This window comes from Acinonyx jubatus, chromosome E1 (genome assembly GCF_027475565.1).
Source record: "Acinonyx jubatus isolate Ajub_Pintada_27869175 chromosome E1, VMU_Ajub_asm_v1.0, whole genome shotgun sequence".
NCBI lineage: Eukaryota > Metazoa > Chordata > Mammalia > Carnivora > Felidae > Acinonyx > Acinonyx jubatus.
In genome coordinates, this window is record NC_069397.1 from 55210470 (window position 1) to 55346293 (window position 135824).

The 135824-nt window shown below is 55.5% G+C and overlaps 6 protein-coding genes, 1 long non-coding RNA gene and 1 other non-coding gene across 27 annotated transcripts; 4 read left to right on the plus strand and 4 right to left on the minus strand.

The window, feature by feature from the left end:
- The first annotated feature begins 6766 nt into the window (after nucleotides 1-6766).
- Nucleotides 6767-8823, plus strand: AANAT (aralkylamine N-acetyltransferase). The gene is made up of 3 exons (XM_027052197.2): nucleotides 6767-7113; nucleotides 7380-7534; nucleotides 7760-8823. Exons 1-3 carry the CDS (start codon nucleotides 6951-6953, stop codon nucleotides 8063-8065), a joined length of 624 nt encoding a protein of 207 aa, XP_026907998.1. The 5' UTR covers nucleotides 6767-6950; the 3' UTR covers nucleotides 8066-8823.
- Nucleotides 8824-8838: 15 nt separating this feature from the next.
- Nucleotides 8839-35091, minus strand: RHBDF2 (rhomboid 5 homolog 2). 6 transcript variants are annotated; one of them, XM_027052190.2, is made up of 20 exons: nucleotides 34114-34200; nucleotides 29364-29421; nucleotides 21672-21868; nucleotides 18318-18483; nucleotides 17449-17576; nucleotides 16705-16900; nucleotides 16401-16604; nucleotides 15453-15581; nucleotides 14977-15095; nucleotides 14640-14834; nucleotides 13307-13418; nucleotides 13029-13103; nucleotides 12694-12855; nucleotides 12297-12406; nucleotides 12078-12141; nucleotides 11894-11988; nucleotides 11535-11610; nucleotides 11272-11372; nucleotides 10915-11068; nucleotides 8839-10205 (listed from the first exon to the last, which is right to left on the minus strand). In XM_027052190.2, the coding sequence occupies exons 4-20, from the start codon at nucleotides 18459-18461 to the stop codon at nucleotides 9786-9788; spliced, it is 2484 nt and encodes an 827-aa protein (XP_026907991.1). In that variant the 5' UTR covers nucleotides 18462-18483; nucleotides 21672-21868; nucleotides 29364-29421; nucleotides 34114-34200; the 3' UTR covers nucleotides 8839-9785. The 6 variants fall into 6 exon arrangements, with proteins under 6 accessions (XP_026907991.1, XP_026907992.1, XP_026907996.1 ...); XM_027052191.2 differs by lacking the exon at nucleotides 34114-34200 and adding an exon at nucleotides 30650-30876; XM_027052195.2 differs by lacking the exons at nucleotides 29364-29421; nucleotides 34114-34200 and adding an exon at nucleotides 34972-35091.
- A 12410-nt stretch (nucleotides 35092-47501) lies between these two features.
- CYGB (cytoglobin) lies at nucleotides 47502-57300 on the minus strand. Of its 3 annotated transcripts, none has more exons than XM_027052544.2 (4): nucleotides 56788-57300; nucleotides 51731-51962; nucleotides 51274-51411; nucleotides 47502-48843 (listed from the first exon to the last, which is right to left on the minus strand). In XM_027052544.2, the coding sequence occupies exons 1-4, from the start codon at nucleotides 56928-56930 to the stop codon at nucleotides 48769-48771; spliced, it is 588 nt and encodes a 195-aa protein (XP_026908345.1). In that variant the 5' UTR covers nucleotides 56931-57300; the 3' UTR covers nucleotides 47502-48768. The 3 variants fall into 3 exon arrangements, with proteins under 3 accessions (XP_026908345.1, XP_026908348.1, XP_026908347.1); XM_027052547.2 differs by having other exon boundaries at nucleotides 51238-51411; nucleotides 56788-57291; XM_027052546.2 differs by having other exon boundaries at nucleotides 51248-51411; nucleotides 56788-57283.
- Nucleotides 57301-57447: 147 nt separating this feature from the next.
- PRCD (photoreceptor disc component) lies at nucleotides 57448-70923 on the plus strand. 6 transcript variants are annotated; one of them, XR_008294182.1, is made up of 6 exons: nucleotides 57448-58389; nucleotides 59633-59885; nucleotides 60002-60177; nucleotides 60473-60541; nucleotides 62902-62982; nucleotides 68486-70923. XR_008294182.1 is itself a non-coding variant. In XM_027052549.2 (5 exons), exons 3-5 carry the CDS (start codon nucleotides 60104-60106, stop codon nucleotides 62921-62923), a joined length of 165 nt encoding a protein of 54 aa, XP_026908350.1. In that variant the 5' UTR covers nucleotides 57448-58389; nucleotides 59633-59885; nucleotides 60002-60103; the 3' UTR covers nucleotides 62924-66667. The 6 variants fall into 6 exon arrangements, 3 of the variants coding, with proteins under 3 accessions (XP_026908350.1, XP_053068111.1, XP_053068110.1); XR_008294183.1 differs by lacking the exon at nucleotides 68486-70923 and adding an exon at nucleotides 67215-67282; XR_008294181.1 differs by lacking the exon at nucleotides 68486-70923 and adding an exon at nucleotides 63383-66667.
- Nucleotides 70924-74891: 3968 nt separating this feature from the next.
- Nucleotides 74892-80359, plus strand: LOC106987787 (uncharacterized). Its single transcript, XR_003417891.2, has 5 exons — nucleotides 74892-75029; nucleotides 75485-75567; nucleotides 78173-78258; nucleotides 78385-78423; nucleotides 79947-80359. It is a non-coding gene; the product is annotated as an uncharacterized LOC106987787 (long non-coding RNA).
- LOC113597058 (small nucleolar RNA R38) lies at nucleotides 77979-78062 on the plus strand. Its single transcript, XR_003417910.1, has one exon. It is a non-coding gene; the product is annotated as a small nucleolar RNA R38 (small nucleolar RNA).
- Nucleotides 80360-81552: 1193 nt separating the features above from the next.
- On the minus strand, nucleotides 81553-97432 carry ST6GALNAC2 (ST6 N-acetylgalactosaminide alpha-2,6-sialyltransferase 2). Of its 2 annotated transcripts, none has more exons than XM_027052543.2 (9): nucleotides 97205-97432; nucleotides 93712-93772; nucleotides 89254-89428; nucleotides 88448-88616; nucleotides 87939-88077; nucleotides 86508-86611; nucleotides 84712-84795; nucleotides 83485-83584; nucleotides 81553-82330 (listed from the first exon to the last, which is right to left on the minus strand). In XM_027052543.2, the coding sequence occupies exons 1-9, from the start codon at nucleotides 97327-97329 to the stop codon at nucleotides 82163-82165; spliced, it is 1125 nt and encodes a 374-aa protein (XP_026908344.1). In that variant the 5' UTR covers nucleotides 97330-97432; the 3' UTR covers nucleotides 81553-82162. The 2 variants fall into 2 exon arrangements, with proteins under 2 accessions (XP_026908344.1, XP_053068109.1); XM_053212134.1 differs by having other exon boundaries at nucleotides 84712-84909.
- A 15127-nt stretch (nucleotides 97433-112559) lies between these two features.
- On the minus strand, nucleotides 112560-133628 carry ST6GALNAC1 (ST6 N-acetylgalactosaminide alpha-2,6-sialyltransferase 1). Of its 7 annotated transcripts, none has more exons than XM_053212129.1 (10): nucleotides 133210-133628; nucleotides 131316-131728; nucleotides 115834-116485; nucleotides 115252-115420; nucleotides 114911-115082; nucleotides 114557-114695; nucleotides 114209-114312; nucleotides 113927-114016; nucleotides 113740-113839; nucleotides 112560-113501 (listed from the first exon to the last, which is right to left on the minus strand). In XM_053212129.1, the coding sequence occupies exons 2-10, from the start codon at nucleotides 131444-131446 to the stop codon at nucleotides 113310-113312; spliced, it is 1749 nt and encodes a 582-aa protein (XP_053068104.1). In that variant the 5' UTR covers nucleotides 131447-131728; nucleotides 133210-133628; the 3' UTR covers nucleotides 112560-113309. The 7 variants fall into 7 exon arrangements, with proteins under 7 accessions (XP_053068104.1, XP_026908103.2, XP_053068106.1 ...); XM_027052302.2 differs by having other exon boundaries at nucleotides 131316-131740; XM_053212131.1 differs by lacking the exon at nucleotides 133210-133628 and adding an exon at nucleotides 132173-132354.
- Between the last annotated feature and the right edge of the window lie 2196 nt (nucleotides 133629-135824).

A 135824-nucleotide genomic window follows, 5' to 3' on the forward strand; every position in this document is an offset into this window, starting at 1 on the left:
CCTGCACGTAACAGACTAAGTTTGAAAAGGTAAACTAGGCAAAATGTGCTCAGTGCAAGGCGTGCAGGGCGGATCTGAAGTCCAGGGAAGGAGTTAAGAGAAACAAGCCGCCCTCAAAACCACCAAATAATCGCAACCAGTGGGGCATCTGGGTGGCTCAGTCGGTTAAGCGTCCAACTCTTGGTTTCGGCTCAGGTCATGATCTCGTGGTTCGTGAGTTCGAGCCCCACGTCGGGCTCTGCGCTGACAGCATGGAGGCTGCTTGGGATCCTCTGTCTGCCCCTCTCTCTCTGCCTCTCCCCCACTCGCTGTCTCTCTCTCAAAAATAAATAAATGTTAATAATAATAATAATAAATGCAACTGGTTGCACAGATGACCTAACAGGGCTGCCTTCCCTGCCCCTTAGGGCCTTTCCGTTGCTTTGCATGGAAAATTGGGGTCTCAGAGACATCATCAGAGTGTCTCTGGGCCCTGTCTCTCAAGGGGCCCACTTCTCGGTCTCCCCCAGGTGGACTCCCCCGGGCCCTGTAGTGGGAACTGGGCCATTATCACATTGAGGAGAGGAGGGAGGAGCAGGTGCAGCCCCGTGTGGGAAGTTCCCAGAGGTCCTGGGACCAGGGCGTCACTCACCTGGGCCCAGGTGGATGCTCGCTGCCACACTGTGCCAGGCTCTGTGGGTGCGTCAGAGTCATTGCAGGTGATGGTGCTGGTGAGGGGAGAGGGGGATGGAGGGATAAGATAGGGGGTGGGGGAAGTCTTGCCAATGGGTCCGTGTGTCTTTAATTTTTATTTATTTTATTTATTTTTTAATTAAAAATGTTTTTAATGTTTATTTTATTTTTGAGAGAGAGAGAGAGCACAAGCAGGGGAGGGGCAGAGAGAGAGAGAGAGAGGGAGGGAGAGAGAGAATCCCAAGCAGGCTCTGCCCTATCAGCACAGAGACTAATTCTGGGCTTGAACTCACAAACCATGAGATCATGACCTGAGCCAAAATCAAGAGTCAGACGCTTAACCAACTGAGTCACCAGGCGCCCCGGGTCAGTGTATCTTTAACAGGTGGCCTCTGCCCTGCTGTGACCTCTGCTTTGCCACCATGAGGCCGCTCCCCTGCATCTGCCCTCACACCTCCCCACCCCTCTCTTCTGAAAGACTTCAAGGCCCCCAGGGGCCTCCGTGATAAGAGCATCTGAGATGTCTTCTCCATTCTGGCTGCACTTGACGTTGCTGACTGCCCCATGGCTGGGACTCTGGGAAATGTCTTTATCCTTTTCCTTTCTTCCTGCTAATGTCTCCTTCCTCCCAAAGAGTGGACGTTCCTTAGCTTTCCTGTGCCAACACGCAGGCCCTCAGAACACTCTTTCAGGGGCGCCTGGGTGGCTCAGTCAGTTAAGCATCCGACTTCGGCTCAGGTCATGATCTCGCAGTTCGTGAGTTCAAGCCCTGCGTCGGGCTCTGTGCTGATGGCTCAGAGCCTGGAGCCTGTTTCGGATTCTGTGTCTCCCTCTCTCTCTCTGACCCTCCCCCGTTCATGCTCTGTCTCTCTCTGTCTCAAAAATAAAAAATAAACGTTAAAAAAAATTTTTTTTAAAAAAAGAACACTCTTTCAGTACCCAGACCTCTGTCGTCTACTCCATCACGAGTATGGCCACATCTGTACCCGTCATCCTTGCCGCTTCAGATCGTTAGTGGGATAGGGGCTCAGCTGGGTCAGAGGTGAGGCTAAGACAGGTGAGGAGTTAGGTAACATGACCCTTGTGTGGGGGTGGGGGTGGGGGGTGTCTCTATGGGCCCTGAACAGCCTTGCTCCAAACTATCATAGAATGTTCTGGAGCCCTAAAGCAGGAAGCCAAGCCATCGCCCACGGTTTGCTTGGGACCAAAGAACCGTGTGGGAGAGAACCGGAGCCCAGCCCATAACTGCCATTCACATGTACATAGACCCATTGGTGGACTGGGAGACCAGACTGGAGGGAGTGAGGGTGGCACCCCTAAAGGGGAGACATCCAGTGAGAAGGAGTGTGGTTTGGAGGCCAACAGGCAGAGTCAGAACTGGGGAGCAGTGGTTACAGGACCCTTTCAAGGGAGCTGGTGCTTCTCAATGCGAGAAGACTGGCAAAGAGCAAAATTATACCAGGGCGCCTGGGTGGTCCAGTCAGTTAAGTGTCCGACTTCGGCTCAGGTCATGAGCTCCTGGTTCGTGGGTTCAAGCCCTGTGTTGGGTTCTGTGTTGACAGCTCAGAGCCTGGCGTCTGCTTCAGATTCTGTGTCTCCTTCTCTCTCTCTGTCCCTCCCCCCCGCCTCAAAAATAAACATTAAAAAAAAAAAGAGCAAAATTATATCAATAGGGGATCTAAAAAGAAGCACCCTGAGCCAGTGGTCCCCACACAGGACACTGGGTCACACTGACTCCATCAGATACGCAGCTCACCTCTGGTTCTGCTGTTGGAGAGCCTGTGATGTCCTCTGTGATGCCTGTCACATAGATGGCCCTCTTCTCTTGCCCCCTGAGCCTGGACAGAGCCTCAGAACATGCAGGGGGGTGGGGGTGGGGGGGCATTCAGGGCAGAGGGCACTCTAAGGTGAGTCTGAGCTTCTGAAGGGAGTCCATTTCTCTTAGGGGGTCCCTACTGGGACCAGTCTCATCTTGGCAGGGCCCTCATGGAGTTCACAGCAGTTCTGGCCTGTTGCGGGAGGGTCGGGGGCGGGGGAGGGGTGGGGACTCTTGATCTGTTTTACACCCTTGACCTCTGCCCAAGACTCCACTTGCAAAGGCGTGCAAAAGTTTGAACCCCTGCTCTGGGCACATGGCTAGGTAGGCACGCTCTTTCTCCCCACAAGGCAGACAAACAGGATGCCAACCTACAGCTCGGAGAACATGTACCTTTTTTTTTTTTTTTTAAATAAACTCGCCACATGCGGGGCCCGAACTCATGACCCACAGACCCAGAGTCACATGCTCTGCTGACGGAGCCAGCCGGGCGCCCCTTGGAGAATGTGTACTTTGAACAGTGGTTCTCAGGCCCGGCTGCGCAGAGGAAGCCCCTGGGGAAGGAGCTATGCTCCCGAGGCCCTACCCCAGAACTTAAAATCAGAATCTCTGGGGAGGTGACACAGTGCTTGGAATTTTTTAAAGCTCCCAGATGATTTCAGGGTGCAGCCAGGCACGGGAGCCCTGCTTTGAAGCCGGGGGAGTGGGATCGGTCACAGTAATGGCTAGCGACATCACACCATGATGTACACAAGGACTTCAGCCCTGCCCGAGGCTCGGACACCTTCTTCCCTGTGCCCCGGTGCAGGCACGCAATTCTTCCTGGTTCCCTCACTGCCCCTTCCCCGGCCTGTGCTGACCACTCCCTTTCTCAGACCTCACAGACAGAGTGGCCAGATAAAACACAGGATGCCCAATAAAATCAGAATTTTTTAAAAAATCTATTTTTAACTTTGAATAGGGTTGACCTAAATGTCGCATGAGTTTCAGGTGGAAATCAGAATTTTGGATCAACAATTTTTTTGTGTAAGTGTGTCCCAAATATTGCAGGGGACAGACTTATACTTAAGAAAATTTGTCGTGGGGATGGGGCGCCTGGGGGGCTCAGTTGGTTAAGTGTCCGACTTTGGCTCAGGTCATGATCTCCCAGTTTGTGAGTTCGGCCCTGTGCAGGGCTCTCTGCTGTAACACAGAGCCTGCTCTGGATCCTCTGCCTCCCCCCTCTCTGCCCCTCCGCTGCTGGTCCTTTCTCTCTCTCTCTCTCTCTCTCTCTCTCTCTCTCAAAATAAATAAATAAACTTAAAAATAAGTTGTTTGTGGGGCACCTGGCTGTCTCAGTCAGTGGAATGCGCGACTCTTAATCTCAGGGCTGTGAGTTCGAGCCCTAGGTTTGGGTGTAGAGATTAGCTAAAAGTAACATCTTTAGGCAGCTCTTTCTGCCCACGGGGTCCTGTCCCCATGCTGTGACAAAATCACCTTTTTGCACCGAAAAAAAGTAAAAATAAAAACAAAAATAAAATCCTAAAAAAAAAAAGTTGTTTACCTGAAATTTGAATCTCACAGGGCTTCCTGCATTTTTAATTTGCTAAATCTGGCACCCTTATTCACAAGGTACATCCCTTGAGGCCACTCTGTTGGTCAGATGAATTTGATGACAGCTCCTCGTGGGGAAGGACACCCCGAGGTCCGGAAGCGGTTGGTGTTCCGACAGGCCTCCAGAGATCATCACTCAGCAAGGCTGGGACTAGAGACAAATGCAGTCACTCTTGACCTTTCTCTTAATTTCACTACAGAGGCGTCCTTCTCTGTCTCCGTCACCCCCGTGTGTCCGTCACCCATCTCTTTCCCTCTCATCGCTGATGGCATACTCTCAGGTTCTTCATTTGATGGGGACAGCTCACCCTCCCTTTCCCTCCCCTGCCCCCTTGGGGGATCGGGTCCCCCAGCTCAGCCATGTTTAGTATAATGATGTCCTATCTTCGTCTCTGAGGTTCCATGTATCTAGAGGTGTTTTCCAGAAAGAATAGGGCCATACAGTGGTCAATCAGAAGAGAGGCAGATTCGATAGCCTGCTCTTCTCTGGTGGCTCTGGGCGGTGGCGATGGGCATGAGGGGCCGCGGTGGAGCCACAGGGTCTAAGAAGGACAGAGAAGACCTTTCCTGAGACCTTGAGGTTGGAGGTAGAGGTGCCCAGCCCCGGTCCTGGACCTGTCTTCCCAACCAGGCCCGAAAGCCAAGCGTGAGGAGGTCTTCTGGGCGGTCCCGAGAGGTCTGTCGTGGGCCCCCAGAAGGGGAAAGACAGGAAGTGCCTGGTAGCAGTTGGGGTGGGGGCACGTTAAGCTCTGGGGGTTCTGCTGGGCCTCACACAGCAGAGAGGCCCTGGGAGGAAGGGATCCCACAGATAGGAGCATGGATGCGGGGGGCATCTGGGCTGGTCTGGGGACCCCGATGTCAGAGCCACGTAAGCAGAGCTCCGGGACCATGGCAAGAGCAGGCCCTCCTTCTGCGGCGGGTAGACAGGGCATCACCAGGGTGATGGCAGGGGGGCATGAGTCACTAAGGACCTCTTGCTTGTTGAGGCTGGTTTTTGTGACAGGTGATGAGTGAGCAGTGAGCGTGGGGCTTTGACTCTTACTTCTGGACCTGGGTCTTTTCCTCAGAGTGCTCTGGAAAGAGGTAGGCTGGTTATATACGTGGAGGGGGTAATTTATGAGGGCAGGATGTAGAGGGTGTGTCTGGTGATCAGTGGCTTGTCTCCATCAACCCGGCAAGGTCTGAATACGGCTGCCTCCAGCCCTGCCTGCCTCTCCAGGCTCACTGAGATCAGGGCATTTCCTCCCAAGGCCAATGGGACACCCACTGGCTCCCCTCGCTTTGGCAGACCCTGACCTGAGGACACAGTCTGATTGATGGTCAGTAGGATTGTGAAGGCTCGGATCTGTCATGTGGAAAATCAACACACCCTATAATTGCGTGACACAGGGGGACAGCCCGGGGTTGCCTTTCTGGCCTCGACGACTTGCTGGGAGGCTCTAAGCAGGTTCTTCAGCCTCTCTGAGCCTCTGTTCACTTCTCTATAAAATGGGGCTAATACTGGGCAGGCCTGTCATGTGGATTAAAGGACACTCGTACCCGAGGCCCAGCACACAGTAGACGCCACAAAGGGTAGCACTCCCAGCCTGCAGAAGCTGAAAGGACCCTCAGAGGTGGGCTTGCCCAAGCCTCCAGAGCACAAAGGGTGAATGCCTGTCCCAGCCAGACAGAGCCAGGGCCGGGATTAGAGCTGGACCCCTGAGGTTTTAGCCCTGTGCTCTCCCCGCCCCTCCCCCCCGCCCCTCTCTGGGGCCTTCATCAATCACTGTAATCCCTTGTGATGTCTGACAGGCAGAGACAGGGCACGGAGCCGCACAGCCCTGCTGGCTTTGTCCTGCTGGTGTGACAAGGAGGCGGGGCAGGGATTATAAATCGGTGAGAACATCCCATGTTCCCCAGTGACGCCTGCTGCAACAGGCGAGCTGCGCACGGAGGGGGTGTCCCAGATTTCCCCCCCGCCCCGGCTCCTGTGCCTGCGGACCACCTCCGGGGTGATCGGCTCTGTGGTGGGAACACTGGGCCCCTGCTGAGGGTGCTGGTAAGTGGGACCCCTGCTCCTGGCTCCCAGCCTTCAGGAATAGGAGCTACCCTGCCTGGGGCTTCTGGATGTAGGGAGAAAAAGTAGCAGGGGCCGGGGGGGGGGGGGGGGGGAGGGGGGCGGTGCAGCAAGGCACATATGGAAGCCATGGGCTTTTTAAGGGGCACAGTGGCTGAGCCAGGGACAGGGCAGGAGGGGTCTCGCTGCTCCCCAGGCCCGCTCCCTTCTCCCTCAGACTACCCCTGCACTCCTGATGTCTTCCGCATGCGTGCACGGTCCAGTCTGAGGCCATCTGAGTAAATGTGAAGGTTCCCTGAGAACCCGCTTTGGTTAAGGGCCTTTTGCTCCAGGGCCAAGGGCCGAACCCGCCTAGAAAGCTGGAGCCACGGTATCTTTCACTCAAAGGACCAGAAAGTCTCCTTCTGGGCAGATAAGACCAACTGTGTCAGAAGTGGTCGGTGGCCACCCGTCCCCAGGCTCCACAGAGCCTTGCCCACCCTTCCCACCGCCTCCTGAGACCTGGGTGTCCCTGGAGGGCAGTGAGGCCAGATCTGGAGGTGTGGAAGGGCTGTTCCGCGGGTACTTCTGTCTGAGACGGAAAGGCGGGGGAGAGGGCACCAATGTTTACGGCCCCCAGGTCTGCTTTGGGACTCACCTGACCCCAGGTCCGGCCACAAGAGGCAAGACGCGCCGTCACCCTGGCCCGCCCCTATCGGAGAGGAGGACCGTACCCCTGACCCTCGCTCCTCCCCGATAGGTGCCACAGGACCCTTTCCGGCCACCAAGGCCACTTCTGAAGCTGGGGCACCCGGGGACGCACCAGCATCCAGGATGTCCACACAGAGCACGTACCGGCTGGAGCCCGAGGCCTCGCAGCTGCAGCCGGAGACCCCAAAGGCCCCAGGCCACCAGCGGCGTCATACGCTTCCCGCCAACGAGTTCCGCTGCCTCACCCCGGAGGATGCTGCCAGCGTGTTTGAGATTGAGCGTGAAGGTGAGTGGACCCGCACAGGGTCTGGACGCTGACGCATCTGTCCATGGGGAGGAGCCCCTGTCCTCGGTGGCTGGGCCCCCAGAGTATCAGATTGAGTGTGTGTGTGTGTGCGTGCACGTGGGGACGGGAAGGGCCCCGAATCCCGCTTTCCTATGGGGGAGGGGTGGGGAGTGGGAAAGCACACCTGGGCTTCTGACCAGATGCTCGGTGGCCAGTGGCATGTGGCATGGTGACCACTGAGTCACACGCCGTACCTCCCCTTGCAGCCTTCATCTCTGTCCTGGGCATCTGCCCCTTGTATCTGGAGGAGATCAAGCACTTTCTGACCCTGTGTCCAGAGCTGTCCATGGGCTGGTTCCAGGAGGGCCGCCTTGTGGCTTTCATCATCGGCTCGCTTTGGGACCAGGAGAGACTCACTCAGGTGAGGGCAGGCGCCCCTGGGCTGTGATTTCTTCCTCTGGGCCTCTCCCGGGTCAAAAGGACCCACCTCTTTGGAGGGTACGGCTCCCAGTTTGGGGCCCTCCTTGGGTAGGAATGGAGCCCCGATTGGAGGCACTCGAGAGACGCTTGCTCGGCCAGTGGGGCTAGCTGGGGAGGCAGGTATCGACGGAGATGCCCTGGACTCACATCCCTTGCCCGTTCCCAGGAGTCGATGACGCTGCACCGGCCCGGGGGCCACACCGCCCACCTACGCGCCCTGGCCGTGCACCACACTTTCCGGGGACAAGGCAAGGGCTCCATCCTGATGTGGCGGTTCCTGCACCACCTGGGGAGGCAGCCAGCAGTGCGCCGGGCCGTGCTCATGTGTGAGGATGCGCTGGTGCCCTTCTACCAGAAATTCGGCTTCCGCCTCGTGGGCCCTTGCGCCATCACCCTGGGCTCGCTCACCTTCAATGAGCTGCAGCGCTCCATGTGGGACCATGCCTCCCGGCGTAGGAACAGCGGCTCCTGAAGTCACTGCTCCCCGCACCCCCCCCCCCCAACCTGGGGGCTCCTACCCAGCCCCAATTTCCCGTTCTCTCCCCAACCCAGCTGCCCAGCAAGCTTCGGTGATACACTTCCCAGCCTATCCTTGTGAGGCTCTCTGGACCACCCCTCTCCCCGGCCCACATTCCAAATTGTGTCAGAGGTGGGGAGTGGTTGATAACCGGGGACAGCAGGAGGTGTCCTGCAACCCACCTCAGCGACTCCTTCATTCTTGGGAATCAATGGGGGGCCCTCTGGGCAGGCAGCATCGTTGTCCCCGTGGGTTGGGCCTGGTGCTCCGAAGGCCCTTACCCTCCCCAGCCTCACGGAGCCCCTTTCTCATCCTCTGCCCGGAATGAGGGGTAGCTGGGATCAGGAAGGAGCAGAGGCTACCTCCTAGCTCAGCCCCTGTGCCCCCCACCCCTGGCCTCGGACCCACTAGGTCCTCTCGTCACTTCCCACATGGCTCCTTGATGAGGGGTCAGGGCTGTGGGTGGGGCCCAGTGAACGGACGAGGGCTGTGCCTTCCCCCCACCGTCTCTGCCAGGGGCAGCCAGACCCTCACCGCCCCTGAGCTCCAGGCATTTAACCCGGCCCTCTCAAGGGACCCCCTGGGACCCCAAACCTGGTTTCTGGCCCAAGCAAATCCCCCACAAGTTTTCCGCCATCCCTTTAGGCCGAGGCCCCGCCCCTGAGCTCGTGGCTGGCCCCGCACCGCAAAATAAAGTTCCAGCTTTCACTCTGCTAGAGCCCCTCGGGTCAAAAGATGTTACTTCTAAAGAGTATCATTTAATACATTTGAGACATCATCCATATAAAGTTAGCGTTACTTTTAAAAATTAGAACCTTAATATAAACCAGTAAAAAAAATGGGTCTGACCGAGCCTTGGGCAACCCCTGGGGAACCCACCCCAACTCGGGCAGGAGTGAGTAGCCCAGCCCCCGCCCCAACTCGGGCAGGAGTGAGGCAGAGTGGAGTAGGGCCGGCCTTCTCGAAGCCAGCCCCATGAGGCAGAACACTGACTCCAAGAGAGGGCCAAGAGGGACACAGAGGGGACAGCCTCTGTCTGCTCGGAACAAGCAAAGGCTCTCAGCTTCCCAGCCCAGCTGTGCCTCCTTGCTCTTTTCTGCCCCAGACTGTGGCAAAGCCCTTCCCACAAGTCTGCTCCAGGAGCGTTAAGGGCAGGCTCACCAGGCCACCGATGAACGAGGGGCCCGGGCTCTTAGGGCAGAGAGGGGAGGAGAAACAGGAAGGAGGGCTGGTGTGGTGAGGCAGGTGTGGGAACCCTGGCCACGTCCCAGTAAGGGCACGCTCACAGCAATGGGGTGTGTGTGTGTGGCCGGGGGGCACCAGCAGAGGCTGAGGGGGGTGATGGGCGAAGCCTGAGGACCTTGGGAAAGAAAGAAGCCCACCCCTAGGCAGTGGTCCCGCCAGCAGGGGAGCAACGGGTGGGCATGGCCCTGAGCCCCTGAGCTGCAGAGAAGCCCGTGCGTGGAGTGTCCCCCAGCCTGAGGAAGGGGGCGCCTCGCTGCCCCGGGGGAACCCGCCTTTGTGACCGTCTCGCCTGGTGGAGGGAGGGCCCGGGCCCCTGGCAGTGGGTCTCCGGAGCGCCGGGGGGAGGGGGCGCTCTGCAGCCCGGCCCGGGGCCCCGGGCCCTCAGCGCCCCGTGAGCAGCAGCGATGCCCCGCCCGGGGGGGGCAGGGGGTCAGTGCAGCACCTGGTCCAGCTCGTACTTCTCGCAGAAGCGGCTGGTGAAGGGGAAGCAGGTGAGGTACTCGATCCAGGGCCAGTGCACGGGGTAGACGTAGAGCCAGATGACCAGAGAGGCGAAGAGGCCGGCGAAGACCAGCAGCGAGACCAGGATGAGGGCCCTCTTGCGGTACTTGTCGCTGGTGCCGAAGGTGATGTAGGGCAGGAAGGCGAAGGCCAGCAGCAGGCCGCTGAGGAAGCCGAAGATGTGGGCGATGTTGTCGATCCAGGGCAGGAGGCCGCAGACGAACAGGAAGAGTACGATGGCCGACAGGTTGAGGAAGGCCTTCCAGGGCCGCTCCAGCAGCTGCCAGCTCTGGAAGAGCTCCACAAAGAGGCAGGCGAGGAGGCCGAACTGCGACCCGGCCGGGCCCACCTGGGGCGGGTGGGGGAGGGGAGAAGGGTCATTTCCAGGCGCCCCAGGGGGAAGCCTGGAGCCCCCGGGGACCCGGGTCAGCCTATGGGTGGGCTCCTCCCAGGCGTGGGGACCCTGAACCTGGGGTGGGGGCGGGGAGGGGGTCAGGGAGCAGCCGCAGCAGCTGGGCCACAGCTGGGCTTGCGGCACCCACGTTTTCTGCAAACTCTGGGGACCTACTACAGGCCCAGTGGGTGGTCAGTGCAATCAACGCGACAGACAAGCCCGCTCCAGGCAGCGAACGGCGGGACAGACAGACCCTGAGCGAGCCAACAGCGTTAGACTGAACCGATCAAAAAACTCGCTGTTTCCGTGAGTCTAGAGTGGCTGGGCGTTGGCGATTCCATATAGCTCAACCCACAGATAGGTGACAGGCAGGTACGCAGGCAGGGTCGCGGTCACGAAGAGAAACGAAGCAGAGGCGAACAAAAGGAGGGACAAGATCTGGGAAAGTCGGAAGGGATGCCTGAGCACGACCCAGGGGCAGTGCTGTTCCCCTGCACCCGGGGATTAGGGGATCGGCCAATAAGCCCACAGCTTAGCTGTCCATCTGCTGTTGAACCTGGCCTGGGAGGGCGCCGTGTGTCTCTGTGGCAGAGCCAGTGGGGGGGTGGGGGTGGGGAGCAGCAGAGCCGGCCCCGCCCCCTGCCCCGCCCCTCCGAGTGCCTACCTCGGCCCGGTAGGGGAGGAAGAGGGCACTGGCGAGGTTGCCGGTGATGCCGCTGAGGATAAAGATGATGGCGATGCGGTGCCAGCCGGCCAGCTTCTCCAGGTCCCGCAGGATGGTCATTTGGAAGACCACAGACACGAAGCAGTGCACCACGCTGGGGAGGGGGCGCACCAGGCGTCAGCCGTCCCGCCTCTGCCTGCGGCTGCCAGCCAGGCACCGCAGGGGCAGCGGGGTCTGCAGGCTCGTGGCGGCTGCGCGCTGGCCCGGGAGCCCTCCTCCAGGGGTCTCTGGGGGGCGGGGGCGGGCAGACATCACAGGGGCCTGGCGGGGAGGGGCGGGCAGCGAGGGGCCTTTTACCCAGCGTGGAGGAACAGAGACAGCCAGAGCCTGTAGAACTGATCTGGGACCTCGGGGTTGAGGAAGGGCAGCAGCCCACACACCTTGTCCAAGCAGTGCACCTGGGGGCAAGCGCGTGGAGGTCAGTGCCCTCGACCCAGCTGGCCCTGACGTGGGGGGGGCAGAGGCGGGTACCTGCTGCGGGAGGGAAGGCACGAGGCCAGCTCCAGCAGGCTGCGGCGCTCACCTCCTTACGCTCAGGGCCCGGCCAGGCCCTGCCTCACCTGGGAGCAGAGTGTTGCCTCTTCGTGGAAATAGCCGTGCATGAATTCACAGTATTCCCGGGTGGTGATCTCACAGCTGGGGGGACAAGGAGGCCAGGGGATGCGTCAGGGCCCTGAGGACTCCTGCCCATTCACCTGCTGCTCAAGGCCTGGCCACAGCAGGCATCGCTGGCAGGAAGGGGGTGCCGCTCTGCGGGGACCACAGCTCCGGGGCAAGCTCCCTTTCATTCTGCTCACGCCACGGGTGACCCCAGAGTCACCAGGTAGGGAGGACACTGGCCCGGGGTGGTGGGTGGTGCCAGAGGATAAGAGGAAGCTCTGGGCAGGGTGCCCGGGGCAGAGTGCCCGGGCTGGCTCACCTGCCCTTGGTGCCGATGCAGCACGGGCGGCCCTTGATCTGGCAGTCCATGTGCAAGAAGCCCGTGCGGTTACTCTTGGCCTGCTCCGTGCAGATCTGCCGGGACGGACACCGGGTTGGGCCCGGGCAGCGGCAGGCACCCCCTCCCTGCCCTTCCTAGACCATGCTCCACCCCGGACACTCACTGGCCACTTGGTGATGTCGTCGGGCCAGATGTGGGCGCCGCTAGAGGCTGGCTCCTCACAGGTTCTGGAGGCAGGGGTGAGAGGGGGCAAAATGAGGAGCTGTGTCCCGCCCCCCAGCCTGCCACACTCCCCTCCAACATCCCTGCAGGAGCCACGGGCAGGATACGCAAGGCCGTCTTCTCATGGGTGGCCCAGCGGTGGGCCACCCCGGGACCGTACCTGGGGTCCTGATGGCACACTGCCCCCGATGTCCGCCTCTGGCCCAGATCAGACTTGTCCATGGGGGGGCCCGTGTCATCCTGCCACTTGACAAAAGTGGCCAAAGTCTCCTGGAGGGTGGAGGAGGGTTGGTTACGACTAGGCGAATGTCCCCGTGAGAGTGGGCAAGGGACCCTCCAGGACAGGGGCTCTTCCCCTCGTCCCCAGGGCTCAGACCCATCTCCCAGACCTCTACCCCCGGCTGACGTTCCCAAGACCTGGCTTCCGCTCCTCTGGGGAGGTCGGCACCCTCCCCGTGCTGGCCCGTGTACAGGGGTGTGTGGGGCCGGGAAGGAGGGAGGGGATGGTCCTCCAGGGGCCCTCCCCAAGGCTAGGGCAAGCGGAGGGCTGGCCCTACCGAGCAGTCTTTCCGCTGGGTCTGGATGCAGCCCGAGTGGTCGTTCTGGACACAGCAGCCCGAGTCCCGCTCAAGGTCTCGCTCCCGAAGCACCAGCTGGTCGATCTGCTGGTCCTTCCGGATGCAGGGCGAGAACTTGGCTCCCAGGTGGATCAAATCGATCTGGGGGAGGGCACAGAGTAAGCGTGGGCCCCGACCTGGCCACTCTGTTGAGTCTCCCCTGAGGGCCCCCTGACGAGGGGGGCCCCTGGGCAAGCCGACCCCCTGCCCAGCTGGAGGTGACGGGGCCCAGGGCCTTGCTGCTGTGGTGCTGTCCCACCCGCCGGGCCCCTCACCGAGCTGGGGCCGATCCAGAAGTTCTCCTGCTGGATGTACTTCACGCTCTCATACACACCTTTGTTCCTGAGCACCTGGGGCAGAGGCAGAGGGAGGGGGGTCAGGGGGTTCCCCATGCCAGGGTAGGGCTGAGGGGTAAAGCTGTGGCGAGCCCAGAGCACCCTCCTGCACGGGCCAGGTTGTGGCCATGGGAGGGATTCGGTGCCCGATGACGCTTGATGCCTCTCGGGCGGGTGGGACCCCCGGAGCGGAGCACCCCTAACTTAGCCTGGCTCACCAGCTGGGTGGTGACGTGCTGGGCAAAGCCCACGGGTGCAATGCCATACGTGCAGATCACCAGCAGCGTGATGATGATGTGGACGAAGGTCAGCCAGTAGGTGAAGTAGGGCCTGGGGACACAGGCCTGGGGTCAGCGGAGCCGAACCCACATCACATCCCTCAGTCTGTCGAGCCCAGCCCCCATCAGCTCCCCTTCTATTCCCCTCCAACTCATCCTTCGTCACAGTGACATCACAGCCCCTACAGGGGGCGCCTGGGTGGGTCAGTCAGTTAAGCGTCCGACTTCAGCTCGGGTCAGATCTCATGGTTCGTGAGTTCGAGCCCCGCATCCGGCTCTCTGCTATCAGCACGGGTCCTCTGTATCCCTCTGCCCCTCCCCCACTTGCGCTCACACTCTCTCTCTCTCTCTCTCTCAAAAATAAATACGCGTTAAAAAAAAAATGCACTCCAACATGTCTCTCCCTGCTTAAAACCCTTAGATGGCTTCCTGCCACCTTGGAATTAAGTCCAACATCGCCCCCTCCTGCTGGCTGCAAGGCCTTACTGTGCCCACCCACATTCTTCTCTTACAGTTCCTGGAACAAACCACAATCCTCGCGGCCCCAGGGCCTTTGCACACGGTGCCTCTTTTGTCAGAAATGCTCTTCACATCTCTCTTTACCCGGCTAACTCCTGCTCACGCTGGCTGCACCCCTCCTCACCAGTTCATTCTCATTCTCCGTCCTCCTTGGGACGCTTGCTATCCTCGTTATTACTTATTTATAATCAGGGTTTAATGTCCATCAGGTCACTGCCCATCGCACACTGGGAGGACTGCCCTCCTCCAATCCTCTAATTTCCCCCAAGGTCTCTGTGCACATCCTGCCCCACGCTCCCCTCACTCATAGCCCAAGGTTCTGACCGTCCCTCTGGCCCAGCGTGCCCTCCCGGTCTCTCCTGTCGGAGCTGTTCTGGGGCCAGTGGGGGATAGCACTCAACGCACGCTTGTCGACTCACTGCTTTCGGGAGCCAGGCTGAGGACACAGGCCAAGGAAACAGGGAGGGTGAAGAGGCAGCAAAGCGCCCGGGGACCCCTCCCGGGTGACGCACATGGTCGTGACGCGGGGGTGACGCAGGGCAACCCCGGGGACTCGTCCCTGCTTCCCTCACCCGCAGGGGGTGCTCGCCAAATGCCGGCTCGGTGAGTAAGGGGGCTGCTGCAGGCAAGGGTCCCGGGGAAGCCGGAAGCTCCCAGGCCTCCCGGGGTGGCCCTCGGCCCTCCTGCCCTCTGCCTGCACCTGAGGGCGGGGACGCCGCCCACAACGCCCGGAGCCGGCCGCCTCGCGGCTCACCGGTGGCTGTCGAAGCTCTCCAGCTGGCGCTGCACGGTGCTGCTGATGCTGCGGCGGTAGCTACGGTTCAGCCAGTTGCCCACCACGCCCAGGCCGTAGTGCCGCCTCTTGCGGTCAAAGGCAAAGTGCTTCACCGTGGAGGCGAGGCGCCTGCTGCGCCTGGCCCCGGGCGCCGGGGCTCGGCCGGAGTCCTTCCTGGTGGAGGAGGGCTCTCAGCCGGCTGCCCCTTCCCCGCACATCCCAGAAGGGGGCCCGGGAGGGACCTGCTGCGGGCTGGGGGAGCCCTTCCCCACCGCACCACTTCCCTCCGCTTGGAGGAAGGCTGCCCAGAACTCACAGAGGGACCTGCACCCCATCGGGGGAGACCGGGGAGGCCGAGCGTGGGATCCCCCGGAAGTAGCTGGCAGAGAGCGGGGGAGACTCAAACACATCGTCGGGCATGGAGCTCATTTCTTCCTGGGGTGGGGTGGAGCGGGGGACACAAAGAAAGACAGCGTGAGGAGTCACTGTCCCAAATACTGCTCCCGACAGCTCAATTCAAGGACAGAACAGAGCGGGACAGGCTCTTGGGGAGGGAGGTGCAGGGCATGTGCCTGGGAGCCCTCATGATTTCCCGGTTGGCACCTGCCCCGCCAGGTCCCTGACGGAGAGACAGGGGCCCAGAAGCTCCGCAAGGCAGCAGCATATCCCTCCAACCAGGGGGCCCTTGGATCTGTCAGGGGCTCCTGGCAGCGCATGATCAAGGCCAGGTCACCAGTCCTAGCTCCCAGGCCACCCCGTACCCTCTTCCCGAGGCCCACACCCCATGCTTGCCTTACTAAAAAATGAGGAGTCAAATGTGTCTGCCCCATCGACCACGTCCTCCTCCAGGAAGCTGGGGTAGGCAAAGCTGCGTTTGATCACCCGGCACCGCTGTCCCGTGGCATCCAGCACGGAGCGCCCCTGTGACAGGGCAGAGGCACGGGCATCAGGCCCCCCCGCTCCAAAGGGACTGTCAAGCCCATCCTCCCCGGGCACGGCGTGGCCAGAGACAGGGCACCATCTTCCATAGCCCTACACGTAGCGCTCTCCCCGTAGTTGGCTGTTTTCCTCTCCCTGCCGACGTCCTGCCCTCTGACTTGGGCAGCTAGCTCGCCACCACTCGTTCCGCACCCTGACTCCCCAAACTCGGGCCATCTCCCCCAGCCCCAGCTCCGCGGCACGGCACACCGTGCCCCTGTCCCCCTCTCTGACCCCCACGTGCCATGCCCCCTCCTACCTCCGGGCCTCTGCGTGGGCCCTTCCCTCTGCTGAGAAAGCTATTCCTCTCCTGGGGAACTTCTCCTTATTTTTCTGGGCTCAGCTCAAGTGGCTTCCCTGACATGAGTGCCTCTCCTGCACCGACCCCGGCACTTATCACACTGACTAGTGACAACTGCCCCCTCGGGCCTGGGGGCTCTCCCAGGGCAGGGACACTGGCTCCTGCCACTCTGCAGCCCCCGTGCCCAGCACATCACAGGGGCCGAGTAAACTCGGGTGAACTGACTGCACATTTCACTTCCGACTTGCCCGGCCCGTGTCGGTGCAGAACCCGGCTTCCCAAACCCTGGAGCTCTGGGGCTGGAAGGCCATGGGCCAGGCCCCGGGCCTCTCTGCCGGGTAACCTCATGCATCCGCTGCCCTTGGCACAGAGGGATGCGCCCAGGTGAGCTCTTGGGGGACGCTCTGGGGGGGACAGAGAGGGAGGGAGGGGCGGCGGGGGCCGGGCAGAGGCATCTTCACCTTGAGGAGGGCGGCGGCAGCCTGAAAGCTCATGTGGGCCACAGACATCCTCTTGCGGCGGGGCAGGTGGGAGTAGCCAGAGCGGACGCTGGTGAAGGATGTGAGGGACAGGACCCCGGGGGTCAGGGGCGGGTGTGGGGCATGGGGCCTGTCCACCTCGTCAGGGTGGCGGAACGCCCGTCCTCGGGCCAGTGGATCCACAATCTGGAAGAGAGGGAGGGAGGGAGGGAGGGAGGGAGCAGGTCGGGCCCCTGGGCTCCGTCCCCTGCCACTGCCGCCGCCCCTCCCTCCCCCCCAAACCCACCTTGGGCATCTTGCAGGGCTTTGGAGACTCGGTGCCCTGGAAGGACGGCACCTCCTGGCTGGGGAGCTCCAGGTCCCGCTGGCACGAGGCCTTGAGGCGGCCGTAGCGCACGCTGCAGTGGTGCAGGCTCCTGCGTTGCCAATGCTGCCGCTTCACCTCCCAGTCGCCGCTGACCCCGAACCACTGGGCTGTGCCCCTGCGGGAGCCGAGAGCGCCGCGGGGGTGGGCACGCCGCGGGGACGAAGACCAAAGCGGGCCAGGGCACGTGCAGGGGGGACGCAGGGGGGCAGGGTGCCGTGCACTTGTGTCCAGGGGAGGGGATGTGGGAGGTGACAGCGTGCGTGGGCAGGGGACGACAGGCGACAAGGCACGTGTGTGTGCAGTGGAGGGGGACAGATCGGCTCCCCGCTTTTGCCCCTGGGTTGGTACCCAATGACCAGCTGAAAGGGGTGGGCAGGCCTCCCGGAGTCACTCTGTGGGCCGGTGCCTCCCCCCGCAGCCCCGCTCCTTGACCCACCCCGCAGGCTCCACCCTGTGACTTTCTACGAGGCACACATCGCCCTTGGGCCTCAGTTCCCCCCCCCCCCCCAACACGGTGTTAACGGATTCTCACGTTCCAGCCCTGCAGGGAGGGCCGCTCATTAAGGCCTTCCCGCTCCTTCTAGGAAGGGGACCCAGGGGCCAGGCCCGGAGAAGGTCCGTAGGGCTGCCGGGGATGGGGGGGGGGGCGGGAAGGGTGCTCACTTTCGAATGCTCTGGGACAGGGAGGCCTGGCGGCGGAAGCCTGGGTGCTTCTCTGAGCTGCCCTCCTGCCATCGTCCCCGTGGCTCCTGGAGGCTGACACTCTTCACGTAGGCTGGGTTCCTGGGCCTCTGTGGGAGGACAGGCTGGGACTCGGTGGAGCCCAGAGCCCGGGCTGGCTCTTTTTTGGCTCCCTGCGTGAGAGCACGGAGAACAAGCCTCACCCCCAATTTACACGCCCTGAGCTGCTTTCCTTCCAAACGTAAAGTCACCACCTTTTAACTCTTCAGTGACCCCCAGCGTGATTTCCTAGCTCCTGGTTCCCTGTAGGAGGAAGAGCCCCCCGGGGTGAGTGGGTGGCACCAACACAGCACCCCTGTATGCCCCAGGACACTGTTTCCAGCCTGCTCTCAATGAGCCCTTTATGAAGCGCTGGTCCAGGCTGTTGGAAACGTTGCTCATTTCCATCCTCCACGGGAGCCAGGCGCCGCGGGGTCAGGCTGCTGATGCCCAGCGCGGGGGCCCCTTCCCCCAAGTGTGACAGCCCTCGCCCCTGGGCGGGGTGGTGTGGCAGGGCCTAGACAGAAAGGGAAACAGCCAGTCCCGGGTGGAACCGGGAGGCTTTCTCAGGACCGCACTTCCCACCGGGAGACCCACAGCGATCACCCGGAGACCGGCACCTGCGCTCGGGGCCCGCTCACTGTGACATCTGGAAAGGCAGGAGGGGGGCACAGGCCTAAGTCAGGGGCTACACAGGCAGCTGGGGCTCAGGCAGAAGGGGCCTCCTCAGCCCGAACAGTGCTGTGTGGGCACGGCTGTTGTCTGGGGCAGGGCGGCGAGCCTCCAGGCTGCCCCCTCACCTGTCCCTTTACCTGGGGCAGCATGCTGGCCTGCTCGCCAGGGGCCGCGGTCTCGGGTGGAGGGATGGTGATGGACAGATTGGGCGGCTTCCGGCTCTGCAGGCGGCTGCTGGACGCGGAGGAGACGCTCTCGCCATTCTTGTCAGCGGAGGCCATGGCGGGCGGGGGGGCAGCGCGGCTGGAGTGGAAACAGGGAGGGGGGCACGAGTGTGTCGAGAGGTGGCAAGACGGGAGGGGACCGGGGACCTTGGTGCCAGGGCAGGTGGCCCAGGTCAGGCCTAACTAACTCTGGGGTCTAAACCTCGCCACGAGAGACGGAATCTGACCTGGGTGGGGTATTATTGCAAGAAGGTCTATTTCCGTCCTTCGCCCTTCCTTTGCATTCCAGGCCGGCAGGGGCCTGAGAAATCCCCACCTTTCCACCTCCTCCCACTGCAGGACCACACCCAGAAAGGAGCCTGAGGGCAAAGGACTGAGCTGCCAGGTGACCTTGGCCGCCTTGTCAGCCTGGTCAAAGTAGGCCAGGGGCCAGAGGGCAGCTTCTTGGGACCCAGAGCCCTGCCTTTGATCTCGGGGCAGGGCCTGGGGGAGGACCAGGAGAAGGCTCCGGGGCCACCCGGTGCGCTGGCCACAAAGAAGAGGTCCACAGCTGTGCGGGGAGCAGGTGCTTTCTGGGTTTCTAGCAAGGAAGTGGCTGCTCAGCCTGATTGCAGATAGAGAGAAAGCCACCATGCTGGTTCCTGTCCCCTAGGCTGCCTGGTTCCTTTCTCAAAGGTAACTGAAATTGCCACCTGTCTGGTACTTCCCTCTTTTCATGGAGGAAAAACGCTATATCCCAACCATAAAAGTGACATGTGCTCAGACCCAGAAGACCTATAAAGCAGAAAGTGAGCTCATGGCCTGCCTGTCACCCCATCTGCCACCAAACAGCCTCTTTGCAGCTGGAAGGACACACATACTTGGGTTCTACACATGCTCCTGCCACAAGTTTTCTTCCATAGTGTGTGCATCTTGTCCCATCAATGCACACAGAGCTACCCTATTTTTCTTTTTTTTAATGTTTATTTATTCTTGAGAGACAGACAGAGACAGTGTGAGTGGGGGAGGGGCAGAGAAAGAGGGAGACACAGAATCTGAAGCGGGCTCCAGGCTCTGAGCTGTCCCCACAGAGCCTGATGCGGGGCGGGGCTCGAACTCACAAACCGCGAGATCATGACCTGAGCTGAAGTTGGACGCCTAACCGACTGAGCCACCCAGATGTCCCCTATTTTTCTTTTCTTAAAAAATGTTTATCTATTTGAAAGACAGTGGGGGGGGTGGGCTGGGGCACAGAGACAGGGAGATAGAGAATCCCCGAGCAGGATCAGCGCAGAGCCCGACATGGGGCTTGAACTCACGAACTGTGAGATCACGACCGAGCCGAAATCGAGAGCCGGTCACACTTAACCCACTGAGCCACACCAGCGCCCCTAGATTTCATTGAGTGACTACCAAGATTTCATTGAGTGGAACATACCAAGATTAAACCAATTCCAGACTGATGGCAGCTGAGGGTGTTTTCGGCATTTTGGACTTGTGTCTGGTGCTCACCGACACCCCTGCCTAGACCCAGACCGGGTCCTTGTCCCAGCACTAACCCAAGACAAACTTCTAGAAGTGGAGTTGCTGGGTTGAAGAGTAAGTTCATCTTGAATCTCAATGGATCTTGGGAAACGGCCTTGCCAGAAGGAGGTGGCAATTTACTGACTCCGCCCCGATCTGGGGCTTTTCTACTCTCACTCCGGTCACCAGCCCCCACTTCCCCCTTGACTCCACCAGAATCAAGGCCCTCTGCCTGTTCTATTCTCTTCCTTTCATCCCTCACTCTGCCCTTCTTCTGGCTAAAATCTGCGGCTACTTTCTCTCCCCACTTCCCGAAGCTGCTGGAGCGGGTTTGGTTTCTCCTCCCCTCCTGTAAGGCCAGGGGCGCCACATCCACCTGCTGATACAGCAGGGCTGACCCCGGGCTGTGCACGGACGCAGGGAGTCACACGGGAGCCTCCCGGGTAAGGGCATATGGGGCCGACGTGTGACAGAGGGTGACAGCAGCCACGTTTGTCCCGAGTCTGTCCGTCCCCTCCATCTCTACCTGGCCTCACCAAAGCTACCGTCTTCTCTCACCCGAAGGACCACAGGCAGCCTCCTGAACAGTCCACCCGCCGCCCCTCGAGCCCCCACCCTCATGACCGTCCTCTACGTAACAACAAAAGTCACCTTTTAAAAGCACCAATCACACCACATCACTCTCTGCTCAACAGTGTCCCACGATTTCCCATTCTCCCTTAAAATGGAGTCCAAGCTTCTCACTGGGGGCTTTGAGCCCTGAGTGGCTTTGTCTCCTCCTTGCCCCCGACCTGGCCACTCTAGGCCCCTGACTGTCTCGCACCTGCTAAGCTCGGCTAGGGGCGCCGCGAGGGGTCACGGTCAAAAGCACGCCGCAGGTGGGTGGTTCTGGGCTTGACCTGCACAGAGGCCTGCACTTGACCACAGGTCACCCAAGCCCTCACCTTATAATGGGGGAAAGACCTCCCCCCAACCAAGAGAGGCGCCCTGGGCATCAGATGACAGAATGCACGACACACGCCCAGGCTGTATGCGCACACAGAAACGTGGGCGGGAATGTTCACGGCAGCATATTCAGCAGGGCCCAAGGGTGCAAACGACCCCAATGCCCATCAACAGACAAACGGACCAACAGAAGGTCCCACATACACACAATGGAATGACTAGTCACAAACAGCAGGGCAGAGCTGACATGGTCCAGCAGGGATGAACTTTAAGGATGTTTATGCTAACCGAAAGAAGCCAGACACAAGGGACGCCTGGGTGGCGCAGTTGGTTAAGTGGTCGACTTGATTTCCGCTGAGGTCGTGATCTCATGGCTCTCATGGCTCTGTGCTGAATTAAATGTGAATTGTAGCTCAATGAAGCTGTTAAAAAAAAGTCTCAGGCAGGTGCTCCCCAAACGTCAGGCCTCTGCCTGCGCTGGTCCCTCCATCCCCACGTCAGATCATCACACGGTGGGACAGGTAGCTCCTTCCTCTCACTCTGGTTCCAGCCGGAGCACTGCCTCCTCCGAGGAGCCCCCCTTGACTGCCTGAAGCAGCCCCCTGGCCCTCCCCTCCCTTCAAGTCTCTCCGTCACTCTACCCGGGGTTGCCTCCCTCTCTCTCTGCCTTGTTCACTGCTGCGCCCCCACCTCCAGAGGAGTCCCGGCCACAGACGGCATCAGTTCGTACATGTTGAAAAGCAAACAAATGAGCAAAGCAGTTGGTGCCTTGGGTCCAGCCCTGCCCCTCCCCCCACCCCCTGCTAACCGGGTTCCTACCTTCGGATCTGGGCTGAGCTCACAGCTTCCTGGGTCTTGTCGCAGGGGTCTTCAGAGCATGATCTAGTATGTTCTAGTCCTTCCCTCACTCTCTGCAGACGCTCTGGGGTCAAGTTTCAGCTGTGTGGGCAGGTGGACAGAGGCAAAGGCAGCCGGTTCCAGGCCGAGCAGGGCAGCTCCTTAGGCGCGCGCAGTCTCTAAGGAAGGAAGGGCAGACTCAAGCAGGCGCGTTGGGACCAAGGACCTTTTAATCTTCCTGACCTCAGTCTCTGCATCTGTAAAATGGGGTAATCCCACCGGCCTCGTGGGTGAGGGGTTAAAGGATATGTTCTCGCCACCTGGAGTAAGAACCCCTCTTGGCGGTGAGCTGGGTGCTCAGACGGCCGGGCAGCCAGGGGGGTCCAGCCTCAGAGGGTTTGCCTAAAAAGCCACCTGCAAGGACCCCCCCCCCCCGCTCTGGGCTAGGAACCCCAAATCAGGGTGGCCTCTACTTTATTTTTCCTGTTTCAACATAACTTCACTACACACGTTTAACTTAAACACAAAGTGCTGGCTGTCTTCTGATCATTTCCTTTCTTTAAAAAAAAATTGTTTTTGGGGGGAGCACCTGGGTGGCTCAGTCAGTTGAGCACCCGACTTCGGCGCAGGTCGTGATCTCGCGGTTTGTGGGTTCGAGCTCCGCGTCGGGCTCCGTGCTGACAGCTCCGAGCCTGGAGCCTGTTTCGGATTCTGTGTCCCCCCTTTCTCTATGCCCCTCCCCCGCTCACGCCCTGTCTCTCTCAAAAGCGAATAAACATTTAAAAAAATTAAAAAAAATTTTTTTAATGTTTATTTATTTTTGAGAGAGACAGGGCATGAGCGGGGGAGGGACAGAGAGAGAGAGGGAGACGCAGAATCAGGAGCTGTCTCCAGGCCCTGAGCTGTCAGCACGGAGCCCGACATGGGGCTTGAACTCACAAACCGCGAGATCACGACCCGAGCCGAAGTCGGATGCTCAACTGACTGAACCACCCAGGCTCCCTTCAACATTTCCTCTCGATTAGAGTAAGGCAGGTATTTCAGACAGTGTTCAAACGATTCAGAAGTCATATTCGTTCTTTTTTTTTTTTTAGAACATTTTTTAAAATGTTTATTGAGAGAGAGAGAGAAAGAAAAAGAGGGAGACAGACCAAGCACGTGCCACACTCAGCAGAGAGCCCAACGTGGGACTTGATCCCATGAACCGTGAGATCACGACCTGAGCTGAAATCAAGAGTCAGACGCTTAACCGACTGAGCCACCCAGATGCCCCACAAGTTGTGTTCATTCTTTAAATGATTTATCCAGGTCACATCCACACAACATAAGATCAAGCATCTGAAAGTAAAGAACTCTGTGATATTTCGCTCTAGGAGCTCCCGCACAGGGCACACTCTGCAGCAGACCCTCGGGGAGCAGAACCCTGACAGCTACCAGAGGCAGGACAGGTCAAGTATTCCCATGCATCCAGGCCTGGCTTGGCCCTTCACACGCATTATCCCATTTTGTCCTCAAGACACCTTTCAAAACAGACATCTGCCATCGCTCCCCTTTTGTGGCTGGGAAGGGAGGAGGCTCAGAGGGGTTAAGTAACTTGCCCAAGCTCACACAGCCAGGAAGGGAACAGCTGGGTCTCTTTAAGAAACAGGAGCCACCCCCCACCCAGCCCAAAGCTAGAGGACACTGGGGGCTGGACGGCCCCCTATCAGGGTGACAGTGGAGTCCAGCCCAGAGGGAAATTATACTCAATAGCACTTAGACTCTGTTCCTCAGAGGCCCGGGGTTACCAAGAGGGGCCCAAGGGGCTGCCGTGGGGCCCACCAGAGGCTGGGGGCCGGTCTGCGCCCTCCCTCTGACTCCACGGGGCAACAAAGGCTTCCAACCATAGGAGGAACTTTGGGGGGGGGGAGGAGTGGGTGCCAGAGGGGGTCCTGAGGAAGAGCTGGGGGCCCGGGATGTTTCTGCTTTGGGTTTGACCGACAGACTCAAGCATCCTTCTTTCTTCCGCAAAGTGCTGGGAGGCCCGACCCCACACCTCAGGGCAGACTGGCCGTGGACGATGAGGCCGCCCAGAGATCACGGGCAGATGGGCCTTAGCGTTGGGCCAGCTGGCTCCTCAGATCCCACTTCGCGTCTGCTCTGGGGACAGCTCCCAGACAACAGCCTCACCTGGGGCCCCTGCACGGAAAGTTCTCCAATTTAGTTTCCTTTGGGACCAGGGTGCAGTGAGAGGGCACCAGGCAGGCACTGTCCTGGGAAACTGGCACCAAGGAGGGAGGGAGGCAGGCGGTGGAAGAAGGCTGGGAGAATAGGGCTGCCGAGTCCAAGCTTGGGTGAGCTCATCAAGCATGTAGGATCCTTCTGGAACTCAGGGCTGGTCACACTTGCCTGGAGTAGATACCCAGGGCCCTTCAGAACCTGCCCTGGCCCCCACCTGATACACCAGTGTCCCTGCAGATTCCCAAACCCCCACTTTCTTGTCCGAGGCCCTGCACCTCCCCTGGCCGCACAAGGCTCCACCTTGTCTGCCTGGGCGACGCCAGGTGAAATGTCACCTCCTCCAGGAAGTCTGCCCTGTCACCAGACAGAACCAACCACTTTCTCACTTGCCTCTCCTGGCATTCTGCAGAGATCTGCCCGTGCGTAGGCCTGGGCCCTGGGCAGAGGCAGGTCTGGAATAATCAGGCCCCTGCTAAGGGCTGATGGGATGGGAGGCAGGTGGGGGGGGGGGGGCGCATGCATGGCTGCAGACTGTCAGTCCACATGGACCCTGGACCAAAACTACCTCCCCCCATCCTGCACCCAGCCCACTCTGGAAAGCTCCACAAAGTGCCCACTGCCCTGCTGTGGCTCTGTGACCAGATGCTGTCCCAGAATGAGCCCCCACTGGGTCCCCTGTTCCCCCCTCCCCAGCACAGCCCAGACTCCCCAGCCTGGGACCCGCTGTGCTGCAGACCATCTGTGCCACTGTCTTGACAGAAATAAGGGCAGACACAACCTTAGGCGGTAGGACTGGGGAGACTGGACCGGCCCCAGGGCACTTCTGGGGGTCACAGGAGAAGCGGCCTGGCCCTGGAAAACAGAGGCAGAGCTGCGCGCGTGCCTTCCTGGGGCGCAGCATGGTACCCAAGACCATTTTCACCATCTTTGTGGCCAAGGCCACATCCTGGCCTGTAAAGAAACTTTACCCTCCCCCCTCTCCTTCACTGCTAAGCAAGGGAGTTGGACGAGGTGATGGCCCAGTATTGATGCCCACGAGGCCCACACATTTAGTACAAAACACCACTTTCCCACAGCCCCTCTCCACCATGGAGGGGTGAGCCTGCTCCTGAGACTGACCCCAAACTTGTGCAGAAGCACCAGAATCCCAGTTCCTTCCCGAGAGTGGCAGGGGGCAGAGGGTAGGGCCGGTAGTGTGGTGGGGTCATGGAGGAACCCAGACAGAAAGTGCTGGAGTTTTGGGAGCACCCCGCCCCACACATGTCTCCCACGCCCCAGAAATGCTTGCTCACTGCAGAGGAAATTGTGACATCCTGGGACAGGGCTTCCTCCTGGCCCACAGTCACATCCGCTGCTCCAAGACCCCCTGGGCTGGTGCAGCGGCCAGCCTCCGGGTCGGGGTGGGGGGAGCGTGGAGAGTTTGAGAGCCTGTCCCACCCAGCGAGGCCAATGCCACCTGCGCAAGCTGGGTCCTGGCCTCGCTGGGGCCCTCCCCCAGAAGGACCTTCAGCCCCTGCCCAGAGTAGTTGGAAGACTTCGAAGGGGCCTGGGTAGGGAGAGGGGACTGAGGGTGGAGTCGTCCGGGGTGGGGTGGGGTGGGGCAGATCCAAAGAAAAAGTGAAGTGCACAGTTCAGATGACCCAGAGGGACCCAGGGGCTGACACTCTGTCACCCCTGCACCACGCCCACAACCAGTGGTGTGACCCAGCTGCCGGCAGCCAGGCGCACATGACAGAAATGCAGACTCAGAAAGCACTCAGTGATGCCCACAGAAAACCCGGTTTCTTCACAAAGGGTGGGGCTGGGCACTACCAGCTAAGCCCTATCCCGACAGTCACAGCCCGGCCTCGGCCGGAGAGGTCCCCTGCCCAAGATCTGGCAGCACACATCCAGACAGGGCGCTGGAGGGGCCCCCAATCCCCTCCCCACCTGCCTGTCACCGATGCACCCTAGCAGGTTTCTGAATGCTCCCCTGGTCTTGCCCATGGTGGACGGGGTCTCCGGAATCCCCAGCCTCTGAGGACTTCACGACCCAGGGCAGGGAATGAGCCGTGGCAGCTGACATCAGCGCTTAGCCTGCGTGTGGCCAGAACTAGGGACCAAGGGGAGGGAGGGAGGGACTCGGGCAAGGGGCAAGCATGCCCTCTGGTAGAGGACAGAGGGAAACCACTACCAGCCACCAGATCGGATCAGGAAGTTCAGGGGACCTCCTGGGGGGGGGGGGGGCGGCACAGGTCCCCTGAACCGAGGAAATAAAGAAACCGCCACTTGGCCGTGGTGGGTGAGTGGGCCACGGGAGGTCCAGAAGGAAGGGAGGCGGCTCGGGGCTGCGGGGAACCTGTCTGTCCCCTGATGAATCACAGGATGACAGGATGACGGCCAGGGGCAAGGAAGTGGCCTCTCTCCCCTGTTTCCCTGCCATAGAAACTGAAACTGGCCTGTCCCTCCACCACAGCCCTTCTGGGAACCAGGTCGTTTTTAGAAAGCTGCGAAGAGGAAGCTGGCCCTCACCCACTGTGCAACCCCCAGGCAAACCCTGGCTTCTGCTGACCTCGGGAAGTTGCTCCAGCTCGGGGAGGGGGGGGGGCCCAGGCGCTTATGTAAAGGCGGTCGTTTGTCTAACCCGTCTCCCTACGGGCTTCCTGATGGCCAGTGACTCACCCGCGCACCTCCCTGCCCTGCTGAGTGGGGCCAGGAGCAAAGGCCGGGAAAGTGCAGAGGCGACTCTGAGGGCCAGGGATCAGGACTTAGGAAGGCAAAGGACGCGGGGAGACGGACAGGGAAGGGACCACCACGTCCCCCTTGGAGGCTTTGAACTCCAAGTCACTCCCCGGTCAGAGTTAGAGAAGCCAGCAGGAAGTGTCCGCGGGCCTCTCCGTCCCTTGCCAGCACCCACTTCCCCACTACACTGGCACCTGTGCTCAGCCCAGCCTCACCCTGCCCTGCACAGGGAGAGGCCGCACCCACAGAGGACCCCGGCCCAGAGAGCCCCCATGTCTTCACCCCCACACCTTTAGGGGCTTTGCTCACTCAGTTCAGAAGGTAAAGAATGGAGAGGAGGGGGCACAGTCAGGGGCTCGAGGACCTGCTGGCTTGTCCCCACTGTCCCCACCAGACCCCAGGTTCTGGATTCCCCTTGACCCAGTTAGAGTGGCTTAGGTAGCAGGGCCGACCACAGACCCAGGAAGCGGGCCCCGGGCTCCAGGCTGAGGCTGTGAGCCTGTGGAGTCCGGGGTGGGGAGGCCAAGTTCTTAGAGCGCCGCAGACCCCGACGCCCCTTTGTAGTACGCATCAGCTTTCTCAGCATCAGCTTTCTCAGGACCGCGTACCAGCGGGGCGGGCGGAGATGAGAAGGCCCCGTCCTCTGTGGGGGCCCTGGGCCCAGGAAACTGGCTGAGCTGGATGCAGCAGCCGCTGGCAACATGCAGGGGCAGGCAGGCGGCACTCAATGCCGCCACGTGTCCCCAGCTGGACACAGTGCTGGGCCCTGCCCTCCAAGGTGCCCTCTGGGACTTTCTGGACTCCAGAAGCTGCTCGTAGAAGCACACGAGGGGACAGCAGCTGAGCAGGGATGCACGTGCCCTTCCACACCCCAGGAAAGCAGCAGCTCCCAGAGCCTAGGGGCCAAGTGCAGCTTGGGGACAACAGAAGAAAGGGAGCACAGGGGCCCGTCCTGGGGTGCTCTGCCCAACGGCCCAGCCTCCTCTGGGAAGGTGACACATTCTGTCCCAGTTCTGTTACTCCCTGAGCATCACAGTGAAGAAGGGAGGAGGCAGGGGGGCTAGGCAGCCGGGTGGCTCAGTTGGCTGAGTGTCGGTTGAGCTCAGGTCGTGCAGTTTGAGCCCCACGTCGGGCTCGCTGTATTGAAGCTGAGGTCGGCACACGTGGAGCCCACGTCAGGTCCTCTGTCCCTCTCTCTCTGCCCCTGTCCTGCTTGCTCTCTCTCTCTCTCAAACATAAACTTTACCTATCTAAAAAAATTGTTTTGTAATGTTCATTTTTGAGAGAGGGAGGCACAGAATTCAAAACAGGCTCCAGGCTCTGAGTTGTCAGCACAGAGCCCGACGTGGGGATCGAACCCACAAACTGTGAGAACCTGAGCCAAAGTTGGACGCTTAACAGACTGAGCCACTCAGGTGCCCCCAAAATAAATAAACTTAAAAAAAAAAAAAAAAAAAAAAAAAAAAAAAGGAAGTGGCATCGGGGGTCCAGAGGCCCTGACTCTTTCTGGGCCAGATACCGGGGCAGAAGAGGCTCCTAGAAAGGGAGGACACAACGCTGGAAGCCATGTTGACCTGAGCTTGGTGCGGACTGGGCTTTGCTCCAAACAGGCAAGAGGATCTGTCTCTCTTAGGATCCTGCCGTGCTGGGAATTGGTTTTTGTTGTGTTTTCAAGTTTATAATTATTATAATTTCATAATCTCTGCATCCAACGTGGGGCTGGAACTCACAACCTCGAGATCAAGAGCCAACCCTTGAACCAACCCAGCCGGGTGCCCCTGGCAGTTGGGTTTTCACTGGCTGAGGCCCAGCCCATGCTCAGTGGTTGGGGGAAAGGATGGGGTCCAACATCGGTTGGGGAGCGGGGCGGGCCTACTTCACCCTTGCTGGAAGCTCCCTGACACCGAGGGGTGACCAGACTGTTTCCAGACAGGCCCACACTCAGTACACAGAGCAGGGCTCTGTCTTGAGTTTGCAAGGGTGGGGTCCACCTACTTTCCACCCACCTCCTTGTGGCCTGGCTCCAGACGGTGAAAAGACGGTCCAACTGGGGCACCTGGGAGGCTCCGTGGGTTAAGTGACTCTCGACCTTGGCGTAGGTCGTGATGTCACAGTTCATAGGTTCAAGCCCCAGCTCAGAGCCTACTTGGGATTCTGTCTCTCCCTCTGCCCCTTCCCCCCTTTCTCTCTCGTACGCTCTCTCTCAAAAGAAAAAACAAACACTGTCCAACTGGGGGAGACAGGGGCCCAGCCCTAAATGCTGTGTGCTGCAGGCAAGCCACTTCACATCTCTGACCCTAGTCTGTTTATGCATAGCCTCCTTCATAGAGTCTGAAATCTAGGTGGCTTTGTCACCATTAGCCAGGGCTCACTTGGGTGGACATTCAGCAGAGGGACAAAGGCTTACCATAGTTTATGGAGAGGTAAGCACCTTGCCCACGACCACTCAGCCGGAAGTCAGGCCCTGGGCTGTCCTGGGTCCCCCTCACTTCTGGAGGCCCAGGCCGGCCCCACGGCTGGGAGGGAGCATGCCAGGCAAACAGTTTTCAGCTTGTAAACAGTCATTAAGGAGCTAATAAACTTGACTTCCCAGAACCCTGCCCTGGAGCTTGCTGCTTCCCTCCAAGGGGCTGGTCCCAGCCCCAATGGCTGCTAGACCTTCAGGGCCCTTGGACCCGGGCTCATCCAGGCCATTCAGACAGGGGAATGTGGGGATTTGCAAACCCTACTCACCGAAGTCCCTGCGTCACTTTGGGGCAGCATGGATTCTCCTGTTGAGGAATGAGGAGGGCTGCGGGGAGGACAGAGACAGGACTCAAACCCTGGCCTGGCCACCTACTTGATGGGAGACTTTGAGCAATTTGCCAGAGGAAACTGAGCCTTGGCTTCCTCTGCTGTGAAATGGGGGGATGCCTCCCCCATCCAACAGAGAGGACATGAGATTATGAATGCACAGAACCCAGGCCGCTATCGCTGGCCAGTGATTGGTAGCTTCTTTTATTCCTGGTTGACCACGGCTCACTTGGGTCCCTACATCTGAGCCAAGAGCCCCAGTGGTAACAGATCTCTATTTGACAGGTGGGGAAACTGAGGCTCAGAGAAGTCAAGTCACCTGTCCAAGGCCCCAGAGTTAGGGGGTAGTGATGCCTCTTGCCACCCAGGCACTGGTGAGGCAAAGCGGCCAAAAAATGGGCCTGGGGTGGTGACCCAGTGGTCCATGGGCTGGGGGCGAGTGTAGGTGTGGGCCTCTGAGACTCAGGAGTCCCTCCCAGCAGCCCCTAGGCAGAAATGACATCACCTGGCACTTAGGTAGTGCTTCTCAGCTTATCACAGGGTTTTCTCAAACATTCTCTCACACTGCCCTTATCTCATCATCACCAGTGAGATCAAGGGCTCAGGCCAGATTTTAGTGCCAAGTTCTGCTCTGGCCCCATCCCACAGCGGGTCCCCTACCTCCTGTCTCAGGCCTTCTGGGGGCCACCCTGGAGAGGGCCATCCGGAGAGGACAAAGATGCTTCCTGCCATCCGGCAGGGGCGGGACCCCCCCGAGGATGCTCTTGGCACAGGCTGTGGGGCCGCACGTGGGAGGTAGAGGAGGCAACCAAGGCTCTGAATGGCTTACCCTGTTCCTGGCCCCAAGAGCCCGGCCGGAGGGAGCAGAGCTGAGGGTCACCGCCGCCATGACCCCCTCGCCCCCCCATCACAAAAGCTGGGGGGGGGGGGGGGAGGCAGGGAAAAGCCCCGGCTGGGAGAAGCCAACAGTTCCTGGTCTGAGACTCCACTCCCGCTTGGATACCCACCCTCCCGTTCCCTCTTCCCTCCGCCTCTCGGAGCTGAGGTTCCCCACCCCGGATCAGCCGCCCTACAGAGTCATTCTAGCACTGCTCTCCAGCATGTTCTTATCGAGTCCTCCCCAGAGCCCACGAGGCAAGGCCCCTGTCGTCCCCACGGGCCTGTGCCAAGGGCCACAGACACGCTCCTAACAGCAGGCGTGATGCCACTATCGTGGCAGCTCCTACCTCAGGCTCCCGGCCCCCAAGACTTCACGTGCCACACCACTGGAATCCTCCCGGCAACTGGTCCCGAGGCTCTACTGTTACCCCAGTGTATAGCTGAAGAAACTGAGGCACGGGCTCTAAGTGACCCTCATCCTACCGACCACTATCTCGTAGGCCACTGTGCCCGCCAGCTTCTGGGCCTTGCTTCTTGGCTCCCCACGCTGGGAATCCCCCTCCTACCGCCCTCCCACCCTCCTGGCCGGCATCCCTGATTGGCATTGCCCACTTAGCTCCGACCATTTTCCTAGCACCCCGCCCCCACAACATGCCTTCTGGCAGCGTCTGAACGGCAGACAAATGACTTGTGTCTGGGTCCCCGGGTAAGCGCACACAGTGACGGAATGTGGACGCAAGGGCTCCTACTTCCCTGAAGACGAGGTGATGAATTCTCATTTACACACCTCCAACTCCCATTAGGGAAGCAACAGTAACTTTATGGGCTGGGTGGGAAAAGCCCTTGTTTTCCCCCCAGTGACGGGACAGGTGGGGCCACGTGCCCTGGCCTGTATCCTCGGAGCTGGCTTCGCCCGGTCCCCTTCCCAGCCCAGCCACCACGGGTGAGTTTGGCCTGCACTCCCAGTGGCCACTGACGTCCCCGCCAGTCCTCCCCCCAGCCTGGCTCAGCTGGATGGGAACCCGGGAGCAAACGGGTGAGCTCACTCCGGAAATCCCCGAGGGTGGCCAGGGTAACACTGCTCCAAAGTGGGTGGTACAGGCCGGAGGGGATGTGCAGAGATGGGGGGGGGCGGGGGGAGGCAGCCCAGAGAGCACCTCTCCCCAGATGCCGCCCCGCGAGGCAGGCGGGAGGCTGGGGCCCCCCCGATGCTGCTACCACTCGTCCTGAACCAAAAAGAAGTGGCAGGTGGCTCGCTGAAGTCACCTGGGCAGGAGCAGGTACGGGCATGCACAGACACACCCCCTCGGCGTCTTCCTGCTCTTATCTGCCGTCTCATCGGGCACAGTCTGTTGCAGGTTGCCGGGAACCCTCTGAAGGGCTCCAGCCACCGGTGAAAACACCACCACCGACGAAGAGCCAGGCTCAGACCCCGGTTGGCCTCTACAAGGTATTTGTGCCGCGGTTAATTCCTCCTCTGAGAAGAACAGAAGCGCCCTCCTGGGCAGTGTGGGTCTGTGCGTGTGTGGGATACCACGGAGACCTACAGCTCACAAATGAGCGAACCAGATAGGAGTCAGCTGGCCGTTTACCAGCAGGTGGCACAGGGTTTTGGGGCTGGGCCTGGGAACCGCGGCCCAGGTTCAATATCAGGCTCTACTGCTTAATTCCCGAGCAGCTTTGCACAAGTCTTGAATGCTGCTTTGTGCCACGAGAGACACTAAAGACAGAGGCCCCTGTTCCGGGGTTTTCGATCAACAAAAAGACGGCAGTGCCATTCCAGCCCTTTGAAGTTTAAAAGCAAAACAGCCGACAACAACAAAAAACAAAACCCACCAAGAAAACCCCCCAGAAACTGCCACCTGCCCTCTTGCCCTGCCAGAGTTCTGAGGGGGTCCAGGAGGCCAGGGTCCAGAAGTGAACAGAACGTGGACAATGGACACTGTCAGGAAATGGGAAGGGAGGGCAGTGGAGTGGCCCGGGCTCCTGGGCAGGGACAGTGTCTTCATTCCATCCCATCCTTCTAGGACAGCCCCCCCGCCCCAGCCCCTGAGAACTGAGCCAACATTTCTGAGCCCCATTCAAAGGACTCGTCCCTACTGGGGTTCCCCTGTCCTGCCCCTTGGCTAACATCAGGAGCAGGGGCTGCCTCGCTCTGCCAGCTGGGGGACCCACCCTGGGGCCTCTTGTCTAACCCAGGGTTCCCACAAGCCACAGAGGACCTTTTTATTGCCGGAGGGAAGCAGATTGGAGAGCCACAAGGAACTAGAAGCCTGTCAGTCCTTGGATGTTATTTTCCTGGTGTAAATAACCAGAAGAGTTAGGTGTCAGGTTAGAAGGGAAAATTCCAGCAGGTCACATGGCATCAGGCGTCCATGCCTGTCTCAGCAATCCAGCTTTGGGAAAATCTATGAGAACAGAGTTGTCCCCATTCCCTCCCCCCCCACCAGGGGGATATTTGAGCTGGAGGGCTGTCCTGGCTCACCCTGCATGGGAGGCTGCCTTAGGGGTGAAGCACTCCAGGACTGAGCCTTGAGAGGGCCCTGTGCCCAGCCCCTGGGACTCAGCTCCTCCCCCACAGCACCCAGACCTGCTTCCTGTAGGGCCCCTGCTTTGAGCAGGGAAGAGGCAGGCTGATGGCACCAAAGGAAGTCCTATTGCTGGGGGAATAACTGCCCTCACAACTTAAGTTTACTCTGTTCTTCTCCTAACCCCTGGGGAAACTGAGGCAAGCAGGGGCAGTCCAGAAGTAACTTGACGGGCCAGGTGCGGCTCCAGGGTCTTTCAACCTCAGCGCAGCAGCGACATTTTGAGCTGGTTAATTCTCTGTGGTGGGAAGCTGCCCTGTGCACCGTAAGACGTTTTTAGCAGCATCCCTGGCCTGTACCCACCAGATGCCAGTGGTAACACTCCCCTCCTTCTCCTGAGTTGTGACAACCAAAATGTCTCCAGACATGATCAAGTATCTCCTGGCACCAAAAATCAGTCCCCTGCTTGCCCCTCTGCCCTCCCTACGAAGTGGCAGGAACACAGAGGCTGGGCTCATCCTTTTACCAGCAAATGTCACCAACGCGGGGTCCTAAATTATTTGGGAACCAGAAGCCAGTTCACGTGTGGGGTCATCTGGCAAGTCTTCCCCCCCCGGCCCCCTTTAGCCTTTCACCCAGTTAGGCAGGGGCTGAGACCTCAGCTTCCCCTCTGCCCTGGGATGGGAGAGTAGGTCTAGCAGACATAATCCTTTCTAACGCGCACCTAACCCAAGGCCCTTGGAGCAACAGAGGGGACTGCTGGGTCCAATTTCTGAGCTCCGACCTAAACTTGCTGTGAGTCCACTCTCCCGCACCTGTTTCCACCCTGGCGAGGCTGAAAGCGGCCAGGCGGCGGCCCGCTGCTCGTCCAGGAAGAGAAAGGGGAGGGAAGGGTCTGAGTTCCAGGAGCTTCTGAAACGAAGGCGAGACTGCGCGGTCCCGTACCCAGACAGTCCCCTCTCTTCCTCCCGGGGGCTTTACACTTCTGCTCAATCGTCGTGCCCCCTACATCTGGTGACCCGTGGCCAAGGGACCTCTCAGGCGTCTCGCCCCAGCCGAACCCCAGGGACCGGCAGCCCGGGTCCAGCAGCCCCGTCCGAGCCCAGCCCCGGCCTCTAGCCTCGGGCGCGGCCCACGTGGGGCCCGAGCGCTCCGCAGGTCGGGCGCCCTCGCGGGCCCCGCACAGCAGCTCCAGGCCGGGCCCGCGCCGGACCCCGCGGACCCCTCTGACGCCTGCGGCCCGGCCGCCGCGTGCCGAGCTCCGCCCTTCACCCCGCGCTCACCTCCCTGCGGCCCCACGTCCCCGGGACGCAGCTCCGAGCGGCGCCGGCCAGCGGCTGGGCGGTGGCTCCTGGGGGCGGGGCCCCGGCGCTCCGCCTCTTCCCTACCTGCGCGCGGGTGGAGGGGGCGTGGCCTGGCGGTCTGGGGCGGGACCGGGCGGCCCCGGCGCCCTGGGGCGGGGCCTGGCGGTCTGGGGGCGGGGCTCCGGGCGGCGCGGGAGTAGGCTGCCAGCCCCAGGGCGCCGGGGGGCGGGGGGCGGGGGGGAGGCTCGCGCCCCTAGCTCTGCGCTCCGATCCCTGGTTTGGGGGCGGGCGTCCCCGCCTGGGGAGAGCCCTGTTTTCTACGGGAGCCGATCTCTTCCAGGCGTCGTCCTCCCCTCCCGGGACAAAGAGCATGATCTAGGTCTGAACTGCCATCACGTCACCCCTCCCCCCCCAAGGAATAGTCACTCCAGTGACGACCACCCCCCCATCCCGCTCCTGCCAGTGCTCTCATTCTAAGGCCAAGTGGACCTGTCTCTCGAACCTTTAGCCGCTCACTTTCCCTAAAACGCATTTGGAGCATCTCGATTACTCCTCGTCCTACTGCAGCTCCCGCCTCCAGCAAGCCTCTGATCTCTGCCCTCCTCTGCATCCTCCCGGGGCGGACGCACGCTCCTAGGCCGAGTCTTGCTCCACTTCCTCCGCCCCCGTCCGACCCCCACACGAAGCCGCGGGTAGGAGTGTTTGCCGCTGAGCGAAGCACGCGCTGGGTGCCTGCGGGCGGGGGGGGGGGGGGGGGGGGAGTGGGGGGGGAGGGGGGAGGGTGTCTCTGGAGGAGTCCCGGGAATCTTCTTTAGGGCGGACCCAGTGAAAACTCACGTTGTCTCTGGCCCGACGACACACGACCTTCCTGATGGGGCAAAACCTTGGTTCACACGGGTGCCTGCAGCAGAGGAGGAAGCGTTCAGGATCTGGAGATTCGGTGAGGCCAGCCTCGGGGACAGGGTGGCCTCAACCCAGGCCCTAGCCCCTCTGAGCCTGTTCTTAATTTGCAAAGTAGTAAAGGCTGCCTGGCCTTCTCACGTGGTTGGCAGTGGGGATGCTGTGAAGCGTGGCATAGCAGTGTTAACTAGGTGGTTATTACGGGCGGTGGAGGCTGAGAGCCAGAGAACCTAAGTTCAGATCCCGGCCCTGCCGCCTCCTCTCTGTGTGGCCTTGGATAACCTACAACCTCCGGGAGCCTCTGCTTCCTACCCTGTAAATGGGGATGACAATAGGCCCTGCCTCTTAGAAGCCCCTTTGAAGGCACCTGGCATTGCAGCTGCTATTGTTAGTATTAGCTATTATTGTTACTATTATCACAATGGTACCCCATGTCTCATCAATTTTGAGCCAATTTCTCCTCCCTCTCAGCCCAGAGAAGCTGGCCTTTGATTCCTGATCTCCCTGGGCCCGGCTTCTCCACAGCTCTGCCACTCCCCTGGGGTGCGGACCTGGCATTGCTCTCTCCCTTTCCCCCAGGCACCCATAGTTGGGGGGGGGGGGTGGAGGGGGGTCCCACCTGCATCACCCTGTGGCCAGGGCCAAAACTCATGAACCTACCCCCTCCTGAAGGCATTGACAGGACTCAGCCAATTCCATCTGCAGGCTGGGTGCGGGCTGGGTGGGTGCTGGGTGTGGTGTGCCCACTAGCCCCTCCCTCCCCCCCCCACCCCCGGCACTGGGCCACTCCGTCCTTCTGCCCTCTCGGCCCCTTGGCCTGGGTCTGGCTACCCAGATGGACCCTTCTTCCTCCTCGGCATAAGGAGGACTTGATTGACCTAGCCTCCACACTTTGGCCTAGACAAAACTGTGGCGAGGGGAGCGAGGAAAAACTCCAAGGTCCTGGTGCCCCTTCTCAGCCCTGGTGGCTCTTATCTCGCCCTTCCACCTTGGGGAGGTCTGGCCTGCCAGGGCAAGCGCATTTGAAGGGAGACTCTACTTGGGGGGAGGGGGAGGGGCCTGGACCTGTGGGGACCAGAATCGAGCAGTCCTGTTGGTCTCAGGGGACAGCCAAGACCCTGGCCCTTTACAGAGTTCCTGTGGATGGGGGTGGGAAGTTAAGAAGTGGAAAGAGGAGGAGGGGCTCCTGGCTGCTGGGGATTATGCAGATTGCTGGGGATTAGGGCATCCCTCCTCCTCCCCATCCCCCAGGACTTGGGGGTGGGGGGTGGGCCAAAGCTGGAGGGTCGCTCCCCAGTAGCAGATGCAAGGACCATTTACCCACCACATCCCTGGGGGCTGTAGGCAGCGCAAAGAGGAAAGAGATCAGGGCCTGTGTGCAAAGGGCTGGCGCTCAGTAGGGATGTGGAAACACACAGGGACTATAACAGGAAGGTTAGGGGTGCCTGGGTGGCTCAGTCCGCTCTGTCCAGACTCAGGTCATGATCTCGCAGTTCATGGGTTCGAGCCTTGCATCAAGCTTGCTGCTGTGAGCATGTCCCCCTCTCTCCTTCCCCCGCTTGTGCTCCCTCTCTCTCTCAAAAAGACAACAACAACAACAAAAACCTTTTTAAAAAACCCAACAGGAAGGGTAAAGGCAGCTGGCCATTTGGGGTCCTTTCCCTTTGACGCAGTTTTGGGGTGATGGTGGAGTTCGAAGCTGATGGCCAAGAAAGAACTCTTGAAGACCTCTTTGGTGCAAAAAGGTGGTTTTATTAAAGCACAGGGACAGGACCCGTGGGCAGGAAGGGCTGCACTGTAAGTGTAGGGGGTGACCGTTTTTATGGAATCGGGGGAAACAAAGTCAAGAGGGAGTTTCCAGAGACTTCCACATGGAGGCCTAGCTACTGTCAAGCTTAGGTTGTTTTTCCCCTCTAACAAAGCATTAATGTTAAGACAGTCGGGAGTTCCTGGACTTTAGGCTATTGATGGGCTTGCCTTTTTCTGGCAAACTGGTGGAGACTCATATCAATTTAACCGTTTGTGGGTTTTTTGGTTTGTTTGGTCCTTTCCTGTTTTGGGGTAGCCTGGGGAGTCCAGGGAATATCACACATGTCCTAGGTGGGGGGTGGGTGCTGTTAGCCTGTACTCTGCCCTCAGAGCTCCCTTATCACCCTGATCTAAGGGCTGTACTGTGTTATCTCCCCTCTTGTTGACGTGGTTTGAAGTGGGGTTCATGAGCAAACCGTCAAGAAAGAATTCTTGGGGCGGGGGCCGCCTGGGTGGCTTAGTCGGTTGGGCGTCCAACTTCCGCTCAGGTCATGGTCCCACCGTTCGTGAGTTTGCGCCCCGCGTCGGGCTCTGTGCTGACGGCTCGGAGCCTGGAGCCTGTTTCAGATTCTGTGTCTTCCTCTCTCTCTCTCTGCCCTTCCCCTGGTCACACTCTGTCTCTCTCAAAAATAAATAAATGCTAAAAAAGACATTAAAAAATTTTTTTGAAAAAAGGAAGAATTATTGAGACATTTTTGGTGCAAAAAGGTGATTTTATTAAGGCACGAGAACAGGACTCCTGGGGTTCAAAGAGCTGTACTGGGGTTGTGGGGATCAATTGATTAGATACTTTGGAGTTGGGAGAGGCAAAGATTGGGGAAGATTTACAGGATCCTGGAGGCCTGGCTGTTGTCAGGCTAAGGGATTCCCCCCCCCCCCCCGCCCCCAGCAAGGTATTAACATTTGGACAATTGGGAGTTCCTGGAGAAGAGTTATCCTTTGCCTGTCTCAAGTATTTGTCAATGGGCTGCAGGTTATAGGGAAATTTAATTTCACCTACATTTCTTTTTGCCTTTGTTCTCACATCATTGTGACAACTCCAGGAGAGGCACCATTATGATCGTGGGGCTCTAACTCACGACCCTGAGATTAAGAGTCACGTGTTCTATGGACTGAGCCAGCCAGCCGCCCCTGGTATAACTTCATGTACCTACGTTTAAAGAGAACATGCATGTGTTTGCTGGCAGGTGCGTTTGTGGAGTGACCTTGCGTGGGAGGCTAGTGGAGTGGAGGGGGACAGAGATCGGCTTTTCATTTTATACCATGAGCGCGTATTACTTTTCATTGCTTCCAGAAAATACAGTCTAAGCTTTTTCTAAAATGAGCCTCAAGGCATCGGGAGGGTCTTGATAGGTAGGGATCAGGAAAGGAGTTCCTGGTGGAAAGAACAAGAAAAAGGACACAGGAGTGAGAAACCCCGGTTATAGGAGGGGAATTTCTGGCCCCTGTTTTGGCTGCATCCCAGGACACGCGGGAAGAATGATGCGCAACGAGTGTGGGGAGGCAGGTGGTGTCCGCTGAAGGCTCTGATGGGTCAGGATAGGTGTTTTTATTCCATTCTGCAAACAGCGGGGAGTTTTTAAACTGGAAAATTGGCGTCTAATAGTTTACTCTTTGTAAATTACTTTCGTAGATATGATAGCATTTTTAATCTTGACAGAAATCCCGTAGGGTAGGCAAGACAAGCCTTGTAGATGATGAGGGACCATAAGGCGAGCTGAAGGCCATGCACCAGCTAGCAATACCCCCCCACCCCCCCCCCCCCCCCCCGAGGTGGGATATGTGTGATATTCCTCAGGCACTCGGGCTGCCCAGGAACAAAGGAAAGGAAAGAAAATGGTTACCTGATAGAGATCACACTCCTGCAGGACACGAGTCTGTACTAGTTTACAAATGTCTTAGTCAATTACCAGAAAAAGGCAATCTCATCAATAGCCTGCTCTCCAGAAACCTATAGACTCAGTTTCCTGGAGCCCCCACATCGCCCTCCCCTCCATAGTGATGCGGGGAACAAAGGCCAGAAGGAAATGGCAGGTAAAATTCAATTTCCTTTTAACCTGCAGCCCACTGGTAAATACTTGAGGCAAATACAAAGAAGTATAACATTTCTACGGGAACCCCCCTACTGTCAGTGCCTTATTGACTTTATCTCCCCCCAACTCCATAGTGTATAAATGGTCACCCCTCACACTTATAAGGCAGCTCATCCCGCCCAAAGGTCCTACCCCCGTGCTTTAATGAAATCACCTTTTTGCACCGAAGACGTCTCAAAAATTCTTTCTTGGCCGTTGGCTCTGAACCCCCATCTCTCCAAAACCCCATCACTTAACGGCATTCAGATCACCAAGGTGAGACAGTGTGACCCTCAGAAGAAAAGGGCAAAGTGACCCTGAAGTCATGAGTTAGCAAAGCCAAAAAGGTTCTGATAACATACCTTGGAAGGATGTCCTTGTATTTGTCCAGGGGCGTAAACTATTAGAGGCTCTCTTTGTTAGCTGAGATTAAAGGAAACCTAGAATACATAATGAGGTTCTATTGAATGAAGAGATGCTGATTTTCTTGTCAAGGTTCAGAGAGGTTTAGGGCTGTGCCCAAGGCCACACAGCTGGTGGAGTATAGAGCTGGGTACTGTCCCCAAGGCCCATGCTCTTTCCAGCCATCGTGGACCATACCCCTATGTCAGAAGGGTTGTTCTGGCTGTGTTTAGGACACGCAGGTTGGCAAAGGTAGCAAGGCTCGTGAAGAGGCTACTGCAATGGTCCAGGTCAAAGGTATAGGGAAAGGGGGCCAGGGGACCTGAGTGGAGAAGAGAGATGAGAAAACATCCCCTCTGTCCAGAATTTGGCTAGCCCAGGACCCCAGTTGTCCTCTCCATTTATGCTGGGGGATGTACCCCCACTCCCACCCCACCCCCACCCCCTCTAGGGGGCAAAGTCAAGAAAGTCAGCTCAGGTGGGGTGTCGTGCCCTGGCAGCTGGTATTGATGGTGCAGAGTCGCCACCTAGTGGTGACCAGGGGTGCTGCGCCAAGGAGCCCCACCTGGTCCAGGAAACCCAGGGAAGCCATGATTCATCCTTGCTCCCTCTACCTGCTTTCTCATCAGAAAACCTGGCAGCCACACCTAAATTCTCCAGGCATTAAGGCCACAGGCTAAGATGCCAAAGCCTCTATAACTCTTCTCTTCCGTCCTGCCCTCCTTTCAGAACGTCCTGCCCAGAAAGGGGCACCAGTGACCCTCTCTCTCTCTGGGTGTTCCTGACCTACAAGACCCCAGGTACCCTAAGAGCTGCCTGCCACCCACGTGAAACGCTGGGGCGTCCAGTGTCCAGAGGCTGATGTGGTTAGACTCCTGGGCCCCAGAGATGCTTTCCAGCTCTGCCTCTTCCTGGTGCCGTCTCCTCCCCCACGGTGACCTTGAAATCTCTACCTCCCTCCCAGCAGCCTGCTCCCTGCACGTGCTGTCTTCAACCCTTTATCAGCCCTCCTCTGGGGCATCCTAATCTCAGCCAAAGCTTGGTCATTCTGACTGGCCTTTGGGAATGGACTTGGAATGTTATTGCAGAATCCACATTACCTCCCACATCCTGGCTGGGCTCACCCTGCAGACCCCAGATCACTGCCGTATCTTTCTTCCCTCACCTTGGAGGCTGCAGTCACCCAGGGAGGGTGGTAGGGGCGGGGCGGGGGCGGGGGGGACACTGGCTTTGGTGGCAAATACTCCAGTCTACCCAACTCACCACTCACTACCTGTTTGATGTGTTACGTTAGGCAGTTTAGCTAACCTTGAGGTGCTGAGGCCTCCCTAGGAAGACACACTACCCTAGAGACTCCACCTAGAAGCCGTAAGCAAAAAGATCGACAGATCTGATAACACAAAAGCCGTAGACTTTTGTGCCATAAAAGATGCCCTCGACAAGGTTAAAAGCCAAGCAAATGGGAGAAAGTACTTCCGGTGAATGTAACTGATAAAGGATCAATATCTAGAAGCTAAAAAAGAGGGCCCACAAATCAATTTTAAAATTACAAGATAAGAGAGGCACCTGGCCAGCCTGGCTGTCTGTCTGGGGAGCATGTGACTCTTGACCTTGGGGTTGTGAGTTTGAGCCCCACGTTAGGAGTAGAGATTACTTAAAAATAAATTTTTTTTTCAGAGAGAATGAGAGAAAGAGAGAGAGCATGCACACAAGCGGGAAGGGGGAGGGGAAAGGGCAGAGGGGGAGAGAGAGAGGATCCCAAGGAGGCTCCCATTTGGGGAGAGCAAGGCGGGGCTTGATCCCATGGCCCTGGGATCATGATCTGAGCCAAAATCAAGAGTCGGATGCCCACCCGACTGACCACCCAGGCACCTGTTAAAAATAAAACCTTAAGGGGCGCCTGGGTGGCTCAGTGGGTTAAGTGTCTGACTTCAGCTCAGGTCATGATCTCACGGTTTGTGAGTTCGAGCCCTGCATCAGGCTCTGCGCTGACAGCTCAGAGCCTGGAGCCTGCTTGGGATTCTGTGTCTCCCCCTCTCTCTGCCCCTCCCCTGCTCATGCTCTGTTTCTCTCTCTCTGAAAAATAAACATCAAAAAAAATAAAATAAAATAAAATAAAATTATAAAAAGTAAAATAAAATCTTAAAAAAAAATAAGAGGAAAATTGGATAAAAGATATGAACAGATAATTCAAAGAAGAATATGTAAAAACAGCCAGTGAATATACCGATGCCCAAGCCCACTGGTAACTGGGGGGAAATGCCAATTAAAACTACAAAGACCCGTAGCATCCGGATCTCAGTACCTAAATGGAAGGCACCACTGAAGGAACCAGGGCTCCCTGGAAAAATGGCTGGCTCTGGGTCTGGGGCAGGGAAAGTGCATGGGGAGCTCGAGACATCTTATTTGTGGCAGAAAGCAAGGAAGCTTTCAGAGATTAATGGCATCATGTCAAAAGGACATACTAACCCGCTGGAAGGGACTCTCACTGGCCAAACTGACACAATCTGAGCATCAAAAAGAAAAATGAGTATAGGTGATGGAAATACACTAGAATCATGAAAAGTTGTGTGTTCTTGAGAAATGTAAACAGGAGAAATCCAGAGAAGCTCTTAGGACCCCCCGGAGAGGCATTTATTAAACCAATACCTTACTCTGAAAGCTGATGGGGGGCAGGGGGCATCTGGCTGGCTCAGTTGGGGAAGAGCATGTGACTCTTGACCATGGGGTTATGAGTTCGAGCCCCATGTTGGATGTAGAGCTTACTTTATTTATTTTTATTTTTTTTTATTTAAAAAAAATTTTTTTTTAACGTTTATTTATTTTTGGGACAGAGAGAGACAGAGCATGAACGGAGGGAGGGGCAGAGAGAGAGAGAGAGACACAGAATCGGAAGCAGGCTCCAGGCTCTGAGCCGTCAGCCCAGAGCCCAACGCGGGGCTCGAACTCACGGACCGCGGCTCAGGTCACGATCTCGCGGTCCGTGAGTTCGAGCCCCGCGTCGGGCTCTGGGCTGACGGCTCAGAGCCTGGAGCCTGCTTCCGATTCTGTGTCTCTCTCTCTCTCTCTGCCCCTCCCTCCGTTCATGCTCTGTCTCTCTCTGTCCCAAAAATAAATAAACGTTAAAAGAATTTTTTTTTCTAAAAAAAGGTCAGTAAAGGGAAAATCTCAAGCATCTCTCCTGCCTTTTCAGCAGGAATTGTGTTTTAAAGTAACCAAATAGCCCTACTTTGGAGGAAGGAAAGATCCACTTTTCAGAAGAATGCCAGGGGTATTCCTTAGTTATGGCTGCACTAACGAGTTACCCGCTTAAAACAACACACACTATTCTCTCACAGTTTCTGTGGCCCAGGAATCCAGGGTATCTTGAGAGACTATAATTGAAGTGTTAGCTGGGCCTGTGGACAGCTCAACGCCTGGCTAAGGGAGGATCCACTTCCAAGTTCATTGGCAATGGCTGTTGTCCAGAGAGGCAGGGCCAGCTTCATGGGCATGTGACCTGGACAACAGCACAGGGCCCTGTGCTCAGAAGGGCTCTGTGCTAGATTTAATGCCCTGTAGTCTGTCGCTACTTTTGTCTTTGAACTTGTGTTTTGTAAGTGAACCAATGGGACGATGTGCTGTGTACGTGAGCAGAGGAGACATGCCATATATGTGTCCCCCATCGTTCCTTGTGGCCCCATTTACATAAATTATTCAAGATGCCCCATGAGCACCAGGCACGGTGCAAATGCTTTCTGTATATGGGTGAATTCATTCCATCCTCCAACAGCCCATTATACAGATGAGTAACTGAGACACCATAAATGCAAGTCGCCTGCTCAAGGCTTTGCAGCTGGCAAGTGGGGCTGTTCTCGGGCAGCTTATACTCTATAGAGTCCCTGGAGAGAGACTGTTCTATTTTACTTTAAATTCACAGACTTGATTTCAGCTCGGGTCATGATCCCATGGTCGTGGGATGGAACCCCCCATCGGACCCTGCATTGGGCTCTGTGCTGAGCATGGAATCTGCTTAAGATTCTCTCTCTCTCTCTCTCTCTCTCTCTCTCTCTCTTTCTCTCTCTCTCTCTCCCCCTCTCCTTCTCCTCCACTTTCATGCACACAAGGGCATGCTTTCTCTCTAAAATAAAATTTAGGGGCGCCTGGGTGGCTCAGTCCAATGAGCTTCCAACTTCGGCTCAAGTCATGATCTCACCGTTCATGGGTTCGAGCCCCACATCAGGCTCTGTGCTGACAGCTCAGAGACTGGAGCCTGCTTCGGATGCCGGGTCTCCCTCTCTCTGGCCACCCCCCCCTCCCCCCCCCCCCCCCGCTCACACTCTGTCTCTCTGTCTCAGAAATAAATAAAGACATTTTAAAAATTTTTTAATAAAATTTCAAAAATTCATAGGTATTTCTAGACTGTTTTACAACGAGAATATATAAATGTATATTTGTGTAATTGAAAAAGAAAAATAGTTAGAGAAGGAGGAAGAAAAAAAGAAAAGAAATCCTTGTTCTGCATTCTTCTTCCTCCTGGGGCCTGGTCCTTGCCTTCCCGGAACCCTCGCTGTGGCCTGGTGCCCAGACCCTCTCTGTTCTCAGGGGGGCTAGTAGTCACCTCTAGGGCTTTCAGTTCCCTGGGGCCCCCTGAAGTAACTCTCAGGGGAGACTCTGGGCTCAGCAGAAAAGGGAAGAGTTCAGAGCCTGTGGACTGCAGTGGTCACCTGGCCCTTCGTCTGGGGCTGCCATCACTGGGGCTTAGCACAGGAGAGATTTGCCCACGGTCGCACAGTAAGGCAGGGCAAATCTGGACCGGTGCGTATCTCCTGACGCCCGTCTGAAATGGGGCTACCCACACTCTGTCCTGAGAAACACGAAAGCTGTTCTGAAAAGCTTTGGTCCCTCAGGCTCCCAAAGTCTTTACCAGAATCTGGGTCCCACCGCTCCTCCCGAGCTGGGAACAGGGGGACTCCTACCATCGGCCCAGATCTCAGTTTGGGAAAGAGAAACTGAGAACCTCAGGTCTGTGACCGCTCACTGTCACTTCTGTGGGGCCTTTTTGCTTCTCCCCAAAGTCTCAGACCCCAGCTCCTTTATCGACTTCCATAACCTCCCCCATTATTAGCTGTTGCTTCTATAGGGCCTTCTAGACCCCAGAGGGCTGTCCAGGACCTGGAGGCCTTTGGAAGGTCTGCGCTGGGGCCAAAAAGATTCGAGAAAGCATCGCCCAGCTGCTAGGTGGAGACAGACTATGAAAGCAGCAGAGTGGTGAGCAGGCCAGGCCACGGGTTCAGGCCAGGATTCCAGGCGAGGGGGGATGGCTTCTTGCTCTGTTCCGTGTGCTTCACTCTGCTTCTCTCTGCTGAGTTGTTGAGGGGCTCGGACTTTGGGCTCTGGAGTTCCTGCTCTGTGACTGTGGGCAAGCTGTTAACTGAACCCAGTCCTTGGGCCTTAAAATAGGGTCATGAGGAGTATCTCTGAGGCCGTTGCAGGAGAACAGATGAGGCCCATCTATAGGCGCTCCCTCCTACCCCCAAGACTGTTGTCCTCGCTGGTCTGAAATTATTTCGGGGTTCACACATTCCCAGGCGCCCTAGTCTGCTTTTTTTTAATAGAGCATTTAACTTTTACCGCTTGGTTCAAACTATGGGAGGATATTTTCATATACAGGTGGGAGGGCTCACATTTTTCGTGTTTGCCTCAGATTATGTCCGTTAAAGCGAGGGAGGAAGGCGGGCCCACAGAGAAAGGGAAGTAGGAAGGGGAAGGTCGCTGGCCCACAGTGCTCGGCCTCTGGTGAAGGTCTCGCTCATCGGCCAGCAGGGGGCGCTGTGGGGCCGCGTGGCCAGGACGGCTTGGCGGGGAAGGAGCCGGAGCCTGGGCACCCCCGTTCCTGGTTCCTGACACCCCATCACTCACAGCCCGAGAGCGCCAAGGAGAGCTGGCCCAGTTGCTTAGCTCTTCAGCGACAAGGCTATCCCTGCGTGTACAGCACAAAAGCCCAGACATTGCTCCCCTACCCTGGGGACAGCCCAGCGGGGACACCTGGGCTCTGCCCAGTTGGCGGTAAGTTGGACTTGTCCCTCCCCCACCCCACTCCCCACTTCCCACCCCTGTCCAGCAGCATCTCTAGCCCAGGTCTGGGGGGAGTCGCTCACTGGCTGTGCCCCCTCTCTAGGTGGTGGGGAGCCAAGATAAACTCTCAAGGGCCACATTCCAGAATGATTCCAGTTTTGCTGGGTTCGGAGGCCCCTTCACTAAATGAAGTGAAGGAAGGGGTGTCTTTCCTCCCAGAGGCTCTCCCCCGCCCCGCCCGCAGATGCCCCTTTTCCTCTTGCAGCCCTGCAGCCCCCAACCCTGGCTCTGGCTCAGCCTGAACTCCTCAGGGTCCTTCAGGCCACCTCGCTGTCCTTTGTCCTGCTTCCTGAGAGTTTCCTCCTTCATTCACTGCCTTCCTCTTTCCATCTCCGCCCCTCCTCTCTCAAGACCCAACTTGGCCAGTCCGCCCTCTCGCCTCCTTCCATTTGCTGCTTCCGATGGCCTGACAGTCAGGTCATCCTGCCCCGAGCAGCTCTTACGTCCCCAGTGCCGTGGCTGGCTTCTGTCCTCTTCCTCCTGGTACCTACCTTGTTCACTTATTTTATTTTTTATTTATTCATTTTGAGAGAGAGAGAGAACATGAGCAGGGGAAGGGCAGAGAGGGAGAGAGAGGGGATCCCAAGCCAGCTCTGCACTGTCAGTGCAGAGCCCGACGTGGGGCTCGAACTCACGAACCATGAGATCATGACCTGAGCCGAAATCAAGAGTCAGGCGCTCAACCGACGGAGCCACCCAGGCTCCCCTCACTCCTATCTTAAGTTAGAGGTGACCACGCAGCCCAGAAAGGCGAAACGGCTTGCCCAAAGTCACACAGCATTAGGAAACAGGCTGGCCCCGGGAGTCCAGCGCTCCATCCCCGGGACACAGCCTCCCTGGGAAGGCCTTGCCCCATTGACGTCCTCTCCACCCCGCACTTACGTCTCATGCACACAGCTCACTCTTGGCCCCGTGTACGGGTCTTGCTTTCTATGAGTGGAATTCATTTAGTCTCTGGATTTCTACTGAGCACTTCTGCTGTCCCAGGCCCAAGAGATTGAAGGCATAGCCTGCATTCAAGGAGTTCATGGTCTGGGAGATAAAACTTTTCCTGTCAGCTGAATCTTCCCAGGCAGCCAGGAGTCCTCCCAAGGGGCGGAGGCGGCTTCCTGCTTCTCCTGCAGCCCACCCAGGGGTGGTGACCTCCCCACCCCTCCTTGGGGAGCTGATGCTCTGGCTGTTGCTTCCATTGTGTGTGGGGGCTGGGCAGGCCAGCCTGAGGCTGTGGGATACAGGGTACAAAGCTTGGGGAGGGGTGGGTGTGGAGAGCGCAGGGAAAGGGCTAGGGGTGTCAGGTTGGTACTAACAGACTTCCTTTCTCAAACTCCGGAGGGTTGGCCTTCCGCAGGGAACTGGAGAACACTTTGCTCTCCCCGTGTGGGATGCTGGGTGCTCGGGTCTGACAAGTGGGGGCCCGATCCTTGGCTCTCTCACTGGCCCGTGAGACCAGCAGGGGCCCTTCTTCCTGAAAGTCTCTCCCCGATTCCTCCCTCACTCATTCTATCCTCCTTAGGGAGGAGAGTTCCAGAACCAAAGATTAAAAGCCCCTTGACGTTTGAAAACAAACACAGGGGCACCTGGGTGGCCCCGTCAGTTGAGCATCCGACTGACTTCGGCTCAGGTCATGACACCGCGGCTCGTGGGTCTGAGCCCCGCGTCGGGGCTCCGTGCTGACAGCTCGGAGCCTGGAGCCTGCTTCGGATTCCCTCTCCCTGTCTCTCTGCCCCTCCCCCGCTCACACTCTGTCTCTCAAAAATAGACAAACGTTACAAAAAAATGAAAACAAGCACAAACACCCTTGCTGGCTCCCCCACCGCCCCCGCCCCCGACACAAGCCCCAAAGCCCAGCTTCCAGTCTCCAGCTCTGTGCTCCTGATGAAACAGGTCGGGGCGTCCACTCCCGTGGTGAGCCCCAACTCAGAGGAGCCCCAGCCAGCCTAGGCTGAGGTACAGGAGAGTGGGCCCTTGGGTGGCTCCCAAGAAAAGCCCTGAGCCCTGAACTGAGGAGGGGAGGCAGAGGCCAGGGACAGCTGGCAGGAAAAGACAGAATGAGCAGCACAGACGCGGGAAGAGCGAGTCTGTTTAATGACACGGCTGGGACTGGTTACAAACATCAGAAACTACAAAAGGGCAGGCAGTTGACGCACGGCTGCAGGAGGAGGGACGGGAGGGGACACAGGCACAGCAGCCACACAGCAGCCAGACACCCTCGAGGACGGTACACGACCAAGGGACACACATGGGGGGGGGGGTCCCCCGCATCTCTGACCCAGATGGGTGGGCAGGACCAACTGCCAGTCAGCAGCCAGGGTGGGGGGAGGTGGGGAGGGAAGGCCCGAGGCCCGAGGCCCGCAGAGCCCCAGGATGGGGACATCTGGCCTGTCACCTCTGACAGTAGCATAGAGCCCCTGCTTCTGCTGGGATCCTAAGCAGCAAAGGCAGATGGGGCTGGCATTCGAGGCTTCTTTACCACTGCCCCTCCCCCAGGGCAGGCATCCTGTCCCACACGCTGGCCCCTCTGCTGGCCCTTGCCCATATGGGCTGGAGCAAGTCAGGGAGCCACATCCTTTGGGGGCGGGGGCAGGGGGAAGCCAAATCTTTTTAACCTAGAAATGGAAAGCAGGAATGTGGGGAGCTGGTCAGAGAATGGGCTGGACTTGGCTGGCAAAGCTGGGTCACGCCAACCCTGCCCACCCAGGCCCTCGGGTCACCCCAACCGTGCCCACAGGCCTAGATTCTCTCCGACATGGGACCCCCATCCCTGCCACAACACTCTGTCCTCTGCCCAGAAGCATGACAAGGACCCCTCCCTGCCCCGCACGCAGATGGGCAGAACCCAAGCTTCCCAAGTGCCTCTGGGCCCCTGGGTCCCGCAGATACACAGTATAGATATGTATGTGTGTATATATATATATATATATATTTTATATATAGATCGTATATAGAATATATCTGTATATATGGTAGATGTGTGTGCGTGATGCTCTAGATAGGTGACACGGGACCTGCATGCTGGCCGGGCAGACAGAAACGGGGCTGGTTTATTCCCGGAGAGACTCGGACCTGCCCCGGACTCCTGCCAGCTGCTCAGCTGGGTCTCTGACAGAGAGTAGAAAAGCTAAGAAGGGTGGGCCCAACTCTTCGAGGAGGAAGGGTACCCCATCCCCACAGGCCACTGAGCTGGGGTCAGCATCCAGGCAGCCAGCGCCACCTCCTGGCGGCTCCGGTGGGGACCGTGGCCACAGCAGAGGCTGCCTCTTTCTGGGAAGACGAGTCAGGGATTCCTCCAGCTTCCTTGGCACCCAAGGAGGGTCTTCAGAACTCGGCCTTCGGCTCAGGGTGCTGCCTGGGAGGGGGGAGGAGAGAGGGGGGGTCCTATGGCCCCGAAGAGGGCAGCGTGGCCGGAGGGCTGTGGATGAGACAGCAGATGAAGTGAGAGGTTATGGGGGGAGGGGCATGGAGTGGGACCAGGGGACACCGGGAGGGGGGCAGCGGGGAGGGATCAGGGGATGGCAAGGCAGGACAGTATCTTCCAAGAGACCCATCACACTGCAGCTTGGAGGCAACCCACTAGACCCAGTTCTGCTAGGAACCTGCTGTGTGGCCTCAGACAAGTCAGGTCCCGTCCCCACCCGCCCCCGGCCCCCAGGTCTTTCTCTCCACCATGCGAATCACATCTGAAGTAACATCCACTGTGTGAACGTGTTTCACACGCTGCAAAGAACCCTTCCAACATCAGCTCTTTTTCTATGAATTCTGAGACCCGTGCCTTCACTCTGGTTGACCCGGCTGGGTACCCTTCCTGCCACACAAAGGCATTCTCTGCCCGTAAAGCCCCTGTGCTGGCCCACCACCGCTTCCCTGATGAGAGAAACTGGATGGAAACCCTGCCAAGACCCTGCTGTGTAACTGCCTCCCACTGTCTCAACCCATTTGAACCTTAGCAGTAGGTTGGGTGTGTAGGCCCCGGGCCCAGGGAGACATGCCTTCTTGGGGCCCACACCCCCGCCCTCAGGAGACCCGGGTGGGGGGGGGGAGAGTGTGCAAAGGGACGAGGGGACAATCCCCTTCATGTCTGGCGGGGGTGGGGGTGGGGAGTGACCTAAATTCGAGATGCCCAAGTCTAGATGGGGGCGGGGCCCCTGTGGCCCTTCGCGGCTCACTCTGCGAGGAGCAGAAATGGGCAGACTGAGATTCTGCTGGTTTCTTCGTGTTTGGGGTTTGGCGAGATGGAAGTCCCAGGGGTCCAGCTGGGGCAAGAGAGGGGAGGGGACAGGGCTTCGTGTCGGGAAACGCTGTCCATGTGTTTCTGATTCACTGGGGCGTGCACTGGCCAGCTCTCTCTCCTTCTCCCCCTCCGGTCCCTCTAGGCCCCTGTAAAAAAAGCCCTTTTCTCTAGAAGCAGGAAGTCTTGTCTCCTGGCTGTAAACAAACTCATCTCCGGCAGCAGCAGCGAAGAAGCCAGGCTGGGGAGAGGCGTGGGAGGGCAACCCCCTTCCCCCCAACTGACCCTCCCTGGCCCCTCTGTCTGCTTCCGGCAGCTCTCTAGGCTCTGCCAGCACCCCCTCTGGCAGGTAGAGGTCTCTTGCCTGCTTCCCGTCCACCCTGGGGATCTGGGGCAGATCCCCAGGGCCCAGCTGTGCACATCTGGAGTTGCTGCCTGGCTGTAGCCAGAAGTTCCCGAGCTCCCCGAGCTCCCCTCCCTCCCCGGGTGGTGCCGATGTGGGGGGAAGGGAGCAGGAGCACGCTGGGGCCAGTGTGGTCAGCAGCAGGAAAGTCAGGAGGCCTGGCCTCCCAAGGTTGCCCTCCAGGGACCTCCCCCAGAGCTGGGCCGGGAGGCCTGCGAGCAGGAGGTCTAGGAGGTTCCGTGGGCCAGCTTGGAGCCTGGGGAGGAGACGCGCCTTTTCTATGGGAAACTGCTGGGAATGTTTCTCTACAACGCGTGTCCTGAGCTGCTGGCTGACCCCTGCTTCCCATTCCCGCCCACGCTCCTCTCCCTCTTCCCTACTCGAGCTCTGCCTCCTCCGCCCCTCCGTGGAGCTCCCAGAGCCGCCTTGCCCCTTGGGGGCCCAGGCAGGCCGGAGTGTTCCCAGCCACCATGTCTAGGAGCCAGCCCTCCCCTCGTCCTCCGACTCGGCTGGAGTCACTGAGGCTGGCCACCCTCCTCGAGCCCATCCCCAGAACTGGGAACCCGGCCTCCAGGGCCAGCCTAGAAGTAAACACGCCCCCCACCCCCTGCCCCATGGTGTGCGTGGTGGTGATACCCACGCAGGCCCCTCGTGGGCCTGGGCACGTGCATGTGTGTGCACACGTCCTTGTGATTCTCTGGCTCCAGCCCTGTTGAGGCAGAGGCAGCAGGGAGCACTGGTCAGCCTTAGATGAAAAACAGCCCCCACGTGGTTGGTACCTAGGGAGGAAGTTGCAGGAGCTGGCCTGGGCTGCCTCTGGGCTCGATGAGCCAGCCTTCCTGCCAGGAACCTTTAGCTGCTGCTAGACCCTCCCTCTCTGCCTTGGGCCGCATTGGTGTTGGGCCCTGTGGGTGCTCTCTGGTTCTAGGCAGCGGGATGGCTCTCCTGGAGGAGGACTTGTCCGAGGCTCACTGCTCTGAGTAGCCTCGAGCAGGCGCCCTGGGCTCAAGCCGGCCGTGCCTTTCCCATCGTGCCTGTTCTTAAGGGTGCCAGACCCCAGACCCAGCCTCCCGGAAGGGTTCCTGCCCCAGCAGTCAGCTCCAGTGCCTCAGGAGAGATGGGAGGTCAGGGGGCAGGGGAGGACACAGCAGGGAGGCTGCCCGGCCCACCCTCACCCCTCCTCACGTGGTGGCGTTGGGGACCTGCTGTACCCAGCCCACTTCCTTGTAGGCAGCAGTCACATGGCTGTAGATGAGGCCACGCAGCTTGGCCCAGGCTCTCTGCGTCTCTGGTGGGAAGTCATTGGCAAATTCCTCGGCGATCACTTCCAGAATTACCCCGGAGAGGATCTGGGGGCAGAGGGAGGAGCGGGAAGTAGATGCCTGGGCGTCTTGCTCCCCGAAGCTTCCCACGGCCCGCAGCACCCCTTCTACCCAGTGTCTGGCCGAGGGCATTACTCCCGACACAGCAGCCTGGCAGCTTTGGGGACCAGACACCTTCGAGACCCAGCCCCGGCTGCCCTCCAATCCTGCTGCCCCTCGCTGTCACAGCCACCCCAGGGGAAGAAGCTGGGCTGCCCAGTGGTCACCTCTGCTGCCCCCTCCCCGAGCGTTCCCAGAGCAAAGCAAGGTGGGTGGTTAGAGTGGCCGCACCCACCCAGCCACGTACCTTGAAGTACACGGGCTCCACCTTATGCTTGAGGGCGTGGGCTTTGCCCACAAGGGCGAGCACAGAGGATACCTTCTCGGGGTCATGTAGGTTCTCCACGACAGTGTTGAGGGCCCCCATGACCCGGCAGGCGTGTTTCCGCAGCTGGGGGCTCCGCTCCATTTCCAGGGGCTCGGTCATGTGCTTGAACTGGCTGAAGTACTGCTTGGCGGACGGGAAGTTCACGAAGAACCTGGCAGGAGGTGGGTGATCGCTGAAGGAGGGGCAGCCCGGCCCCGCCCCGAGGTGGCCAGGATACAGGGGGTGCGGGGTAGGAGAGGCAGGACCAGTCATTGTTTCGCCACCACGGGTGCTGTCTCTCGGACACAGGCCCTCCGTCTGGCCGAGCAGGCTTACATGCAGCCCCCCACCCAGGTCCTGGCCATTTCTGTCGGCCAGACTTGCACAGACCGTCAGCTCTGTCTCTCAGGCCTCTGCCTTCCTTGCTCTGGCCTCCTTTCTAGACCCTACGCGCCCTTCGACGCCTGCTCCAGTCACAGCAGAGACACTAGGAGCTCTAGTTCTGGGATCTCGGGCCAGTGCGACCCGGGGCAAGTGACTTTATTTTTCTGGGTCTCAGTTTTCTCCTCCGTGCGATGGGCATCGTTGTTCCTGGCTTGTTATGAGGCTGCACGGAGAGACCGCGTGGGGAGCCCTCAGCACGGTAAATGCCAGCCTTTATCACGATAAAGGTAGGGCTTTCTCTGTGAACAAAGTACAGCCCAAGTGACTTAGCTCAGGTCACCCGGTCAACGGACAGAAGCAATGAGACCCAGTCCTCCTGCCAGCTCCGTCTGTTCCCTCTTCACTACCCGCTTCCCTCCTCGGCCTGCAGAACATATTGAGTGGGTGATTTAATTAAAGCTATTGACTCACCTTACCCACCTCGCGTGGTTCTGTAATCACTTCACAACTCTCCGACAAGCCTGCGCACGTCTTGGGGGCAGACCCCAGGTCTTTCTAGCTCTCTCCTCCCCTCCCCGGCTTATCTGAAATTGTCTAATACACTTCATTAGGTCAAACATCACTTTCATTAGGTCACTCTCCTGCTCAAAAACATTCACCGGCTCCCCATTGTCTACCGGCCAGAGTCAACGTCCTTAATCCGGGATTCCAGTCCTTTAATTTGGGATTAAACCGTCCCAACTCCAGCCATCTTCCTGCAGCCCACGTACTGCGGGTAAAACATTCCTTGAGCGTGCCAGCCTTTCTGTCCACACAGTGGAATGTCTTCCTTACTCTTCCTCTGGTCAGACTTGCCTTCCCAGAGTGCCCAGGCTGTGCCCGGGGGCTACTGCTTTCCCCTCAAGGCCATTAGGGGTTCCCTGACACCTTTTATGGACTCTTTCCTTTCTGCCTGTTGGACTGGGTCCCACAACCCAACGGCAGAGCCTGGCTCTCACACACCCTCTGACCCATCACCTCAGGGCCCAGGGCCCTGTGGCCTTCAGGATGATACTGGAGACCTGGCTGTGGTGGGAGGTCACACCCAGGCTCCATCGGAACTTCCCACAACGGGATGGAACGTCTTGGGCCTGTTTTGTCAGGTTGTTTCACACCCCTGGGGTGTCTCCCCCCTTTGCGATCAGAGAAAGCCGATAATTTGCCAAATCAGCCCTTTAGCCAAAGAGCCCAGAACAGATGCAGAAAGTAAGACATCTGGCCCAGGCCATCCCTCCCGGCGACAAAGCGGCTGCTGGGGGGGGGGGGGGGGGAGTGACGGGGACACAGTCCATGTGGAGACCCAGGGTGACCTTGGGCAAACTACTTTACAACCTCCTGTCCGCAAACGCGCGAGAGGAGATCCTCTGGCTCGATACTTCACAGATATTCTGGTGGGGGCCAAATGAGGCAATGAGGCTGAAAATACACTGGATTTTTCTGGAGAGGGCCTGTAATGAAGGACAAATGTAAACAGCCCAATCTGGACTTAAATGAGTATCTTAGACTTCAGGCGTTTCACATCGCAATAAAAATAATGATCGCTGTTCGCCCGGCGCGCGTGTAACAATATGCAAAGCGTCCCAGCCTGTTATTTCATTTAATTGCCTCGACCAAGCAGGCATTGTATCCATTTCACTGAGGAGGAAATAGCAGGGAATACTCACTGAGCACTTACTAGATTGTCTCATTAATCCTGCAAAACGCTCCTGAGGTTGCCACTGCCTTTATCGCCACATTCTGTTTTAGGAATCCGTGCCCAAGATTGCCCAGCAAAGTGGGTAGCAGGGCCAGGAAAGAACCCAGACGGTCCCTGCCTCGACGGCTTCCCCATCCTGCCTTCGGGGAGGCGGCTGTGCCAGGGAGATGGTGGCCTGGAACCCAATGGGTCTCCTGCCTCAACACCCAGGGCCAGGTTGTGGCCCCTGAGAAGTGACAGTCCCAGGGAGCGGCTGCGCTGGACCAGGGGAGTCTAGGGGTCGTGTGCTCTGTTCCTTCATCCGGGCTTCTCTCCCCGGCCCCTCCACCCTTCCACGTGTACTCTCGACCCTCCCAGTCAGCCTTGGGGAGTTTCTCAGCTCCCAGAGGCATCTGGGTTTCCAGTAGAGCCTGAAATAGGCTTGTCTGAGTGCGAGGGGGAAGGCGGCAGAGTTACAACCACAACCGGGAGGGGAGCCTTCTAGAGCTGGGAGGGGAGACTTTCTAGAGCTTGGGCAGTCGCACTGCAGGTGCGGGGTCTGGCTCAGACTCCAAGACTGCTTCTCCATGGCCACCGGCCACCGGCCACCGCCACTCCACTGCTTCGTGGCTGCTCACTCCTGGGGCAGGGGGAGGGGGAGGGCGTGGGGGTGCGGCTGGCCTTAGCCCAGTGGGGAGGGAGGACCTGAGAGTGATGGGTCAGACCAGTTTCTCAGGCTCTCACTGGGGCCTGTCCCTGTGGATGTGAGTAAAGTTGGGGAGGGGGGCGTGACAAACTGGGGAGGGGCCTTTGGGACACCTGAGAAGCTTATCCCTTATAGACCCTTTAACCCAGCCCTCCCCCAACTGGCAGGTCATGGGGCAGAGAGCAGGAAGAGACCCAGGAGAGGAAGGCTGGTGTGGCTTGGAGGAGGGAGGCTGGCAGGGAGGAGCTGGGCTCCAGTCAGCACAGAGGTAGGGTCAGGTGAAGTGTGGCCTGGGCTGACCAGCAGGCGAGACCTAACTGCTATCTCGGGACTTCTCAGATTAATTGTGGGCCTCTCACTGAGCACTGAGTACATTGGTAAATGCCCCCCTCCCCCAGCCCAAACCCAGCCTCCCTAAGAGTCAAGAATGGGGAACTGCAGGGGCACAGAGAGAAAGGAAATCTTGCCAAGACATCAGCCTCTCCAGAAACAGCCCTGGCCTTAGTGGTCTGTTCCCTCTTCTGCACCCCACCCCCCCCTCCACTCCTGGGGAAGTTGGGCGGCACCCCAGGAGCTGGATCTTGGACACGTCCCCTCCACGCCCTCCCTGGCAAAGGGCAAGGTATCTGGACAGAAAATCTCCAGGGTCCCGTGGACTCCACCTCCTTTCTTCCGGGTGACCCATGTGCTCACCGGGCGCATCCTGAGGCCTGGTGGGCTGGCGTGTGCCAGCATACATGGCTAAGAGCCACCCTCCAGGGATGCAGTCTGGTGCATCTGTGACTCCACGACCCACAGTGTGCTTGTGTGGGTGCTCCCACGTGCAGGTCGGCGCCTCAGAATGTCTGAGGGCTTCGGGATCTGAAACCCCCTCTTGGTCTCCCCGCCATCCCCCCTGTGTTTCTGGGCCTCGGAGCTGCCCACATCCCCATATCCCTTCCTCTAGAATCCTCCCCCAAAGAAAGAAGAGGCCACTCAAGAGTGCTTCTTGTTCTTTTTTCTCCAAAATCGGTTTCCAAGTTGGATTCAGGGCATATCAATATGGAGTTGGGCAGGTCCCAGGCCTGGGGGAGGCAGAAGGGCGAGAGCGTCGGGGAGGCACAGGAGCCAAAGCCGGACCAGGACTGGGAGACAGGCATGCATTTCAACTGTCCTTTTCACAAGCAAGGGTTCACCCTAGCTCCAAATAGTAACACTGCCCTACTCTGCTGGAGATCCGGCAGCTTCCCTCTGCTGCTGACAGGGGGTTGAGGGTGAGTTGCGGGTCCCCCCCCCCCCCCCCCGCCCCGGGGACCAGCGCGTGTGGGAAGAGAGCATCAATCTGCAGCTATATAGTCAGTCACTAGCTTGTGGGGGTTGGGGACATTAACTATAGAGGAACGGTATGTGTCTACGGGGCCTGTAAATGTGTAAATAAGTGTCACTTCAGGGGCATGTGGTACCTGGATAACCTCTGAGCCCAAGACACATGGCCTTTCCTCCCCAAGTGGTGGTTTCAGGGTGGAGCCTTGACTCCTGAAGCTTCTTCCTTTCCCTCCACCAAGCTCAGCAGGGGCTGTACCCTAGGGACTGCTTGCTTCTCCACTTACCTGTGCCTCACCTGGGAGCTCGCTGCCCTCCCAGCCCCTAGGGGCAGGAAGGGGCCGGCTGGGAAAACTGGACCCCCCTGTGACCTACTCCTTCTGACCTCTATTCTCTGGCCCTTGGCTCTGTCCTTCCAAGAGGTTTTGAACACAGAAAGGGGCTGCGCTGGAGAGAGGGGTCTGCTCCTCTTTGCCCGCCTTCTAGGCTGAGCCTCAGTGTTCCTGCCTCTAAAATGGGGAGCCCCCGACGAAGGGTGGGTGAAACGTGTGCCTGTGACAGCTGGGTTGGGTGGCTGGGGTCGCTGGTGAGGAAGGCACGGCCAGGAGTTCTGAGGCCCCGGGAGAGGAGGGGGACAGAGGCGTCCTCCTTCTGTGTCTGCCTCTTAGTTCCTAGCCCCTCGCCCAGAGCCAGGACGGGCTCAGCTAGGGCTTCGCCCACCCCGGGGAAGCCCCACACTGCCTACACCCGGGCAGGCCCGGCCCCAATTTCAGCCGGAGAGGTGGCGCCGGAGGAGCTCAGGAGCTCGGACCCGGGGCCGAACCCGCCCCTGCCTGGAGCCGCTGCCGCCCGCCCTCCCCCGGGCTCGGCCGGGGCCGGAGTGACACCTACCTCACCAGGATGGCCACCCCCACGTCCTCGCAGTTGGCATAGAGCCGGGCCCACGTAGCCTGCACCGCCTTCCTCTCCGCCTCGGACAGCTCCTCGCTCCGCTCCCTGCGCTCAATCTCCATCTCGCCCGGCACTTTCTCCATGAGCAGCTCCAAGCCCAGCCCGGCTTCGCTCGGCGGCGGCGGGGCGCGGGGCGCCGGGCGCGGGGAGCCGGGGCCGGCTGCGTGCGCGGCGGGCGGGCTGGCGAGCGAGGGGTAGAGCGCGCCGGAGGGAGGGAGCGTGTCTGTCTGTGCGCGCCGGGTGTGTGTGTGTGTGTGTGTGTGTGTGTGTGTGTGTGTGTGCAGGGTATATGTGCGGGGGGCGGGGGACCGCGAGCGGGGGGCGGGGATGTGGTCTGCTGGAAAAATGTTAAAAAAAATAAAGCCGCTCCAAACCCCCAACCCCGCGTCGGTGAGCCAATTCCGGCAAGGTGAAGGCTGGGCGGGGTGGGGGCGACGCGGCTGGCGCCCGCCGGGCCACCGCGGACCTTGACCGCCGGGCGGGGCTGGGGCGTAGGTGTGGTGGGAGCGCTGGGGGGCCTCGGGGGGGAGGGGGCGGTCACGCGGCGCCGGGCTGCGCGGGCCGCACAGGAGTGCGCCCCAGGCTGGTGCGGGGGGCGGGTCGACGGGGGTGGGCGGGGGGGTGGGCACGGTGTCCCCGCTCACGCTGCGGGCGGTGTCGGGCCGTGTGCGTGTGTGCACCCTTCACGCGGCGGGGAACTGACTCAAAGTCAAACACTCCCAGGCATTTGCGGCGTGGCCGCCCGCCCTCCCGCCCGAGGGGGCGGACGCAGCCCCTCCGGCGGCGCCGGGATCCCAGCTGAGCCCACGCTCACTCCCGGCCTCCCCCGAGCCAGCCGCTGGGGGCGTCGGCGCCACCCCCAGACCTGCGGACCCCCGGGCCTGGAGGGTTTAGGACTGGGGTCGCCTCCCTGCTCCAATCCCTTATTGGAATCCACCGCCGCGGGGATGGGGGCCGGCTGTCCAACTTCAGCGCCAGAGGCCTGCGGCCCCCTTTCCTTCCGGCCAGCACCCCCTCCCCCTCGGTACGTGCACAAGGCGTCCAAGGCGTCGGAAAAAAGTCCCTGGGTGGCTTATTAATGACACGGGCAGGCAAAACAAAAAAAAAAAACAAAAAACAAAAAACCACACGCGCTGCCCAGAATTCCGACCCTGGTGGAGGAAAGTCCGAAGAAGAGGCAGCCGGCCGGGCAAAGAGGTCCTGGGAGAAAGGTGTCAAGAAATCTTGGGGAGGCCCAGGCCGCTGGAGACATCTCAGCTACCGAGGCTCCGATTAGGAAGGGGTTCTGGGAGTGGAGGGGACAAATTCTTGTCCTGCCGGCCCTGCTCAGAGAGGTGTGAGCGCCACTGGACCAGAGGTGGGGGCTGGGCCTCAGATAGCCAAAGGGTCCCCACCCTGCAGGCAACTGTTGGACCTGGGACAGCCGGGTCCCCCCTCTGACTCCCAGACCAAGCCTGATGCCTCGTTCCCCTAGCGCCTGGAGACTCTGCCCTTCTCAAGACTTTGTGTCCCAGTGCAAGTATCCGAAGACCTTGGCTTTGGGTAATGTATCTTAATGAGGTAATGTAATGGGGCAATGTATCCCCTAGGCTTTGGGTAATGTATCTTAAAAATCATGGGGCACCGGGGTGGCTCAGTCGGTTGAGCGGCCGACTTCAGCTCAGGTCGTGATCTCTCATTCCATGGGTTCGAGCCCCGCGTTGGGCTCTGTGCTGACAGCTCGGGGCCTGGAGCCTGCTTCAGATTCTGTGTCTCCCTGTTTCTCTGCCCCTCCCTCACTTGCACTCTGTCTCTTAAAAATAAATAAGCATTTAAAAATGTTTAAAAAAAATCTTGGGGGCACCTGGGTGGCTGACTTTGGCTCAGGTCACGATCTCGCTGTTCGTGAGTTCGAGCCCCATGTCGGGCTCTGTGCTGACAGCTCGGGGCCTGGAGCCTGCTTCAGATTCTGTGTCTCCCTCTCTCTCTCTGCCCCTTCCCAGCTCTCTCACTGTCTGTCTGTTTCTCTTTCTCTCAAAAATAAACATTAAAAACTAAAAAAAAAAAAAAAAAAAAAAATCACGTTTGGAAGTAGAGAGCCCACGTGCAGCCCCAGCTTGGGCCCTCCCTGGAGCTCAGGGTTGAGGTCCCTCCCTGGCATCCTGGGCGGGAGACCCCCTGACACTGCCTCCATCTCAGTTGAGGGAAGGAAGATCTAGTGCCTTCTTCTGGAGGATTTGGTGAGGGATGGAGGAGAGGGGATGTTCAGAGCATGTCTGCTCCACATGCTGCCTGGGCCAAGACCGAGCACACCGCACTGGGCCACCTCACTGAACCCCTCTGATCGGACACCCAGAGCAGTGCCATGCCCTTCCAAGTGGCGGCCCAAGAGTTTCCACTGGGACGTGGAAAGGAAGGAGGAGAAATCATCTTTCTGTTTGGTTTTATCTCATCCTTTACAAGTTTTATCTGTGTTTACGGGGCAGGAGTGTGTTTGCACGGAACTATGGTATATAATTTTTAACCGGATGTGACTACCTATCTCAGGAGTGCCCACTTGAACTCGGTCTTTACGGAAGAGGGTATGTCATCAGTGACATCTGGAGAGGATTGTCCAGAGGGGACAACCGAGTCACGTAGCCGGCCCTTCTTTACTCTCTGGCCTCCCTTGTCTTCCTGGCTTCATCATCTAACATTCTCCTCCCTTCCTCCCCTCCCGAAGCCTCCGCGTGACATCATGGTTCCACTGCCCATGGTTCCACTGCCCATCAACTTCCGGTTGCTGGAATATGCTTTGTGCTTTCAGGTCTGCAGCGCTGGCAGTCTTCCCTCTGGGGGCCCAACCTTCCTTGAGCACCTGCAAATTCAGATGCCCCCGGCTCCTCTTTGAAGCTTTCCCTGCCGCTTACAACCCCCTGCAGATGCCTTCATTCACCCAAGTCACTCTATTGTGGTCATTTACCTCACCTGCCGGTGCATGTGTCTAGACGAAAAGCCGCTTGAGGGCCAGACCCAGGCCCTAGTCACATCTACATCCCATCCACATCCCGAACAGACAGGTGAATTTATGCTGCCACGGTCGGGGACAGCCTGGGCCCAGCGAGGTTAATCAGTCTGCACAAGGTCGGGTCTGCTGACCCCACTAATCAGCTTGAGCCTCCTAATCCATCACCAGCAGGAACCTCGGGACAGACCCAGCAGTGCTTGTGGGAGCCAGCGGGGCCGTTTCGGCCTTCTTCTGCAGACCCCGTCTGGGAGGGGATGGGGCAGCTGAGCCATGTGTACCACCCTCTTCCTGCTCAGCACCTTGGCCATGCTCTGGCGCCGCCGATTCGCCAACCGGGTCCAACCGTGAGAGACCGACTGGGCCATGGGCTCGGGTGGTGGTGGGGAGAATCCACTGGGTGGGGCGAGAGCCCAGCCAAAGGCAGGCAGAGGCTGCCTGGACCTCCAGGGAGGCTGGGAGGGGGGTTTGCCGGGAGTCCCTGAGGGGCTTCCCCTCAGAGCAGGGGGGAGTTTGCGGCCCTTCAGAGACTCTGGCCGAAGCCCCCAGTGCCACAGCCCAGCGTGGCTGGGTCCCGCGGGAGAGGGGGTCTGGGTCTGGGCACTGCCCACAGCCCTTCCCGCCTGTTTCTCCCACCCACAGAGAGCCCAGCGGACTCGATGGGGCGGTCGTGGGCAGCAACGTGGACACAGACCTCCAGTCCTCAGGCAGGTAAGGCAGCAGAGAATGTGGGGTGGAGGAGGGAGGGTGCATCTAAAGAAGCTACCGCTCTCCCTGCCCCTGTCCGAACCTGGGGAGGACCACGAGTGTGTGCGCGCACGCTGTATGCTGGCCCCTCGCCCCAGCCACGCTGTTCCCCGTGTGCCTGGTGGGCAGACTCAACGTCTGTTTTCTCCAGTTGGCCTTGGGAGCCCCCAGCCTCTCCTCTGGACCACAGCTGCTCTGCCTGTTTGTCCGAGTGTGGGCTGGTCCCCAGGGTCCCTTCTAGCGGCAGGCAGGTGCAGGGGGACTGGAGACAGGGATGGGGCAGAGGCAGCCCTGCGTTGCTTTGCTCGCTTTCCCTTCCCCCTCTCCTGCTGCCCCCGCTCAGCCTCAGCGACTCCTCTGCCTGAACCTCTAGCGGGATTCGCTGTCCGGTCCCCAATAGAAGGCGCAGGAAGAGCATGACATCATCGGCACTGAGTGCCATTGGCTGGGCAGCCCCTGCGGGCAGGACGCTGTCTCCAGTGGCCAGAAAGTTAACTCTTCCCTGGGCTGAAACCATGTGGCCTTTACAAGGGGTGAAGTTTTGGGAACTTCTGGGTTTTTCCTTCCCTGGGTGACCAGTGTCCTTTGATGACAGGGGCTCCTACGCCCATCAAAAAATAAAAAAACAAAAAAACAAACCAACAACACTGAAAAAGCAACAAATCTTTATTAATAACATACTGTTTTGCATGTTCTTTTGTGCCTGGGGACCTCCGGCTAGTGTGGGAGTCCTGTGTGAAGTGACATTCTTTCCTGCAAAAGGTCGACTAGCCGCCTCTCACCCCTAGTGAAACAAAGAGCATGATGCGCTTGGGCTCCAGGGCCCTTGGCAGGAAGGAGTCTCCCCACAGGGCTCAGGTGGCTGTGCCGGTCAGCATGCCTGCCTGCTGATGCGCCCCCGTGTCTCTTTCCGGGTGTGGGACCTGCCTGCAGCACCCCTTAGACACACAGGGACTGGCGAGCCATGAGAACATGAGTCTCTCTCCATGTGTGGCCCCTAATTCCTCCTTGGTGCTGGGACTCCCCCAGGCTCTGAATGTCAGCAGGCCCACTGGGAAAGCTCTGGGCATGTGCCGGAAGCAGGCATTCCTGTGATGCCCTTCCTTGACATCTAGGCTAGCTGAGATGGTCACGATAGTGCCCAAGTACTCGTACCGGTGAAACGGGAGGACGGCTGCAAAATGATGGACACCGGGCCTCACACAGAGGAGGCTCTCATGTGACTGGTCCTCCCTGTTGAGTTTGGGTCTGCAGGTGCACAGAGTTCAAGTCCTGACTCCACTCATGCTGAGAGACTCCGGGAAAGTTACGTGATCTTTTTATTGGCGTATAAACTGGGATTAGTAAGAGAATGGTGTGAAGGGGGTTGTGAGGTTGAAATTAAGATAATCGTAAAGCACTTGGCACGGCTGCTTAATAAATGCTGGCTGTTCTCTTGTTACATGACACTTGATTGGTGCTGTTTTTCTTCCCCAGAGGTCTCTCGTGTATTAACTCGCTTGGAAATTTCAACAGTCCCAGAGGGTTGGCAAGACATGTCCTTTTCTTTTCTTTTCTTTTCTTTTCTTTTCTTTTCTTTTTTTTCTTTTCTTTTCTTTTCTTTTCTTTCTTTAATTTATTAATTTATTTTGAGAGAGAGAGCACACACAAGCCGGGGAGGGGCAGAAAGAGAGGGAGAGAGAGAGAATCCCAAGCAGGTCAGGTCCGTGCTGTCAGCGCAGAGCTCAAAGCGGGACCTGAACCACGAATCGTGAGAACATGACCTGAGCCAAAATCAAGAGTTGGGTACTTAACCTACTGAGCCACCCAGGTGTCCCAAGACAGGTGTTTCTATCTCTCCGTTAATGTGGAGGAAACTGAGGGATGTGGCGTGTAAATTGCTCGCTCAAGGTCATCCATCTGATTTGGGGCTGATGCGGATTGACAGGTCCCTGAATTCAGGCAGGTCTATGTCCCTTGCAGCAAATGGGCCTGGACCCCTTGTCAGGAGAACAGAGCCGAATCTGGACCATCTGACCTGGCCTGGCCCAGTCTGGTCTGGCTGGAAGGGAGTAGTTGCCCGTTAACTCCTCAGGACTCAGTTCATTGGAAAAAATTGGCCCAACATCTAACCCCTCCTGCTTGTAGTGGCTGCTCTGAAGGTCTGGCCTGGGCGGCACATGGGTTGAAATTTCTGCTCTCCCAATTCCAGCTGCTTTCCTGGCCACTCCTACCCCCTTGGTAGTGGGGTGAATCCCTAGGCATGGGCTGGGAGGAAGAGGAAGTCCAGAAACACGGGGAGGCCATCCCCTTCAATCTTCTGACGACTGTGCTTTTCTGTTTAGGGAGAAAGAGCCTCTGAAGTAAGTCCTCATCTCTTCAGGCAGAGCTCGGCCCCGGGGACTGCGATCAGCTGGCAAAGGCAGGTAGGGCAGGGCTGTGAGCCCTGGAGGGTAGAAGGCTGGGCTGGGGACAAGGAAGGAAGATTCTGCAAGGCCTGGCCGTGTGGGAGCAGAGCAGGCCACCTTCAGCTCTGTGGTCATCGATGGAGGTTGAGAATAAGGGGGGTGGGCTCCCATCCACTCCTACCTTGAGCCCGTTGTGGTCCAGGCCACGGGGCAAGGGTTAGTTTTCAGGGAATGACGTGTGATCCTGACAGCATTTTCTAGGCTTGGGGATGAGGTGGTGGTCATGCAGGGGGCCTGAGGGTAGTGCCAGAGGACTTGTAAGGGAGAGGTGGTGTTCTGGAATATCCATTCTGCATTGACACAAGCTCTTGCCTTGGCATGGGAGGCAGTGCTCATCTGGCCTGGTCTTCTGTTTCAGTTCAAGTCCTGGTTTGCCCCCTTCCCCACAAAGGGTGCTTTGGAAGCAGCAGCAGCAGCAAGAAGGAGAATGGGAAAAAGCAGCAATGGAGAATGCAGACCCCTCCCTTTCTGCCCCTGGACCTGCCTGTCCTCTCTTCACCCCAGGCCCTGGTCGTGGGGCTCCCGAGGCAAGGCCTGGCTGGGGCAGGCAGGAGGGGCAGAGATGTTTATTGCTCTGAGATGGGCTCCCTTCCTCTGAGGTCCAGAGAGGGACTTGGTGGGGTCTGCTGGATCAACTCTGGGGCAACCCCAGCAGCCCAGGCTCGGGGAGGCATAGGTCGGGAATGAGGAGCCCCAGAACCGAGGGGTTGCTGATGGCTCATGTTCACTATGGAAAGGTTTCTCACTCACAAATTAAAAAAAAAATTTTTTTTAACATTTATTTATTTTTGAGAGGGAGAGAGAGAAACAGAGTATGAACGGGGGAGGGGCAAAGAGAGAAGGAGACACAGAATCCAAAGCAGGCTTCAGGCTGTCAGCACAGAGCCTGACGCGGGGCTTGAACCCGTGAACCACGAGATCATGACCCGAGCTGAAGTCGGCCGCTTAACCACTGAGCCACCCAGGTGCCCCACGTTCACAAATTTAATCCTTGCAATGACCTGTGGAGACCAGGCATGTTATTATCCACATTTTGGCAACGAGGAAACACAGGTGAATGAATTTGTCCAGGGTCATCTAGCCAGGTGGGGGGGACACCCAACTGGGGGACACCCCCCTCCCACAGCCTCAGATGGAGGCTTTAAGCCCACGCTCTTACCCCCCAGGGCCCAGGCAGCCACTCTGGAAGAGAAGGGGTTCTCGGGCAGCCCCCCTGAAGCTTGTGGTCCCAGGCCGTGTGATCTCAGTTTGCCGCGGGGGCGCTCACTTCCCTGTGGCACTTGCCTCTCCCCGGTCCCTAGAGCTCACCCCCTGTCACTCGCTGCGCTGCTCGGCTGAGATTATCAGGAAGAAATGCCAGTTGGATCAGTGACGTGTCTGCCTGCAGCTGCGAGCAGGCATCCCTCAGCTTGTCCCCCGAGTGTGGGTTTCTATGCGCGTGTGTGCACGCGTGCGCGTGTTCCAAAGGGCCAGTGGCAAGTGGGAAGGGGGGAGAGCGTGACCCTTGTTTGTGTCAGTCTGCTGACTGCTCAGTGCCGGTGGCCTCCTTTGCCCCTAGCTGCTCTTCCCATTTCTCTCTTCGCAGTCCTGCCCGATCCAGAGCAGAGATAAAAGCAAATTTCCGCTTCTGCTCCCTGAGATCCAGGCGCAGACCCCGCAGGCAACTGCTCCCGGCTGTCTGGAAGCCATTCATCTTCCAAAGCCACCCCCCCACCCTGCGCCCGCCCACGCGTGCCCCCTCCCCCCCATCCAGCCCCCACTGCCCACCAGGGAAGTCTCAGCCTGGCCGGGCCCCTGGCCCTGCCTTGTGGAGGCAGCAGCTGGGGAATTCTCTAGACGGCCGGCCGTCCCTCTGCGGCCCTGACTCCACCTCTGAGGGAAGGAGAGGGGAGATGACGCAGACAGAGGGGACCCAGGCTGAAACCAGGGGGGAGGGGCCGCTGGTAAGGCGGGGGACCTGGCAGTGGAAGCCTCTAGAAGTAGGGCAGGGCGGAGTCAGGGGAAGGGTCACACCAGGGAAAGGAGCTCTGTGCTGGAACGAGACAGAGCCCCACCGCCCACCTGACACGGGCCCAGGAGTTCGTGACCACCTGTCTCAGCTCCCGTCAGCCTGTCTTTCTCCTGCGAGGCTTCACCTTCCCCGGTGACAGGACTGTCAGGCTGAGGGCCACGGGGGCGGGGGCGGGGGGGGGGGGCACTGCTCCGGGGACCCAGCCTGCGCTCCCCGATCCTACCTTTGAGCCCGTCCTGTGCTCTGCTCGCTCGCCACGTTCCTGTCACTGCAGCCTCGCCTCTGCTCCCTGCCACTTCCAAATTGCCCTGTCTCCTTCCACTGGTCTGAGGAATTGTCAGGCCAAGGTCACCCTGGCTGGACAGGGGCTGGCTCGCGGCCCAGACACACATCCACGAAGCGACACTCCTTCGCAGCACTCTTCTAGGAACCTGCTCAGGGGATGGGGGCCCCTGCAGGCTTCTGTCCCAGGAGAGGGGAGGGAAAGCCAGGGGAAGGGGTGCTGGGGGTGGGGACTGTGTTCTCGCCCGGCCTTGGCGGCTGCCGGGGGACCCTGGCAGCTGGGGCGCTGTGTGGGCTGGGCTGGGCGGGGGGGTGCTCTCCCGTACGGAGCAGGCTGGCTCTGGTGGGAGCAGATTGTGTTTACACCTTCCCCACACACCCAGCCCACGCTCGCCTCTTATTCCCGGGGCCTCTCCCACCCCTGGGCGCTGTGCACAACCAGCACATTTGCGTTCCTGCTGCAGGAAGTTGCCACCCTCAGCCGCGAGCGTCTCTACAGAAGGCTGCCCGGGCCTGAGGCGCTCCTTCCTCAGCCCACTATCTCCCTCCCGCTGCAGGGGTGGACCCGAGATGTCCCCAAAAGGCCGAGTCCTTCTCCCCACCCCGTTTCCTTGGAAAGAGCTGCTGCTTGGGAATGGGGACAGGGAAGCACGTGGGGGGGGGGGGGCTCGGTAGACTGACCATAATAGGAAGGAGGGGATTAAGGGCGACCAGAGAGACAGAGCTGAGGCACCCCTGGTCCAGGGCGCTGGCCACCATGAAATAACAATGCAGGATCTAAGAGCGGGGAGTCTGGAGTCAGAGAGCCGGGTTTGAATCTCGCCTCCCCCCATCACTTCCCGCCTCTGTGGCCTTGGGTGGGTTCTTGAACAGCCCCGCCTGGGGTTTCTCACACGAGGAAGGTAACAGGGAAGCTATTGTTGTAAGGGTTAAATTAGATAACGCGGAGAGCGTGCTTACCACACACAGTCGGCGTTCAATGTATCTGAGCCGGCGTGACAGCGTTTGTGACCTGTCGCCTACTGAACAGGCAAGGTCGCAACCACAGTAGGTTCCGAATAGCTAGTCCTTCGCCGCCTTCCTCACTCCGTGGCCCTTCCTGCCCGTCTCTCTGCAATCACAGCAGTGGGGCGATGGGTAATTCTGAAAAAGTCAGAGGAGGGGTGCCTGAGTGGCTGAGTCGGTTGAGCGGCCAACTTTGACTCAGGTCATGATCTCACGGTCCGGTCCGTGGGTTCGAGCCCCGCATCGGGCTCTGTGCGGACAGCTCGGAGCCTGGAGCTGCCTCGGATTCTGTGTGTCCCTCTCTCTCTGCCCCTCCCCCACTCATGCTCTGTCTGTCTGTCTCTCTCTCTCTCTCAAAAACACATAAACATTAAAATATACATATATTTGAAAAAAACATACATATATTTGAAAAAGAGCACAGCACAGGGGCACCTGGTAAGACCCAGCTCCCAGCACCCAGTCAGGCCATACGAGGGAGCATCACTGTTGTCTCTGGGGGCCTAGAACCCCGTCCCAGCCTCCAGTGGGAGTCCTGGCCTGGATACCTCCCCTCCAACTGGTTCCACTTTCCGAATGCATCTCTGTTCCCAGAGAAGACAGGAGGTGATTGCCCTGATGCTTCTCTGTCCTCTGTTTGTATGCTAATCTCTCTGCTGGTTGGAGCCTGAGTGACAGGGAAAAGACTGCTCTGAGCTGCAGGGTGGCCGAGGGCAGCAGCTGGGAGCAGGAAGGTGCTGCTGTCTGCTGCTTCTGTGGCTGAGATTCAGTGTTGTTGCCAGTCTCTCCCGGAGACTGGAACATGACCAGAGAGCTAACGAGGTGGGGGGGGGGGCGGGGGGGGAGCAAGGGAAGCAGACATAGCAGCTGCTGCTGTCCTGTGTCACCTTAGGGCGCGGATGTGACCACGGGGAGTACCTCGCCCATCCCAAACGTGCGGTTGTGCGGATGCGGGCAGGGTGGTCCTGGGCCAGGGCGCCCAAGGGGCCCTGGCCCAAGACTAGGTGGGCGTGGCTCCCGATCTGAGGCAGGCACCAGGCGCGAGAGCAGGGTCCTGGCGGTTCCCAGGGACCCTCTATAGGACGTCACTGTTAGGAAGAAGCCCAAGGCCTTGCGACAGTGGGAAGTAATGCTTCTTTGCGAGCCCGAAAAGAAGGAAAATGGCCAAGGTTTACGGTAATATGATAATGATACTAATAATATTATTAATAACGTTAATGTGTCTCAAACACTTATTATGTGCTAGGCAGTGGGCCAGGTGCTTTATTTATTTGCATTGTCTCATTGATGAGGCAGGAACCGTTGTTATCATTCACCCAATAAGGAAAGTGAAGTTCACAGAGCTTGCTCAAGGTCACTCACAGCTAGTAGTGAAGCCAGGACGCCTGCCCGGGCGATGTGATGCCAAAGCCCGTGAAGGTGTTGGGGGGCGGAGGACTGAGTCTGGGCTTGAGGACAACCAGGGCACCGGGAATAGCTGCGGCCCCACCCCAGGGATGCCATTGCAGGTGGATGGGGGGGGGGGATGGGATTACCAGGGCTACTCCTGGTGCATCATTCTAGGCTGAACCAGGCTCTGCCCCACCCCACCCCACCCCCACCCAAAGGCTAGATCCTGAGGGAATCTGTCACCCCCTGCAGGGAGGAAGCCATGGCGGCTCACAGGGATGACAGACATTGAGGTCATCACTCAAGCTCTGTTGTTGCCTTCAACCCCTGGGGGTGGGGCGGGGGCAGAGCCCTGGGGGTGGGAGAGGAAGGTGGCAGCGGCCCAGCCCCAGCTGGAGAGGGAGGAGGCTGAGAAGGAAGGCCTTGTTTATTTTTACAGGGGGAGGGTGCGGGGCTTCAGGGAGGAGGCGTCATGGAGTGGGACCCCCGGGGACTTAAGCTGGAAACAAGTCCTTGTACCTAAGGACTGCAGACCCTCTCTGTGCGGTATATGCCCCCTAGTGGGGCTTAAGATTAGAGAGTGGCTGAGAAAATGAAAACAAAAAAGATTTACTGACCGACTATGACCTCTGAACCTGGATAGGAATGGCCAGGCGTGTGTCTGTGTGAGCGCATGTGCGCGCCCACACGCGTTTATTGCCACATGCAGAAGCCGGCTGAATGATGCATTAAAAGAAATTATTTAACGTGTTCCTTGGCCATCTATTTAACAAGCACGTACCGGGAGCCTGCAACATTACACACCTTGTGGTAGGTGCCAGCGATGAAGGGGGACAGTGCCCGACCTGCCAGTGGGGACGACAGAAAGATCCTGGCCGAGGGAGCCCAGTCGCGCCCGCTCAGCCACTGCCTGGTCACATGACCTTTCCTTCTCCGGACCTCAGTCTCCCCATTTACTAGGCATGTGTTGAGTCGAACCCAAGTGGGCTGGTGCCAGGGTGGAAAGGACTCATGACCACCCTCAGAGAAAGAACCGTCTGGTAAAATGAAGGCGATGGACCACTTGACCTCTGGGGGCCCTCCAGACTGTCCCGGTCAAAAGAGACTATAATGGACTGTCTTTGGAGATGCTGGCAGTGATCCGCCCACTCGGCAAATGTTTATGGAGCGCCTGTGTGCCAGGCACTGTGGATGCAGAAATGAAGAATTCCTGCCACAGACAATCAGGAAATTGGGCCAAGCAGAAGAAACAGATGCTTGACAACAGGCAGCACACAGGCTGGTGACCCCAGGACTGTCTCAGCATCTGCCTGTTCCCTGCCTGTGGCGGGGGAGGGGAAACCAAGCGGACCGCAGTGGTCTTGTCCGGGTGAGGAGACGAGATCAGAGCTCAAGAGAGCGTGGCGTTCCTAAGGATATGCACATGTCGGTGGGATCCCCAAACAGACACAGGGAAGGTGATCCGATGGAGGAAAAAAAAAGCCCTCTGGAGAGAATACAGAAAGCACTAACCGTCACAGAAACACGGAAAGATTGGACTTGATCGAATTCTTGGAAAGACACTATTTGCCAAGCAAAAATCTGAGAAAGGACCTGTATCCAAAATATACAAAGTTTTACAATTCGATAAGAAGACAGCCCAGTGAAAGGGGGAGGGTTTTAATAGACACTTCACAAGAAGGTATACATACGGCCAATAAACGCATAAAAAAAGATACACAGTAGTGTGAGTCATCAAGGAAATTAAATGCAAATTAAAAAACATGCAAATGAAAACCACATTGAGATACTAGTGCACGCTCACATGAATGCGTAAGAAGACAGACCATAACAGGCGTTGGTGAAGGTACGGAGCAGCTGTTACCCTGGAAGACACTGCTGGGAAACCAGTTTGGCTGTTTCCTAGCAAGTTATCCAAGAGGAATGAAAACACAGGGCCACACCAAGGTTTGTACAGAGGTGTTCACAGCAGTGTTATTAATAACGGCTCCAAAGTGGAAACAACCCAAATATCCATCAACAGGTGAATGAATAAACGAGGGCTGTACGGAATTCTGGTCAGCGATCAAAAGGCAACGAACCACTCTGTGGGCCACAACCCGGGGCACCGCGAGGAGCCAGGCACAAAAGAACACCCTCCTGTATGAATCCGTTTATAGGAGATTCTAGAACAGGCAGAACTAATCTGCAGCGACAGAAAGCAGATCAGTGGTTGCCTGGGGCCAGGGCTGGATCTGGAGACTGTGAAATAAAACCAGAGGTGCTCTTCAGGGCGATGACAGGGTTCTAAATCGTCACCGGGGTGGCGGTTACGCGGGTGTATCACTTACTGGACTATCGAATCGTACATTTTAAATGGATGCGTTTGATTGTATGTAAATTACACCTCAATAAAGATGACTTAAAGAGTTAAAAAAAAAAAATCAATGAAGACCTGATCCTTGTCTGGCTCACAGGCTGGTGGAAACAAATAATCACGAGACAGTGAGCATCATAAGAAGTATGCTCAAATAACAAGAGTTCTTTCTTTTTCAAGTTTATTTTTATTTATTTTGAGAGAGAGCGCGCACGTGAGCAAGCAGGGGAGGGGCAGAGAGGGAGAGAGAATCCCAAGCAGGCTCGAAGCCATCACTACAGAACGCGATGCGGGGCTCGATCTCACGAACCATCAAAAATTGGACGCTTAACCGACTGAGCCACCCAGGCGCCACAAGAGTTCTGTTTATTTAAAGTGCTCCCTTGTGCCAGGCCCGTGGAAGCGTTTTGCATGTACTGTTCTAAAATTCCAGATAAGAAAAGAGGCTGAGAGGCACCTGGGGGGGCTCAGTTGGTGAAGCATACGACTTCGGCTCAGGTCATGATCTCACGGTTCGTGAGTTCGAGCCCCGCATCGGGCTCTGTGCTGACAGCTCAGAGCCTGGAGCCTGCTTCGGATTCTGTGTTTCCCTCTCTTTCTGCCCCTCCCCTGCTCGCACTCTGTCTCTCTCAAAAATAAACATTAAAAGGGGTGCCTGGGTGGCTCAGTCGGTTGAGCGTCTGACTTCAGCTCAGGTCACGATCTCGCGGTCCGTGAGTTCGAGCCCCGTGTCGGGCTCTGGGCTGATCGCTTAGAGCCTGGAGCCTGCTTCCGATTCTGTGTCTCTCTCTCTCTCTGCCCCTCCCCCGTTTATGCTCTGTCTCTCTCTGTCTCAAAAATAAATAAACATTAAAAATTAAAAAAAAAATAAAAAAATAAACATTAAAAAACAAAAATGAAAAAAAAAATAATAAAAAGAAAAGAGGCTGAGACAGAGGGGGAGGTCATTTGCCCAGGGATACTCAGTTAGAAGCAGCAGGGCTGGGGCTGGACTCCAAGCCTGTCTGGGTGCAGAGCATGTGCTAAACCAGCCTGCGACAGAACACCGAGGAAAGAGCTCGGGACCGTTGCAGCTTCTCAGGTGAGACTTTGTGGAGGGGGTATTGACATAGGAGTTGGAATTTGCTCAGCAGAGAAGAGGATGAAGGGAAGGAAATTTCAAGGCAAAGGGAACAAACAGTATAGGCAAAGGCTGGGCAATAGTCGTGAGAAGGCAGGGTTTCTGGGAATGGAGAGACGTGTCCTGAAAAGAGCAGAAGAGGTCAACAGGACATTACACATTCTTCACATACGCCCTTATTTTTCAAGAACCCATTAAGCAATAATTTTATGAGAGGCAACAGCTCTTCAAAGCAGACAAGTGAAATGCCTGCTGTTGGCAAACACAGGAAAGAACCCACTGCAATGCCAAGGTCGCCTCTTCTCCGTAAATAGGGTACACTTTATTGTTTTTTTTTTTAACGTTTTATTTATTTTTGAGAGACAGAGAGCCTGAGCAGGGGAGGGGCAGAGAGAAAGGGAGACACAGAATCCGAAGCAGCCTCCAGGCTCTGAGCTGTCAGCACAGAGCCCGATGCAAGGCTCAAACTCGTGAACTGTGAGATCATGACCTGAGCTGAAGTCACACGTTTAACTGACTGAGCCATCCAGGTGCCCCTCCTTTTATTTTGCCCTGACTCGTTCTTTCGGAGAGTTATAATTAAAAAAAAAAAAAAAAAAAAAGATTTGGGACATGTCGATCAGATAATTTAGGATGGTTTTGACTCTAACAGAACACCAAACTGAAGATGGCCGAAACAGTAAGGAGATTTTTTTTTTTAAATCGCATATTCTGCGTGTCACTGAAACTAACATGCCATTGTTTGTAAGATGCCTCTCGCATTCAGAAACTCAGTAAAATGTAAAAATATGTGACTCTGAATCAGAACAAAAGGTCTGAAGGTAGGGGGCTTCAGGACTGGGATTTTGGCAGTTCATCATCGCAGACTCTACGTTTTTGGTTTCCACTCTGCCGGGTCAGATTTTGGCCTCTTGCTTTGCAGCAAGCCTCACGGATGCAAGATGGCTGCCACAGCCTCCAGCATCACATCTTCGCGGTGTCCCAAAGCCAGAAGAGAGGCTGCTGTTTTTCAAAACAAGAAAACTTTCCCCAACTTGGCAGAATTGCATCACAAACCCATTTCTGAGTTCCTGGCAGAAGGAATAGAGTTACCGCAAGGGTCTGGTGCAGACTAATCGAGACTCACCCTTAGGGCTGGGGAGGAGCTTCCCGCCACTGGAGCACAAAGTCGTCCAGTAGCTCTGTTCCGTTTGTAAGATGTAGAAACAACAGCTGTGGGCTGGCGATGAATGGTGCTGCTGCACAGACGAACTTCCTATAAATCGTGGTGCCACTGTTCACAGTGTAAGCAGTCCACTGCTTGGGATAAACCTACCCACCTTCTGTTCTGGCTGATGACGGGAAAGATTTCTTTTCCAGGTTAAGAAATTAACCTCAGTATTCCAAAGACTCTGTTTCCTATTCATGTGGGTTTCAGACACCATGTTTTAAATCCTATCAGTGGATGGGACTCGGCAAGCTAACCACCTGAACACAGCAGGACAGCTGACTGCATTTCACCCCGGTGCTCGGAGCCAAGGTCCTGGACCAGCACTTTGGCTCTGTGCAGCTTGTGATCTACTTCTGTCACTTACGGCTAGACTGTGTGACTCTTTCCACGTCAGTAAATACAGAGCCACACTAGCCTTGACTGACAGCTACATACTAACTCCACCGTACGTTAAACACTCTAACGTCTCAGACCTCACCAGCAATGAGCGCAGAAGAAATCACAACACTACCACTTTGGTCTCAACAGCTCTGAACCCCTGCCTGCTAGTTCAGAAATCTGATGCATCCTTTGTTGTCTTTCCCACTGATTTCTGGACTGCCCGGGCAGCGTGCCCGACATGTGCTCCGGCACCAGCCCGCTCACTGCGTTTTGCTCTGTCCTCTTGGCCACTGCCCAGCCGCCCGTGCCAGCCCACCCGCTGTGAGCCTGCTGCTCTTCCATTAAGTGCCTTGTCGGTGTCAAAGTTACACCGTGGACCATGGCACAGGGGCCCCTCACCACACAGTAGGTGGCAACTGGTCTGGGACTCAAGACGCCCCTGCCAGAGCCCAGAGCCTCAGTCTTGTACCCATCAACCCCTGCAGCCTGCCATCCTCACCCCTCCTGCCCTAAAGTGGCTCAAAACCATGGAACAGGTGCCCCCCTAACCCGCCCGCCGATTCCATCCCTAACCACCCCTACAAACACACAAAACCCCTCTTTGCTCCCCTCCCCCCACACCCCAAAGCCCTGTAATATGACTGATGTATAGATATATGCAGTTCAGTAAAACTTAGTGCTAAAAGCATGGATTCTGCAGGGGTGAGATCAAACCCTGACTCCAGCAATTACTAGTTGTGTGAATTTGGGAAAGTTACCTCGTCTCTCAATGCTTGCATTCCCTCCTCTGGAAAACGGGGGTAGTGACGGCACACTTCACAGGGCGGTGGTGCAGATTAAAGCAATCGACACACATAGGGTCCAAAAGTCGTGAATGGCACATAGTAGGTGCTATGAAGTGTTCGCTATTACTATGTTGTGCCTGCAGCAGGTTGCTTGCCGACAGACAAGCAACTTCTCGTAACTTCTACCCTCAAAATTCCCTCTCCAAGTCTGAAATGAAAGGAACTTAGTTTACGGGAGGGAACCCACGCTTCCCTTTAGTAATACACAAAACAGTGCCTTTAAGGGCAAGACAGAGACCCTTAAGAGTCAATTTCACATGACAGAAGTTACTGCTAAGTGAGTCATCTATTATTTGTTGAGTGCTTACTGCCGGCAGAGGCAGCGGAATACCAACGAGGCCCTGTGAGGAAATTAAAAAAGAAAAAAAAAATAATTAAAAGCGACGTCTCCTGCCTTGAAGAACTTACAATCAAAATTAAGGGAGGCAAACATAAACAAATGTGGTAACATGAAGATAAGCGCCTGCGACATTCGGCCATATACAGAAAAATATAACCCAGACTAAATGCCCCTGAGAACCTTGCTAAAAGGGTCGAAGAGAATGGGGAGAGGCTAATGCAGAAGAGGTTTCCCGGGCTTGCAAACTTAATTTCCAAACAGGTGTAAATTGTGGCCCTGACTCTAGTTGTTTTTCCCGATTGCTACTTCAAACACGGAGCCAGAGTGTTGCCTGAAAAACAGCGGTCAGAAGGGGCGGTGGGTGCTACACCATTCCCAGTTTTCATAATTTATTTGTTCCCCCGTCGCATTTAAAGCCACACGGCGAGAGCCGCTGAGGGTCAGTCGGATAGCTGCTCGCTGGCGCCCCCTGCCGCCGGAGCCTCCCCGCCCCCCGCCCCAGCTTCACCTGCTGCGGCGCCCGACGCCCCCACTGTGCCCCGGGAATCAGCACCCCCTTCTCTAACGCAACCCATCACCCAGATGACCCCTCCCCGCCCAAGGTGAACTCCGCAGGACAATTAAGAACGAAATCCGGCCGGGCCTCGGTTTCCTTATCCATTTCCCTCGTGAGCCCCCCCAGCCCCGCCCCCCCACTTTGTAAGCCAACCCAGTCTTGGCCAGGGACAATCCGTGGACACGAGATAAATGGCTGTAACTGAAACAACCGTCCATCTTCGTTTTCTTCAAAGATCAGGCCTCCCAGCCCAGGCTCTCTACTGTCCCTGGTGGCGGCCACCGCAGGTTCAGGCTCTCGCTGCGGTTGCGGCCGCCCCCAGCGACGGTTGTTTGGACTACATTTCCCATGAGCCTTTCCCCAGCATCGCGAGAGCTCTGCCGAGACTGCCGCGAAGACTTGCGCGCAGGCGCGGTTCCGCCTTCTCTTCGAAGCAGGCCGCGTGGCTGGGAGTCATGGCGGCCTCTGTCTGGCCCGAACGCGACGAGCAGTCTCGGGTGTTTGGTGCTGGTAAGGCTGCGGTGGTCGGGAAATGGGGTCTTCCTTGATCCGACGCTGATTCACTTGGCCCCCTCCCTCTTTCTTCAGAGGCCACGATAAACCGGCGTCGCGTCTGCCGTGGTTGGGGTTCGTTGAGATGCTGGGTGAAAGAACGCTTTCTGAATGGTTCGAGTGTTAATGGTTGGTGGGAGAGAGCTCAAGCCCTTTTTTGGAGCCTTTATTTTTCAGGGAGGTTCTTCCAGCCTGCGCAGCCCGGTGAGCCGCACAGCCACCGCGTGCCGGCCCTGCGGGTCTCCCAGGGCCGCCCCGGGAGAGGGCACCCGAGTACTTCCTGCTGGAGGGTCTTGTGAACGGCCCCATTCTGTAGTTTTTATTCCATCCTACAGTTATAAGTGGGATTGCAGATTTGGGAAAGTCATAAGTTTACAACGAACCATCCATGCTCACTTTTCCCTTCCCCACAGGCTTTTCTTCGTCGTCTGCGGAGACCGCGAGCTGCAGATCTGCAGGTTGAAGTTTAAAAGTGACGGATGGAGCCCTGAAACGGGTAAGAATGGGTGCCGGCAGGACCTGGGTGGTCACCAGAAGTGAGGAAGTCGAGATGATGTGCAGGCCTGTCACGTTCGGCCGCCTCACCCCGTATTCTGATTTTAAGTTTAATTTTATGAACACGTCGACGCATAAATCCAGTTAGGGTGAGAAAAATGGACCCAGAATCCGGAAACGAGTAGGGTCTGTGCCAGTGTAATTTGGGGCCACTAGGTGTCACTGTTTGGAACCAAAATGGTTGCTGCATACTGGGGTAGAAGACAGACTTGGGAAATGGGTGTTGGTTGCAGTGGGGGGTGGGATTTAGAAGTATTTGTGCGTGATTCAAAGTTATCCTTGTGTGAAAGGACATCTTTTCTGAAGAGTTCTGATGCCTTGAGGCTCAGCTTTTTAAATAACCAATCTTGAGAACGTCTTAACGTTGCTTCTGTTAGGATGAAATAGGTTGTCCGTGTTTCTCTTATAGATGACTTAAAGTTCTGGGGTTTATTTATTTTTTAATGTGTGTTTAATTTTGAGAGGGAGCGTGAGCAGGGGAAGGGGGAGAGGGAGACACAGAATCTGAGGCAGGCTCCAGGCCTCCAGCGGTCAGCACAGAGCCTGCCATAGGGCTCGAACCCATGAACCGTGCATGAGACCATGAGCTGAGCCGAAGTCTGGTGCTTAACTGACTGAGCCACCCAGGCACCCCAGGTTTGGGTTTTTTTTTTTTAATGTTCATTTAATTAATTTGAGAGCATGAGCAGGGGAGGGACAGAGAGAGGGAGACAGAATCTGAAGCTCAGAGCTGTTGGCGCAGAGCCCAACACGTGGCTAGGGGCTGGAACTCACAAACCATGAGCTCGTGATCTCAGCCAAAGTCGGATGCTTAGCCGACTGAGCCACCCAGGCGCCCCGGTGAAAACCATTGAGTGTAAGGGTTTTTGTGATGAAATTTCTATTAATGGAAATAAGTCTTTTTAGCTCTTTGCCAGAATTGCATAAGTTAGGGTCCCTTTAGTGTCCCATCTGTTAGATTTCAGGGATGAGAGCCTCCCAGGATTGTTACCGCCTGGGTAAGGGAAGTGGTGTGGAACCCTGCTAGGCTCCTTCCCAAACAGTCTCCGCCAAACGATTTCTAACAAGTCTTATGTGCAGTAGTTATTTTCTCCTTTGCTACTGAGTAAAGAAACTGAGGCTTAGAGTTACATAGCTGTTATTTATTGTTGTTTTGTTTTTAAAGAACCATAAAAATAGGGCAAATTGTGTGGGGGTGCTAAAACCATTTTTCAGTCTCATTGAAGAATTATTGAGGTCCGATTAGACCAGTTGGTGGCGGGGGGGGGGGGGGCGGTTAGACCAGTGGTTCTCTGCTGGGGGGTGGAGGATGCTAATGGGATCTAATGGATGCTGCTTAGTATCCTGCAATGCCCAAGACCGCCCCTCACGACAAAGACTATCTCCCCAGAACCTCAGAGCTGAGGTTGATGAAACCTTGTATTAGATGAATTTGAAAGATGCAGGCTCTAGTCTCAGGCTGTTGTGAGATAACCCCACCAGAGCTTTATCTCTTTGTCAGACAGTGTTACTGCTTTCCAGACCTGGCTATACCTCCGAACTACCTGCAAAGTGTTTAAATGTGTACACCTCCAGCCACGGGTGTGTGTGGCCCTGGAGTGAGCCCAAGAATTGTGTGGCTGTTTCAAGAACAGTTGTATGGGAGAAATTAGACAATCTGATCTACTTTTAGCTCAGGGATTTTTATTGCAGCAAGATTATAGCCCTGGCTATTTTTAAGTAGCTCTTGGGGCAGATCTATAATCCTCTACTTAAAAAACTGATCTTGCTCTGTGGATCCTTTCATACGCATAGGTGAGCAAAGGAGAAATGACCTTGTGTCATGTTGCCTCTTGGCAGCAGGTCCCCTTTGTACAGTTGGCCTTGAACGGGCTTCCTGGAAGAAGTAACCGCACTGTCTGGAGCATTTTACCGACAGGTAAACCCCATACTCCGTTCTCAGGCACTTTTGCTCAGGTAGAACCTGTCTTTTAAAGGGCAGGGGGGCACTTGGGGGGCTCAGTTGGTTGAGTATCCACTTAGGCACAGGTCATGATCTCCCAGCTCGTGGGTTTGAGGCCTTTGGAGCCTGCTTCGGATTCTGTGTCTCCCTCTCCCCGTGCCCCTCCCCTGTTTGTACTCTCTCTCTCTTTCAAAAATAAACATTAGAAAAAAATTAAAACTAACGGGCAGGAAGTGTCATTGAGTCAGATCTGGGATGCTGGGTACATCTAGGCACTTAGGTGTCAACAGTTTTTACCTTTGAAGGAAAGTTAATACACAAGTTTGAGAATACTTAATGGGGACGTAGAGCAGAATTTGGTAGGGGAAGAATGGAATCTGCCTGCGCTGTAACTGGCTGGCTGGTGGGAGCTGAGTCCGTGATGATGTAAAGTTATCCCTGTCTGAAGGCAAAGAAAGGCCTTTCTGTGTGGAATGTGGATGTCTGAAACTCAGTTTCCCAGGTTGGCTCTCTGGAAAATTCAGGTCTGATTTGAAAGTGAGCTGCTTGAGAGTACCCGTGTGTATCTTCAGCAGGTTTTTCTCTTGCAATTTCTCCTCGCCAGGTACAGTCCCAGCCTCGGTTTCTGAGGCTGAAAAAGGACCCTCCAGAAGTAGCTGCCAGCGGCGACGTGTCTGAAGAGGCTTTCTGGTGTGTGTAAGGAGAGACCTTCTGAACAGACGCGGCTGGCATGTTTGGTTTTGCCGCTCCTGCCCTGGGCTTAGGATTGTGCTGAGCGGCAGGGAGATTGTAACACAGGTCTGTTTTCTTTGCTAGATGTCCGCAGCGTGTGAGTACGGAACTGCTTCTCCTCAAGTAAGTGAAATGATTCTTCCCCTGTTGCTTTGTAGTGTTTCTGTCTTTGTTTTTCTAAGAAGCCCCGCAAGCCTATGATGGTTAGTTATCCCTGTCTGAAAACCTCGGCTGAGGGGAAACCCATCTATTCTGAGGCTTTGGGGTTTGTCTCTGTGCTCTTAAAAGTTCAGGCTTGGGGTGCCTGGATGGCTCTTTCGGTTAAGCCTCCGACTCTTGACTTGGGTTCAGGTCATGATCTCCTGGTTCATGAGCTCAAGCCCTGTGTCGAGCTCTGCCCGGACGGTGTGGCGTGCGCTCGAGATTCTCCGTCTCTCTGCCCCTCCCCGTTTGCACTCTCTCTTTCTTAAAAATAAGTAAAAAACTTAAAAAAAGTTCAGGCTGTATCAGGGATCAAACTGAATGGACTCCAGAGGGAACTGTGTCTACCCGGCCAAGACCCCATGCATTGTCCCTCTGCAACTTGAAAACCGACAGTGCGGCTGCCTTGTCACGCTCTAGGCCCCTTGATTAATGGTTCTGACGGTACAGGCTAGAGGAGGTGCCAGAAATGGGCAAGTAGCCCAGTTTGGGGTCATGTTCTTAACTGGGGTATGAAAGAGGGCTTGTCACACATTTTAAGGCAATGAAAGCACTCTTTGAAACAGACGGGAATGTAGAAAGTCTGCCAGCTGTGGCGGTGTGAATGTGCGAGGACCGTGACCCCCTCGGCACCGCATCCTGACGTTCAGGAGAGAAGGGCCGTCCTGACACCGGCAGGGCTATCAGGTTTCCGGGTGCTTTGTTTCCAGCAGCCAGGAGCTCTCCGCAGGGTTCACTCCGATCGTGTGGTCATGTCTGCGCGACGTGACTGGCGAGAGCCGCCTCGGGTGGCAGAGGGCCGGGTTGGCTGGCACGTGAGCAAGCAAGTAGCACAGTGGTGCTGGGCCGGGACGGTGTCTGGCGCTGTTCCCATTGAAATGCCAGGCTTGAAGTGGGCACGTGGCCTTTTTCTGTTCAAATTGGGAGGTATGTGTGGGCTCTTTAAGGTCACATATTTGTTCAGTCACCAAGGCGGCTAGATTTGGGGTGGGATTTAATAAGCCTGAAAACTGGCCCCAGCAGCTTACAGCCTGGAAGTAAAACCCAGTAAAAGGATGTGTTAGCGAGTGGGGAAACCCACTTCTTGCATTACGGTTGCCGCTGAGTGGATGTGACTGCTCCACGGGACTTGCATAGGCATTTAGGTCTGACTTGCAAAGTTTTACCTTCAGAAGAGGGTCAGATGTGAATGTCCAGACTGGCCATTGCCAGACACTGTTCCCTTTGAGCATCAGCTCCCCAGGGCACGCTGCAGTGTCGGGTCCCCGGGGAACCGCACCGGCCTGCACCGATGGTGCCTGCAACAGTGTGGGCCTAATGCTTGGCTAGAACGACTGCTGCTACCATTGCCTTTTCTTCTCTAAATTAGGGTCTTTAAATGTAGCCCTCAGTCTTGAGTCACCTGGTTGGCCGTTGCATCGAATGATTCTCCTTTGGTCTTGCAGGTTCTCTCCCCAGTGATGCCAATTCTGTGCCAGTTACTAATGCCTGTGAAGCAATTCCCCCCTGCCCCCCGCCAAAGGAGAGCGACTTCAGAATTGTTTGGACTTCGTCTCCAAAAAGCAGCCAAAGGCTATGAGTGACTTTATCCCGGAAAATATTTGGCAGTTGGTCAAATCAGGGCATAGCTAAGAATATCCAGGATGCAACCTTTTAGCTGATGTGGGTATAATTCGCTCATTGGCGAGAATGTGGCGGCGGTGGACGGAAGGCGGTTACCGTGTACACGTTCTGTTCGAGGAAACTGAGGGGACGCCGGTGTTCAGCCTCGGAAGAACGTTTCATCAGGGTGGATTTCCTGTGAAGTTCTGTCTTGGGCTTAAATTTTGAAGTACAAATAAAAGTGTTTAAAAATGGACTTTGTGACATTGTGGATTCTACACTGAGACCCACATTATGGGATTTTACTCAGTGCTCAGCTAACTGTGTTCTTGTAGAAGTGAAAGTTTCAGAGACTACCATTAACTAGGGTCAACAGTTAACACAGGATGCAGTTGGATGTTTTGTTTGCTAAGTTTCCCCCCAAGTCGATTTTCTGCCCCTTAATGGGTGGCCACCCACAACCTTAGCACTTCTTGCATCTGACAGATTGACAGAATGTTCTGATAGCTGCAGATGTGAAGGGGCTAGGGACAAAGTGTTACGGACACAAGGGGGTCAGGAGTCCTAGCTTGGGCTGTGCTGGCTTATCAAGGTAGTCGTGTTTCTTTACTAGTAAAGGTCATTGTGTCAGACCCCAGGAAGGACTGACTGTACCGTGGATCCCACATTTGATGGTATTCTTTCTGGACCATGTATTCTATCCAGAGAAACATACTCCGTTCCTTGCTATCCTGGAGACCAAGGGACAGTTTGTTGCCAAGCTAAAGTGGTGAGAGGCCTTGGCCTCCCGCTGTTCTGAACTGTTCACCCCTCCCTTCCAATCTAAACTGTTCTCTAGCATCAGCTATGGTTTCAAGTAGCTGCCTCACTCATGAAAGCCGTCTCTGTTCTTTTTCCCCTGTCTGAATTTCTAAAGTAGAATTTTGATTCTAGTGTTGGTTCATCCCTCTCGTTAAATGTGCTGATAGGATCTACCTTCCAAAACCACAGAGCCAGAGGCCCGCTCCTGGCTGTTGGTGGATCGGCCAGTGGTGATCAGTGCCATGTAGGGAAGGCTCTTGCCAGCCGGCCCTGGGGAGACTGCCCCCCACTGCCCCCAGCGTTGCCCGATACAGCAGATGAGACTGCCAGGTTATTAGGCATCAGGCCAGTAAACCCAAGGCTTAAGGGCTATACGGTGATCACCAGCTGAGTTGAGACCTTACCTTCCGTAGAAGCCCATGTAATTGGTAAAGCCAAGATGTGAAGCTGAGGGCTCGTTACCTGATGTGCTAGTGGCAAGGCAGTGATCGCTCTCCAGTGGGACTTCCCTTGGGCAGGCAAGCCTTCTGTGTGGTGGGCCCCTGTCAATACCCGGACATGCCCATGGTTCTTGGATTCTCTGATCTGCATGCCAAGCCCTCCACGGTGTCCTGCCCTGGTCCCCCCAACACACAAAAAAGACAAAAGTGGTCATCTATCATTTATGCAATTAACCAGTTTCAGAATACATTCTGCCTCTTGCATTCTGATTCCATCGCGGGGCAGAAGGAAGTTGGTTGCGTCCTCAGGTGGTGTAGGTGTCTCGGAGTCCAACTGCTTTGGAGTCGGCTGGACACGCTGGTGGGAGGGTGCGGCTGGGGGGAGCGTGTGCGCGCCTGGCTGCTGCTGGTCGGCCAGCATCTTCAAGTCGCCCAGTGCCAGCTGCTGGCTGGCTTTGAAGATCCTTCGCTCCTGAGTATGCTTGCCCTTTGCTGGGGAGGGTCACAGTCCCCTCTTGTGTTACCTTTCGTTGTAAAATGCCCAGCAGAGCGGTGTTCCCTTCACTAGGGTTGGAATGTGGGTCTCAGACCCAGGAGGGAGGGAGTCTTCTTGGAGGAACCAAGAACAAGTGTCCCGCAGTGAACACGCTTCAGTGACAGTCCCGAATCCACTTCACCATGCCCTCTAGAGACGAAGGGGTGGGCGGAGGGGAGCTGGAGCCCTTCTCAGACTGAAAAGACAAGGCAGCTCTGGCCACGTGGGGAGTCAGGGCCACAGGGCCACAGCTGCGGGAACAGAGGGCTTGGGTACTTGAGGGTCAGCGCTGGTATAGTCGGAGGATGCCGGCCTTGTGCAGGTCCTTCCACAAGGTGGCTTCCAGGGACAGGTCGTGGTTGACGTAGAAGATCAGTGGCTTCTTTATTCGCTCAAAATAGTGGTCAGAAAATTTCCAGTAGTTGCTTGTGATGAATCCATAGGCACTAACCTAGACAAGGATGGCCTCTGAGTTAGCGTTCACTGAGCTAGGTGCAGACAAACCTGTGAAGTGATAAGATTCCGGAAAAGCACAGAAAAGCACAGCACCCCCCCTCCCAACCCCCCTTCTTAGATGCCACGCTGAAGACACAGGTAAACAGTAGTTCGAGCTCACGCCAGCGTCAGGCACTTGTGCTCTTGGACATGTCTCCTCAGCCCCACAATAATCTCAGGTACTATCCTCATTTTACAAATGAGCGGGGAGCGCCTGGGTGGCTCAGTCGGTTAGGCGTCCCGACTCTTGATTTCTGCTCACGTCGTGATCTCGCTGTCAGATCGGGCCCTGTGTCAGGCTCTGCACCAACAGCACCAAGCCTGGTGGTTGGGACTCTCCCTCTCTCTCTGCTCCTCCCCTCCCTCTCAAAATAATAAACAGGGAAGCGAACAGGTCTTCAGTCACAAGCCACTGAGTGGCCAGGCTGGGTTTTAAACCCTGGTCCATGATGTCTGGGCAAAGCCATCATCTCTGTGGTAAAGCCCAAGACGGAGGCAAAAGCCCATCACTACTCCTGTCCCAGTCTGATGGGAACGTAGTCAAGAGACAGCTGCTATACAACAGGGAAGAGGGTGGGGCACGGAAGAGAGGGGACTCCGGTTCCCGTGCTGGCGTTAAGTGTGGGTGACTGCAGACTGTTTCACGGCTGCCTCCACGTGGCTCCTGTGGGCAACACTGCACTGGGGACATCTGCAGTGGTTTCAAAGGTTGCGTGTGGAAGGCCGACTCTGCTGTCAGCTCAGTTCTAGAATGTACTCATGAAAGGATGTGTCCCTGCCACTTCTGTGGAGAAGATTTTGGTTCCGCAAGAACAATCTGATAACACGCGCCTTGGGTGTCATAAGGAACGGCAGCCGGGGAAGAGAGGGTGAAGCCCAGAAGTGCTGGGACAGGTGGCTGCCGGAGGAAGGCAAGGCTGCCCCCCCCCCCCCCAGCTGTCCTGGAAAGGACCCTCGAACAGCCGGTGTGGAGGTAGCTCGGCCGTCCCCCTCCCTCCCGCCCCTTCCAGAGACCAGCTTGCCCTTGCACCTGGGGAATCCCTTCCCCACAAGATACAGGCGGAGTCCCAGGCTTAGGTCCCACCCACGCTTGTCCTCTGCTCCCGTTACCTGGTCACAGGTGTGCAAAGCTGTCAGCAGCATGAGGGCCCCAGTACTCGGCATATATAGGTCTCCAAAATTTGTGTTCATCAACTTTGATTTCAGAAACCTGGAGACCAAAAGAGCCATCAAAACGAGAGAGAGAGGATTAGGTCTCGCTCACTTGATGGCTGTGCCCTTTGGCTTCCCGGCTACTGAGTCACACGGGCTGGAAAGCCGGTGAGGACTTCCTGGCCCTTCTAGTGCAATACGTTCCCCGTTTAGGAAAACCCCAAATGAACCAGATGCAAAAGTCTGGTTCACCGGGGGCGGGGGCGTGAGAAAGGAACAGGCCCGTGCGGAAGCACCACAGGGACCATCCTTCCCGCTCTGGAAGCCTGAACGCAGCCTAAGTCCCCTCTCCTCTCTGCAGCACCCTGCCTTCCCCGGGGGCTAGGGAACCACAGCGGGTCGGGCACAAGCTGCCTGTTTAGTCAGCCTGAGCCCTACCCCCAGGCTTCCCCACATTCTGCCAAGCCGGAATCCCTTATATGGGACATGAGGGACAGGGCACCCACGTCCGGGGACTGGAGTCACCGGTGAGATGGTGCATGATGAGATGGGCGGGGGGGGGGGGGGCGCACACTCACAGAGTCCATAAGTGAGGCCTGACCTCAGCCTTGGATTCACATCTGAACTCTGCCAGACCAACCACGTAGCCTCTCTGAGCTGGTTTCTTCCTCTGTGGAATGGGGCTCTCGCCACCACCTCCAGCTGGCCTCCCCAGACCCACCCACCGTCCTTCACCCGCTCTCTGTGGCGCCAGCCTGGGGGCTACAGCAGGCCTCTCGACCACGGCCCTACTGACGTTTGGGGCCAAGTCGTTTGTTGCAGGGACGCCCTGTGCATCGTATGATGCTCAACAGCGTCCCTGGTCTCTACTGGCTAGTGGCCCGTACCTAGTCACAACCAGAATGTCTCCAGAGAGGGGGGCAAGTGACTGCCCCCCCCCCCCATGAGAAACCACAGGCAGGGGGAGAGGGGCTGAGGGAGGGAAGGAGATCAGGCCACTGCTGTCCCCCAGGCTGATCCCCACGGTCGCCTAGGGCTGGGCCTCGTCCAGGTTAGCTCTCCGGGGAGATTACAGTGAGCGGGCCATACAGGGCCTGCAGCAATCGGGGGGCTGGCGTGCAGGGGGGCTGGAAGGGGAGCCGTTCTTCGTGCGCCCGCACCCCCGCCCTCCACACACACACCTACCTCTCCCTCAGGTAGCCGACGAAGTGTGGATGTAGCAGCTTGAATTTCCCGGCAGAGGCTTCTGGTCCGAAATAGGTCTGAGGCCTAGGACCGGTGGAAGAAGTGGACGGAGCGGCCCGAGCCGTCGTAGGGCAAGTGGGGGAGCAGGCTGAGGGGGGAGGCGCTGGGCCTGCGGCGGTGCCCGCGGTACGGGCGGGGCTGGGTGTAGTAGCGGGAGAAGGGCGTGTAGAAGGTGGCCGGCAGCACGGTGGGCACCACGTGTGGCTTCCCGCTCACCAGGACCTCGGTGGGCGGGGAGTAGGAGAGCGAGGAGGGGGGCGTGAACAGGGCCGGCGGGGTCGGGTAGGAGCAGCTGACCCCAGGGTGGTGGGGAGGAGGGGGGAGCAGGGGGAAGTAGAGGGAATCGGGCACCTGAGGGCGCTCGCAGCTGCGGGGCGGGCAGGGGAAGGAACAGGGGAAGCACTGGTTCTGGGGCAGGGGCACGGTGGGGGGCTGGAAGAAGGGGGGCTCCTTCAGGAAGCGGGGCACGTAGGGGGCGATGTAGGAGGGGATGCCCCGCACCGGCCCGATGTAGGAGGCCGAGGTGGCCGGGCTGTGGGAGGGGGACCTGGCCACAGGCACGGGAGGGGTCTGGGAAGAGTTTCGAGAGACGGACTTCAGGCCAGACTGGGAAGGAGACTTGGAGGTGGGCGGAGTGGGGGTCTGGGAAGCCCCTCGGGGCACATGTTGGCCGTGAGGGCTGGGGGTCAGGGAGGAAGCCCGGGAAGAGGGCTGGGAGGCAGTCGGAGTGGGAGGGTGAGAGGGGGGGCGGGAGGACGACCCCCGGGTGGGGGACGGAGACGGGGCTGAGCCGCCGGAGCTGGAGTAGGCCTGCTGGTTGGTGGGGGTGACATGGTTGGACCGGGACTGGGAGGGGGACTGGGTAGGGGACGGACTGGGGGTGTGGGAGGGGGAGCTCATTGGTGTTGGGGAGGCTCGTGACCACCCGACCGATGTCCCTGAGCCGGCCCCCCCAAGAGCCCGGTCCCGCCCGTGTCACAAAGCCCACTCGTGACCAGGTGCCGCATCATGAGCGATTGTTGGGTGGCACCCGGGCGGGGGCGGGGCCTTTGGGGGCTTAACCCCTAAGGACCTCAGAAGCTGCTCTTTTGGGGGTGGGTGACGTGTTGGGGGTAGGAGGGCTGGACTTGGCGCTGCAGAGATGGCATGGGTTTGTAAGGACTTGACTCTGGGACAAGGAATTGTCCCAGCGCCACAGGGAGAAGGTTCAGCTGAGGCCGGGACATGGTTCAAAAGAGCTGGACACAGGCCTGCTGCCCAGGAAGGTCAGGGAGAAAAGACAGAGCGTCCTTTGTTCTCTGCAGGACACTGGACCCATGTCACCTGCTCTCCCGTTTCACGGGCACAGCGCTAGGAGGCTGCCCACCAGGGCAAGTGGCATGGACACCACCCCCCCGCCCTCAGTTTCCAGACACAGTGTGCTCAGCAGGACACCAGAGTCAGGAGAGGACGGGCCCAGTCAGTGCCGCGGGCTGGGGGGGCTGCGTGGGTGATGGGGACAGCAGCCCGAAGCTGAGCAGCCAGGGTGGCCCTTCAGGCGGGTTCCTGGGGACCAGCAGGGTCACCTGGGCTTTTCCATGGGGAGGACAAAAGAGCCTAATTGCCCAACACCCTCTTGGATTCTTGGGGACTTCCTTGCTGCCCTCACCCACTCTCCCTACCTGACAGTGGGCCCAGGGAGCAAGCAGGGGGATGATCCCAGCACTACCACACCCTGCACCCATTTGGCGGCTCACCTGTCCCCTTTGTCAGGGCCCTCAGGGACAGGCACACCCAGAATGGCCGATCTCAGCATCACATAGTCACGGATGTCAGAGGGGATGAAGATATAGCGCAGGTCCTGTTGGGGCAACAGAGACACTGAGCCAGCCCCCCTCGCCACTCCCCACCCCTGCCCGAACAAGACCACATCCTGGTCAGATTGGACAGCCCTCTACCCGTCCTGATGGGAGAATTTCTCTTCTCTGCCTGTACTCCCCCCTCTCAACCTCGTGACTAATGAATAAAAAGCAGCAGAAGCGATGCTGGGGGGTGATCTTGGAGACTAGGCCATAAAAGGTCCCTGGGACCACTCTGGGTGAAGTTAGCTGCCATGACCGGAGAACACTCTAGGAGCCTAGAGAGGGGCCGTCTCGATTCCGGCCTCAATTTTTTTTTTTTAAAGTTTATTTATTTTCAGAGAGGGACAGAGAATCCCAAGCGGGCTCTGCGCTGTCAGCTCAGAACCCAACGCGGGGCTCGAACCCACGAACCCACGAACCCACGAACCGTGAGATCATGACCTGCGCCGAAGTCAGACGCTTAACCAACTGAGCCACCCAGGGTGCCCCGACTGACTGATCCCAGCAAACACCTGAGATCCTGAGCCAAAACCTGTCTACTAGGCTGTTCGCGAATTCCTGACCCACTGAAACCATAAGACAATAAATGTTTGCTGTTTAAAGCTACTAAGTCTGGGGTAATTTGTCAACACAGGGATGAATCATTCCTACAGGTGGTGTGGCCACATCACAAAGCTGCTTCATTTCATTTTACCATGAGTGAAGAGAGGTCCTGCTGTGGCTAGGAGACTCCTCAATTTCCTGCTCCGAGGAGGAAGCTTCTAGAAACTCAACCTTATCCTGGGATCTCCCCTCTTTAGGTGTCACCCTGACGGCTCTTGAGGGAGGGGCAGTGTTCCCGAAAATGGGCGTGGCTGAGGAGCTGGAGGCAGTGGGCGGTCTCAAGTTCTGGCTCCCCGCCCCCCCTTGCTGGGCATGCTGCTCACTGCCCGAGCCCTTTGAACCCAGCCTCCCTCACAGAAGGACATTCTGGAGGGCAGCTCTTTGAAGCCTGGCCCTGCTGCCGCCTTGCTGAATGAAGGGCACCCGGCCTCAGTCTCCTCACCAGGAAAATGGGACTGACGAGCCCACGTACGGTGCCTGGCACCCCACAAGCTTTCAGTAAACACTAGCCATTCATGCTCTACTCCAGAGGAGTCCTGTGCTGCCTGAAACTATGGGTGTCCCTGTCCAGATCCCCCTCCTCATTGGCCCCGACACGTGCACCCAGGATCCTGCTGCAACCTCTCCATCTACTGGGCTGGGGCCATGGTTTGCCCCACGGAGGGGCTCTGGGAACAGGGGCGCTGACTGTCCATGGCCTTGCACGCCCGTCAGAAGCCTCACCTGGCCTTGTGGCACAGACGTGAAGCCGAGGTTCCCGTAGGAGATGAGGGAGTTCTTCATTGTGTTCACAGTGAAACCATAGAAGGAGGTCTTGGTGCCCACATCCTTCTCGAAGCCTTTGATCACAGCGCCATTGAGTCTGGTCCAAACAGAGGCCCGTCAGCCTCCTCATGGTCACACGATGCCATGTTCGTACTTGGATCTGCTGCGTCTGTCCCCAGGTCTCTGTGCAGACCATGCCCTCTGCCCAGGGCGCCACCAGTGGGGGTCGCCAGCCCCATACCCACCCCTCCAGACCTCAAGGGATGCCTGTGAAATGGGCACATCCGGCCGTGGCAGCTCCCTCCCCCCTGGCATGCGGCACCCACACTCCATCTTCAGAGTCTGTCTGCGTATCTGCCTTTGTCCGGGCCTGCTTGTCTCACTGCCGTCCGAGACCGGGGCTGCCCCGGGGCTGGCCCTCTTTCCAGCTCCTCTCCCACCGCCCCCCTGGCTCCCGGCCCGCACACCTGAAGACATAGTCGTGGGCATCGATGTTCAGACCCTGGCGGGAACCATTCAGAATGCCTCCATTCCCCACCACTGCACAGCGAACGCAGTTTGAAAGCGGCTTCCCGGAGGCGGCAAACAGCTTGGAGCTCTCGGAGTCATTCAGGAGGCTCAGGGTGGAGTTGATGGCTGTGGGTGCCAGACAAGGTGGGGCGCTCAGAGGAGGGATGTCATGTTGGAGCCTCCCCCAGAATGCTCCTGGCACCCCATCTGCCAGAGGTCTGACACCAGGGCACAAAGGGTGGAGGGGGGGTGCAGGGAGGGCAAAATATCAGTGGGACCATGGGCTGAACTGGGCGGGGGCTGGGGAGAGGATTTGGCTGTACCCTTAAGTCATCTCAAGACCTTGAACTAGTTCTCTCAAGACTGTATGGCACAATAAAATAATCTGAGGCACACAGGGGTGGGGTGCAGATTGAACGGGGAGGGGGGGCCTCTGGGCAGTTTCCCACAGCAGGAACCGTCGGCAGGCTGAGGTCCCAGAGCCCCTGTTCTCGGCCACCTTGGACCTTGGTGCCAGCGCCAGAAGGGGAGAGCTGGCTGGCAGGTGCAGCCAAGCCCCTCTCCCTGACCCCGGGGTGCTTGTAGGGGGTGGCAGATATGGGGGGAGTCATACAACGGGGTGGGGGGGTGAGCCCTGAGACCTTCCTGGAAAGAAAGGGGCACAGGGTAGGGTGGGGGGGTTGCTATGAGGGTAGGGTCTGCCCCAGAGGAAGGGGTTCACTGGGGCCAGAGGGCTGGGGGAGAAGCAGCGGCTGCCGGTTACCTTGGAAGGAGAGCCCCTGCCAGCCATAGGGGGCTTTGTACTGGCTCAGGCTGTCCCAGAGCTCCTGAGCGAAGAGGCCCCCCGAGAGCAGCACTGGAGTGGAGAGATTGAACAGGGCCCGGAAGTGGGGGTGCTTCTGGATGGCCAGAGAGAGCGGGTGTCGGCAGCGCGGGCTCTGTGGGGCGGGAGGGAAGAGTGCTGAGCTCCATTAGCTGGGGGTGGGCGCCTTCCCAGGAGCCTGCAGAGCCCGCAGGAAGGTTGGGAGGGAAGAGCCGTCCTTCCCCTCCAGCCCTGGTTCACCCCCAGACCCGCCAGCTGAGCTGACCTGTGTGGCACAGCGGTGTGGCGAGGGTCAGAGAGCTTTCTGGATCTACCCTGCCCGGCCCTTTCTCTCCTGGATGCCACGTCTCCAGGGCCTGATGGCTCTGGCCTCCTACTCCTTCACTTCACACTTAGAGAAACTTTGGGGCGTTTCCCCACAAAATGGGTTAAGACCCGTCTGCCCTTGAGTGGAAGAGTGCCAGCCTGGGCTTTGGAATCCAGCAGCCTGGACCCAAATCCTAGCTCTGGCAGTCCTCACTGTAAGATTCATGTGCAACGGGCTGCGGGGATGGTTACCATCATTTCCTTCCGGGTGGTACCTGAACAGTGCCCCCCCCCCCCCAATTCTGTCTGCCTCGAATCTTAGAACGTGACCTTATTTGGGAATAGGGTCTTTGCAGATGTGGTTAATCAGGGTGACGTCATATTGGTTTAGGGTGGGCCCTAATCCAATGACTGGTGTCCTTACATAGCCGTGTGAAAACAGACACAGAGACTGGAGTGATGTGACCACAGGCCACAGAAACCGGAAGAGGCGAGGAAGGATTCTTCCCTAGAACTTTCAGGAAGGTGGCTCTGCCGACCCCTTGATTTCGGACTTTCGGGGTTCAGAACTGTGAGAGAATCAATTTCTCTTGTTTTAGCAACCACGCCCCCCCCGCCCCTACCTCCGGTTTGTGCCCATTTCTTTCAGAAGCCCTAGGATAGTTAGGCAGTGCCTCGGCACACAGGGACCTCGAGGGAGGGTAAAGTACTCAACAGGTTCCAACCCCATCTGCCTGCAACCCCCCCCCGTGTCAGAATCCTGCACAGCCTGGGCCTGGGTGGGGCTACCCTTCCCACCGAAGGGGGCTCTTTGTTAGATTGCTGGTTTGACGCTGAGTGCAGGGAAGAGCTGTACGGTCGGTCGCTTCTGCTATAAGGTACCCTATGGACGGCAAAAACCTACCACGCTGTGCAAAACTGTGCAATTGAAACCCCAGGGCTTTTGGGAAAATGGGATTAGTGGTGCAGCACTCAAAAGCTTTGTGATGCTTTGTGATGCATAAAACACAAGGCGGTGGGGCCTAACAGACGGAAGCACAGTTTCACGCGTCCGGCGGTTAAAATCTACTACTATTAAACATGTCGCACCTGACCTTGGAAAAGACTCGACGTTTGCTCATGGTAAGCGGGCATCAGAAGGGTGGCAGCCTGTTACCGTGAAGTAGTGGGAAGAGAGTTATAACACACTCAACGAGGTGCGTATCTGGAGGGCGCATGTGTGTGTATTTTGCGGATTCCTCCGTGGCTCCCTTTGGTGGGGTGTGGTTTTCTGCATTTAACCTCAGCACTCCCAAGGACAAATCACCCCGAAGCAAACACAAAATTTGTGTTAATGCTCAAACTGTTTCCTAAGATAACCAACCTTCCTGGAACAAATTCACGTTTTCAAACCAAGCATTGTAGACGGACTGACTGTACTGATTTCACTACTATTCAGCTTCTCTTTGGGCTGTGTTCCAGGGCCTTCTTTAAGAGATGCCAGGAGAAAACTCTTCAGGTCTTTATATCAGGAAGGGCTGTGCTTCATTTGGGAAGTGGGCTTGCTATTATCTCATGGATGGACACAATGGCAAATTTCCTTCTTCACTGTGGCCACCAGGAGGCTCAGAGCTAGATACATGGCCCGTCCCTTACACCTTGTGGCACATTTTCCCTGCACTTATCTACATGACGTTGTCTTATTCTCCTACCTTTATTTTTCCTGCGGCCATTTCTTCATTTTATTCTGTTTATAGGTTTGTCTTGTTATGTGTATCCAAGTCACCCCGAATCCTTTTTTAAAACAGGTGGGGATATGTCAATGAGCATCAAGCAGCTCAAGGTGGAAAGAACGTTGGGAAACTTAAAGATGAACCATAAGCACCCAGAAGATGCTTGGGGTTTGTCTTCAGCCCACAGGCCAAGTGTCTACCCCTGCCTCTGTCCTTAAGATGGGGATGGGGACCCCCCCCCCCCCCTGCCGCCACCTGCCCAGGGCTACTTGCTTTGTGCCTGAACAGCTCAGCTGTTCACTATGTTTGACATGAGAAATTTCTTTCCCTGAGGCCTTGGCTAACAAGTCCGAGTTCAGGCTCTAGGACATTGAAAACAACTCTTAAACCCGAATCGATCCAGAACAACAGTCATGGTCCTGCTGGGCCACAGCACACAGAGTGGGGCAAGGCTGTATTCCTTAGCAGCTCAGAGGACACGCTCTGGGGTCAAAGCAGAGGCTCAAATTCCAGTACCACCTATTCTCCCAGAGGGACCCTGAGCAAGGTACCTGACCTCTCGGGGCCTCGTTCGTTCGCCCGTAAGAGCTACATGACAGAGTTGCCGTGCAGCTTAAGTGAGAGAATGTGGGTGAAGTGCTTCAGCCCACAGTTAATGCTGACCATTCCTTATGGAGCCGGGCCTAGAAGCTTCTCAAACCCCGCCCTGGGCAAGCTTGGAGCATCTTCCCAGGGTTTGCTTGTTTATTCCATGTCGAGTTTAAATATGACTTTTATAGTAAAAAGACATTTTGAGGGGCACCTGTCTGGCTCAGTTGGTAGAGCCTGCGACTCTGGATCTTGGGGTTGTGAGTTCCAGCCCCACATGGGGTGCAGAGATCACTTAAAAATAAAATCTTTAAAAAAAAAAAAAGACATTCTGAGTAGGATGTCAAATTCACAGGCCTTTTTAAAGATGAATCACGTTGGGAATGCAAGCTGGTGCGGCCACTCTGGAAAACAGTAGGGAGGTTCCTCCAAAAACTAAAAATAGAACTACCCTACGACCCAGCAATTGCACTACTAGGCATTTATCCAAGGGATACAGGTGTGCTGTTTCGAAGGGACACATGCACCCCCATGTTTATAGCAGCACCATCAACAATAGCCAAAGTATGGAAAGAGCCCAGATGTCCATCAATGGATGAATGGATAAAGATGTGGTGTATATATATATGTGTGTGTATATATATATATACACACACATATATATATACACACACATACACAACAGAGTATTACTTGGCCATCAAAAAGAATGAAATCTTGCCATCTGCAACTACACGGATGGAACTGGAGGGTATTATGCTAAGTGAAATTAGAGAAAAACAAATATCATATGACTTCACTCATATGAGGACTTTAAGAGACAAAACAGGGGCGCCTGGGTGGCTTAGTTGGTTAAGCATCCGACTTCGGCTGAGGTCATGATCTCGCAGTTTGTGGGTTCGAGCTCTGCATTGGGCTCTGTGCTGACGACAGCTCAGAGCCTGGAGCCTGCTTTGGATTCTGGGTCTCCCTCTCTCTCTCTCTGCCTCTCCCCTGCTCATGCTCTCTCAATAATAAAACCGTTAAAAAATTAAAAGAAAAATAAGAGACAAAACAGGTGAACATAAGGTAAGGGAAACAAAAAGAATATAAAAACAGGGAGGGAGACCAAACAGAAGAGACTCGTAAATATGGAGAACAAACTGAGGGTTGCTGGAGGGGTTGTGGGAGGGGGGATGGGCTAAATGGGTAAGGGGCACTAAGGAATCTACTCCGGAAATCATTGTTGCACTATAGGCTCACTAATTTGGATGTAAATTTTAAAAAATCAAAAATAAAATTGGGGTGTCTGGGTGGCTCAGTCGGTTGAGCGTCCAACTTCGGCTCAGGTCAGGATCTCACGGCTCGTGAGTTCGAGCCCCGCGTCAGGCTCTGTGCTGACAGCTCAGAGCCTGGAGCCTGCTTGGTATTCTGTGTCTCCCTCTCTCTCTGCCCCTAACCCACTCCCATTCTGTCTCTGTCTCTCTCAAAAATAAATAAACATTAAAACATAAATAAATAAAAATAAAAATAAACAAAAAAAAATTTTTTTTAAATAATAAAATAAAGATAAATCACATGATTTCCCCAAAACTTTTCACCTGGCTGCACCCCTTCTCTGCTGCTGTGGTACAGGGAACCCTCGTGGTCAGGTCTGGCTGCTCGCTCAGCTCAAAGGTTCATGGTTTGGCTGTTCCAGAGTGCTCTCACCCAGCAGCCTTCCGAGAATGTTCTCGTTTGCTCTTCTTTTTCACCTCCTCCCTGCTAACTCGAGGATGCTCAAAACTGCCAGAATCGCCGAGCTAAGTTTTACCTTTCTCGTCCCGGCGGTTGACACCTCGCGTCCAAAGAATGTTCCAGACCATGTGGCGTTCCTGGAGGAGAAGCAGAAGTAAAGCAGGGGTTGGACTCAGCTCCAGAGGCTGACAAGGTCTGTCAGGGTCAAAGGTGCCACTCCTTTGATCCTCCTAGGCTCTGATTTTTGCCCACCTCGCTCTCTCTGGAAACAAAATTATTGTCACATGATCATGTTTGGCTCAGCTCTATAAACCCCAGAAATGAAGAAATCCCACGGCAAGCGGCAGGAATACGGTTTACCGAACAGTGAGATGGTGGGTAAAGCACGAAAATAGGAAAGCTTGCCGGCCCCCGCCAGCCGTCAGACGGACCTCCCCGCCAAGGCCCCGGAGGCAGGGGTTACATGGTCCCCCTTCACCTTGGGGTGGGTTGTCCTGCCGCCGGGCTCCTGCCCTACGGCTCCCAATGGCAGGCATGGGGTCTGAAGCCTCATGCCCTAGGTTTGTACCCCACGATCTAAGGAAGTTACCTAATTTCTCCGAACTCTCTGCATCTGTACGGCAGATATAATCATAGTGATGTGACTAACAATCATATCCCATATCCAATTGTTGGCAGGATTCAGACAGAGAATCTGTAGTATCTCATACAAAAAGCGTCCTCTGAGTGTTAGCTAAAGGAAGAAGGAGTGGCAACCTCTGTGACAGTGTCCCTCGGGGAGGGAGGGCAGGAGCTGAAGCTACTGCCCCACCCCTACTCCCACCTCCCAGGCGACCCCAGCATCAGGGAAGAGAGCAGACAGAAGGAATAGGGGCCTCTGCCTATGCAAATGGGTGTCGGGCTTCCCCCAGACTCCTGCCTCCTCCCCAACCCACGGAGGAGCAGGTGGGGAGGATTTTGGTCGGCAGTTTGCAAGGAAACAAAAGGCCTTTTGTTACTTGCTTCTAAGGTGCCTCCCCAGCTGAGCCGCCGGGGAGCTTGTGACCTGCCTCACTTCAGGTTTCCACAGACCCAGGAGGGCCAGGCCAGAAAGAGCAGGCATGATCCCTTCCCCCATGCTTCTCTCTCCCCCTCTGATGGCCACCTGCCCCCACACCCCAACCTGTAGTTCCTGTCCTCAGCAGGACAGGACCCTCTTTGAAGAAGGACCGGGGACACAGTACCTAGCCCTCAGGGGCAGTGAGAACCCCCCCGGGGGAGTCCCCTATTCTGTTTTGCTGCTCTGAACACCCCAAACTCAGGGAGGCCTGCTCATCTCTAGAGCACCTCCCCTCCCCCCCAATGCTCAGTGATTTCTCCCAGCCCCTCCTTCTTAGGAATCCAAGGGCTTCTAGATACCTGTCTGGAGGGCCTGGAAGGAGTGAGGGAGGGGGTCAGCCCACATATGCCCCTCCCGGATGTTTTCCTGACCTGATGAGAAATAAGGACCTTGTACAGTGGTCCTTCCCTATCCCGGGGGATGTATTTCCAAGACCCCCAGCAGATGCTTGAGACCATGGCAAGTACCGAACTCCATACAGACTGTGTGCATACACATCTGTACACACTGGTTTTTCCTCTACATCCATCTATGTATGATAAAGTTTAACTTATAAGTTGGGCACAGTAAGAGATTCACAACAGTAATTAATAAAATAGAACAGGGGCGCCTGGGTGGCCCAGTCGGTTAAGAGGCTGACTTCGGCTCAGGTCATGATCGCATGGTTCGTGCGTTGGAGCTCTGCATCGGGCTGTGTGCTGACAGCTCGGAGCCTGCTTGGGATTCTGTCTCCCTCTCTCTCTCTCTGCCCCTCCCCCGCCCCCATGCTCTTTGGCTCTCCCTTTCCCTCTCTCTCTCAAAAATAAATACATAAACTTAAAAAAACAAAACGCCCAAATGATGTTGACAACAGATGGTAACCGGCAGGTAACTGGAAGCCTCTGTTCTCACCATCGGCCCCGCCCCGCATAACAAAGTTTTGTTTTGTTTTGTTTTTTAAGTAAGTCTAGATATCCTGATGCCCGGAAACTGCTGACCCAGATTCCTCCGCCATGGGTAAATTCCTGGGCTGCAATGAGAGCCCGGCCTCAGATTCAGTAAGACGGGGTCCCAGCACCCTTCCCTACAGGGGCTCTCTGGCCAGGCCACCTGCTTTCCCACCCCAGCTGGGGAGCTCACGCAGCCCGCCCCCGCCTTCCCGGTACCGTCCGGCTTCCCACCCAGCCTCTCCTGGCACTAAATATCCATCTCCTGTAGCGAGGCCCTGCCTCCCGGCCTGGGGCGTAAAGACCTTTAAAAACTTTGTTGAGACATAATGGATGTTGGACAACCTCATATTTAAAGTTTATTAGATAACTTTCAAAGGGTGCTTAAATGTGTTTCAAAACATCTTTTACATAAAATTCACAAAGGATTCTCTTATTCAGTGCCTGGCCTTATGCAATTTCGGGCTCCCGGGAGATTAAGTAACTTCAGGTACCCTCTGCGAGGTCACCCTTTGTTCTAAAGGGACTGGGCTCCTAATGGGTTGCACGTGTTTTCTATTGTTTCGCAACTTCAGATGCCTTTTGACCTTGTTTTCCCGAGACCAGATACTGACTTTGCTTTCATCCCATTATGCCCGGAGCGAGGTTTGGTGAGGAAAGCGCAGGTGGTAAAAACGCGCTCTGGAAGGGAAAGCCTGGGCGCAGAGGCCGGCCGGGGAGACTGTGGCGAGGGGGGGGGGGGGGGGAGGGGGGGCTTGCGGCCTGCCTAATCCGGACACGGGGCACAGCTCGATCCGCCTCCCAGACGTAAAACCAAGTCCTTTTGAGGCTTCTTCAGTAACTGGCACTATCACCTACCCAACACAGGCTCGAAGGGTTATCCTCGCGGGGCGCGAGTGCAAGGAAGGTGCGCTGGGCGAGCGCGAGGGAGTGGAGCCAGGAGAAGGCTCAAGGAGAGGAACTTGGATGCAGCCCACAATCTGCCCGTGTTCCCGGGGGAGTCCGCCGCTTCGCGGGATCGCGCCCAGACGGCGCTTATCAAAAGTAGTTAACATAGCAAACGGCGCGCGGGGGACAGAAGGCAGCCCGGCGCGGGGAGGGCAGGGACGGAGCGAGCGGGAAAGGCGACCCGCCACAGGCGAGCTGAGGATCTCGGCGAAGTTGGAACCGCGACTTGGGTCCCTTCCCCCAAAGCAGAGTCGGAGAAATGGGCCGTTAGCGAGGGAGAGTTCCCGACAAAAACGGGGCTGTTTTTATCTGACTCCAAGTCTGGACAATAGAAAGTGTTTCTAATCAGGGAATCCGGAGGGAACTAACCCACAAGGCTTTCGGGAGCCAGTGGCTCAAGGTGCGAGGTCCTTCTCGGACCCCGACAAGGGCTCTGGGGACCGGGCAGCGGAGGTTGGGCGCCCGGGTGGAGGCTCCGGGGACAAAGGGCCCCCGACCCCGGGGAGGCCAACGCGGCGCGCGAACTGATGGGGCCCGGGCTGGGCGCCCCGCGCGTCCCCTGCGCCTTTCCGGTCGGACCGCGCCGTAGCCCCTACCTGGCTCCAGACCGGGGCCCCGGGTAGGGCCCCACCGCCGAGGAGTACAGAGCGAGGAGGATCCCCGAGCAGGCAGCCGTGAGCAGGAGCAGCAGCCAGCAGAGCGGGCCGCGCGGGGGCCCCATGCAGCCCTCACCCGCGGGCGCCCCGTCCGCCGGCGCCCCGTCCGCCGCCGTCCTGGGCGGTGGGGAGAGGCCCGGGAGGGCCGGGCGGGACTCCGGGAGGCGGCCGCCCTGCCCCCCTCCTGCCCCCGCGGCGCCTCCTCGCCGCGCCCCTCCTGCCCCGGCGCGCCGCACCCTCGGGGGCGGGCGTGTTGCCCCCCGGCGCTCGGAGCTTGCCCGCGCCCCTCCGGCGCTGCCCTCTGTCCCGAAGCGGGCACCCGGGCGAGCCGGGGTTTGAGCCGGGAAGTCTCCCGCCGCGGTCAAGGGCAGGCGCGCGCGGTCCGGGGAGCCCGCGAGGGGGGCGGGCCGCGGGGAGACGCCGCCACCTGCCGGGTGGGCCGCGCACTGCGCGCTCTCTGCCCCTCCCCGCCCCCCGCGGTTTCCGGATACCAGACGCCGGGGAGACGGCGGCCGGGAAGCTCACCTCGGAAGGACCCTCCTGAGCTGTCGGTCAGGCCCTGGCACCTCGGGTCCTTCCAGAATTGCGGACACAATGGTGTGGGGGGGGGGGGGAGGCGGTTTGCCAGGAGGGAGGAGCAGACCCTGTGTTGGATGGAGGTGAAGGGGGCGAGGTGGGTAGGGCGTCTGATGGGGGTGGGGGCGGGGGTAGTTGAGACCTTTCTTCCCCTCATTTGGTGACCGTCCGGGGCAGCCAGGGTCGTCAATCGCATAGCGTTCTTTTTCCAAAGAAAAAGCCAGCCTGGAGCTCTCGGGCGGCAGAGGGACCACCTGAAAGGTGTGACAAGGCCTCTGGTGTCACCAGGGAGGGCGTCACCTACAAGGGCGGGGCAGCCCTGGCCCGTAGGTGGGGGGTATACTCTCCAGCAGGCAGCGTCCAGGGCCTTAGCCCGCCCGCCCCCCAGACTGTGAGGTCCTCTGGCCCCCCGCTGTGAAGAGCTTCAGGGATGAGAGGGACCCTCTCTCTCCCAGGGACGATCCGTCCTCCCCTTTTCTTCCCACGTGGGAGCAAATCTGGTGTAGCAACAGGTGTGCGCTACAAGGCTTCCCAAGAAGCTTCCCGGGGCCTGCGCCTGTGGGCAGGAATGGGTCATTCGGGCTCTGTTCTCACCTCCTCTGTGGGCCACGCCAGGGTCACCGGAGGGCACTCGCAAAGGGGAGGTTCTTGCCTGTGTTCCAAGACTGCCCGCGAGCGAGCTGCACCTCGCTACCGCCTTGACCCGGCGCTACATGGAATCGAGGGTTTCAAGGCTTTCATTTCGGTCTTTGTGGTTTTCCGCCATCAGAATCCCTGTGGATGTTACTTCTCTTCCCGGGGTGGTTAAGGAGACCTCAGGCCCTCTCTCTGAGCCCACCAAGCACGCACTCACCCTCGCTTTCAGTAAATGCCTGTCCTACTTTACGGCGAAAAAGGGAATCACTATTAATTTCTTCTTTTTTTAATTTTTAAAAAAAATTTTTGGTCTTTTCGAATTTATTGTGTTGTGGCCCAATGTGTTCTGTGTGCCCTTGAAAAGAGTGTGAATTCCAGGGTTTTGGGATGGAATGATATATACAGATGGATAGATATAGATAGATACAGGTATGTAGGTATAGATACCGATACCTGTTAGGTCTGTCTCATCTAAAGTGTCATTCAAAGCCAACTGTTTTTCCAACCTTCCATCTTCAAGTCCACAAACTTGGTCCTCACCGCAGCCCAGGTTCCACCTGCCTGGACTCCAGCCTTAAGGGGTGGGGGAGGAGTGCTCTCTTCCTGTGTGGGAGCTGGCCCTGCACCGTCCGTGTCAACAAGTACAGCCTACCTCCTACACCTGTCTTTTAAAAGTTTCTTTATTTTGAGAGAGAGGGAGAGAGCGTGAGCGGGGGAGGGACAGAGAGAGAATCCCGAGCGAGCTCTGCACGGTCAGCCTGGAGCCCGACGTGGGGCTTGATCCCGAACTGTGAGATCATGACCTGAGCTGAAATCATGAGTCAGACGCTTCACCGACTGAGCCACCCAGGCGCCCCCACCCCTCACATCAGAAAAGCCTGGACTTTTCTGTCCAGGCAGGAAAGATTATGGCCCTTGCACAATCTGAGCCGCTACACGTTTAGCTCCAGCTGGGGTGTCTACACCAGCTGCTTTCCGCTCCTCGGTTACCTCCAGCTGCCTCCCGGCTCCCTGCTGGGTAGGGGAGGCCCATGTCATCTCCGTGTCTCCCTGCCATCTGGTTACCCTCTGAAACTGTCCCCTCTGAGGCCAGCACAGGCCTTCATCGTTCCCGGTGGAGCAGACCCTTTGCATCCTAACCCTGCTACATCTGCCTCTGAATTTGACCCATGTCCTCATGGTTACTTTTCCGCCTCGGTGAAATCCAACATCTGGCCACCCTCACAAGGCACTTCCTGCTGCGGTCTGTTTCCAGAGTGAGAGCAGAGTCATGCTTTCCTGCTTCTTTGCTTGTCTCATATGTTTTTGTTGAAAACGGAACATTTAAGACAATATATTGTTAGCGGGGCGCCTGGGCGGCTTGGTCGGTTGAGCATCCGACTCCGGCTCGGGTCATGATCTCACGGTTCGTGGGTTCGCGCCCCGCGTCGGGCTCTGGGCTGACAGCTCGGAGCCTGGAGCCTGCTTCAGACTCTGTGTCTCCCTCTCTCTTGGCCTCTCCCCCGTGTGCACGCTCTCTCTCTCTCTTTCAAAAATAAACATTAAAAAAATTTTCTTAAATGTACTGTGGCAACTCTGGGTACTGGACCCCCATTCTCCATCCCAGGTTTGTTATTTGCCTGCTTAGTGACTGGTTGGCTTATTTTAGGGAAGCCTCCCCCCACTCCCACCCCCAATTCCCCTAAAGTGTTAAACCTTTGATGTTTCCCCGTAGGGAGGTGTGATTTGGGGCATGTCACCCTGGGTTGGCGGTGGTTTGGGCTGCACTCTACACCTCTTTCCCTGACCAAACCCAGCCCTTAAGCTCCATGAATTGCCATCTGATTGCTCTAGGGTTTACAACAATGCCCTGGGACAGAAATTGCTCTACAGACCCCTCACTCCTCTGAGGTTAGTGTTCCTACTGAGGAGGGCTCCTGCCACCTGTCCCCTTCCCTGGTTCTCTCCTGCAAACTAGCTGGCTTACTCTTGAACCTACAGCTTCATGAAACTACCAATCTTCTCCCAGTTGCCTTAGGCTTGAACTTCTCCGCCCTCTGTTGCAAATAAAGCCAGTTCCTGTGGGAAGAGATTAGGACCTGTATGGTTGAGAGGTTTTGTGTGTGTGTGTGTGTGTTTTGTTTTTTTATTGTTTTAGTAAGCTCTGTGCCCAGCATCAAGCCCAATGCAGGCTTCAACTCATGACGCTGAGATCAAGACCTGAACTGAGATCAAGGGTCGGACGCTTAACCGACTGAGCCACCCGGGCACCCCAGGACCTATGCAGTTTATAACCTGCTTCCGTCTCTGGCCAAATCTCTGAGCCGGGGCTCTGGAGCTGGGGTGGAGGGCGATAGTGTGATCATCTCTCTCTGAGTGATGCCCTTGTTTAGGAGTTGAGCACGTGACAGATGGGAGGCAGGAGGCCTCAGGTCTTCTCAGCTTGCCCCTCCTGGCATGAAACCACCACCGTATAAGCTAGGACAGGGACAGCCAAGTCCTCTGTATCCTCAGTGACATCACGCTCAAGGTAGAGTCTCCATTCCGTGAGTGGGAGCTGAGCAGAAGGGAGTCCCCACCGCTTGGCCACGCTTGCCCAGAACTTAGCCTCAGCCACAGGTGGCTGGTGCAGGGTGACGGATGCTGATGGCCTGCCCTTCCCTGGAAGAAAGCCCCGTGACAGGGAGCTGAGGGGAGAGGGGCCCTGTGTTCTCAGCTGCACCGATCTGGAGTGGGGGTAGGGAGAGAGGAAGCAGTTTGGGCTCAAATACCACATACCCTTGTCAGGTTTTAGTGGCTTTTCTTGAATAGGTATTTTATCATTTGTGTATACCCTTAGGACCACTTCTAGCTACTGTAAATGGTTGTCTTTTTGCACTTTTCACCCATTTCATTGGAGCCTGGATCTGTGGAGTCCCTCACGTCATGCTGAAATCTTTCTCTCTTTTTTTTTAATAAAAAAAATTTTTTTTTTTAGTGTGTATTTATTATTGAGAGACAGAGAGAGACAGAGCATGAGCATGGGAAGGGCGGAGAGAGGAGGAGACACAGAATTCGGAAGCAGGCTCCAGGCTCCGAGCTGTCAGCACAGTGCCCAACGCGGGGCTCAGACCCACGAGCCATGAGATCATGACCTGAACTGAAGTCGGACGCTTAACCGACTGAGCCACCCAGGTGCCCCTAAAAAAATTTTTTTTTAATGTTTATTTATTTTTGAGAGAGAGAGAGAGAGGCAGAACGTGAGCAGGGAGGGGCAGAGAGACACAGAATCTGAAGCAGGCTCCAGGCTCCGAGCCATCAGCACACAGCCCGACGGGGGGCTCGAACACACGAACTGCGAGATCGTGACCTGAGCCGAAGTTGGATGCTTAACCGACTGAGCCACCCGGGTACCTCTACAGTCTTTGTTTTAAAATCTGTTTCGTTTGCTGTAAGTACTGCTAGCCTGACTTCTTTTTCTCCTTTCCATTTCCGTGGTAAGTGTTTTTCCACCCTTCGCTTTCAGTCTGTCTGTGTCTTCCATCTTGCAATGGTTTTGAACTTAACGTTGGCTTCACTGTTGATTTGTTACCCTAAAATTCTATTGCCGAATCAGGGAAATACGAAATACAAACTGGGTGTTTGGTGGATCTAAGGAAAATTGTTAACGTTTTTAGATACGGTCATAGTATTGGGCTTATTTTAAAGAGTTCTTACCCGTTCGTAAGACATACTGAGGTATTTACAGACGGACAATATGGTGTATGGGGTTTGCTTAAAATAATCCTGTCTGAGCTGTAAGCGGGGAGGGCACGAGAGCACCGGTGAGAGAAGATTGGCCGTGAGTCGACAATTATATTAATAACTACATTAATTTTTGTTAATACGAGTTGCGCAATAGGGGTTTATTACACTATTCTTTCTACTTTTGTGTATGTTTGAAATTTTCTAAAATCGGTTAATTTATTTTGTCTACATGTGAAATATACCTCATTAGATTTTGTTTTCTACAAATATAAGGTCATCATTAAGTTGAGTTAAAATCTTGAAAAGTCGGGTTGCCTGGGCGGCTCAGTCAGTTGAGCGTCTGACTTTTGATTTCGGCTCAGGTCGTGATCTCATGGTTCGTGGGATCGAGTCCCACATCAGCCTCTGTGCCCAGCTCTCTTCCCCTCTCCCTCTCTCTCTCTGCCCTTTCCTCCCTCTCTCTTAAGATAAATAGACTTAAAACAATCTTGAAAAGTATGTATAACATACTTTTCACTTACGACGTGGATTATGGCTTCATAAAACCAAGAAGACTTAAAAACTTCAAGTACGCTGTGTTCTGAAACAGTCTTGTGTAAGCATCTTTGTAAAAAGACATTCTTACTAAAATCAGTTTTTATTTTTCGGTATCTGAAGTGGCATGCATTTCAGGCAAGTTTCTAATCAAAATTTATTAGATATTCTAATTATGCATCAGAGGCTGGTTTGTCATTTCAATCAAAACCACTTTCAGACGATTAAAGTGTTTTATGGAAGAAAAAAAAAAGCCATGATGAAAATTGCCCCAGTTGTATTTCAAGAATTTATAAAAAGACAAATTGATGCACTGAATTGAAGCTGAGTAGAACCGAGCTTGCGAAAAGAAAACACATTTGATGACCAAATTTTAAACATCAGCCGGGATGTTCTGGATCAGTCAGAGTATGAATTAGCACTCGTGACTCCAACAATTAGAGCCTAATGCTTTCCGAGACTTAAAAGGTTTCTTTTTTTATATTTATTTTCTATAGACCTATTAATGGGAAGGGTTGGGTTTTTTTCCCAACCTCTTGACAATGTCAACTTCTTGAAAAAAATAAATGTCATTTTGTAAGAAGTGAGAAACTAGTTTTGACAATAGATAATTTGCCCACTTGTATCGCACAGTGCAACGGATAAAATTTTGCACAATTGTAATTGGTCTCGGTAACCATAGGAAACAAAAACGTTAACGTCACAGAACTTAAAATGATTTTATCATTCATCTTAATTGTGCTGCCATAATATTGTTTTTTTTTTAATTTCTTTCAACGTTTAATTTTGAGAGAGAGAGAGAGAGAGAGAGAGAGAGAGCATGAATGGGGGAGGGGCCGAGAGAGAGGGAGACACAGAATCCGAGGCAGGCTTAAAAGATGGCCACATATTTGCTCATGATTTTATGGACCAGCCACTGGGGCTGGGGACCAGCTTCCTTCGGCTCTGGCCCGCAGTGACCCACGCAGCTGTGGGTTCTGTGCCCAGAGCCTGGAGCCTGCTTCGGATCCTGTCTCCCGCTCTCTGCCCCTCCCCCACTTGTGCTGTTTCTCTCTCTCTCTCTCTCTCTCAAAAACAAAAAAAAAAAAAGATGTGAATAACAAAGTGGACAGAGGTGGAGGACAGATCTGGGGGAGATAACACCGGAGAAGACAGCGAAAGGTACATTAGCCGGTGAATGATAAAGGGTTTCCGGATCTGATAGAAAGGGAGCTGGGCTGGGCTTGCAGATTAGAGGGGCTCTCAGACACCCAAGTGGGATTGCCTCTGCGAACATAGGCATGGAAACCTCCCCCCTGGCGACACTCCAGAATTCCAGGGACAAAGACGTTCCCAACGACGACGAGAACAGGTTATGTCCAAAGAAGAGAGAGTTAGCCTAATGTGGATTCTCCTGTTGCCAGCCCCCGGAGGCTGGGAGACAGGAAGGCAGGAGAAAGAGGCTCCCAAGGACTGTGGGGGTGTATTCGCAAGTCCATAAATACCCCCAGCGAGAGGTGAGGTGCGCGTCTCTACATCCAGCCAGGCGCTGTGATTGACGCTCTTGCTTGTCGAAGTCAGAACCCTACCTGTTCCCTCGCCCCAAACACCTTTCTGACAAATCTCTCTTGGCAAATCCTATCACCCCAAGTGATTTTTCTGATTTCGTTAACCCCCGACTCTGAAATACTGATCATCACTGCAGTTTGGCGACACCCCCAAACCACAAAGCAGTGCTAGATCAGTAGGCCTGCCTCCGTGGGCGAGAAATTCCCCATCCATGACAAGGGTTCAGCTTTGCCAAGTTTGTCTTTCATTCGAACGGAGCCCGGTGCCCACACGAAGTGCAAAGGCATGCAGGGCCATGTTTTTTCCTGCATTTACGATCAGCTGATGGTGGAAACCGTCATGCATCACCCCGGGTGTGCTATGGGCTTTGAGATCGCGAGGAAGCCTGTGTGTGCATGCACGAGTGCGTGTCTGTGAAAGGGGTTGGCGCGAGGCCTGTGGTTTCCTGCCTTCCAGGTAGGAAGTTGCCCAGTGTGTCTGCCCAGGATGTGACGACCCAGAGAACGCCATGTTTCCGTATCAACCGACTTGCCCACGAGTTTTGTGGACAAGTGTAAATCCTTAGGCGCGGTAAGGTGTACTTTTCTCCTTCTGGGAACACACGTGTTTGACTTTAACCTTTGCATACAGGTCAACAGGATATGTGAGGACCGCTGTGGGAAGAAGCACCAGGAGCCGACCGTCCTCTCCTGGGTAAACGTCAGACCCCCCCATTCCTGCGCGAACTTCCATCCTGCTTCTTAATCTCTCCTGATCTCTGTAGCAGGGGGGTGGAACAGAGGTGGACAAAGCAGAAAACGGTGTGCAGCGTTAAGTGTTCCCCCTTAGCCTTTTACATCCCTTAAATGTGTTGACAGAGAAACACGAGCCCCAGGAAAGTGGGAGAGGAGGGACAATGTCACCCGTGGGCAGGGGTGTCAGTAACACGGTACCTGATCAGTGACACACACTCTCTCTCTCTCTCTCTTTTCTTTTTTGAATTTGAGAGAGAGAGAGGGGAAGAGAGAGAGAGAGAGAGGGAGAGAGAATCTTAAGCAGGGGCTACACTCAGTGTGGAGCCCAACGCTGGGCTTGATCCCACGACCCTGGGATGGTGACCTGAGCCGAAATCCAGAGTCGGAAGCTCACTGGCCTGAGCCACCCAGGGGGCCCCTGATCAGTTGACCCTTGAAAGACGAGGGAAGGAGGGAAATTGGGATTCATGACGGATGGCGGGCGCCAACCTGGAAAGCACCAACCCTAGCTCCGCCCACTGATAAACCAACCGCTCCATTCCTGGCCCAGGCTTGGTGTTCCTCCCAGTTTACTCCTGGTGGGAAGAGGCCTTGGGGTTTGGAAGTGTGAACTTGTACTTGGCGTTCTTGGCCCAAACTGGAACAGGTCAAGGAAGAGGGTGGGAACTACTGGGTATGACAAGATCTCTCATGGAACTGTGTGTTCCCGTCAAAATTTTACTCCAAATTTGTGAGAGAGGTAGGCTTTCCAGAAAGCCAGTTTTGGAGGGGAGCCTGGGTGGCTCAGTCGGTTAAGCGTCCGACTTCGGCTCAGGTCATGATCTCACCGTGAGTTTGAGCCCTGCATCGGGCTCTGTGCTGAAGGCTCAGAGCCTGGAACCCGCTTTGGATTCTGTGTCTCCCTCTCTCCCTGCCCTTCCCCTACTTGTGCTCTGTCTCACTCTCAAAAATAAATAAACATTAACAAATTTTTAAAAGAAAAAAATAAGAAAGAAAGCCAGTTTGGAATGTATTTCTGGCTGAGCATCTTTATAGCGAGAAAGAATGCCTGGATAAAATTGTGGGACCAGTTATAACAAAGTAACCTCTGCTTAAAGGTGTTAGATTTATCCCCAGAATTAGAGTCAGTGCTGTGGGCTCAAGACTTACCTTTCCCAGATTCATGTGCCTTCTTCCCCCTTCCTCGTGGGCTTGTATGTTCCTTGGACACACAAGTTTTACACATGGCTGTAGCTGAGGAAAATGCTAAGGGGTAATGGTTTTTGCTTGCCTTCTTTCCCCTTCCTCCTTGAATGTAGGTTAATCTTTTGTTTTTTTAAAGAAAGTTTTTTTTAAAAAGTTTATTTATTTAAGCAATCTCTACACCCAGGGTTCAAACTCAACGACCCTGAGATCAAGAGCCGCATGCTCTACCGACTGAGCCCGCCAGGCGCCCCTGGACTCAAGCATTTTATTCTATTTTATTTTATTTTTATTTTATTTTTTTAATGTTTATTTTTGAGAGAGAGAGAGAGAGACAGAGTGTAAGCGGGCAAGGGGTAGAGCGAGAGAGATAGACACAGAATCCGAAGCGAGCTCCAGGCTCTGAGCCATTAGCACAGAGCCCGATGCAGGACTCGGACTCACAAACCATGAGACCTGAGCGGAGGTCGGACCCTCAACTGATTGACCCATGGAGGCGCCCCGACGCTGCATCTTCTAAGGAGCACAGTTCAGTGGATTTTACCGTACGGTGTAGTATCTTCAAGGTCGTCTACGTTTTCCTTCACGTTGACTCTATTAGAAGAACCCAGTCTACCCCCATCTCCTCTACGTTTACACAGAACACTTTGCTTCTGACACTTGTGGCCGTGACCTGTGGGGGCGGGGCCTCTCCTTGCGCCAAGCAATTCTGTGACACAGCTGAGGGGCCTACAGTTCACTTCCATTTAATTCCATCCCGACACTGTTTACCTGGAGGCAGCGTCAGACCCCATGGGTTAAGGGCTCAGTCCCATGAGACTGCCCCTCCCCCCCCCCCAGCCCAGGCAGATGCCAGATGCAAGTGAATGTTGTCCCCTGTGTGTCCGATTGGCTGTAAAGCTGAGGTTCCCACACCCCCCACTCCTCAGGTTTGATTAATTTGCCGAGGGAGCTCACAGAACTCAGGGAAACACACGTATCAGTTCATTACAGGGTATGATAAAGAATACAGACAGATGGGGCCTCCCAGGTGGCTATCAGACTCCTGATTTTGGCTCAGGTCATGATCTCACGGTTCGTGGGTTCGAGCCCCGCGTCGGGCTTTGAGTTGACAGAGCAGAGCCTGCTCGAGAGCCTCTCTCTGCCCCTCCCCTGCTCTCTCTCTAAATAAATAAATAAACATTAAAAAAAAGGGGGGGATACAGACGAACAGCCAGATGAAAACATATGTAGGGTGAAGGCTGGAAGGGCCTTTTTCTATGACCTCACATTCACTAACTTTTCTCTGGCCCAGTTTCTTTCTCCCTTCCTTCTTTTCAGGCTTTTTGGTAGAACCATCTTCTTTCTTCTAGAAATACATTCTTTAGAAGTCCCTGTCGTGAATTTCTGTTGGTGGTAAACTCAGTTTGGAGACATGGGAAAAGGCCGTCAGTTCACCCTGTTCTTGATGGCTTTACTCGGTCGGTCGGAGGTGATGTTCTCTCTCAGCACTTTGAAGACAGATTTCTACTGCCTTCTGGCTTCCATTATCGTTATTGCTGTTGAGAAAAGCTGGCTACTGATCTCATTAGAGGCCCTTTGTCAGTGTTCTCCGTTTTTCTCTCTGGCTACTTTAAAGGTCTTTTCCTGTGGTGTAGTTCCTCACCGTGTGTCTCGGGTGGATTTCATATTTATCCTGCCTCGTATACATTGTGCTTCCCGTACAGATGATTCATATCTCAGTCACATGTTGGGAATTGTCAGCCTTTATCTCTCCTAATGTTATCTTGATTCAATTCTCTGTGTCTTTATTTTTTAGGGAGCAGGGAAGAGAGGACTCTGTTTAAGCATATGTTAGATACTTTCATTTCTTTCTTTTTTTTTTTTTTTTACATTTATTTACTTTTGAGAGACAGAGACAGCGCAAGCAGGGGAGGGGCAGAGAGAGAGGGAGACAAAGGATCCGAAGCAGGCTCCAGGCTCTGAGCTGTCAGCACAGAGCCCGACGCGGGTCTCAAACCCACGAACTGTGAGATCATGACCTGAGCTGAAGTCAGACACTCAACCGACTGAGCCACCCAGGTGCCCCAGTATTTTTTTTTTAATGTTTATTTATTTTGAGAGAAAGAGAGAGAGAGTGAGCATATGAGCAGGATAAGGGCAGAGAGAGAATCCCAAGCAGGCCCTACATCCCTGGGTGGCATTATTCTTTTTATTTCTTTTCAATTTTTTATTTAAATTCTAGGTAGTTAGCCTACAGGGCAATATAGGTTTCAGGAGTAGAATTCAGTGATTCATCACTTACATACAAAGCCAGTGCTCATCACAAGTGCCCTCCTTAATGCCCATCACCCCTCTAGCCCATCCCCCACCCACCTCCCTCCATCGATCCTCAGTTTGTTTTCTATCTTTAAAAGTCTCTAGGGTCGCCTGGGTGGCTCAGTCGGTTAAGCATTTGACTTCAGCTCAGATCTCGCAGTTTGTGAGTTCGAGCCCCGCATGGGGCTCTCTGCTTTCAGTTCAGAGCCTGGAGCCTGCTTGGATTCTGTGTCCTCCCCTCTCTGCCTTTCACCCACTCACTCTTTCTCTCTCAAAAGTAAATAAACATTAAAAAAAAAATTTAAAATCTCTTACGGCTTGTTTCCCTCTCTTCTCTCCACCCCCCCCCATATGTTCATCTGTTTTATTTCTTAAATTCCACATACGAGTGAAATCATACAGTATTTGTCTTTCTCTGACTGACTTATTTCACTTAGCATAATATACTCAAGCCCATTACAGGACTGGAAATCACAACCCTGAGATCAAGACCTGAGCTGAGCTCAAGAGTCAGATGCTTAACTGGCTGAGCCACTCAGGCGCCCCTATGAGTAATAGTTTAACAGGTTCAATATTTTTTCCAATTACTTATCTTTGTATTCCATGTGAGGATCCCCCCTCCGCCCCGTTCCTGCTGATTTTAATATTTTTTTTTTAGTATTAAGCTTCTGTTAAAGGAAAAATGAGACCACAGGCTCAAAATAGAGTCACTTGTGCTAAGCCACATCCGCAAACCAAGAGGTAACATCTAATGTAACAGCAGTTTTAGCTTCTCCCAGGAATGTGACCTGCGACCTTTACCTCATTACCCGGATGAGCCCTAGTGAGGTGATCTGCGCGATAGATCCCCACCCCTCCCCTCCAACTGCCTTCTGCCTTTGCTTCTCATTTCCTCTAGTTCCTGGGAGTTCCTTTCCATTTGTTGGATGGGATGCTTCCCAGTTCCTGGCTGCCCAGTAAAGCCAATTAGATCTTCAAATTTACTCAGTTGGGGTTTGTTTTGTTAAGAGTACCAAGGCAAAACTATGCCAAAAGGTATACTCGGAGAAATGTCACTCCCTCCCCCACCCCATTCTACACCTTCACCCCCTATTTACTCCTCAAGAGGCTTAGAACAAGTCTTTCCAGAATGTGCCACTTTGTGGACTACTTAGAACCGAAGGCAGTCAAGATCTGTGGCTGGAGAGAAATTGGTGACCTTCCCTTAACTACCTAGAAGAATCTACATTAGTTCTTTCCCAGAATAAGAGGAACTACCAGAGATAAATTTTACCGGCGTGACCCGTCTGTGTGGCAGGACAATCGTCTAGTGACGAGACCACTGCTTTTCTTACTGTCCTCCTTCCCTGTGAAGCCCAGCCTCCCATCCCATTCCTCAGCTCAGAATGGCATAAGCACCTCTTTACTTTTCTGTCTGTGAACCTCTCCTGTATGTGGGGTTCCCGTATGTATGAAATTAAATTCGATTTTCCCCCATTAATCTGTGTCATGTCAATTTCATTCTTAGGCCAGCCGGAAGAACCTCTGAAGGGTAAAGGAGAGCTTTTCCTACCCAACACCCCACTTAGGTAACCAGTCTCACTGGTTTTTGGTATCTTTTCCTTGACTTTCTTTCTGCAAAGATAAGCAGAGACACGATTACTTTCTTATTTAATTATTTCCTATGTAAAAGGTATAAATACTATAAATACTCTTTGTCTTTAGTTTTTTGTTTTTTTTTTTTAATTAATAATATACCCAGAGGGGCACTTTGGCTGGCTTGGTCAAAAGAACATGAGACTCCTGATTGCAGGGTCCTGAGTTTGAGCCCTATGTTGGGTGTAAAGATTATTTAAATAAATAAGTAATTAAACATATATATATATATATACACACACACACACACCCTTGAAACCACTCCATGTCAGTCCACAGAGATCTTCCTCATTTTATTTCTGCCTCGTCCTCTGTTGTATGGATGTACCCTTCTTCATACTTTACATCTCTTACACTTAAGTGCCTCAGCAGTTCCCAATATTTCGCACTTTTGAACAATGCTGCGGTTGAATAACCTTGTGCATATTTATTTTTGTATTACGGGAGATCTATATTCAGGGCAAATTCCTACATCAGGGATTTTTTTGGTCAAGGGGCTGTTGATTTCCATTGTATTCTACTACAAGGACCTCCAAACCTACTTTCTCAGATTTAAATTCAGGCTACCCAACCATAAAGGCTGAGGCTCATTTATCTGGATCCAAAGTGGGGCAAACTGTTGTGTTGGCTCACTCCGGACACACCGGTGGAAAGACTTGAGAAAGCAAAATAAATCAGAGGCATGAAGAATTTGCAAATAATCTATGTGCAGATAATAGGACAGTATATCACAGCCTTCACAAACATAAATAATAACCAGGGAGAGGATATAACACGTTGTAACATGCTTTGTTACAACAGCAACAAAGAAGATAAAATACTGAGCAGTGCGTTCAACAAGGAATGTTCGAAATTTATATGAGGAGAACGTTAAAATACTGAAAGACACAAAAATGGATTTGGACAAATGGAGAATTGTCTTGCTCTTGGAAAAGAGAACTCAATGGGACACTTCCATTGGTTTCCCCAAGTAAATTTATTTATATAAAAATATTTTTTTAATGTTTATTTTTGAGAGAGACAGAGACAGAGCGGGGGGGGGGGGGGGGAGGAGGAGCAGAGAGAGAGGGAGACACAGAATCTGAAGCAGGCTCCAGGCTCTGAGCTGTCAGCACAGAGCCCAATGTGAGGCTTGAACCCACAAACTGTGAGATCGTGACCTGAGGGGAAGTCGGACGCCTAACTGACAGAGTCACCCAGGTGTCCCTCTCCCCCAGTAAATTTATAAGTCTAATGCAATTCCAATTAAGCTACCAAAACATTTTTTCTAGATCTTAAGCAGATACTAAAATTCACATGGAAGGATAAACACGTAAGAATAGGTAGGAAAACCTGAAAAACACAAGTTGAGCATCCCAGACAAGGGGTCCCAAGATGCTGCCACCTGCTGCCCAGGGATGGTACTGCAACCCTTCTGAACAAAGCAAATCCTGTCCTATTGGTATTAAATAGCTTTTGAACACGGTGCGAGAAGCCTAAGACATCTTGCGTTTGTTTTTTGGTTTTGTTTATGTTTTTGCTTTTTGCCTTCCATGTCCTCCTTCATCAGGGCCTTTATGCGGTTTAGCATCTTTAGAATTCTTTCTGGGCTTCAGAGTCCAAATCCTAAAGACAGAGTTCAGGGGGGTAGGATGAACTGAAACGCCTTGGGCTTGGTCCAAATTCTCAACGTGGGGTTTGAGAAAATGCAGGACGATGGGAGGATAAAGAATGAAAGGGGAGGAAACTGGGTCCTTGTTGTATCGGGCTTTTTACATACAGTAATTTTTTAAATCGTTGCGAAATGGACACCCTAAAAGTCGTGTTACAGATTAGAAAACAGTGGCCTAAGGACATGCCGACGGCTGTGCGTTTAAGGGTAAAATCGTGACTGTCCTACAAATGTAAAATGAACACACGTCAAGGATTTTATTTAACTTATTAATTGATGAAGGAACCAGTGAGAGGGAAATACTAGTTCAAAGGACAGCCCAAAGTAGAGACACATATGGGCAACGAGAAATGCTAAATGAACTTGCTTGTACATATAAAATGGGTCACCATCCACAGGGGAGTCATTGTGTCTTCATTGTACAAAACTTTCCGCATCTTCGTGGACAAGACTCATTTTTATTACTATCAGTTGTCTACAACTCAGAGAGTTGCCAAATAGCTCAAAGACAAGGAAAGGTGCAGATCCTTCCAGAATCTGATAAGCCCCGGAAGGGTCCTCTAGACAATCTACAGTGAAATTAAGTAACGCCTTCAAGATTTCACAGCTGCTAAGTACAAGATTTGGAATTCAAAACCAAATCTAGGAACATTTTTATTTATTTATTTTTTTAATCTCATTTTTTTTATTATATGAAATTTATTGTCAAATTAGTTTCCATACAACACCCAGTGCTCATCCCAAAAGATGCCCTCTTCAATGCCCGTCACCTACCCTCCCCTCCCTCCCACCCCCCATCAACCCTCACTTTGTTCTCAGTTTTTAAGAGTCTCTTATGCTTCGGCTCTCTCTCCCACTCTAACCTCTTTTTTTTTTTTTCCTTCATTTTTATGTATTTTTGAGAGAGAGACAGAGCATGAGCGGGGGAGGTGCACAGAGGGAGACACAGAATCCGAAGCAGGCTCCAGGCTCTGAGCTGTCAGCACAAAGCCCGACGTGGGGCTCGAACTCACAGAGTGTGAGATCATGACCTGAGCCAAAGTCGGACGCTCAACCGACTGAGCCACCCGGGCGCCCCGATCTCAGCGAATGTCTTGATCTCAGGGTCATGAGTTCAAGCCCCTCAATGGGCTCCTCGCCCATTGGGTGTAAAGCCTACTCAGGCAAAACACCAAAAAAGGCCATCTCGACGTGCGTCCGTAGGTTCAGGCTTCTTCCCCTCGTGTCAAGCATCTTCTGGACAGTGAAGGGTGCATTTCAGCAGGGATCTGTGGTATTGACCAGTCATCACGCCATTTCGTTCAAATTCCTTGGTCTCCAGACCGGAGTCCTCCTCCCTTTGAACGGAACCCGTAGCGATGTTCCGAGGTCTCCAAAACCTCAGTCCTTTGCCATCTTGGGAGTCTCTCCTCAGTGGTCCCCGGGGGTGTCTGGAGGGGCTTGGAGCCCAAACTGAGCCCTGGGAAAATGGCGGAAGGCCTCAACACCCCCCACCCTGCCCCGTGCCCCGGAAAGGCCGAGGAGACCGCTGCTGTCCAGGCTCCAGTCACATCTTTGGTTTGGAAGTTACGGAACGCTGGTACAGCCGGATTATACCTTCATCGTGCAGCCGCTTCCAGAGCGTTCTCTCTAACTGGAAGTCGTGGTTGATGTAAAAGACTGTTTTTTTCCAGGACTTATCGTAGTAGTGATCAGAGAATTGCTCGTGGCCCACGGTGATGAAGCCATAGGCACTCACCTACATGAAGGTCGGAAGAGAGAGAAGCCTGAAGTCGCTCGCTCTTGTGGTCTCTGTGTGTCGGGGGAGGGGGACCGTATCCCGGCTCTAGCCCTAGGGCTCCGGACGCAGGCCCCTGGACGGACACTTACGGGGCCACACTCCCCCGCCCTCCCGGCCGTCGTCCGGTGCTGGGCACGTCCAGGAACGGCCCGCAGCTGTTTCCCCAGGTGGCCCCGCTCTTGCTCCAGAATCTCACCTGGTCACAGAGCTGAAGGGCTGTGAGCAGGAGGAGGGCGCCGGTCGTGGGGCGGTAGATTCTCCAGTGCACAGTGTCCAGGGTCTTGGACCTCAGGAACCTGGGAAGTGCCCCGGCCCCGGGGCTGTCAGGAGGCTGCAGGGCTGACAGGGGCCCGGGCCTCTCCACACGCCTCAGCTGCCCTCACCTGTTTTTCATGTACCGCAGCGAGTCGGGGTGCAGCAGCAGGTATCTGTCCCATGGCGGGTCTCCCTGGAAAGCCACCTGGGGCCTGTGCCTGTGGGCAGGAAGGGGTCATTCGGGCTCCGTTCTCTCGCCTCCTCCTGTGTGGGCCAAGTCAGGGCACCTGGTACCCCATCTCCAGGTGACAGCGGAGGCTGTCCCCACCCGCCCAGCCCCCTTCAGAGCCGCTCCAGACACAGCTCCGCGGGGGGCCAGGGGGTGAGGAAGAAGGGGGGGCCAGGGGTACCTGAACCAGGAAAGGCTAGTCTTCACCAGGCTCTGATTGAGAAACATCGCCTCCAGCCACTCATAGTCTCGGGTGCCTTCCAGGAAGTGCAGGTAGCGGACGTCCTGAGGACCAAGGACAGTGTGTGGTCCGAGTCCCGCCTTCAGGATGAAGAGCGGCCTGGCTCTGACTCTGGCCCGCCCCCTTGCTCTTCCCGGCTCTGTCTGGCCATCGTCCGTGTTCTTGCCCCTCGTACGAGCAGACCCTGCACCGACCAGACCCCAGACCCAGGACACCCGGCTCCCTCTCTTGGCTCGTGCGCCCTCGTTCAGATTCTGCATGCGGCCGGGCCCGTCCCTCCTTGCTCACCTTCCCCAGAGGCACGTGCCGGAAACCCTGACCGTCCAAGGCCATAAGCGACTGGGTCAGGGAGAAGGCAGTGAAGCCGTAAAACGACGTCCGGGTGCCCACATCCTGTTCGTAGCCCTTAGTGACCGCTCCACTCAGTCTACACAGAAAGAGGAAGACGGAACCCGTGAGTGCAGGAGGGAACGCACAGAGGTGGGGGGGGGATGCACAGAAATGGTGGGGGGCGCGGCAGCTATATGGGGAGTCTCCGGAGAGCCCAGGATTCCACCTTCCAGGTACAGGCAGAGAACGCCCGATGAGACCTCTCAGAAGAGCCCGTCTCTGTAGGAGGGAGCCTGGGGCCGGACCGCTTACCGGAAGACGTGATCATGGCTGTCTATCTCCTGGCCCACGTGAGAGTTGTTCAAGATGCCCCCGTTGCCCACCACGGCGCACGTGATGCACTGGGAACTCCCGGCGGGGAGACCGGCCAGGAGCAGCTGTTGCTGGGGCACCGGAGGGAAGCGGGTCACGACCTTCTGCACCACTGAAACGGGAGGTTCACGTTCAGTCCCCGGAGGAGCCCGGAGGCAGCCCATCATTTCTCCCGGGGCTGGCGGCCTCCAGGGAAGAGGCAGGCCAGAGGCAGAGGGCAGCTGCCGTGTGCTGTGGGCCCAGGCCCTCCCCGCGCCCCCCCCCCCCCCCAGAAGACTCACACGAATAGTTGAGCTCCATGAACCCAAACGGTGGTGCAAAGTGCTCCAGACGGTCCCACTCACTCTGGTTGAAGTGGCTGGAGTCCAGGAAGAGGGTGAGGTTGGCCAGAAAGAGTGTCCGCAGCCAGGGTGACTTGGAGGCCTTGACCTTCACTGAGTCGGGGCAGGTCTACATGCAGGAAGGCGGGTCAGGCAGGGACAGGCCCCGGAAGGCCACGGCCAGGGGCGGGGCTGGGGGCAGGGGCAGAAAGTGGGCCTGAGAGGTTGGAAGGCACTGCGGCTTCCGTGGTATTCGGGATGCAGATTTGGCCGTCCTGCTGCAGAGCGGGTAGATTCTCTGACCCTGCCCAGTGACCCTGCCCGGTGACCCTGCCCAGGCCTTCTGGGAGCTCCAGGGCAGGCCCGGGCCAGGATCTGGGCCTGCCTTCCCGTCCAGCCTCCACCACTTTTGGAAAGAAGGATGGGGAGGGCACGGGGTGGGACCAGGCAGGGCCTGGGGGCGGAGCCCGGGAGGTCAGAGAGGTGGGGTGGCCTGTCTGTCTGCAGGGGCCTTCAGAGCAGGGAGCCAGGGGGAGGACTCACCGTCTGTAGGGCCCCCACGTCAAAGCTGTATTGTTCCTCGAAATCCCACCGGGGCTCAGACTTGAAGTTGGCAGCCCGCAGACTTCGGCTTCTCTGTGTGGTGCGGGCCTGGCGAGGGGTGGAGGGTGGCTTGGCCCGGGGTGTCTCCCGGCGGGACATCACGGCCGAGGCCACTCCTTTCATTGGCCCTGCTCCCGGGGTGGTCAGCGCCTCAGCCTGGCTTTCTGGCACAGGTGTCCTTGCCGTGGTGGCCGCTTTGGCCCGAGGCTTCGAGGGCACCATCCTGGTGGCCGTGGGCTCCCCATTCTGGTCCTGCCTTCCTTTGGTTGTCCTCGCGTCCTGACTCCTCAGTGACAGTGCCTCTGAGGCCACTCCCCCATCCCATGACCTCGGGGGCCGCGTGTCCAGCACGGTGTCCTTCCTCTTTCGACCCCTCGGTGGGGCCGGCCCAGTCGAGGTGGCCCCACCGGTCTCTTCTCTGATGTCCCCCTTGTCAGGGTGGGCTGTGGCCTGGGCCGGGGGCACCTGCACGCTGTTCCCTCGCACGGACGATGATGCAGGAGCCGCTGTCCTTCCTTCCCGTGGGGGAGCCTGCCGTGCAGACTTGTGTGGCGACCCTGAAGATCTCTCCTCGTCATCCATGTGCTGACGCCTAGGGACGGATGTGCCCTTTGATTAAGGTCCAGGATCGTATCAACAGGTTGAAGCATAAATGGTATTTCTTTTTGTGCCTCGGGTAGACTTCAGACCGGTTTCCGCGAGACATGAGTATCGCCACCTATGCCCCAAATTAAGCTGTTGGCGTTGGGTCTGGAAACTTACCCGTGACCTCTAAATAGCGGGCGGTGGCGGCTTGGAGTTTGTTATGGGAACTGGCGTCAGGAGTGCCGCTGACAAGGCTGACCTTGGACAGCGCCCTCTCTGCGCTGGCTCTGGGATGACTGGGACTCCGCCCTGTTACTAATATCTGTAGGATGCTGTTGACCTTTTCTCTTTTTCTTTTTTTAAATTTTACTTTTTAAAAAAAAAATTTTTTTAACATTTATTCATTTTTGAGACAGAGAGAGACAGAGCATGAACGGGGGAAGGTCAGAGAGAGAGGGAGACACAGAATTGGAAACAGGCTCCAGGCTCTGAGCTGTCAGTACAGAGCCCGACGCGGGGCTCGAACCCACGAACCGCGAGATCATGACCTGAGCCGAAGTCGGACGCTCAACCGACTGAGCCACCCAGGCGCCCCATCTTTTTTTTTTTTTTTTTTTTTTTAATGAAGGGTAGGTAACAAAGGTAACCTCGTTCATAAGGGAGTAGGAAAATATACATTCATGTCAAGACTATAGCTGCCATCCTTGATCGAAAGATTGGCCTGAAATATTTACTTCAACCCCTGCCTAACAACAAGCTTGCCTGTTGGCATTGTTGGGAAAAAATCTCGGTACTCAGCAAGTGTTCACTCGTCAAGAGCCCCCATCTCACGTTAGATGCCGGACATCCCGGATGCGAGGTGTGTTTCCCAGCCACCTGCAAGGGGAACCCTAGTGAAGACACATTTGTGCGATTTCGGTACAGAACATGTCTCACCCCGGGCGGGGGGCACGTGAGCTTGGTGGGCACGAGGGAAGGGTCTGTGCCTGGGCAGGAGATGATCCCAAGTGGGTAGACAGAACCGGATTATTATCTGCATTGTAGGTCCGACTAAGGAGTTTGGACTTCATCGTTGGTCTTCTTGTCCGGGAGGAGCTACTGAAGAATTTCAGGGGGGAGAGCGGGGTGGGGAGGGTGCCGAAGCAAGGGGGTGGGGGCCCATAAGCTGAATTCCACTGCACGGTGCTTGGTCTAGCGGTGGGAGAAGATACATTCAGGGTGCCTGGTCTGGCTTGGGGCACTCAAGGGTTTTGACTCCAAGGGTTACGTTCACTTTCTTTTCATTCTCTTCTTTTGTGCGAGGCCGTCAAAAGTATCACTTAATTTATGCAAATTAGCGTCAGGTGTTCTGAGAAAAGCGCGGGTCCTCCGCTCAGCGCGGTTCTGTAATTGGACTTTGAGGTGGGGGTCTCTGTGCTCACAGGTTTTGGGGGGCGATTCCTGGGAGCCTTGGGAGAAAGAATCATCCTCTCTGGTGACCTAGCCATCATCCTAATGGATTTCCAGGTGTCCTTAACTCCTGCTCTTTTTCCCTGATGTCCTGGGCCTCCCTGGCTCATCGTGGTCACTCTTGTCCCAGGCAGCTCCCTTGTGTCTGCTCTCATTCTTCTTCCAAGTCCCGTATCACAGACTCACTGAGGCCACAGAGAGAGAAGAGAGAGCATGACAGGTGCAGCCAGCCAGACCCGAGTGGGAGTTTGCCAGCATGACTGGGAGAAATCTTCACCCCCCCCCACCGGCCCTCGGTTTTCTTATCTGTAAAATGGGCTGCTGCCTTTTGCCTCTGAGAGAAGTCAGCTGTGGGCGTTGACTCACAGCCTGTGTTTCGCATCTGGCACAAAACACCTGCTCAGCCAATAAGACCCGCCCTTCTCTCCCCGACCGCGGGGCTTCACTCATTCTTGATTTGTCGTGTGCAAGTTGGGGCGGGGGGAGGGTCTCCTGAGTCCGGGGTCCCAATCCCCTGGTTGCAGCTTTGACTTCTGCCCGCCTCCCAACTCCACAGCCCATAGTTTGTTCTTTTATTCAGCCACGACTTTTGAGCGTCTCCTATGAACGCTGGGCTAGTTACTGGGGCCTGGGTGACGAGCTCAACCAGGTCCGGTCCTGCCCCCACGGAGCCCAGGATATATGGGGGACCACAGATCATCACAGATAAAATGCCAAGTTGTAACTCGGAGGTGTGCCGGGGAAATGGATGATCGTGATGAGCCACGGGAGGTAGCCTGACCCAAGCTCTGTGTCCGTGACAACGTGAATGCTAAACCCCTACGTGGCATCGAATTGGGCGTGTTTTGGGTTGTAGTCGTTAAACGAGGTGTCAGCTCTGCCCTAGATCGCAGGCTCCGAGGGGGCAGAAATCACTACAAGCAGCCCTTACTGCAAAGCCCCCCCGGGGTGGTGCCATATCACATCAGTGCTTTCGAAAGGCTTTCTTTTAAACATTTTTTTTTTAACGTTTATTTATTTTTGAGAGACAGAGCGTGAGCGGGGGAGGGGCAGAGAGAGAGGGAGACGCAGAATCCAAAGCAGGCTCCGGGCTCCGAGCTGACAGCACAGAGCCCGACATGGGGCTCGAACCCACGGACCGCGAAATCATGACCTGAGCCAAAGTCGGATGCTCAACCGACCGAGCCACCCAGGCCCCCCTTGCAAGGCTTTCTGAGCCCCCCAGAAAATGGATTTAAACAAACATGGGAGAGAATTTGAAATATGTACTCGCAGAAGAACATCTCATTCAACAGCTGTTCACTGTCTCCGTGCAATGTGCTTTGTGGGTCCCAGGAATACAAATTTGAACAAGGCACAGACCTCGAACCCACAGAAAACACAGTTACTGTTGTTACAGGTGGAAGACAGAGGAGACTTTGATCCCTAGACCAATAGAGGGCTGGCCCAAGGTGGTACGAGCAATAAGGAGATTACCCATGTTAATCCTTCCTCGTGTGGGGCCTCCCTCTGCATTGTGGCCGTGTTTCCTGCTTCCTGCGCCCAAGGGAAGAATGCTTGTTCAAGTGCTCCAAGAAGGGCACTCTCTGTTCTGACATTCAAACTTCTCTGGAGGCTGTTAGGGAAAGGCTGGCAGTGGGGTCCTTCCTCCTGGGAACACTTACATATTGTTACCTGGGCTCAGTGAACAAATGCCCCTGCCTTTGTTTTATGGCTCAGAGAAGGGACTCGAACGAGAGCTATCCCAGCCCAGAAAGGAGAGAAAGGCCGCGAGGCAGAGCTGGGCTGTGACACGGAACAGCCTGGAAAAGATAATAGCCTTCAAGGTTTGAAGCCTTTATTCTTTTTTTGTTTTCCATTTTTAACTAAATAAAAGGGGGGGGGGAAGGGGTGGGGAGATTTATCATAAGGAGAGAAAACATCTTGAGCCCAAGGCCAGGACATGGTTGGGGCTCTAGAAGGTTCTGGAACCTGGAATCTCTCTTGGAGGCCTGTCCCTGTTCCTACCTATCCTGTTTCCCTCTCTGCTCCTCAGCCCGCATGGAGGATGGCAGCCCCGAGTCACCTGCCCCAGGGACTCTTGACTCTCATTCTGTCTCACTTGGGTCCCTTCTCCATCCCTGGCCACATGGTAAGTGACACGGGTCTCATGGCAAGTGGCCTCCTGGGGTCCACCCTGTGCACAGGAGGAAGACAGTCTCAAGAGAAAGAGGGGGTTATTGGCTCATGAGCTGGGCAGACACCCCTAAAGTATCCATTCTGAAAGAGGACCATCCACGCGGAGTGGAAAAGCTGAGATAGTTCAAAACATACACTTGCTGGATTTGGGCCACCTTTGTTTCATAGAAAGGTTTGAGGCCTCTAAGGGATTCACTCCTCCCCTTAAAAAAAATTTTTTTTTAATGTTTATTTATTCTTGAGACAGAGAGAGACAGAGCATGAACAGGGGAGGGGCAGAGAGAGAGGGAGACACAGAATCCCAAGCAGGGTCCAGGTTCCGAGCTGTCAGCACAGAGCCTGACGCGGGGCTCGAACTCACAGACCGCAAGATCATGACCTGAGCTGAAGTCGGACGCTCAACTGACTGAGCCGCCCAGGCACCCCAATTTTATTATTTTTTTAATGTTTATTTATTTTTGAGAGAGAGAGAGAGAGAGAGAGAGAGAGAGAGAGAGAGCACGAGTGGGGGAGGGGCAGAGAGTGAGAGGGAGACAGAATCCCAAGCAGGGTCCAGGCTCTGAGCTGTCAGCACAGAGCCCGACACAGGGCTCGAACTCAGCCGTGAGATCATGACCTGAGCCGAGGTCAGATGCTTAACCGACTGAGCCATCCAGGCACCCCTTCTCCCCTTTAATGTCACAACTGAGCTGAAGCCCCAGGCTCGGGGGACAGGCGAAGGCCTAGGTGTTAACTCTCATGGCAAACAGCTCTCGTCACTCAGCCTTGAACCTCGGATTCACCTCCACCCGCATTTCCCATGCCCAAACTGCGAGCACCTTCGCGTGGCTGTGATCGGGGAGCTGGTGTGGCAGGGTGGTTTTCCACCCTAGACGCGGTGGGCGTGCAGCCCAGACAGCTGGCCCTCTGCCTCGCGGTCACGCCAGCCCCTAAAGAGGGGGCACCAGGCACTCCTTCCTGCAGCCCCTTCCAGAAGCGGGAGCCCCAGGGCCCCGTGCAGGGCTGTCTGCCTGCGACGCTGGCAGATTACTGATGACTCTTTTAAGTTTTACACGGAGTTGCAGCAGTGACCCAGGTACTGACAAAATTATGTAATTAAGTTTCATTTCAATTCCCTATAATTAAACACAACTATGCTAGGAATGTAGGTGTTTTACGTAGGCATTTCCTTCTGTTCCTGCCTGGTATTTACTGAATGCTCAAATTCCTTCCGGCCATATGGCGAATGCCCTGCATTCGTCTTGTCCAGATCCTATGTGATCCTGAATGTAAACACCATGGGCAAGGCCGGGGCGGGGGGGAGGGGCAGGGGGGTGGTGAAGCAGGGGACCCTGTTTTCTGTTAAGGGTTCCGGGGGACAGGCAAGTCATTTACGGATCACATCCAAGCAAAAAGCAATTCCATATCCAATTCTGATCTACCAGGGAGGTAAAAACGTAAAATGTTGCACTCTAAAAATAAATTTATCAGCGGGGATCACATAGCTCTAGTCAATACGTGAGACGGATACAGAAGAATAATGGTCTGACATCTTCTTCCCTCCAAATTCTGAACTACGCAACACTCAGGGGGACCTGGAAGCAAAGAGGTTCAAGGTTTCTTTGTCCTTGGCGCCATGAAACAACGGTTGGCAAGCGTGGAATAGCACAGTGGATCCTTGAATGGTGTGTGGGTTGGGGGAGCGCCAGCCCACACACAGTCGAAAATCTGCGTGTAACTTTTGACTCCCCCCAGACTCAACTCCTAATAGTCTGCTGGTGACTGGAATCCTTATCAAGAGCATCAAGAGCATGGGTCAATCAACCCATGTTTTGTGTATTACATGTATTGCATCCGTGTTCTACAATCAAGTCAGCCAGAGAAGAGAGAACATCTTTCAGAAAATCCTAAGGAAAATAGGGGGCGCCTGGGTGGCTCAGTCGGTTAAGCATCCGACTTTGGCTCAGGTCATGGTCTCGCGGCTCATGAGTTCGAGCCCCGCATCGGGCTCTGTGCTGACAGCTCGGAGCCTGCTTGGGATTCTCTCTCTCCCTTTCTTTCTCTCTCTGCCCCTCCCTCACTCGTGTATGCTTGCTTCCTCTCTCTCAAAAATAAACTTTAAGAAATTAAAAAATATATATATTCTTTTATCCAGGAAAAGAAAACAGCTCAAAACACCTCCTTGATGATCTAGCAATTGCACATCTAGGTATTCATCCGAAGCAAATGAAAATGCTAGTCTGAGCGGCGCCTGGGTGGCTCAGTTGCTTAAGGGGCCGACTTTGGCTCAGGTCATGATCTCAGGGTTCGTGAGTTCAAGCCCTGCATTGGGCTCTGTGCAGACAGCTCAGAGCCTGGAGCCTGCTTCGGATTCTGGGATTTTGTGTCTCCCTCTCTCTGCCCCTCCCCACTTGTGCTCTGTCTCTCTCTCTCTCTCTCTCAAAAATAAATAAACATTAAAAAAAAATTTAAAAAAAAGAAGAGAAAATGCTAGTCTGAGAAGACACACACACCCCTATGTTCATGGCAACATTACTCGCAACAGCGGAGATACGGAAGCGACCCAAGTGTCCATTGGTAGATGAATGGATAAAGACGCGGCCAATGTGTACATAATGGAGTTGCTCAGCCGTTAAAAAGAATGAGATCTTGCCATTGGCAGCAACGTGGATGGACCTGGGGGGGTATCACACTAAGTGAAATGAGCCAGACAAAGATCTTCCAGTAATAAACAAGACACGGGGGTGTGAAGTCCAAGCATCGGGAATATACGATAATATCGTAGCAACTTGGTATGGTGACAAGGGGTAACTAGCCTTATTGTGAGCATTTCATAATGTCTGTGAATATCGAATCATTATGTTGTACACCTGAAACCGATATACAGTTTCGTATATCAGTTATTCTTTAATAACCTCCCCCCCCCCCCCCAAACCAAAACCCTTTGATTTCCCTAAATAATTCTGGGCTGTGCCATTCAGTGGAACAGACGCTGAAGAGGCTCCAGGCTAGGTGTGCCTGCCTTGTGATAAGTGGCTGGCCACACACAGGCCTCTAATCACGTCCTCACGACCCGGACTCCCTTCCCCGGAATCCCCACCATCAGCTTCTTTGCTCACTCGTTTTATCTTGAGACTCTTCAGGGTCACGCATCTGGTTCCCCCACCTGGGTTTTCATGATGCCTGCCTCTCCTTGGAAGGGGGAACCGACTGTAGGGTCCCCACAGTGTCTTTCCTCACCCCCTGCTGAGGACCCTCTGTGATGGGCGGCTCTCCCCTCCAGTACCTGATTTGTATTAAGCATTCGGGGGGGACAGGCAAATCATTCAGGGATCGCATCCAAGCAAAAAGCAAATCCAACAACAAGTCTAATCTATTGGGGGGGGGTGGTTAAAAATATAAAATGTCGCACATTTGGGGCGCCTGGGTGGCTCAGTCGGTTGAGCGTCGGGGATCGGCTCAGGTAATGATCTCACGGTTTGTGAGTTGGAGCCCCTGCGTCGGGCTCTGTGCTGACAGCTCAGATTCTGGGTCTCCCTCTCTCTCTGCCCCTCCCCTGCTCACACCCTGTCTTTCTTTCCTTCAAAAATAAATAAATATTCTTTAAAAATGTAAAGTAATTCAGTAACAGTAGGGCGCCTGGGTGGCTCCGTAGGTTAAGTGTCTGACTTCAGGTCAGGTCTTGATCTCAAGGTCCGTGAGTTCGAGTCCCGCGTTGGGCTCTGTGCTGACAGCTCAGAGCCTGGAATCTGCCTCAGATTCTGGGTCTCCCTTTCTCTCTGCCCCTCCCTGACTCTCTCTCTCTCTCTCTCTCTCTCTCTCTCTGTGTCAAAAATAAACATTAAAAAAAAAAAACAACTTATAACCCAGCCTGGAGCCTCCCCAACTCCCTTGGTGCCGACCGACATAACTCTTTAGGGGCTCTGGTCTTCTCTGAGATGAAAACTAATCATTCTGCTTCCCCCTCCCCCAAACTTTGAAGTTTATTTCCCCCAGGAAATCCTGACACTTTCTTGCATGATTTACATTTTAGAACTTCACTTTGAATGTTTAGACGCGTCCACAAGTTGCTTCAGTCGCTAAAATCTCTACTTTGCCTTAATTCTCTTTATAGGCTCGAAAGAAAACACCCAGAAATCCGTATTCTATTGTTATTCCAAGTGTTCTCTTTTCAAATCAAAGCCAATTCTCTCATTTGTGTAGTTTCCGGCCAATTAAATCCTAATGGGGAACAACAGAACGAGGGAGAAGAAGAGGAAACACCTCTAAGCCACTGCTCCCAACGCTTCAGTAGGGGGATCCAATTTCCAAAGCTCTCCCCCAGCAGGGGAGCCCTGAGCCTTCTCTGGGATCCCATTCACCTCACTGAACTCACTGTGGCCCAGGATGGGTGGGAGGCTGGTTTAAATGTTGGACGATTTCCCTCCCTGGGATCCACAAATACAGACACAAGCCTACAGCTCTCCCCAGACCCAGAGGCGTGAGTCTTGAGATTAGTTAAGGAGGGTAGGGAAGACCTTGAACGGGGAGGGTGGTGGGTGTGACCGAGGTCATTGTTGTGAGCAAGAATGGCAGGTAGGTCTGGGTCAAGAATCACAGATACGAGATGAGACCCTGTGGCCCGGTGGCTGCGAAACGATCCTTGTGAACCAAGACTGTTTAAAGCAGAGTCTATGTTTATCCCCTGTATCTGGTACCTAGCTTACCTCTCTTGGGGATAATCACAGAAAACGAACTTCCCGGCACTGGGCAAGAGGACAGCAGAGCTCACTGCGGTGGAAAGTCACCTACCTGCTTGAGTTCCAGCCCGGCCACCAAGTGACCAGCTGTGGGATCTTGGGCAAGGTGCAGCACCCTTAGAGCCCCTGTTTCCTCATCCATTAAATGGGACTCTGTTTTCTTAAGAACTCCAAACTTACCTTTATTATGATACTTAGGGAAATATGTCATTAATGTTGAATGGCTACCGATGAGGCACTTACATTTTACTAAGATTTCATTTAAACTACCTCAAATCAAATAAGTTTAGCTCTCATTTTGCACATTATTGATAAAATGTATTGGCCTCTTTTGGTTTTGTTATGTTTAAAATTTTTTTTAACGTTTATTTATTATTGAGAGAGAGAGAGAGAGAGAGAGAGAGCATGAGCAGGGGAGGGGCAGGGAGAGAGGAAGACACAGAATCTGAAGCAGGCTCCAGGCTCTGAGCTGTCAGCACAGACCCTGATGCCGGGCTCGAACCCACGAATTGCGGGATCATGACCTGAGCTGAAGTCAGACGCCTAACCAACTGAGACACCCAGGTGCCCCAGTAAGAACTAGAAAGTAAAGGACACCCTGAAAGACCTTAGAGGGAGGAGAAGATTTGGTGAAATAGATCAAATGTCTCGGAGAAGGACTTGTCTGTTTCCTCCCACCATCGCCCCCTCCCTAGAAAGTTTAGTCTGGGTGAAGAGGACGGAGAGGAGAGAGGGGCTCTGGGTCCCAAGTTCGGAGGGCTCCTGTGCCCTACTTGTCGTGTTCCTAGGGTCTAATAAGACCCCTGACAGACAATGGCTGACCCCTGAACCCAGGAAGACAGAACCGTAATTCCGACAACAGGAAATTCTCACACCTAAGCCAGGTGGACATGAAAAGGCCAAGAGGCAGGGACTACGGTTGTCTCCACGGCCACACGAGGGCTAAGAATCAGCCACCCCTACCCGGGTGCTGGCACGGCGTGGCCATCAGGGAGCCCTTGACATCATCTTGGGGAGGCAGGCAGAGGAGGGAGGACGGTCCCGACATGAAGTTTCCCTGTAGCTCCATGAATGGGGGTCCAGGATCGGAAACCAGGAAGTTATAGAAAAGAAAGTTCTTTGTCTTAGACCAAAATAAGACAAAAAAGAGAATCCACAGAATTGTTGAAGACAAATGCATTCCAGACCAGGAAAGCCAAGCAGGTAGAGACATGGTCTTAGCTGGTATCTACCTATCCAGGGGCACAATGGAGACTGGGACCAAATGAAGAAGATACGAGAAGTAGTCCAATAACCCAGGTTTGAAATCATACCATTGTGTCCCAGTCCTTCCTCTCCACTGCCTCCCCATCCTGTTTGTTGCCAAATCCAGCCGATCTGAGTTATTCAGGCCTTTCTTCCGAACGCCGTCCGCCCAGGGCTCTTGGGCCCTAAACCATTGCAACAGCCTCTACCCTAGCCCCCCACGGAGACCACCTTCCCCCCATCGTCTGCGGTGCAATCTAGTAACCGAGGAATCTGCACAATGCACAAATGTATTCAAGTTACTCCGTTCCTGTAAAGCTTTTCCTAGCCGTGGAATCTAACTGTTGGTCCCTCAAGGGCCACGCATTCACTCTTTCATCAACAAGCGTTTAAAAACCACCTCGCAGGGGCGCCTGGGTGGCTCAGTCGGTTAAGCGTCAGGCTGTTGACTTCCATTCAGGTCATGAGCGCACTATTGGTGGGATCGAACCCCGCGTCAGGCTTCTTCGCTGAGAGCCGGGATCCTGCTGCGCATTCTCTCTCCCCCCCTCTCTGCCCCTCCCCTGCTTGTGCTCCCCCCCCCCAAAATAAATGAATTAACTTTAGAAACAAAAAATGAAAAAACACTGCTGAGGGACGGGGGTGGGGCTTGTGACACCAGCCTGGGTCGTGGCTTGGAGCACAGACTCCGGAGCCAGCTGGCCTGTGTCTGAACTTAAGTGACAAGGGTGACCTTGGTTGGGAAAGTTGCCTAACCGCTCTAATCTGTAAAAGAGGGGTGTTGCTGATAATAATATCTACCCAAAAGCCTTGATATGTGGTCAGTAATCATGGGTTCTGGAGACCAGTGCCTGGCATACGGAGCCCCTATCAGCCTTGCTCACATTAGTCATCAGTCCCTGGAGGAACACGCCCCGCCCCCCCACCGGTGGCCCTGCTTCTGCACCATTCCTTCTGCTGCCTCCTTAGTGCGCGGTGTCCCCCCTGCTGCCATGTCTCCCAGCCCGCCAGCGCTCTGCAAATGCCACCAGGATGTTGTCCTGACCCTGCCCCCTGGATGTAATTACTCTTCTCAGTTTCTTCCCATAGCGCTCGTCACCTTGGACTTAAATCGGGGGGGGGGGGGTATTTACCACTATTAATAATGTCACCCTCCCTCTCTTGCTTCTTGTGTGGCTCTCCCCTCCATCGGACTTTGAGTCTCCTGAGAGTGAACATGTTCCGGGTAGTGGAGCCCAAATCCCGTGTTCACGTCTCTGTCTTGCTCCTTCCTGGCTGGGTGGGATTAGGCTTAGCCTTTTGGAGCCTCATCTCCCTCATTTGTGTAAAAGAATAAAAACGCTGATCTTGGGCGACGATTGCGAAGATTGGAAATCACCCCCAGGAAAAAAAAAGGGAAATAACCCCCAGAAAGCTCCTGAGCATAGGTGCGGGTCTGGGGAAATCTCGAGCTCTGAGATGATATTGAGGTGTCATTAACATGCAGACTTGGGAACAGGGACCTTCAGAAACCGCTGATCCTATACTTGGGTTGGCATTCTACGACTCCCTTTTATGTCTGATTTTACTGTCACCCTTTGCCCAGGCAGCACTGTGGGGCGAGGTGGGCCACCCCCACCCCCACCCCGACCCCATCTCTAACCGCACACGTGCCTCCCCTCCCCCCGCTCTTCTTCAAAGTGTCTCCTGATTTTCCGCTTCTTCCTACCCCACCCCACCCAGATCTTCTGCACCTTATGTTTCACTGCCTAAATCTGCCAGGGAGGGCATTTGTCAGCCCCGGTCCTTCCCTTCACCTCAGGATAATCCGGGTCCTTCCCTTCACCTCAGGATAATCCGCTGTCGAAGTCCCTCCCTTGGTTCCTGCCCTGGGTCAGGCCAAAGTGGTGACTCACACCTCCCTTCAGATCTATCCTGTTCCCTCCTGGCAGACCAATCGTTGCACAATCCTGCTTTGGTGAGGTCGCCTCCCCGCCTGAAAGCCTCTTGCATCAACCCTCGGCCCCACCCTCCTGAAATGCCCTCCCTGGGCTCCCCAGAGCAAGCCCCTCATTTCTGCAAGGCAGATTCGGATTCGCCCGAGGCTCAGCCAAGAGGACACTTCTGCAGGTCGGCCTCCTTGTTTATGCTATCCTCCCCACAAGCCTTTTCCAAGCCCTCCCTGCCTCCGAGGTCCTTCTTCTCAACGAAGCTTTCAACAGACACACAACCTTTCCTCCAGGGACCTCTGGCTCAAGGCGCTCAGTCTCTGCTCTGCGGTTGATTGGCAGTGTAGTAAGGAGAGACTTTCACTGAGAAGTCCCAGTGTGTGGCCCTTTCCCTATCTCTGATGCCTAGGGCAGATTTACTCACTTCACAATCACCTTTGATGATTCAAACTCCGTCCACACACAAAACAAAACAAAACAATTACAGAAAAGATTTTAAAAAACAAAGCAAAACACCTAAACCCCAAATTCAGTCTCATCCATTTAGAATTCCAGGTGTCCCGCCTCCCCCCCCCCCCCCCCCCGCCCCCAAGAGACCCAGGCTTGTCAGGGGTGAGGCTGGAGGGGTGGGGGAGGTGGGGGCAGCTAGAATCCCTGGTCAGGCACAGAGTAGACCTTCCCTTCCTTCTGAAGGCCTAGCTCTCCTGTATTATTACTGAAGTCTGGGAAGAGTGGGGAGCACTTGGTGTCCCCGCTCGCACTGAGGTTCCAGTGGCTTCTGTCTGCTGACGTGGTGCTCTCGGTAGGGTCAGTAAGTGTGGCTTCCCTGGGGCAGCGCTCTCCTTTGCATTGAGGATCCCCTCATGAATGCCCCCAACAGTATTCGGGGTCCCCAAACGCTTCTCTGGAGTGGATGTCCCTTTACTTGGCCCCAGCGGGTAACTGGGGCGTTCTGGGGCCGTGATCCCTCCTGGCACCACAGGAGTGCTGACCTGCCGTCCACAGCCTCCTGGGCTCTGAAGGCCCAGGCCAGAGCCTTCTTCCCATGTACATTACACCACGGACAATTCCCACCACCTTCCGCCTTCAGAAATCTCTAGACCAGAAACAGGCACCAGTCTGCTTATATCTCCCCCTAACTCCAGGACATGTGACATCGTCTGGGGAAGGAGACCAGGCATCCGGGTCACTATGAGTGACTCCTGCAGCCCACTCCTACCCCAACGTGTCTCTCCAGGGACACTGTAATCCTCTGACCTTGTCTCCTTCCCTGGGCTTCTTTTATTTTGTACAAACTTTCTTTAATGTTTACTTATTTATGAGAGAGAGAGAGAGAGAGAGAGAGACAGAGCACAAGCCAGGGGAGGGGCAGAGAGAGAGGGAGACACAGAATCCAAAGCAGGCTCCAGGCCCTGGACTGTCAGCACAGAGCCAGACGTGGGGCTCGAACCAACGAACTGTGAGATCATGGACTGAGCCAAAGTCGGATGTTGAACCAACTGAGCCACCCAGGCGCCCCTCCCTCCCCGGTCTTCTTGTTTAAGCCAGATTGCGTTGGGTTTTTGTCACTTGTGGTCAAAAGAGTTCAGCCTATGCAAACCCAGATTCACACTGTGCACAAAAATAGGCTTCGGGTAGGTTAACGATTTAAGCTTCAAGAAAAAAAGTACAAAAATATTAGTAGACAATATAGAAGGCAACGGGAAGGAGAGGAACAATAAGATAAAAACGGAGGGAGGCAAACCATAAGAGACTCTTAAATACAGAGAACAAACTGAGGGTTGCTGGAGGGGAGGTGGGTGGGGGGATGGGCTAAATGGGCGATGGGCATTAAGGAGGGCACTTGCTGGGATGAGCACTTGTAAGCGATGAACCACTGGGTTCTACTCCTGAGCCTAAATCTACACTGTGTGTTCACTAATGTATATATATTCACTAATGTATATATATGTATACATCACTATATATATATGGCAATTTATAAAATTTTGGGGTGGGACAGACTTTCCCCCAAATTGCACAAAGTCCAGTGGCCATAAAGGAAATGATAAATAGATTTCACCTACATAAGAAGGAGTTGTGTCACGTGAGATAGCATAAACAAGGCAATAAAAACAAACATCAGCCTGAAGAAAACATTTCAAGTATTGTTACATCTACGATAGAAAAGGGTTAATATCCCTAATACACAAAAAATTCCTATCTCCTATCGTTAAATAAAAGAGAAGTAATTTCGCTTTCTTTTTTGGGGGGTGGGGAAGCAAGAGATATGACCCAGCCATTCCCTAGAAAAAGACAAGTGGCGGTGACAGCTGGCTGACTTAGAAAAAATGCAAATGGTCAGCACACGTCAGAGGATCCTCAAATTCACGGTGGCCTGAGAAGTGCAAAGTCAAAAGAGAAACATATTTTCACTTCTCAGTTTCTAGAAACTTCAAAAGCATTAGTGATCTAGTGTGGTGACCGAGGAGGGAGTCAACGTTCACACCTGTTACGGTAGCTTTTTCAGAGTTGATGTGATGGCATCTGATGGGACTAGATTTGTATGTAAGGATGAACTTGGGGGACAGAATTAAGCGAAGGGAGAGGTTCTTTTCTTTCCTTTTCTTTTTTCTTTTCTTTTCGTTTTTTTGGGGGGAGAGGTCATTTTCTGACAAACTCCATGGGGAGAGTGTGATTTTGAAGTGCATGGAATCGGGGCACCTAGGTGGCTCAGTCGGTTAAGCGGTCGACTTCGGCTCAGGTCATGATCTCGCGGTCCGTGAGTTCGAGGCCCGCGTCGGGCTCTGGGCTGATGGCTCAGAGCCTGGAGCCTGTTTCGCAATCTGTGTCTCCCTCTCTCTGACCCTCCCCCGTTCAAGCTCTGTCTCTCTCTGTCCCAAAAATAAATTAAAAAACGTTAAAAAAAATAAAATTTGAAGTGCATGGAATCCACAGGGTAAATCTTGTGCTTTAGGACACAGCGAATGGCATGTAAGAACTCACCCCAAAGCTGCTATTATCATCCACGGTCCCAGAGGGGGAAGGCATTTTCTGTCTATACCTTCCAGAGACCCAGACTCCTCGTTCTCAGACTCCTGCCCACGTTTCCCCTCTACCAGCCCCAAGGCATCCGGACCCCTTGGTTTTCTCACCCCTGACACCTGCTTGTCCCCCAGAGGCCCCCTGGGATCTTTCTTGCCAGTGTTTCTTGACAACATCCCTGACCCCCGCCTACCCCCGTGTGGGTGCAGCAGGTTCCCCAGGCTTCCCTGGACGAGAGGCTTTCAAGTTTCCTCTAATAAATTCTGAGGCATTGGGAAAGGGGCCAGAACCTTACCTGAAAGGTTTCGTATCGGGTTCCTTAACGAAGGAGGGCAGGACAAAGAATAAGGAGATCAACACGGCCAAAAGCAAGAGCCATTGGACAGCTTGGTCCAGACGACTGGGTCTCCGCAGGCAGGTCCTCATGGTGGTGGCCCGGGTGCTGCGAGAAAGTTCTGCATATCCTGGAGCTTTGATGTGGACCGCAGGTAGTTTAAGGGCTTAGGGCTCCTGGCCAGGGAGTGCACGCCGTTTGTCTTGACGGTGAACCACTCTGGTAGGCACGGAGTCTATCAGTGTCTGCGAGCGAAAGGAGGAGCTGCCTTCCCTGCTTTGTGGAGGCTTATAAGCTGGCGTGGCTCGAAGGAAGAGAAACTCCTTTTGTTCAAACAAGTTTGCTTTCTTTTTCTTTGTCACTGAAGCCAATTTCTGCATGTAGAACTTTATGAGAAACATGCACACGTCACAGGGAACCTCGCTTTTATCAGGTTCCAAACCCTTGGGGACCCTGGACAAGTGCAGACGCTGGGAGAGCCTTGAACGGCCCCCAAGTTCAACATGACCTTTATAAGGAAGGTACAGGGAATCTGGTTGGCTTTAAGACCTTCTAGCCGTCTCTCCTAAAAGAACGTTCTGTAGCCGTAGACCAGAGCTGCGAGAACATCTCATTTGCAAACTGTTCAGGGTCATAGCTCTCAGTCCTGGGTGCGCATTAGAATCACTTGGGAGCTTTGCTACATCCACTGCCCAGACTGCAACCCCCACCAACGAAGCCGGAACCCCCAGGGGTGGCTCTTCCCCCAGGCAGGGATATTTTTTTGAGTTCCCCCAGGTGATCCCGACACGCGGCCAAGTCAAGAACCGCTGATTTACCGTCAGTCGGCTCAACCTCCCCGGCTTCTCATCCGGAGTCATGGCCATGACAGCAACGAGTGGCGTGGGTGCAGGCGAGAGCTCTGAGCCAGGCACTCTGAACGGTGCGCATGTGGGACCGCCCTCACAGACACCCGAGCAGCTAGGCGTTGTTATCAGCCCCCTTTTGCGGTTGGGGACATCGCCTTGCCCCAGCTCGCGGAGGGAGCCCTCAGCTCTCGGGGACCCATCCGACTGACCTACAGATGGCATCCTTATCTGCGGAGTAACGACGCCTCTGAGAAATCATCAACTCTGTTTTGATAGGAAGAACAAAAGGCGTGAGGCCTGGGGGAAATGTGTAGCTCAGAGAAGTGATACCAAGACCCGGTGTAGAAGACTTAGAAAATTCAGAGACGCGGCCCTCGGTCAAGTCCGGTGGGTTAGTACTTTTCAAACTCTTGCTTACAGGATGTTGAACCACACAGGGGTTATCCAGCAGCCGAAATGGCTCGCGATCCTCAGCTCTGAAGGTCGCGGGACCCGGGTTCATGGCTCACACACGGCCGGGTGCATTCGGAGGCATCGGACAGCCTCCCATCCTGTACCCAACGTCCTTGGCCTTCACCCAGGGCACGCACCAATAAATGTTTAAACCACCTTCCCCAGGCAGGATGGAAAGAGTGAGAACAAGCTTCTGAGTGGCTGCCAGGAATAGAGATACAGCATGGGCTTCCTCTGCCCCTTGCCATACGCTGGGACGCATGGCACTGTTCCAGGGGAGGGGCTGGGAACGAGGAGGCAAGTGCCTCTCAGTGCTGACTCAGTCTCTCTCTCTCTCTCTCTCTCTGAACACACCTCACCTGCAAACGACCCTATACACTGATCCTACAAACACTGTCTGCATAGACCCGGGTTAAGTTCTAACTCTCCGCCTTAACCGACCCTTAATTGACCAGAGTTCGCCCGTGAACTTGGCACGAGCAATCGCCCGACACCCTGGTGCCTGTTCGCCATGCTAGGCAAACGGACCGCGCGTGGGGAAGGCGCTGGCTTACCCTTGGCACTGGTCTGATTGCGACGAAGCATCTCTTACATGTCGCCCCCTGCTCTTGGAGAAGGTTCTGGCTGCCAGTGTTTTCTCTCTGCCTTCCACAGCGCGGAGAGATCTAAGTGGGCTCTTGGGCGCGAGCTGAGCCACCGAACAACGGTCTGTGCTGCTCCCCCCCTCAGCGGTGGGTGGAACTGGGAGCCCTCGAAGCCCGCTGAGGGGGTGGGGGGGTGGGGTGGCAGACCATCCAGACTTCTGGCTTCTTGGTTCTCGGGTTCCAGACAACGTCGCCGCCGGGCACAGAGTGAGATCCAGAGAAACACGCGTTCTAGTGGAAACAGACTTTCCTAATGGGTTTCCGGCCATCACCACGGTTTCGCATTAGGTAAGGTGGACAAACTTCCCTCTCCTTTTAAAAGCCTCTGACTTTAGAGTTTATACGTCAGCTGACAGGATGCACGAGATCTTCCGTGCAGATAAAGTTGGTAAATGATCATTCTCGGTAAAAGGTAAGATTGCGACGCTCCCGCGGATATGAAACGCGAACATGTGTTAAAGGTTTTATTCCACTCGTAAGCAAACCGGGCAGATGTAATATTGATCTCCAAGAAGTGCAGGGGCACCTGGGTGGCTCAGTCGGTCGGGCGACCAACTCTTGATTTTGGCTCGGGTCGCGATCTCACAGTTGGTGAGTTCGAGCCGCCCCCACGTCGGGCTCTGCGCCGGTCGCTCGGAGCCTGCTTGGGATCTTTCCTGTCTCTCTTTTTCTCTGTCCGTCCCCCTCCGTTTGTACTCTCTCTGTCTCTCTCAAAATAAATCAGCCTAAATAAAAATAAGCAAATACATAAAAGAGAAGCGCAGAGGCACAAATTAAAACAGAGTAAGGGTGGTTAACAATGATTGCAAATGGGGACAAAACTGGTTTTTCCACAAAGAGGAGGAGCATCCGATAGACAGGACAGAATCTGCATGACTATCAACTCCCTACAATTTACAGAGTTGTAAAATAGTTCAAAGACCCTGGGAGGCTGAAATCAGCTAAGCTGGAGAGAGGTCTTGTAGACAATGTGCCCTTTTCCACTGACGCACGACAGTGTTTCTGGAGTGCGTGTCCCTTGGAATCACTCCAGGATTAGAACTGTTGACCTCAACCTTTGGATCCTCTCTGCTGGAAGAGACTCTTGATGACTTAGAGGAATGCTGGGTTAAATGGAAAGAGGTCAGCGTCTTAGGGGCGGTGGGAAGCGGCATTCAATGCCCCAGTATATGTCCTGCCTTCTCTAATTCCATTTTCTGTACCAGGCCCACTCCAAACTTTTTTTTTAAAACAGTCCGATTGAGATATAATTTATAGATAGTGTCTAGTTCATCCCTTAAGTGTACAATTCAATGGGTTTTAGTATATATATATATATATATATATATATATATATATATGTTTTTTAAATTTTTTATGTTTTATGTATATTTGAGAGAGAGAGAGAGAGAGAGACAGTGAGAGAGCAGGGGAGGGGCAGAGAGAGACAGACACAGAATCCGAAGCAGGCTCCAGGCTCCAAGCTGTCCGTACAGAGTCCGACGTGGGGCGCGAACCCAGGAACCGTGAGATCATGACCCGAGCCAAAGTCGGACGCTTCACCGACTGAGCCACCCAGGTGCCCCCCCAAAATAGAGTTTTAAGTCCTGAGCCTTTGTTGTCTGATGAAGGAGTTGATGATTGAGGGTGCCCTGGGCAAGCATTCACTCTTGCGCTTAGATAGCCTCTCTTCCAGACACAATGTCCTACCTCCCGGGCGGTCACGGTCAGCGGTGTGCTCGTCTTGGAACACTGGATCTGGATCAGGCAGCCTGTGGGGAGCCATCTGGGCTACGGCGGTATTTGTGGAGGCGGCTAGAAAGGCCAGGTGGACCCTGATGGACCTCCGCGACAACGTTTCTTTAGTCTCCGGGTGCAGGGACAGTATTTCCTGTTCTCCGGGGACTCACTATCAAAGAAGAATCTTCCTTCATTTCCTAAGATCACAGCCTACCCTTCCTCGGCACATGGGAGAGCGTCTAGCCTTCCCACGTTCTCTCCTTGTGGAGAAATTCGTCTGGTGGGAAGGTGAATGTGCCCTGCTGGCCCGGCGTCATGGTGACAAGCACTATCTGAAAGAAATGTGACATGAGAGCATTTGTTTATTTCACAATTGGTGAGAGATCACCGTAGGTCAAGACACACAGGGCCTTCCCTGGGGGCACAGGGCAGGGTTGGCCAGCCTGAGCGCAAAAAGGTTTCCCCGGGCAGTGCTCCCAACATGGCCAGCGAGGCCCCCAGAAAACGTGGGACACGGACAGCACAAAAGACAGTGCCAGGGCGGGGAGGGGGGGGGGGGCGCCTGCGTGGCTCAGTCGGTTCAGCGTCGGACTTCGGCTCGGGTCATGATCTCACGGTTCGTGGGTTCGAGCCCCGCGTCGGGCTCCGTGCGGACAGCTAGGAGCCCGGGGCCCGCTTTGGTGCTCCGTCTCTCTGTCTCTCAAAAATAAATAAACGTTAAAAAGGCAGCGCCAGGAAGGCTGAGGATGTGATGTAAGCGGGAAAACTCCGTTCTGCCCTCCGCCAGCCCAGAGAGGAGAGGCTGA

Excerpts from the sequence above, each read along its gene's own strand:
- AANAT (XM_027052197.2), top strand. The coding sequence starts at position 6,951 with ATGTCCACACAGAGCACGTACCGGCTGGAGCCCGAGGCCTCGCAGCTG. Across the intron at positions 7,114-7,379 it reads GTTTGAGATTGAGCGTGAAG|CCTTCATCTCTGTCCTGGGC; the intron begins GTGAGTGGACCC and ends CTCCCCTTGCAG. Across the intron at positions 7,535-7,759 it reads ACCAGGAGAGACTCACTCAG|GAGTCGATGACGCTGCACCG; the intron begins GTGAGGGCAGGC and ends GCCCGTTCCCAG.
- RHBDF2 (XM_027052195.2), bottom strand. The coding sequence starts at position 18,461 with ATGGCCTCCGCTGACAAGAATGGCGAGAGCGTCTCCTCCGCGTCCAGC. Across the intron at positions 15,096-15,452 it reads ACTCCTCATTTTTTAGTAAG|GAAGAAATGAGCTCCATGCC; the intron begins GCAAGCATGGGG and ends ACCCCACCCCAG. Across the intron at positions 11,373-11,534 it reads AGGCAACACTCTGCTCCCAG|GTGCACTGCTTGGACAAGGT; the intron begins GTGAGGCAGGGC and ends GCTTGCCCCCAG.
- CYGB (XM_027052544.2), bottom strand. The coding sequence starts at position 56,930 with ATGGAGAAAGTGCCGGGCGAGATGGAGATTGAGCGCAGGGAGCGGAGC. Across the intron at positions 51,963-56,787 it reads GGGGTGGCCATCCTGGTGAG|GTTCTTCGTGAACTTCCCGT; the intron begins GTAGGTGTCACT and ends ACCTCCTGCCAG. Across the intron at positions 48,844-51,273 it reads CCTACAAGGAAGTGGGCTGG|CCCTCCGGCCACGCTGCCCT; the intron begins GTACAGCAGGTC and ends TCTCATCCACAG.
- PRCD (XM_053212135.1), top strand. The coding sequence starts at position 59,616 with ATGCTTTGTGCTTTCAGGTCTGCAGCGCTGGCAGTCTTCCCTCTGGGG. Across the intron at positions 59,708-59,739 it reads AAATTCAGATGCCCCCGGCT|CCCTGCAGATGCCTTCATTC; the intron begins CCTCTTTGAAGC and ends CCGCTTACAACC. Across the intron at positions 60,178-60,472 it reads TTCGCCAACCGGGTCCAACC|AGAGCCCAGCGGACTCGATG; the intron begins GTGAGAGACCGA and ends TCCCACCCACAG.
- ST6GALNAC2 (XM_053212134.1), bottom strand. The coding sequence starts at position 97,329 with ATGGGGCCCCCGCGCGGCCCGCTCTGCTGGCTGCTGCTCCTGCTCACG. Across the intron at positions 89,429-93,711 it reads CAACCGCCGGGACGAGAAAG|AGCCCGCGCTGCCGACACCC; the intron begins GTAAAACTTAGC and ends CCCGCCCCACAG. Across the intron at positions 86,612-87,938 it reads CGTCTGTGCCACAAGGCCAG|GACCTGCGCTATATCTTCAT; the intron begins GTGAGGCTTCTG and ends TTGCCCCAACAG.
- ST6GALNAC1 (XM_053212129.1), bottom strand. The coding sequence starts at position 131,446 with ATGAGGACCTGCCTGCGGAGACCCAGTCGTCTGGACCAAGCTGTCCAA. Across the intron at positions 115,421-115,833 it reads ACGTGGGGGCCCTACAGACG|ACCTGCCCCGACTCAGTGAA; the intron begins GTGAGTCCTCCC and ends TCCTGCATGTAG. Across the intron at positions 114,696-114,910 it reads AGCCATGATCACGTCTTCCG|ACTGAGTGGAGCGGTCACTA; the intron begins GTAAGCGGTCCG and ends CTTTCTGTGTAG.